The 144,179-nt window shown below is 48.1% G+C and overlaps 2 protein-coding genes across 9 annotated transcripts; one reads left to right on the forward strand and one right to left on the reverse strand.

Moving 5' to 3' along the window:
* Positions 1–29,532: 29,532 nt before the first annotated feature.
* On the reverse strand, positions 29,533–64,885 carry LOC119974549. Of its 6 annotated transcripts, none has more exons than XR_005462522.1 (8): positions 64,729–64,885; positions 63,614–63,949; positions 61,775–62,080; positions 55,502–55,533; positions 51,090–51,133; positions 45,240–45,269; positions 45,106–45,149; positions 29,533–30,175 (listed from the first exon to the last, which is right to left on the reverse strand). XR_005462522.1 is itself a non-coding variant. In XM_038813530.1 (8 exons), the coding sequence occupies exons 1-8, from the start codon at positions 64,775–64,777 to the stop codon at positions 30,172–30,174; spliced, it is 936 nt and encodes a 311-aa protein (XP_038669458.1). In that variant the 5' UTR covers positions 64,778–64,884; the 3' UTR covers positions 29,533–30,171. The 6 variants fall into 6 exon arrangements, 4 of the variants coding, with proteins under 4 accessions (XP_038669458.1, XP_038669457.1, XP_038669460.1 ...); XR_005462521.1 differs by having other exon boundaries at positions 51,090–51,136; XM_038813530.1 differs by having other exon boundaries at positions 55,502–55,624; positions 64,729–64,884.
* Positions 64,886–105,949, forward strand: LOC119974550. Of its 3 annotated transcripts, none has more exons than XM_038813534.1 (8): positions 64,896–65,015; positions 84,654–84,840; positions 90,909–91,262; positions 92,114–92,236; positions 101,677–101,720; positions 102,904–102,933; positions 103,024–103,067; positions 104,255–105,949. In XM_038813534.1, the coding sequence occupies exons 2-8, from the start codon at positions 84,702–84,704 to the stop codon at positions 104,256–104,258; spliced, it is 738 nt and encodes a 245-aa protein (XP_038669462.1). In that variant the 5' UTR covers positions 64,896–65,015; positions 84,654–84,701; the 3' UTR covers positions 104,259–105,949. The 3 variants fall into 3 exon arrangements, with proteins under 3 accessions (XP_038669464.1, XP_038669462.1, XP_038669463.1); XM_038813535.1 differs by lacking the exon at positions 64,896–65,015 and adding an exon at positions 67,852–67,870; XM_038813536.1 differs by lacking the exon at positions 90,909–91,262 and having other exon boundaries at positions 64,886–65,015.
* Positions 105,950–144,179: the final 38,230 nt, after the last annotated feature.

Raw genomic sequence — 144,179 nt, forward strand, 5'->3', positions numbered from 1 at the left:
ATTTTAAGTTCCAACCTTATGGCACATTGGACGGTATACCCTGGGGCTGTGCCACCAGACCAGAATTCTTCATTTTACCAGGCTGGGTGGCATTTTTCTGGCTCCACCACCTGCTGAATCCATTGATCCCCTACCTCCTGATCCTGTTGTTCAATGCTCTGACTGTCAGACACATTGTCCTGGCGAATCGAGCCCGCAGGGGGCTCCGAGCCCCCAGGCAGGAGGGCCAGCAAGAAGATGCAGAGATGGCCAACAGGCGGAAGTCCATCATTCTGTTGTTTGTTGTGTCGGGCAGTTTTATATTGCTGTGGATGACGAAGATCTCTACTTTCTTACTGATGAAGATTTCCAACAACCATTTTTACCCAAGTTATGACCATCCGGTAATGGTTGCTGATATATCCGGGTCTATTCTCTTCTACCTGAGCTCCTGTACAAACACAGCCATCTACGCACTGACCCAGAGTAAGGTCAGAGAAGATTTGAAGAAGGCGGTGAAATATCCTTTTACCCTCATCATTGAACTAGTATGTTGATTAAAATTTTAAAAACCTTGTTGAAAATACATGCCTGCAAGCGATAACTATCATTGTGACCTCTCCCAGTTTCCTGGACTTGAAGGAACTTTTACATGCTTTTGCCAATCAGCGAGTTAAGGCCTATGAATTTGTACTTGAGCGGCCAGCTGGTAATAAGCGTTCACCGGTCCTGGGACCTATTTTAACTGCATTGTGTGGTGATGTGCATCACTGTAAATACACAAGGGGTTAATGTAAATACATGTAGATTAGCTAGACACTAGAGGGAGCACCAGAGACATCACACACACACACTCAACCAATAGATCAGTTAGGTAGGACACGACCAATGGGCATTCACGATACACACAGAGGTGACACGACCACAGGAGGGCATTAAACCAACCCATATATAAAGGACACCACACACGTGATCTGCCTCTTTCCAGTGGCGACAGTCAGTGAGTAGAGACACAGGGTTGATTTGATATCACTCCCACCACGTGGATTGTAGCAGTCTGGTTAGTCAGTCTGAGTAGCTATAGTAGGATTAACAGTAGTGTCGAACACAAGTTATAGTAGTGTATATAGTTTAATACTCGTGTTGAAGTTATCACCACGTCTGATCCTTCCTTTGTCAAGTGCACCACAAGGAAGCTGCTTATGCTACACCTAGAGCATAACAAGACATGGTACCACAGGAGTGACTGTTTCAATCCATATAGTTACAACTCAGCAAGCAGTGACAACCAGCAACAGCAGCCAGGCAAGATATTTGGTATTCCGATTCCACAGTAGCTCAGGCACCAAGGGAATCTCAGTGAAAACTGGCGTTGGTTCAGGCAGAGATTCAAGATCTACCTGGTAGCGTCCGACCTAGATGGCGTGGCGGATGCAGAGAAAATAAAGCTGCTCCTCACCATTGCGGGTCCAGAAGCAGCTGAAATCTTCCAGACCTTCAAATACTCAAAGGGGCAAAACAAGAGCGATTTCCAGGCAGTCCTGAAAAAATTCCAAGAATTCTGCGAGGAGAATACAAAAAAAATGGTAAAAGAAGCAGCAAAACTCACCACGAGGTAGGCTGGCAGAAGAAATCTGCAGTTTAGAATTGCAGCCATCTTGGTAAAGGTGCTGCACAGGCGCATGGAGAAAAAGGCCCCCAGTAAAGGAACAGCGATCTGAGCATGCTCAGTCGCTTCCTACAACCTACGTCACACGCGTCATGACGTCAGAGACCCCAGACCACGCCCACTTATTCCAAAACTCAAAATAAAATTCTTAAAGCCGTAAAACAAGATTCATTCACCTGGAATGACAGCACAATGCCTGAAATTCAACCAGTAGCTGAATGTTACCTCCGCAGAACCCTGCAACAAGCAGTTAGCACCACCCAAAGAGATGATTCAGTCCTTGGATTCTATGACACTGACCTTTATTTCTTCTCTGGACATCGCAAGCCCAATGCCAGCTCCGACACAAACAGTGATGATATGGTCCGAGAAGACTATGGCTCAGATGAACCTTTCACCTTGGGAGGCTACCCCAGTACAAAATCCGAACCACAGCCAGACGTGTTGTACATTCAAGACTCCGATGATGAGTTCTTCGGATTTGAGGATCTTCAGCCCAGCATCTACGACATCCCGACTCGTGAGTGCAGGATTATGCTGCAGCCTGACACCAAGAGACAGACAGCGGTACAAGCCCACAGAGAGCGGCCTGCTGCCACACAGAGCGTGGTCCACGCACCGCTAAGGATTCCCGATGCTACAAAAGAAGACATGCAAGACTCCACACCACAGTCCTTGCCTGAACAAGAAGTGACTCCAATGTCACAAGCCTCCACAGCAAGCTTGTGGACAGACTCCACAATTGCAGAAACGCAAGACTCCAGAGTACAGTCTTTGCACGAACAGGAAGTGACTCCAGTGTCACAAGCCTCAACAGCAAGCTCGTTGACAGCCTCCACGATAGAAGCAATGCAAGACTCCAACGCGCAGTCCTTGCAGGCACAAGACCATGAGGGTCTAGCAACCTCCTCTGACCAACTAGCAGCAGACGATGCAAATCTGCCATGCTCAAGCCAACAGCAAGAAGACCATGATGGTCTATCATGCTCAAGTGCAGAACAACAGCAAGACAATGACGGTCCACCCACATTGTTTGCGCCACCAGATGAAGACTCTGACAATTTACCCAACCCAAGTGAACAGCAAGCAGCTACTGAGGCTCTACCCACGGTATGTGAGACGAGTGACGACAGCATCCCACTTCCCATGCCAGATATGCAAAGTGACAGACCTCAGCTTGTGTGTACAGAGGCACTCGACGATCACTATGACACCACTGGTGACTCCGGTGACACCACGATATTTCCAACCTCACTCGCTCGAGCTTCTCCACAAGCAAATGCATTCCTGAATGTTTTGACTCCAGACGGGGAGCATCGACAAACCAACACTGACTCAGGTGAAACAGACCAGATTCCAGATGGGAAGCACCAAACGCCAACGCTGAGTCAAGTAAGCAGGACTTGACTCCAGACAGAGAGCGCCGCAACCTCAGTGACGGCACGCTCAAGGTGACAGCAGATGCCACAACGCACACTGACACGAGTAACTGTGTGATGGACTCGTATTATCCACAGAGTGTGGTCCTTGAGTGCAGTGAACACAACATCATGACAACTGAATACCATTTCAAAGACAACGACACAACGCGTACCAATGACAAAGACTACACCAATGGAACTACGACTGGTACGACATGGTACAAATCTGCCCATGAGGGACACTGTTACTGCTCAGCTCATTACATACCATGGCTGGAAGATGCATCTTCCCAATTCACGTGTGCTGCACTACCAACAGGCAACCTGATTTTCAGGACAGATGCCATTCAACATCACTATCACAAGCATCGGAAGAAAAGACTCAAATCAGACAACAAAGTGATTTGACCACTTCTTGGTTCCTTATGCACAGGGACACTGATGGCGCTCACAAGCACATGCCACCGTCAAAATCACCAACTCACCAACCCAACAAGAATGACATTCAACCATGATAGTGGGTTTTGGACTCACAAATATGATTTGGACTTATTGTTTAATCACTGTTCTCATGACTTGTATATACCTTAACGTATCTACCTGTTTTGTGTACAATTTTCTTAGTGTACAGAAAATATGCAACATATAAAAAAGGGGGGATGTACATCACTGTAAATACATAAGGGGTTAATGTAAATACATGTAGACTAGCTAGACACTAGAGGGAGCACCAGAGACATCACACACACACACTCAACCAATAGATCAGTTAGATAGGACACAACCAATGGGCATTCACGATACACACAGAGGTGCACGACTACAGGAGGGCATTACACCAACCCATATATAAAGGACACCACACACATAATCTGCCTCTTTACCGTGGTGACAGTCAGTGAGTAGAGACACAGGGTTGATTTGATATCAATCCCACCACGTGGATTGTAGCAATCTGGTTAGTCAGTCTGAGTAGCTAGAGTAGGATTAACAGTAGTGGCGAACCCAAGTTATAGATATGTATTTAGTTCAATAAACGTGTTATCTCCACGTCTGATCCTTCCTTTGTCAAGTGAACCACAAGGAAGCCGCTTATGCTACACCTAGAGCATAACAAGACACATTGTTCATTTGTCTGGCCAATTCACGAATGCCTGTACTGTGCCGGTAATAGTGAAAATTCCCCTTCCCCTCTTGACAACATGCTTGTAAAGTGACCATCACCAAAACGTGTTCCTGTTAGGTAATTTGGGCATTTGAAATTCTCCCTTTGTGTACCCGAACAGCCGGACTGCGGCACCTGACTGTGGCGACTTGGGGCTTTTCACAGTAACTTCATTGTGGTGTTAATGTAAGCCTACTTGTGACAATAAAGATTATTGAAAAAAAATGTGTAACGGGCAGCAATCCCTGACCGCATTTCTCTTCACTGGCTGTCCCAGGTGTTTCCATCCACTTTGACCAGCTCTATCTGAATGTGAAACAAGTGGGGAGACTGCCTGTTGGGCACCTCGTCCTATTTTAAACCACAAACACAAAGGCACTCTGTGCAAATTCACTGCCTTTAGAATTCATTTCAATTTGCAATCCTGGTGTAAAACAGGCGTTTGGGGACCGGAAATTCGGGTGATGCACATCCCAATCGTGCGCCCCTTAACCGTCTCGTTTTACACCACAGCGGAAAGTTAAAATCAACTTTTTCGCTGAGCCAATGACACATTGAAAGCCATTCTGGACAAAATGCCTGTACATGTTTCAAAAAGAAATATTCAGAATAATGTCAACATTTGATAAAGCAGAACCAATTTCCATTTTGTGTGAGCACTATGTTTATTTTAATAAGAAGATGGAGGGAGAGATAGAGTGAGGTATTATTTCACCTTATTCCCTTCATAAATTTCAGAAGATTCCAAATACAGAGCCTTCAAAATATTTTCCTGGAATATTTACCAAATATACATCTGGCATTAAAAAATAAACACTTTGAAACAATTGTTATCTCCATATAGGTCTCTGATGTCTGTGACATTATCATAAATCTAAGAACTGCAAGGGTTAATGAGATGTCTAAATCAACCACTAGGGGAGCTAGAGGTACAACAATATAAGGCATGGATGCTAAACCTTGTGGGGAGAGAAGTTAAGGAGATACCTCGAGTACAGACTGAAGGAAAGATAGCGTGAGTGAGAGCAGATCATAGATAATGTAATAGTGTGGAGATGAGTAGTAGATGAATGTAGATTATATGTTAATTATCAACTGTGTATTAGAAGTGTCAAATCCAATTAAGTAGTGTTAATAAATGTATAGCTTTGCTCGATTTAAAAGCTATTTGTGGACTTTGTGAACACCACGCCAACCATCCTGAATTTAGCAACACAAAAAACACCACAATGTCTATTGGTTTATCTCCAGACTTTGCATTTTTCTAACATGCTGACTCTCTCCATCTTAATCTTACACTCTCCCCTCTCTTTGACTCTGCTCGCTCCATCTCTACCTCCTTCTCTCTCTCTCTCTCCCCTCATTCATACGTTCTCCGTGTCTAAATAAGTTGCCTGATTGGCAATGTACATGGCTGGGGTGTTGAAGATCTCGAACATGAGCTGGGTCATCTTCTCCCGGTTGGCTTAGGGGTTGAGAGGAGCCTCTGTGAGGAGAACGTGAGAAAAGGAAATAACTTGACAGTTTTGGAGTTAAAACCCGGAATTCTGTTCAATTTAAAAAGAGTAGAATCTGTGGAGACTGAATCAATTGAACATTCCAAAAGTGGCAGTGACCCTAGTGCTGTTCATCCCGGGAATTTAAATACATGGGACAAACAGGGGCAAAGTGAGTTCAGATAGAGGGCAACCAAAATCCACCTGAACCATGGGCTGGGCCTGAAGGTGTGCCTGATGTTCGCCCGAAGTAAAAACGGAGTTTTCATTAATATAATTTGAAATTAATTTATGACAGAGTTTTTACTGGTGTTGAAGCTTTTAATGCCCAGTGGGCACAAAGGGCCTAGTGTAAAACATCATCCCTGGACACATCATTTTGATTTCATTTATTACGTTTTCTTTGATGTGTTATTTTAGTTACAGTGGCTCCACCAGGGACTGTCGCCCCACTCGGATAATTTTGTTTAAGTCATCATTTGTTTTTATTTGTTCTTCTTCAAAGCAGCAACCAACTGGTGATGCAAATGAGACTGCCAAATTTACACTTGCATCCAGGGGTTCAAAGAACAATATAACGCCGGAACAGGCCCTTCGGCCCTCGAAGCCTGTATCGATCATACCACCACTCTTGGCCATATCCCTCTATACCAGGGTTAGGACATAGAACATAGAGAAATACAGCACAGAACAGGCCCTTCGGCCCACGATGTTGTGCCAAACTCTTGTCCTAGGTTAATCATAGATTATCATAGAATTTTGGACACAAAGGGCAATTTATCATGGCCAATCCACCCAATCTGCACATCTTTGGACTGTGGGAGGAAACCGGAGCACCTGGAGGAAACCCACGCACACACGGGGAGGATGTGCAGACTCCAAACAGACAGTGACCCAAGCCGGAATCGAACCTGGGACCCTGGAGCTGTGAAACAATTGTGTTATCCACAATGGTACAGTGCTGCCCTTAAGAACAAATTAATCTACACTCCATTATTCTACCACAATTCATGTACCTATCCAATAGCCGCTTGAAGGTGCCTAATGTTTCCAACTCAACTACTTCCACAGGCAGTGCATTCCATGCCCCCACTACCCTCTGGGTAAAGAACCTACCTCTGACATCCCCCCTATATCTTCCACCATTCACCTTAAATTTATGTCCCCTTGTAATGGTTTGTTCCACCCGGGGAAAAAGTCTCTGACTGTCTACTCTATCTATTCCCCTGATCATCTTATAAACTTCTATCAAGTCACTCCTCATCCTTCTCCGTTCTAATGAGAAAACGCCTAGCACCCTCAACCTTTCCTCGTATGACCTACTCTCCATTCCAGGCAACATCCTGGTAAATCTCCTTTGCACCTTTTCCAAAGATTCCACATCCTTCCTAAAATGAGGTGACTAGAACTGCACACTGTACTCCAAATGTGGCCTTACCAAGGTTTTGTACAGCTGCATCATCACCTCACGGCTCTTAAATTCAATTCCTCTGCAAATGAACGCTAGCACACCATAGGCCTTCTTCACAGCTCTATCCACTTGAGTGGCAACTTTCAAAGATCTATGAACATAGACCCCAACATCTCTCTGTTCCTCTACATTGCCAAGGACCCTACCGTTAACCCTGTATTCCGCATTCATATTTGTCCTTCCAAAATGGACAACCTCACACTTGTCAGGGTTAAACTCCATCTGCCACTTCTCAGCCCAGCTCTGCATTCTATCTATGTCTCTTTGCAGCCGACAACAGCCTTCCTCACTATCCACAACGCCACCAATCTTCGTATCATCTGCAAATTTACTGACCCACCTTTCAACTCCCTCATCTAAGTCATAAATGAAAATCACAAACAGCAGAGGACCCACAACTGATCCCTGCAGTACGCCACTGGTAACTGGGCTCCAGGCTGAATACCTGCTATCCACCACCACTTTCTGACTTCTATCGGTTAGCCAGTTCGTTATCCAACTGTAATGAACTCCAATTGGCTTTATTGGTTAGCCAATTGGAGTATGAGGTCCCTCAATGATAGCTCATTGAGGGGGCCCATATAAGCACCTATGTAGGCTTTGTGAGCCAGTCTTAAGTTGACTGGACTGCTAGCAGCACTGTTTGTAGCTGCTCCTGTAATATCGTTATTGCAAATAAGTGTTGGTGTGGTGACGGAACTCCTGCCTCCCGTGGATTACTACAGTGGCGACGAGGTAAACTAAGAATTCTGCGGAGACCAGCTGCCACACTGTAAGCCTTGCCATTTTAAAAATGCCGTTTTTTGGTAGGTTAGAGGCATTCGACCCGGCTATTGAGGAATGGTCCCAGTATGTGGACGGAATGCGTTACTTCTTCCGGGCAAAGGATATACTGATGGACAAAAGGAGACGGCTTATCCTGCTGTCGCTGTGCGGACCCTCAGCTTTCGTCATTATATGTAGTCTGACTTATCCCGATGCGCCGGACACAAAAACCTTCCAAGAAGTAATGGAATTGGTGAAAGAGCACTACGACCCAAAACCACCCCTCATTTTGTGTAGGTACAGATTCTACACAGCGAAGCGGGAAGACAGGGAGTCAGTCACGAATTTCTTGACCCGCCTGAGAAGGCTGGCGGAAAAAAGTGACTTCGGCCCGACGCTAAATGAAATGCTTCGGGACCGGTTAGTATGTGGTACAGTACAGAAACGCCTGTTGGTGGAAACGGAGCTAGACTGCAGGCAGGAGTTACAGCTCGCACTGTCCCTAGAAAAGGCAGAAAGTGGGGCACAGGAACTACAGGGCGCGCCAATGGAGGTAGATACCTGTGAGAGGGACTACCACAACGGGTCCTGCTACCAGATAGCCGCTCCCAGGAAAAGCCTGAGGAATAGAGGGAAAAAGGAAAACCCCAGAAATACCTCCCTGTAAGTCTTCTCGATAACCCCCTCTGGCTCCCGGATGATCTGAAGTTCATCCAGCTCCAGCTCCAGTTCCCTAACATGGTCTCTGAGGAGCTGGAGTTGGGTGCACTTCCCGCAGGTATAGTCAGCGGGGACACTGGTGGTATCCCTCACCACCCACATCCTACAGGAGGAGCATGCAACTGCCCTAGCCTCCATCCCCTCTTACTTTACAGAATATAGCTGCCCCTATGGACCAACTGGACCTTCGCCCTCTGACTCTGCTCCCAGTCAGCTGCACTCTGTAAACTCCTGGCTCCCTTCTCGCTCTTTGCGGAAATGAAATGAAAGGACCACCTTGCTCCCTCCTCACCTAGCTCCCTCAGTCACCAAGCTCTCACTATAGCACTCAAATGCACCAAGTTCAGCACTCCAGTGCAAATAAAGTCTGTACTGTAGCTGGATCCTTTTTATACTGTGAATCTAGCCTCTAAAACTTGCTTAATCCAATTAACTAATTAACAAGCTCTAGCTGCAAGTACCTACAAGTATAACCTTTGTTTAAAGCTGAGTGAAAATTCACATTCTTCTAAACCAAACAGCAACTTTTAAGTTAATTAACTAAATAAAAGAAAGACTAGACTTTAGATAAAAATGAACCCTTATACTCCCTCAGTCACCAAACTCTCACTATAGCACTCAAATGCACCAAGTTCAGCACTCTGTGCAAAACCAGGGTTCTTCAAACTTTTTTTCCGGGGACCCATGACCCACCATTTTCTCTTACCTTGTTTGCTGCTGACAAAAATGGAGGAAATGGTTTGGGGCCCCTTTGGCCCTCGTACATGCTCCTCCAATGGAACCTGTTGAATGAAGGTGAAGCCTTCTGGTGTCGAAAAGTATAGAGTCTCCATCTGTCCAAAGTTCTGCATTTTTTCCTGGAAAATATTATCAAATAACCCCCCCCCCCTCCGAACTTCCAATTTGAATACTGCTACCGATGTGTGTAAAATAGCTCTTCTACCCACTATGGCTGGTCCACATGCCATTGAAATCTATAATTCTTTCCAATATCTGGCGGATAAGATCAAACTAAGTTTGCAATAGTTGCAAAGTTTGATCATCATTGCAAAATTGAAACAAATGAAATGTTGGAGTGTTTTATTTTCAAAAAGAGAGTGCAAAATTGATTGCTTTGTTACTGATCTTAGACTGCCAGCTCAATCCTGTAACTGTTCAGTACTGAATGATTCCATGATGAGACCAAACATCTTCGGTATAATTTTGTTTTTTGTAAATGTTTTTTATTGGGTTTTTGAACAAAGTATATTTACCGTTATGTACACAGAATAAAACTTATATATAGAGAGAGAAAAGAAAACTGGTAGGACATTGTGCACTAGCTCAACAACAGCAATTTTACAGTTAGCAATATTATTTTTAACACATAAGGAGGCACTTGTTTGTGTGTGGGGTGGGGGGGGGGGGGAACTGGTGAGGTACATATACATTTGGGTGCCGGAGAAACAATTAGATTGGTTATGTCCTATACAGAGTTAGATTGGTTATGTCCTATATGTTACTTGCTTCTCCCAGATGGTTTTCGCTGCCTTTGTTGTCTCGTGTTCACCTCCCCTTCGGCCGTTCATCCTGTCTTACGCCCATATTTTCCTTGCTCTCTGTTCCTGTGTTTTGCCAAGTTTGTTATTGTTTTTCATTCTCTCCTTCCGGCTATCATTCCCTTGCTACCCGCCCCTCCTCTCTGGTTTCCCCTCTATTGTTCCCCATCTCATCCTTCTTCCCTCTTCCCCCCCTCCCCCCCTTCTCCTGTGGTTTGCATTTCTTTTCTCTTTGGTTTAGCTGTCCCCCCCCTCCCTCTCATGCCTTGGCTACTTTCCCCTGATTCTTGGCTACCTGGCTATTCTGCTTGTTCGTTGGCCACACACAGGTCCCGGAACAATTGGGTGAATGGCTCCCACATTCTGTGGAAACTGTCGTCTGACCTTCAGATGGCGAATTTGATTTTCTCCATTTGGACATGTGTCTGCAGATTGGACATGTGTCTGCAGTTCTGGGTGGTGCTGCTGACCGCCAACCGAACATAATTCTACGGCAGGCGATCAGGGAGGCAAAGGCAAGGGTGTCCACCCTTCTACCCAGGAATAGATTTGGCTTGGTCTGATACCCCGAAAACCACCACTTTTGGGCATGGCTCCACCCTCATCCCCACCACTTTGGACATGGCCTCAAAGAAGGCTGTCCAGTACACCGCAAGTCTGGGGCAAGACCAGAACATGTGGGCTTGGTTGACCGGGCCTCTTTGGCACCGTTCACATCTATCCTCCACCTCCAGGAAGAACCTACTCATTCGGGTTCTTGTTAAGTGGGCTTTATGTACCACTTTTCATTGCGTCAGGTTGAGCCTTGCGCATGTGGAGATGGAATTGACCCTATGCAGTACTTTTCTCCAGAGTCCCCACCCTATATCAATCCCTAGGTCCTCCTCCCATTTCTTTCTTGTTGCGTCCAGTACGGTGTTGGCTCTTTCTACCAGTCGCTCATGCATGTTGCTACAGCTCCCTTTATCTAGGATGCTTGTGCGTCCATTAACTCTTCCAGTAATGTCTGTTGTGGTGGCTGTGGGTATGTCTTTGTCTCCTTTCGCAGGAAGTTTTTGAGTTGCAGGTACCTTAGCTCATTCCCCCTGGCTAGCTGGAATTTCTCTGTCAGTTCGGCCAGTGTTGCGATCCTGCCATCGATATTTAGGGTCTTTGGTATAATTGATGAAAATCTCTGAGAACTATTGCTGAGACTAAAGGATCTCATGCTAGGAAATGCGATTGAAATATGTCATTTACATCAATTTTCGAAAAATCAGTGAAGTGTTGGCTAGTGTGGACTTGAGAGATGAACAGATACTTCAAACACTGATGAAGGTTCAACTCAATTTTATGAACTAACATCTAACTAACTAACACACGGTCCATAACCACTCCAATAAGTGGTTATGGACCCTGGGGCGATATGTCTTGGTCACCAGTGTCCTGGATGGGGCATCAGTGGTCATGGTCAACGCCTACGCTCCCAACTGGGATCACATGGCATTTATAAAGAAGACCATGGTCGAAATCCCCAACATAGATACCCACTGTCGAATCATGGGAGGTGGTGGGGGGGAGGACATTAACTGTGTAAGGACCCATGGACAGACAGATCAAACCCCAAATTGGGACAGAACTCAAATACAGCGAAAGAACCAAACATACTCAGGAGCAGATTGGGCAGTGGACACATGGAGGTTCACACACCAGGGGAGAAGGAGTTCTCCTTCTTCTCCTCGGTACGCAGGGTATACTTGCATATCAACTTCTTTGTAGTGGGGAAAGCAATTCTTCCAGGGATAGTAGGTACAGAATACTCCACGACTGTAATCACCAACCACGCTCCATAGTGCAAGGATGTGACGTTGGAGATGGGCCATGCCCAATGCACCCCATGCAGGTTTGACATGGCCGTTTTGGCATTTTGCGAGAAAATATCACAGGCCATGGCCATGATATGTATATAGTCAGGTTAGTGAAGAGTTAATAATTACATCTATATGTAAATCAAACACTAGAGGGCGTGACTACTCTGTATATAAGGCAGCCTCTCAGGGAATTCTGGGAGAAGCATGGTGAGAAGCACAAGGAGAAGCTGAGAGCAGACTGAATGTTAATTGGAGCTAGATAGCACGAGGTTAGATCATAGTGTAGTTAGTGATTAGATAGAATATTGAATATTGTAAGACCGATTCAATATCATCCATTATCATCTGTAGCTCAGTAGAGTGTGCAAAATTAATTTAATTAGTAGTGTAACAATAAATTAGTTTTGTTTCAATCTTTTGATTGGTATATTCTTTGTCAACACTACATTAGGTCATTCTGGAAGAAAAGACAAAGAATACAACATATTACCAATCATGGTAATGTAATATGGTACCAGAGTTACTACTGAAGCTATTTAGATAAATTAGCAAGAACCTAGCTATCAGAAAAAACTAGCACGCAACTTGAACTTCGAAGAACAGACTGCTTACAGACCTGTTACTGCGAGACATCGAAGAAGCCCGGACTCATGGAGAAAACTCACTCTCCACGACCACTCAGGAAACTGGTAAACTAGATATTAACTGGCGAGTGCTCAAACAACAGTTTCAGCTACATCTGTCTGCATCTGATTTAATAATGCAAGTAATGATCGGAAATTTGCATTATGTCTAACAATGGCTGGTCCACAAGACATAGAACTATATAACCCATTTTAATTTGCAACGGATGAAGATAAGACTAAATATGATAGGGTCACAGCAAAATTTGATCTGCTCTGCAACAGACAGATTAATGAAACATATGAGCGTTTTGTCTTTCAGAAAAGGATGCAAAATAATGGGGAGTCGACTGATTGGTTCATGACTGATCTAAAGTTCAAAGCTCAAACATGTAATTTCTCCATTCTAACTGATTCAATGGTCAGAGACCAAATTATATTTGGAATAATAGATGATAAGCTCAGGGAACATTTGCTGAGACAAAAAGATCATCAGCTTGCAAATGTTATCAAAATGTGTTGCATGCATGAATTGTCTAAAAGTCAATATATTGAGATTCTGCAAAAAAGGGTGCGAAAACGAGCCTCGAGGTAGAATGCATTGGAGATGTGACGCAGTTCAGAAAGAGACGTGTTTCGGATGGCAGCCATGTTGCGCACGCGCATTCCCGACCTATACATGGGCACTTGGAAAAAAGATGCGAGATGGAAGACCGATATGCGCATTGGTGAAGGCACTGTACGCGTGATGACAGGAACGACATGATGTGTGGACGCGGTGGACACGCCCACCCACACAAAAAATGTCCAGCACAAGGAAAAACTTGCTCACAATGTGGCAAACTCAACCACTTTGCTGTGCAATGCAGAACATCTCTTTAAGCGCTACAATTAAAATCTGTGAATTTAACTAAAGCGCATATGAATATAAGAAGTGCAGACACAACAAAAGAAGCTAATCTGAATGAAGAATTTTCCAGTGATCTTGATGCTTACTGCTTCTAAGATTCCTTCTTTGTAGGCATTATTGAAAAATATGATGATACCACAGATGTTTCATCTCCTCTTAATGTAGTTCATTCTATTAACACGGAATGTGAATGGACCACAATGGTTCTGAAATCATTTTTAAACTTGATACAGGAGCTTCTGCAAACTTGCTCAACAGGCATGACCTTTTGCAACTGAAGCAAACTTCTAAAATCAAGAAAACAGATTGTCAATTGAGTGATGATAATGGCAGTGCCATCACCTCATTGGGATTGTGCTATTTATTGGTTAGAAATCTCTAAGATTTGAGATTGTCGAATTGAACAGATCTTCTCTCTCTGAGGTGCGCAAGCCTAATTCAAAAAATTTATAGCGCAAGTTCACCTCTTCCACCTGTTCAGGGAGACATTCAAGAAATTCTTGATCGCTTTCCTCACGTCTTTGAAGGCATGGGTACTCTTCCCTATCAATATAAAATTCAATTGAAGCCAGGTGCCAAACCAGTGGTACACCCGCCGAGAAGAGTTCCTGTAATCTTCGTGAAAGATTAAAGCAAGAACTTGCTCGTATGCAAATTCTTGGCATAATATTCAAAGTAACAGCACCGACTGACTCGGTCAGTTCAATGGATGCCTCCAGAGGATTTTTGCAAATGCAGTTAGATGACACAAGCAAGAAGTTGTATACGTTCAACACACCGTTTGGTCGATACTGTTTCAATAGAATGCCGTTTGGTATTATTTCAGCATCAGAGATATTTCATCGAGTGATGGAACAAATGACTGAAGATATTGAAGGTGTACGAGTTTACGTTGATGATATAATTGTTTGGTCATCTACACGAGATGAGCACAATGCAAGGCTGTTGCAAGTCTTCCAACGAATACATAAATTTAGTTTAAAACTGAATAGGGCCAAATGTAAGTTTGGTATCTCAACTCTGAAGTTCCTTGGAGATCAAATTTAGGAACATGGTGTGCGACCTGACGATGACAAGATTGCTGCCATACAGGAAATGGCAGTCCCAGAGGACAAGAAAGTGGTGTTGAGATTCATAGGTGTTGTGAATTTTCTGGGGAAGTTCATTCCTTTTTTAAAAAATTTAGAATACCCAATTCATTTTTTCCAATTAAGGGGCAATTTAGCATGGCCAATCAACCTACCCTGCACATCTTTGCGGTGTGGTGGCGAAACCCACGCAAAAACGGGGAGAATGTGCAAACTCCACACAGACAGTGACCCAGAGCCGGGATCGAACCTGGGACCTCGGTGCCATGAGGGAGCAATGCTAAACACTGTACTAGCGTGCTGCCCAGGAGTTAATTCTCTAACCTGTCATCCAGAACTCCAGCTTTGCAACATCTCATCAAAAAGTCTACCACCTTTGCATGGATTGACACTCATCAAAAAGAATGGATCGATCTGAAGTCACAATTGACTACTGTACCTGTTCTTTCTTTCTTTGACCCCAACAGAAAAAACAAAAATCTCAATGGATGCAAGTCAAAGTGGAATTGGAGCAGTTCCTCAACAAAGAGATGACAGTTCTTTATGGTCATCAGTAGCTTATGCTTCAAGACCAATGACACCTACTGAACAAAGTTATGTCCAGATAGAAAAAGAATGTTTAGGCTTACTAACTGGAATTCTCAAGTTTCATGATTATGTATATGGCCTATCTACATTCACAGTTGTGACTGATCACAGACAACTTGTTCACATAATTCACAAGGATTTGAATGACATGACACCAAGCTTACAGCGTATCCTTATGAAGTTACGTAGATACGACTTTCGACTTGTGTATATACTCCAGGAAAGGAATTGATCATTGCTGATCCGTTATCACGTTCTGTTAACTCAGAAGAGAACCACATGAATTTATTCAGCACATAGAGGCCAAAGTGCAGCTTCAAGCTGAACCCTGACCTGCCTCAGACGATAAACTAATACTCATCCGTGATGAGACCAACAAAGATTCAATGTTACTTTATGTCATAGACCATTTAAACAATGGTTGGCCTGAAGGGCATTGTTTCAAATATAGAAACATGCAAGCTGAACTTACAGTTTTTGATGGATTGTTACTCCGACTCGATCGGATAGTGATTCCTATGTCACTTAGACCCATTAATCTAAGACAGATACATGAAGGTCATCTATGATTAGAAAAATGCAAAAGAGCGAGACAAGCAGTCTACTGGCCAGGCATCAACAGGGACATCGCAAATCTTATTCTCGAGTGTGAAACATGTCAAAAATACCAACCTGCGCATTGCAAAGAAAAACATATATCACATGCATTGGAGAAGACTCCATGGTCAAAAGTAGGAATTGACTTGTTTCATTTCAATGGTCATGATTACGTGTTAATCATAGACTACTATTCACATTATCCTGAAGTCATCAGGTTGTCAGACTTGACTGCTCGATCTGTTATAAAGCTACAAAAGAAATCTTTCCGAGACATGGTATCCCGAACACTGTCATGACTGATAATGCACCATGTTTTGATAGTTATGAATGGATGGAATTTGCAAAAGAATATAATTTTTCTCACATGACTTCAAGTCCTCACTATCCGCAATCGAATGGAAAAATTGAGAAAGGGGTTCACGTAATGAAGCAACTTCTACATAAATCCTTTGATTCTCATGCTGACGTGAACCTTGCTATACTTAAATACAGAGCAAATCCGCTTGCTACGGGTTTATCTCCAGCTCAATTGTTGATGAATAGAGAGTTAAGATCAACTTTTCCATCCATTAGACTACCTGATCCAGATCATCTGCCTGTAATCAAAAAGATGCAACGTCAACAAGACATACAATGACAATACTACAATCAACATGCAACTACACTGGAACCATTGAATCCAGGGAATTCATATTCCTGACGGAGGTTGGCCTGCTATTGCTAAAGTAATTCATCAAGCACCACCACGCTCCTATATCATTCAAACGAATGAACGTTCAATTGTTCGACGAAATCGACAAGCACATTTGAAAATCAAACCATCGAACCATCAAACCAATTTTTCCAGATCTTCAACTGCATGAAAGTCTTTCACAATACAATGACATCTTCCAAGGTCATTGAAGATTCACAGACGACATAAAAAACTTCTGACACTCCTCTTCGTAGTTCAAGAAGATCTTCCAGGATTAGAAGTTTTGTGAGGGCCACGAAGAATCCAGCACGAGTTTTAAGGATACAAAGAAATAACATTTATTTACAATAACATATATATATACAACAGCAGCAGCAACTTCCCTTGCTGCTCACTCCTCTCTCTCTTCTGGTTCCAAACTAGCCAGCTCTATTTATGCAGGGAGTCTGCTAATGATTTCTCCGCCCCCCTCATTGGGGAAGCTCATACTCCCACAGGATTGTGGGATTGTCATTAGTCCCCAGCCGGTGGTAAGTAGGCAGGTTATAACATCCCTCCTCTCCAAAGACCAATGAATCCACCAAAGACCCTGGCGAAGGAGGGCGTCGGATTCGTTTTGCCGCAGGCCGGACACCATTTGCACGAGGCGCTGGATCGGGCGGCGTGTAACGAGAGGGAGACCGGCGCTTCCGTGATGAACAGCGTAACGGTTGTACATCCATGGCCCGTGGGCCCGAGGATTCCCCCTCTGAGGCGTCCTGTGTCTCCATCTCAGAGTCGGAGTCCTCTGCCTCCGTCATCTCAGCGTCTCTATCTCCACGCGGTTCTGTCACGACCTGAGCAGGCTTTGAGTGAGGCACCAGAGGAAGATTTTGAGGAATACTTTCCATTGTCTCTGGTCTCTCTGGTTGTAGAAATGAACTCCGGGGGCGGGGAATCTTTGGCAGGGATAGTCTTCTGGACCGAACGTGGTCTACATGTTTGCGCTGGAGACGACCCTCGGCTTGCACCTGGTAAGAGATAGGGCCCGTTTGGCGAAAGATTTCACCAGGGACCCACTGAGCACCACCAGCAAAATTCCAAACGAAAACTGGGTCACCGGGCATAAACTGCTGAATCGGCCGATGCCGAGAAAAACCATGTTCCTGCTGTTCTTGCGCCAATGTCCGGGAAAACCATGCTAAGGTGGGTGCGAAGTCTCCGGCCCATTAGGAGTTCTGTGGGAGCTACCCCAGTCACCGCATGGGGGTGGTCCTATATGAAAACAAAAACCGAGCCAGTCTCGTATCCATCGACCCGGAAGACTGCTTCTTTAGGCCTCGTTTGAATGTCTGCACTGCGCGCTCCGCCAACCCATTTGAAGCCGGGTGGTAAGGGGCAGTGAGGATATGGCGTATGCCGTTCATCTTCATGAACCTCGCAAACTCCTCACTTGTGAACGGAGTGCCGTTGCCCATGACCAGCACCTCGGGGAGGCCATGCGTACTAAAAGACAAACTCATCTTCTCGATTGTCGCGCAGGACTTTGTGCCTACCATCTTATTCACCTCTAGCCATTTAGACTGGGCGTCAATTAATAGCAGGAACATGGATCCTTGAAAAGGGCCGGCGAAATCCGCATGCAAGCGCGCTCAAGGCCGCCCTGGCCATTGCCAGTGATGTAGGAGCGCGGCCGACGGAAGCTTCTGATGCTCCTGGCAAATGGTGCAGTTTTGGGCCACCTTCTCAATGTCGGTGTCGAGGCCTGACTACCAGACATAACTCTGGGCCAACATTTTAATTTTGGTTACACCTGGATGCCCATTGTGCAAGTCTCTCAGTATCAGCTCCTGTCCTTTTTCCGGGACAATCACACGAGTCCCGCACAAAAGGATGCCGTCTTCCACGCTGAATTCGGACAGCTTGGAGGAAAATGCCCGCAATTTGCCTGGGAGCTGTCTATGCTGCCCACCATACAGGGCTATGTGCCGAACCTTTGACAGGACTGGCTCCGTCTGGGTCCAATCGCGGATCTGTCCTGCCATGACAGGCAAGGTGTCCATAAAATTTAGGGTTGCAACCACCTCACCGATCCTGGGGGTCGACACGGGGCCAGTCAATAAAGCCAATCGCTCATCCTCTCTGAAAAGTCCCAGCAGAGGCTTATGATTAGTCATGATAGTGAAGTGGCGGCCATGCACGTACTGGTCGAAACGTTTCACCGCAAAGACCACTGCCAGGCCCTCCTTCTCGATCTGCGCGTACTTTTTTTCCGCTGCAGTCAATGTGCGGGAGGCTAAAGCTATCGGCCGATCGGCCCCGTTCTCCATCTTGTGGGACAGGACGGCCCCAATACCATACGGGGATGCATCACATGTAACGAGCAAAGGCTTTCCAAGATCATAGTGGGTTAGTAACCCAGACGACGACAATTTTTGTTTAACCCGCCGGAAAGTGGTTTCTTGCGGCTGACCCCAAATCTAGGTGTGATTCTTCTTTAGCAGAAGGTGCAATGGGGCCAGCGTAGTTGCCAGACTGGGGAGGAACTTTCCGTAATAGTTTACGAGGCCGAGAAACGAACGAAGATGTGAAGTGTCAGTCGGGGAGGGGGTCTGTCGAATTGCGCGTACCTTCTCTGTGACGGGGTGCAAACCTTCGCGGTCCACCCGATAACCCAGGTAGACTACTTCCTTCGCCTGAAAGACGCACTTTGTGCGACGTAAACGGACTCCTGCCTCCAAAAAGCGTCTAAGGACAGCCTCCAAATTTTCCAAATGTTCCTGCTCCGACGTCCCTGTGATCAAAACGTCATCTAAGTAGACAGCAGCACGCGGTACACCTCTCAAAATGCCCTCCATAACGCGTTGAAAAGTAGCGCAGGCAGAGGATACTCCAAAAGGCAAACGTGTATATTCATACAGGCCCCGGTGTGTATTAATCATTACATATGGAGCAGGGTCCAGCTCCAACTGTAGGTAGGCGACTCATATCTAATTTTGTGAACGAGAGTCCGCCTGCAAGCTTCACGTAGAGATCCTCTATGCGAGGCATTGGGTATTGGTCGAGTGAGGAAGCCGTATTCACTGTAAGTTTATAATCACCGCACAAGCGAACTGTGGCATCTGGCTTCATTACAGGTACAATTGGTGCTGCCCAGTTATGCGAAACAGACGGGCCTGGTAACACCCAAAGTCTCCAAACGAGTGAGCTCCCCTTCTACCTTCTCGAGCAAGGCGTAAGGCACCGGGCACGCCCGGAAATAGCGCGGTGTGGCTCCTGGTTCAACTTGGATACGGGGTACGGCCTCTTTTATTTTCCCCAACCCGGGCTGGAATACATCTGGGTATTGTCCTAGCACCTCAGTCAACCCTCCAGAAACTGTTTGGAGGATGTGCTGCCACTGCAGCCGCAAATGGCGCAACCAGTCCCGACCCAACAGGCTGGCCCCGTGGCTGCGCACCACGATAAGTGGGAAACGTCCCTCCTGCCGTCCATAAACAACAAGGGTCATCGTAGTTCCTGCAATGTCCAAAGGTTCCCCTGTGTAGGTGGCCAACCTGGCCTGTGTGTCAGTTAATGTAAGGGTCTGTATACCCTGCTTGATGCGGTCGAATGTCCTCTGGGCGATCACTTGAGACCGCTGCGCCAGTGTCCAACTCCATCTCAAGTGGGTGACCATTGACCCGTACTGTCACCTTGATGGGGGCCACAGGGGGAGCTGCCACACAATGCAGCTGCAGGCAGTCTTCCTCCTTCTCCACGTCCTCGGGAGCAGTCACCTCAGGTTCATCCAAATGAAAGGTACGGCCCCTGGGCTGGCCCCAGTTTCGGTCGGAATGATGGAGCCTCTGGCGCCCCCAGGACCGGCGTCTGCGACGGGGTCGGCGCGTACAAGTCTGATACGGACATGGCTCCTCATCCATTGGTTCTAGAGAAGGCTCCCTTCGGGGAGGAATGTCCGACGGCCACTGGCGTTGATTGGGACGTCGCCTGGGCCAAGATACCGCAGGGGTGCGCTTTCAGACGGAAAGGGTTGCGTCCCAAGGCATGCACCTCCATTCCCTGTAGCTCCTGCACTCCTCGTTCTGCGCTCTCTCGGGACAATACTATTTGAATGGCCTGTTGAAAAGTCAATGTTGGCTCGGCTAACAACTTTCTCTGGGTGGCCGCATTGTTAATACCGCAAACCAAACGGTCACGTAACATTTCTGACAAGGTCTCACCATAGTCACAGTACTCCGCAATCCTGCGTAGCCTGGATAGAAAGTCGGCAAGGGATTCTCCTGGGGCCCTCTCAGCGGTATTAAACCGGTAATATTGGACTATTGTGGATGGGGTTGGGTTAAAATGTTGCCCCACTAAGTTCACAAGTTCATCAAACGTTTTGGTGTCCTGGGTACGTAAGGCTCCTAATCACCCCAAACGTATGCGGGCCGCAGGCGGTGAGCAATATGACCACCTGGCGCTCGTTTTTGGTGATGTTCTTTGCCCAGAAATAGTAATGCATCCCATGTGCGTACTGGTTCCAGCTTTCCAGCGCAGCATCAAAAACATCCATACATCCATACAGAGGCATGGTGTAACAGAAAACAACTTCCAACCTGTATCCAACAAATTCCAGGGAGGTGGCTTCAGCAGCTTAGACAGCTATTCACTTTAACCCTCGTCGCCAGTTTTGTGAGGGCCATGAAGAATCCAGCACGAGTTTTAAAGATAACATTTATTTACAGTAACATATATATATATATATATACAACAGCAGCAGGAACTTCCCTTGCTGCTCACTCCTCTCTCTCTGCTGGTTCCAAACTGGCCAGCTCTATTTATGCAGGGAGTCTGCTAATGATTTCTCCGCTCTCCTCATTGGGAAAGCTCATACTCCCATAGGATTGTGGGATTGTCATTAGTCCCCAGCCAGTGGTAAGCAGGCAGGTTATAACAAGAAGGAAGCCAGACAGATTCAATTTGTGAATCATAACTGTTGGACTGTTTGATTATTAATTTTTTTCACTCATGTTAATTTCATGTTAATTAAATCAAACACTAGAGGGCGTTACCACTTCTCTGTATATAAGACAGCCTCTCAGGGAATTCTGGGAGAAGCATGGTGAGAAGCACAAGGAGAAGCTGAGAGCAGACTGAATGTTAATTAGAGACAGATAGCACGAGGTTAGATCATAGTGTAGTTAGTGATTAGATAGAATATTGAATACTGTAAGAGATTCAATATAATTTATCATCATCTCTAGCTCAGTAGAGTGGATGAACTTCATTTAATTAGTTGTGTAATAATACATTAGTTTTGTTGTGTAATAATATATTAGTTTTGTTTCAATCGATTACTGTTGCTGGAGAGGAAGGAGAACATCAGGCGGTAGTGTCCAGGTGGTCTACTAAGCTGTTTTTTACAACAAAACACCAACGTGATTGATTGGAACGACGACCGAAAGCTCTTTGTCGGTGGCCTCAGCTTTGAGATAGATGAGCATGCCCTGGAGGCGGTGTTCGCCAAGTACGGCGACGTTGTCGATGCTTGAGTGATTAAAGATAAGTGCACCATAACATCCTGTGGCTTTGTCATCTTCGAGAACACGTAGAACTCCAGCGACGCCATGAAGGCACTGAGCGAACAGTCCCTGGACGGCCAGCAGATCCGGGTGGACCACGGCGAGAAGTCAGGCGATGGCGGCTACGGAGGAGGCCGCAGGGGCGGCAGTGGCTACCACCGGGGCGGAGGAGGTGGCTATGGTGGCTACAGCAGCAGCTATGGCGGCTACAGTGGCGGCGGCTACGGGGGCGGCGGTGGCTACGGCAGATCCAAATACAAATTACGAATAGAAGGGAAGCAGCAACTCCCACGACGGCAGCTACGAACGATACAGCTCCAGATAGGGATAGTGGCTAGCCAGACATTTTCCAGGTCATCATGATCATTGGCCGCTTAACTGTTTCTGAAGGGACTTTATTGGCGGCGAACACCGTCTAATCTCTTGAATTCAACCTTGCTTATTTGGGACACTGCCTAACTTCTCCCCACCCACACACACCTACTCTAGAATGGCAGTAAAGGGGTTTTCAATCCAACTGGGGGCCATTTTCCAAACTTTAAATGCTATTGTTCAAAAGTCCCTTGCCAGTGAACCTTCCTTAATTCCGCCACAATAATTTAACTGTGTAGCGTTGTTTCAGTTAAGTAAAAAAAAATCACGATTTTCCTTTTATTATTTGGGTAAGTTGCACTTAGTATGTACTTGCAATTTTATCCTCTGGGTTTTTGTATGCTTTTTCCAGTATTGGGACGCGATGGTGTTGTGCCCATACATTCCTCGGTTTTTGCTGTGCTTCTCCAGGTGGCTGTGGTGGTTTTAAAATGGAGCATTCATGTTGCGCACAGACTCCATGCTGGAGTCTCCCTCCACAACGTGCTCCAGCACGCCCACCTGGATGGCTGGCCGCAGTAACCTTCTGGGCCACAAGGTGGGCGAGTTGCTTCCTGCATCAAGCCTTAACTTGGCGCCTATCTTCCACTAATTTTGGAAGTGGGATTTCCCCCCCCGCCTTATTCTCTCTCTTTGCCAGTTTTCTGATTTGGGGTGGGGCGGGGGTGTCTGTTTCAACTTTTCTTTTCCAAAGAATAACCTACCGATTGGAGAAACACGGCCAATTTCGAGTTTATCGTGTGTGAACAAATGTTTCTCAAACTTGTGTCTGCTGTTACTGAAAACGCCATACTTTAGCGATTGCAGGGCTTTAACAATCTGGGGGAAGGAGGAGGAGGAGGGCGGGGTGATTTGTGACACGATCAGAGGAGGGGGGTGGTTTGTGACACGGTTCATCGATTATAATTTTTACTTGCCTTGCATTTTGTGGGTCGTGTTGAAAAAGAAAATCAGACAAACTGCTTTCTGTGTAACCTTAAAAGACTGGTGCCAACCCAGCTGGGACGCCACTGTGCTCACGGTTCTTGGTTTGGTTTGGCCTCTGGTTCATACAGTAATGAAAATTAGCCTGCAGTGAAATATTCTAGACAATACAATATCCTTTCTTTAAACTAATATTGAGTTTTTTCAAATTGCATACTGCTGGGAAGTTGAAAGCTGTTTCTATTGAATTTTCATGAGTTAGCATGGACTGTTTTTGTACAAAACACTTGCCGCTTTGGAGACTGATGTCAAATGGAAAAATAAAGTGTTGAAATGGTTAAAAAAAAAAGTTTTGCTTCAATCTTTTGATCTTTGTCAACACTACATCGGGTCATTCTGGACGAAAAGACAAAGAATACAACATATTACCAATCGTGGTAATATAATAGGCCATAGACGGGAATATTACCAACAAGCAGCATGGAGACGTCTCACTCTCCACGTTCTGGAAGACGCTGAAGGCTATGATCAGGAGTGAAATTATCACCTAAAAAGCATGTAGAGACAAGCAGGAGAGGGCAGCTAGGCAATGAGTCAAATCCATACTGGGGGTGAACTGGCAATGCTCTTGAGGCCCCGACCTTGGAGCCTCTGGCAGAGAGGAAAAAGCTACAAATGAATGTTAACCTTCTCTTCACTATAAAGGCAGTAGACCAGCTCTGACTGACGATGAATCTCCGATGAACATGGCGACAAAGCCAGTCACCTGCTGGCTCACCAGCTGAGAAAGCAGGCAGCTACATGGGAAATAGCGCAGGTTAGGGACAACAACGACAGACTAGCAACCAAGCTGGAAAAGGTAAACAAAGCATTCAAGGCCTTCTACCAGGGACTGTACACCTTAGAGCCCCCCCCCGAAGGGGACTCGAGGATGAAGCAGTTCCTCGATGGACTGGACATACCAGTCGTAGGGGAGGCCGACGGGGGCTGGAAGCACCATCAGAACTGGATGAAGTCATGGAGAGCATTAGTTCCATGCAGGCAGGGAAGGCTCTGGGACCACATGGATTCCTGGCAGACGTCTATAAAAAATTTGCACCAGCACTGTGGGGGATGTTCGTAGTCTCGCTAGCAAGGGGCACACTGCCACCAACACAAGCCTCAATCTTGTTGATATCCAAGAACGACAAAGACCCGACTGAAAGTGGGTCCTACAAGCCCATTTCCTGGCTTGATATAGACGCAAAAATACTGGCCAAGACACTGACCAGATGACTGGAGAATTGCGTACCAGAGATGGTCACAGAGGTACAGACAGGCATCTCAAGCAACAGAAAAGGCCTTCGACAGCGTCGAATGGAAGTACCTCAGAGAGGTACTGGAGCGGTTTGGGCTGGGAGTAGGGCTCACCAGCTGGGTAAAACTCCTGTGCAGCTCTCTCACGGCGAGTGTGCAGACCAACACTACCAGGTCTAAATACTTCCAGCTGCACAGGGCACAAGGCATGGATACCCTTTGTCCCCACTCCAATTTGCCCTGATGATTGAGACACTGGCGATCGCCCACAGAACTGTGAAAGATTGCAAGAGAATCCAGAGAGAGGACAGAGAGAATAGAATCTCACTTTATGTGGATGACCTGCCCCTCTACATCTCGGATCCCCAAAGCAGCATGGAGGAGATCATTATGCCCCTGAAAGAGTTTGAAGCCTCCTCGGGCTACAAACTCCAACTGAGCAAAAGTGAAATCTTCCCAGTAAACTCGTAAGGGAGAGGGCAAAGTTGGAGGGAATGCCATTTAAACAAGCCCACAACAAATTCCACTACCTGGGAATCCAAATTGCCCAGGACTGGACACGGATTCACAAATGGAACCGGACAAGTCTGACGGAGGAAGTAAAGAAGGACCTGCAGAAGTGGGACACATTCCCACTCTCCCTGAAGGAAAGGGTGCAGATGATCAAGCTAAACGTACTGCCCAGCTTTCTCTTCCTGTTCAAACCCATACTAATCTACATCCCCGAGGCCTTTTTCAACATGATAGATAAAATGATCATGGTGTTTTTTGTGTGTGCATGGGGGTGGGGGGTGGGGGGGGGTGTGACACTCCAATCCCCACCAGCCAAGCACTCTACAAGCCCAGTGGTAATAGCCTCACTCCGGACATGGAACTAGCTAAGGCAGCACTCTGGCCTGACCAAAATGTCCACCATGGCCCCCATCTGCAACAATCACAGGATCACGCCAGCCACAGTGGACACCACCTTTAGAAGGTGCAGACAGGGTGGGGGGGCACTGACAAGTAGGGACATCCACACGGAAGACAAACTAGTGATGTTAAAGGAACTGCCTTGAGAGGTTATAACTGCCCAAAGGGAATGAATTATGACGCTTACAAATCAAAAATCTCCTCCTTAAGGAGATGACAACATACCCATGGATTCCAGGACACTCAATGGAGTGGGCAACGTAGGAAGGGGGAAACTGCAGGGACCTGTAGAGGAGTCTGCTGGAAGAAGCGCGTTCCTCGCTGGACAAGACATCAGGAAAATGGAAGGAAGAAGTAGGGATAAAAATAGGGTGGGGAAACCTGTGTGAAGTATTGAACAGGGAAAATTGCACCTCCACATGTTCACGGCTAAGCATAATTCAGCCGAAAGTGAACACACCTAACCAGAACCAGAACAAGCAGGACAAATGTGAACGGTGCCAGGGAGATCCGGCCAACCACACCCATATGTTCAGGCATGCCCCAGACTAGTCGGGTTCTGGATAGCCTTCTTTGAGGCAATGTGCAAAGCTGTGGGGATGAGGGTGGAGCCCAGCTCAAAAGGTGGCGTCTTCGGGGCATCACACCAGCCAGAACGTTTTTTGCGGAGCGGGGCTGATGCCCTTGCCTCCGCCTCCCTAATCACCTGCTGATGGATCCTGCAGCACCCAAAGCTGCAGACTGGCTGCCAGGCCTATCAGAATTTCTCCAACTGGAGAAAATCCAATTTGCCATCCGGGGGTCGGAAGAGGGCTTCCACAAGACGTGGAAGCCATTCACCAACTTGTTCCAGGACCGGTTTGTAGCCAATAGAGCGCTGGGGAGGGGAAGAGGAGTGGGGCACAGACGAGCCACAGATAGCAAAGGAAGGGGAAGTGGAGGTGAGGATGAGCATGAGGGGGGTGGAGGAGAGGGGGGTAAAATATTCACAAGAAGACCGTGAAACACAAGGGCCCAGCCGCAGGGGAACAGACCCAAGGGCCAAAGGAGGACCAGAGTGAACAGCAACAAGTGGAGAGGCACAAACTAGGGCCAACATCAGGCAGGGCAGCTGAGGCAGGCCAGCCAAATAAGGCCCACAACCACCAAAGGGAGACACAGCACGCAATTATAAATATGTACAGCGAGCCTCATCTGTTCGTACTTTGGTCGACTCTTTCATTTTCTCTCATGTATAAACTAGAACCGCACCCTGATTACCTTTGTAGAATACACCTAACGGATATGACACCGGTAACTCAACGTTCAAACTAAAAATATCTAAAATAAAAAAAGAAAGGTGGACCAAGTAGCAGTGAGCTTCTATTATTGGCCTTCCTACTCCTCTTAAACCTGACAGTGAGGGCTACAGAATGAAAAGGCAGACATACCAGACCAGAACAAAACGAGGTTGAGAAGAGAAAATAAGTGAAACTTTCCTTTCTATGAAAGGTGTGAATTTTAATTTTAATTCACACCCCTGGCTATCCAGCATCCCAGATTAGTTCCACGATTGAAACAAAGTTGACAAATGGATAGCGGAGCAGTTCAGAAAATGAAATTTGAACAGTGCACTGGGTTTGGAGGATAAACATTAATACAGGTGTGGCCTTGCCTTGATTAACAGCTAAGCAAATCTAGAATCCAACACTCAATATATATTTGATTTTTTTTTCCCTCACTCTCATGGAAGATATGTTGAAATCTGAATGCGTCTCTCTGACACGATTTTGTCTTCTGGCCCAGGAGGGAGGTTAGTTGCATGAACTGAACGGGTTGTGGCTTTTTCTCTCTCCGGTTAATGGTAAAGAGCGAGTTGAACCCAGCGATCTTTCATATACACATGCAAAGATCCCTGAAGGCAGAAGGACAGGTAGATAAGCTGGTTTGGAAGGCATGTGGCATACTTACCTTTATTAGCCGAGCATAGAAGTAAGAGAAGGGGGGTTATGATGGAGCTGTATAAAATGCTGGTTAGGTCACAGCTAGAGTACTGTCTGCAGTTCTGATTGCCACACTATAGGGAGGAGGTAATTACACTGGAGAGTGTGCAGAGGAGATTCACCAGGATGTTAGCTGGGCTGGAGTATGTCAGCAAGGAAGAGAGGCTGGTTAGGCTGGGGTTGTTCCCCTTAGAGCAGAGAATGATTATAGGGGGACCTGATCAAGCAAATCATGAGAGACATAGATAGGGTCAATAGGAAGAAACCTTTACCCTTAGTGGAGGGGTCAGTAACTGTAGTGATTTCTGTATATGCATGTACATAAGGGATTATGTGTAATCAGTAGAATTAGATGATCACTAGAGGGCAGCACTAACAGGCGTGTAAAAGCAAGCTCATTCTGTTTCCCACTCTCTTTTGGATGTATTGTGACTAGAGGATAGCAGTGTAGATTAGCTGAGAGTGTTAGTGGAGATAAACATAGGTCCTGTATTTAGATCTCGTTAACCTTATTGCTAGTATAAATATTAAAGTAAAGAACTCACGATATTATTGTTTTCGTTACTCAATAAATCTTTTGTTAGTACTGGACGACTTCGAGCCTTTCTCATTAAGATTCAGAAAACCTCATCAACAGCAGTATTGAGTGACATATATTACATTCAGTAGTATAATATAACATACTACCAGAAGTGTAATAAAACAATAAGCTTCTCACAAGCTTTGTTACGGACTTGGAGTCAAACATCTTGTTCAGTCATTCTTTCAACCTGCGTCCTTCAGATCCATAACTCATCATTGACTCCCCTGGATGAACCTGAGATGACGACAGTCATCCCAGTTAACATTCAATACCATTCTTCATCACATTGGGGGTCCAGAGGGAACATTAAAAAATTGTTTGTTCTTAGTGGAACTGCACAGTGCATGCCTGATCATAACCTCTTATTTTGTGCAGGCAGAAGGGACAAAAATAGCCTTGTATTTCTTCAGCATTTCTCCTGACCACCATACATACCAAAACTCATAACATCCTGTGAAATACTTGGAAACGCCTGGCCACTGTTGTGATGCAGGAAATTCAGCAGCCATTTGCAGACAGCAAGATCCCACAAACAGCAATGTGATCATTTTGATTTGATTTATTGTCACATGTATTAGTACAGTGAAAAGTATTGTTTCTTGCATGTTATACAGACAATGCATACCTTACGTAGGTAAGGAAGGAGAGATTGCAGAATGTATTGTCACAGTCATAGCTAGGGTGGAGAGCAAAGATCAACTTAATACGAGGTAGGTCCATTCAAAAGTCTGATGGCAGCAGGGAAGAAGCTGTTCTCGAGTCGGTTGGTACAGGACCTCAAAGTTTGGTATCTTTTTCCTGACAGAAGTTGGAAGAGAGTGTGTCCGGTGTGTGGCATCCTTAATTATGATGATTGCCTTTCTGAGGCAGCAGGAATTATAGACAGAGTCAATGGATGGGAGGCTGGTTTGTGTGATGCTTAGGGCCACATTCACAACCTTTTGTAGTTTCCTGCGGTCTTGGGCAGAGTAGAAACCATACTAAGCTGTGATGAATGCATTCTAATAGTGACAAGTTTCTGGGATAGCAACAGATATTGGGTCAGGACAGCAGGGGACCAATGGTGCTGCCTTCCTTTGAGACAGTGGCTCAGGATTATTCACAACTATCCACGCAGGATGGTGAGGCCAGTTGAAGATCTTACCTGAGATATGTCAACTTCAAACATGTTCATTGGGTTCAGCATCGGATTGTCTGCCTTCACTTTCTGACCTCAAGCCCTGCTGTGGGATTTGAACCAACAACCTTGTGCTTCCAAGGCAGACCTGCTCCCCACTGGATGACAGGAAACAGGCTCCCCCATGTTTCCAAGCAAATTATATATTACAGAATAAGTGCTGTTTTATACAGTTTACGTTGCAGCAATTTTAATGTAAATAGTCCTTTGCAAGTACAGAATTTGAAAATTAATGAAAAATACACATAATATCAAAGAATTTCCTCTTTCACACATCAGGACAGCTCACAAGAAATTATTGGTTCCAAAGGAGGAACAATATTGGAGGAGAGTGATGATTGGTTGGTACATGGACTCGGATTGGTGGACCTCGGCATAGCGAATGCAGCATGAACCAGTGAACTTACCAGCATTTCTTCCAAATTCAAACCGGGAATGTTGACTCTGATTGGTCAAGGCACTCTCCTGAGGAATGTACAAGGGAGTGGCTCTCCCGGAAATGTTTGTTTTCATAAAAAAAGGCGTAAAGTTATCCAGGTGCGGGGAATCACAAAAAGAAAACTGTTGCCTGTATCTCCCCATTTACTTTACAATGTTCAATATATTCACAGTGTCAGAGGTTGGCATCACTTTGAACACAACGTTAGCAATGATTGGCAGCCGAGTTGTGGTAAAACATCACAGACAGAAGAATTGTTCCCGGCTTTGGGTTGGAAGATGCCAGGCTTCTGGCACAGAGAAAGGTTGGGGGATTCCGACTCAATCCCATTGTTCAGCAAGTGTCAATCAGTCTGATGAGGTGTTATCTAGGAGAGAAATCATTGACTGGGTAAGATTGGGGGACATCGCAACAATAACTTGCATTTATATAGCATCTTGATAGTTGTCAAACAACCAAACGGCCCTTAACGAGAGAGATTATCTAAAAGAAATTTCACCCAGAAATACATTAGGAGACATTAGGGTCAGTGGACCAGGAACCTGGAAAAAGGACTTGATTTGAAGGAGTGTCTGAAAGGAGAGAGAGGGAGAGAATTCCAAATGTAGGGCCCCCCCTGAGTAGCTGAAGGCACGGTCGTCAATGGTGGAGCAATGGCCATTGAGGGGAAGTTCAAGAGGCCAGAATTGGAGGGGATTTGTTTAGGATTTGTTTATTGTCACATGTACCAAGGTACAGTGAAAAGTAGTTTTTCTGTGAGCAGCTCAAATAGTTGATTAAGTACATTAAAAATAAAATAAAAAGAAAATACATAATAGGGCAACACAAGCTATGTAAATACATAAACACCAGCATTGGGTGAAGCATAGAGGGGTGTAGTATTAATCAGATCAGTCCATAAGCGGGTCATTTAGGAGTCTGGTAACAGCGGGGGAGAAGCTGCTTTTGAGTCTGCTCATGCGTGTTCTCAGACTTTTGTATTGCCTGCCTGATAGAAGTTGGAAAAGTGAGTAAGCTGGGTGGGAGGTGTCTTTGATTATGCTGCCCGCTTTCCCCAGGCAGCGGGAGGTGTAGATGGAGTCAATGGATGGGAGGCAGGTTTGTGTGATGGACTGGGCGGTGTTCACGACTCCCTGAAGTTTCTTGCGGTCCTGGGCCGAGCAGTTGCCATACCAGGCTGTGATGCAGCCAGATAGGATGCTTTCTATGGTGCATCTGTAAAAGTTGCTCAGAGTTAATGTGGACATGACGAATTTCCTTAGTTTCCTGAAGTATAGGCACTGTTGTGCTTTCTTGGTGGTAGCGCCGACATGGGTGGACCAGGACAAGATTTTTGGTGATGTGCACCTCTAGGAATTTGAAGCTGTTAGCCAATTCCACCTTGGCCCTGTTGATGCTGACAGGGGTGTGTACAGCACTTTGCTTCCTGAAGTCAATGACCAGCTCTTCAGCTTTGCTGCCATTGAGGGACAGATTGGTGTTGCTGCACCACTCCACTAGGTTCTCTATCTCCCTCCTGTAGTCTGACTTGTCATTCTTCAAGAATCGATCCACTACGGTCATGTCATCAGCAAACTTGTAGATGGAGTTGGAACCAAATTTTGCCACACAGTTGTGTGTGTACAGGGAGTACAGTAGGGTGCTAAGTATGCAGCCTTGTGAGCCCCGGTATGGAGTACTACTGTGGAGGATGTGTTGTTGTTTATTCATACTAATTCTAGTCTGTGGGTCAGAAAGTGGAGGATCCAGTTACAGAGTGAGGAGCTAGGTCCGAGGTTTTGGAGCTTTGATATGAGCTTGGCTGGGATTATGGTGTTGAAGGCAGAGCTGTAGTCAATAAATAGGAGTCTGATGTAGGAGTCCTTGTTGTCAACATGCTCTAGGGATGAGTGTAGGGCCAGAGAGATGGAGTCTGATGTAGACTGGTTGCGACGGTATGCGAATTGCAGTGGATCAAGGCGTTCTGGGAGTATGGAGTTGATGCGCTTCATGACCAATCTCTCGAAGCACTTCATTACGACTTTTGCCAGGGTCACCGGACAGTAGTCATTGAGGCATGTTGCCTGGGTCTTCTTTGGCACCGGCCAATGCAGTGGACTTCAATTCGACTTGCAGTGTTCGCCATGAGCTGAGTGGTTGCACAAGCAGTGGAGGCCACGATGGTCCTCATGAAGGAGGCCATGGACAAAATGGAGAGGAGGCTGGAGGCCCAAGAGCTAGCAATGTGAGACCTCGAGAATGACACCACAGATTGGGTCGTCGCATTGCGGCACTCAAAACTGACATGACGAGGCTGCTCAGGACTCCCTCAGGCGGAGGGAAAAAGTAAACGATCAGGAAAACAGATCATGTCAACAAAAGTTGCGGATCGTGGGGCCGGAAGGGAGGATCTGCTCTGAGCATGTTGCAGCGATGCTCGTGAAGCTAGTTGGTGAGGTGGGCTTCGCTAAGCCGCCCTCCACCTGAGGTAGACCATGCCCACAGGCCGCTTTGGCAATGGCCCAAGGCTGGAGAACCACTTCGGGCAATGATTGTGAGACTCCACAAGTACCAGGATTATCAGCCGATTCTGAGGTGGGTGAAAAGCGCGGATGTGTGCAGGTGGGAAGGACAGCCCATCCGCTTGTACCAAGACATTCTTCCCAAACGCCAGGTAAATTCAATGGCGCCAAATCCAGGCTGGAGAAAAGCAAGGTGCGATTTGGCATACTCTAACCCACCAAGCTATAGGTCACCTATCAGGGCAAGGAATTGTGGTGATCCACTGTGTAACTGTGTGTGTGCCTGTATTAGGGGATGTACAGTAGTACCTGTACTACAGGTTCGCCGGTAGCCCCTGCCGGCTAGCTGCGCCCACAAGGAGCCGTATAAATATGCATGACTTCTCCTGATCAGCCATTCTACCAGCTGCAGTCGGAGGACAAACATCTAACTGTAATAAAGCCTCAATTGTACCAATTTGAGTCTTTAGTACGATTGATAGCGTATCAATTTATTACAGTTAGATTTTCTGCATCATGGACATCAGGATCAAGCCAGATCACTTGCAGCTGGATGCGCATTCGCCAAACGCCAGGAAGGACTTTAATCACTGGCTGGCTTGCTTTGAGGCCTATATCAACTCAGCGATCCCTGCGCCGACGGAAGCTCAGAAAATCCAGGTTCTCTACTCCAGATTGAGCTCCAGCGTGTTCCCGCCGATACAGGATGCACCAAGTTATGCGAACGCCATAGACCTCCTTAAAGAAAACTACGTCCAGAAGACGAACGCTCTATATGCAAGGCACGTGCTCGCCACTCGCGTACAACTACCTGGTGAGTCGATTGAAGACTTCTGGTGGGCCCTTATCCCTCTCGTACGGGACTGTGGCTGTCAGGCCGTCACGGCCACGGAACATTCCAATCTCCTCATGCGTGATGCATTTGTGACGGGATTGCGTCGGACCCCATCCGAGAACGACTGCTGGAACGACTGCTAGCGGAGACTAAAGCATTAGCGCTCTCCATGACGGTCGCTTCTCGTAATGTCCAGTCCTACTCTGCTCACTGCGCGGCCCACCCATTCTACCCCTCGTGGACCCCGCAATTGACCCCCCCCCGACTGGGGCCACTCCTGCTCAATATGCCTGCGCTACCCGCCACACCGCGCACTCTGGGGGTCCCCGCTGCTACTTCTGCAGCCAGAAGCACCCCGCCAGCGCTGCCCAGCCCGCACCACCACCTGCAAAACCTGCAGCAAGGGGGGCCACTTTGCGGCGGTGTGCCAGGCTCGCGCAGTTACCGCTATCGCGCCCAAATTCATCCCCTTCCCGCAGCCGATCACACAGTGTGCACCGCCATCTTCTGCTCCCGGGGCCACGTGCGACCAGTGGCCGCCGCCACCTTCTCCCCCCTGGTCCACATGCGGCCCGTGGGTGCCGCCATCTTGCCCCGCCCCCACAACGTGCGCACCATGGGCGCCGCCATCTTTCCCCGCACCGTAACGTGCACTCCATGGACATCGCCATCTTGCCCTGCCCCTACAACGTGCGCTGCATGGGCGCCGCCATATTCTCCCCCACAGGTCCTCCGGACGTCGCCATCGCCGCCATTTTGTCTCCCCCTCGGGACTGGAACGCGGGACCGGGTGGCTGTCGCTCCTCATCTGACTCCTCGGACGACCACCCGCTGCTTGCCTCCATGACGCTGGACCAGTCTCGTCCTCACAACCTGGCCACCACTTCAACGACGGTGCTAATCAATGGCCACGCAACCTCCTGCCTACTGGACTCCGGGAGCACTGACAGCTTCATCCACCTGGACACGGTAAGGCGCTGCAGCCTCGCGGTCCATCCCGCCAACCAACAGATCTCCCTGACCTCCGGATCCCACTCTGTCCCGATCCGAGGTTTCTGTGTGGTCAACCTCACCGTCCAAGGCGTTGAATTCAGCGGTTTCCACCTATACATTCTCCCCAATCTCTGTGCTACACTATTGCTGGGTCTGGATTTTCAATGTAACCTCCAGAGTCTCACCCTCAAATTCGGCGGACCCCTACCCCCACTCACCGTTTGCGGCCTCACGACCCTCAAGGTTGACCCTCCCTCCCTCTTTGCCAATCTGACTGTGGATTGCAAGCACGTCGCCACCAGGAGCAGACGGTACAGCACCCAGGACAAGGCCTTCATCAGGTCCAAGGTCCAGCGGCTGCTTCGGGAGGGTATTATCAAGGCCAGCAATAACCCCTGGAGAGCCCAAGTGGTAGTGGTTAAAACTGGGGAGAAACACAGTATGGTAGTGGACTACAGCCAGACCATCAAATCGGTACACGCAGCTCAACGCGTACCCCCTCCCTCGCATATCTGATATGGTCAATCAGATTGCACAGTACCAGGTCTTCTCAACGACTGACCTTAAATCCGCCTACCACCAACATCCCATCCGCAAGTCGGACCGTCCATACACTGCCTTCGAGGCGGACGGTCGCCTCTATCAATTCCTTAGGGTTCCCTTCGGCGTCACTAACGAGGTCTCGGTATTCCAAAGAGAAATGGACCGAATGGTTGACCGGTACGGACTGTGGGCCACGTTTCCCTACCTGGACAATGTCACCATCTGCGACCATGACCAGCAGGTCCACGACGCCAACCTTGCCAAATTTCTCCACACCGCATCTCTCCTCAACCTCACTTACAACAAGGAGAATTGCGTGTTCAGCACCAACCGCTTGGCCATCCTCGGCTACGTAGTCCAAAACGGACTCCTGGGGCCCGACCCCGAGCGCATGCGCCCCTCATGGAGCTCCCCCTTTCCCACTGCCCCAAGGCCCTCAAACGCTGCTTTGGGTTCTTCTCCTACTATGCTCAGTGGGTCCCACAATATGCGGACAAGGCCTGCCCACTGATACAGTCCACTTAATTTCCCCTCACGGCCGAGGCACAACATGCCTTCGCCCGTATTAGAGCAGACATAGCCAAGGCCGGGATGCATGTAGTAGATGAGACATTGCCTTTCTAAGTAGAGAGTGACGCTTCAGATGTCGCCCTTGCTGCCACTCTAAACCAGGCAGGCAGACCCGTGGCATTCTTTTCCCGCACCCTCCACGCCTCTGAAATTCGACATTCGTCTGTTGAAAAGGAGGCCCAGGCAATCGTTGAAGCTGTGCGGCACTGGAGGCATTACCTGGCCGGCAGGAGATTCACTCCCCTCACTGACCAATGGTCAGTAGCCTTCGTGTTCAACAACACGCAGCGGGGCAAGATCAAAAATGATAAGATCTTGAGGTGGAGAATCGAGCTCTCCACCTATAATTACGAGATCTTGTATCGCCCCGGCAAGCTCAACGAGCCCCCAGACACCCTCTCTCGAGGTACATGTGCCAGCGCACAAGTAGACCAGCTCCGTGCCCTGCACGACAGGCTTTGCCACCCGGGGGTCACTTGGTTGTATCACCTCGTCAAAGTCCGCAATCTGCCCTACTCCGTCGAGGAAGTACAGACAGTCACCAGAGACTGCCAGGTCTGTGCTGAGTGCAAGCCGCACTTCTACCGGCCAGACCGTGCGCGCCTGGTGAAAGCGTCCCGCCCCTTTGAATGCCACAGCGTGGATTTCAAAGGGCCCCTCCCCTCCACCGACCGCAACACATATACCCTTAGTGTGGTCGATGAATTCTCTAGGTTCCCATTCGCCATCCCATGCCCGGATATGACGTCTGCCACCGTCATCAGGGCTATCAACACAATCTTCGCTCTGTTCGGTTTCCCCGACTACATCCACAGTGACAGGGGATCCTCATTCATGAGTGATGAGCTGCGGCAGTTCCTGCTCAACAGGGGTATCGCCTCCAGCAGGTCGACAGGCTACAACCCCCGGGGAAACGGGCAGGTAGAGAGGGAGAACGGGACGGTTTGGAGGGCCGTCCAGCTGGCCCTACGGTCCAGAAACCTCCCAGCTGCTCGCTGGCAGCAGGTCCTCCCGGATGCATTGCGGTCCATCCGGTCGCTACTGTGCACTGCCACAAATAACATACCCCATGAACGTGTTTTTACCTTCCCTAGGAAGTCCACATCCAGGGTGTTGCTCCAGACTTGGCTCGCAGCTCCAGGACCGGTTCAACTGCGTAGGCATGCCTGACTCCACAAGGCGGACCCCTTGGTGGACAGGCTACGCCTGGTCCACGCCAACCCCCAGTATGCCTACGTGGAGTTCCCCGACGGCCGCCAGGATACAGTCTCACTCAGGGTCCTGGCTCCCTCGGGTGCCACTCCCACACACCTCCCCATTCACGCGCCACCCTCCCCCCCCCCCCCCCCCCCACCCGCCAGTGCTCCCAGCATTAGCCCCACCAGGTCCATCCCTTCCCCTGGCCACGCTAAAGGACGAGGAAGATTTCGGCACGCTCCCAGAGTCATCCACCTACTGGCCAGCACCAACACCGGCAGCACCGACATCGCGACGCCGACACCGCCAGTACCGACATCGCCACCACCGTTACGTCGCTCCCAGCGAACCGTCAGACCACCGGTCAGGCTTAATCTCTGACAGGCACCGGATTACAAGGTGGACACGTTTAATTTTTCCCTCCCCTCTGTAAATAATTCACAATTCTGTATATAGTTCCACGCCACCCCCGCTGGGTCATTTTTAGCAGGGGGTGAATGTGGTGATCCACTGTGTAACTGTGTGTGTGCCTGTATTAGGGGATGTACAGTAGTACCTGTACTACAGGTTCGCCGGTAGCCCCTGCCAGCTAGCTCCGCCACAAGGAGCCGTATAAATATGCATGACTTCTCCTGATCAGCCATTCTACCAGCAGCAGTCGGAGGACAAACATCTAATTGTAATAAAGCCTCAATTGTACCAATTCGAGTCTTTAGTACGATTGATAGCGCATCAGGAATACTACTTCAACATCAGGGAAAAGGTCAACAATTGCGTACCAAAAAACAAACTGCTAAAACAGTAGTAGAAGTAGAAAACAATGATCGTGATGTGGGCTTTAGGTACTCAAGAGGTACAGGGGCAACCACATGTGGAGGTGAGGGTGGGGAAGGGGAAGAGAAATAGATGGGATTAAACTGGTGAATTTGATCATGCAGGGGAGCTGCTACACTATCAAACAGACACGTGTATGGAGATACAGCAAAGGAGGTGGTCGTGATGCACCTCCTGGGAGGGAAGGAGGTGTTGGCAGGAGGGAGGTGAAAAACAGGTATACAGGGGAAACAAAGAGCAAGAGGGAAGATAATGGGGGGGGACAGAGGGGTGGGTGAAGAAGGAGGGTAGAGTGGCGGTTACAACAGGTCGCACATGGAGGCGGCAAAAAAGGGAAAGTAGACAGTGGCCATTTTGAACTGTCAGGGATTGAGGGCAGGCCTGGATGAACAATGCGAGGCCCACAGAGCGAGTATAGCCAGCCCAGCGAGTAATGTCACGCAGTCTGATAAGGTGTTATCTACGAGAGAAATCATTGACTGAGAATATATGAACTATTGGTCAATTCATTTAAGATGGGATTCCGAGGGCAGCACGGTGGCCTAGTGGTTAGCACAATCGCCTCACGGCGCTGAGGCCCCAGGTTCGATCCCGGCTCTGGGTCACTGTCCGTGTGGAGTTTGCACATTCTCCCCGTGTCTGCGTGGGTTTCGCCCCCACAACCCAAAAATGTGCAGAGTAGGTGGATTGGCCACGCTAAATTGCCCCTTAATAGAAAAAATAATTGGGTAATCTAAATTTATTTAAAAAAAAGAAGAAAAAAAAAGATGGGATTCTGTGGAGCTGGAATTAATCACGCACACGCCCAAGGTATTGTAATAGTGTCAGGAATGAAACAAGAAGTAAACGCTTTTATGGAGCGGGGGGGGGGGAAGAAAAATAATTCTCCTTCTTCACCCACATGCACAAGGTCTCCTCTCTATTCAAGGTCTATTCAATCTTAGGGAACATGCTCCTTCCAGGGGTAAAGGCGGAATACTCTGCGATCATAATCTCCATTATGTGGCAGTGCCGGCGTTCGTCTGGGGTGAGCACAGTAAGAAGTCTTACAACACCATGTCCAACAACTTGTTGGACTTCAACCTGGTGTTGCAAAACTTCTTGCTGTGATCATAATCTCCAACCATGCACCTCACTACATAGGAATGACATTGGAGAAGGGAAGGGTCCAATGACGCCTCCCCCACCCCCACTTTCAGGCTGTACACAGCCCTCCTTGCTGATAAGTAATTCTCTACAAAGAAATCCCAAGCCATCGACAGTTACATAACCTGCAATCAGAACAAGGAGGTCTCACCCTCTACGTTCTGGGAGGCAATAAGGAATAAGGAGGAAAGGATAATCAAGCAGTGACTGAACGACTCCATACTGCAGGTGGATTGGTGGTACTCCACGGTCCCAACTGGGGAGCTGCTGGCGGAGGGGGAAAAGCTGCAGATGGAACTGATCTGCTCTCCATGGGGAAAGCAGCCCACCAGCTCCACCAGTCATGAGGGGCCTTAAATGAACAAGGAGACAAGGCCAGCCAAATGCTGGTGCACCAACTAAGGAAGCTGCTGCCATGAAAGAAATAACGTGGAGATGCCGGTGTTGGACTAGGGTGAGCACAGTAAGAAGTCTTACAACACCAGGTTAAAGTTCAACAGGTTTGTTTCAATCACGAGCTTTCGGAGCACTGCTCCTTCCTCAGGTGAATCAGGTCACCTGAGGAAGGAGCTGCGCTCCGAAAACTCGTGTTTGAAACCAGCACCACTAGGGCTCGATGAGATCATGGAATGCATTCATTCCAAGCTGTCGGGGAAGATGCTGGGACCTGATGGGTTCCCAGTAAACTTTTACAAAGAATTTGCAGCTTCTACACTGGTGACGAGGATAAAGTGGAGCTGCCTTTGGCACCGCATACTGCATACTTGAACCACTTCGTCTGGGCCTCAGGAGGCCTCTTTTCAGCCGACCGAGGCGTCCCACATTGGAAGGTTGGATCCCTTCTATTTGAGTACTGATGACCAGACTCAGTGCATCAAATGAATGCAGTATTTCTCCAGGATAAATGCAATCGTCGGGGATGAAAGCAAACCGTGGTATGACTGACGGCCGTTGGTTGACCAACCTTTGTTCTCATCAAGTGTCTAACCCACCCGGACATTTGGTATCCCTAATCCTTCGCCATGCTGGTAGTCCTGGTTGGGGAACACTTTAACCTGAAACGCCTGATTATCATCTGCAGGTTCTGCTTTCAACCGGCCATCCAGGCTCAAGGCGAGTCCAACAGCAATTTTTTGGCAAGATCACGGAAACTGACCGAAACCGGTGAGTTTGGGCCCACCTTGAATGAATTCCTGCAGGACTGGTTCATTTGCAGCATCTGCGATGCAGCCACACAGTGTAAACCTTTTGACTGAAACATACCTGACTTTACAGCAGACAATCAAAATTGCTGATTCCCGCAAGAGCGCTGAGCTAGGGGTACAAGAACTCCAGGGAATGGCGGTCCTGAATCTAGAGCTCCCAAATGAGAGCTGATCAATTTTTGCCAGACCCGAAGAACGGGACCCACGGCTGTTGGGAGCATGCTGCAGGGATTATGTTTGAAACCACAAGAGCGCCTGAGGGCCACTGGACAGCTCTCCCTAACAGAGAAATCAGGATGGAAACGAAAGGCAGCAGGTCAGATGCAGGGGCCTAGGCTGCCACCCATCTCGGTGCAACCCCCACACCTTGTGACCGAGCATACTATGTGGACGATGAGGATGACTCCCATTAGCAGCTGCATTGCGTAACTGCAAGCGAGTTGCTCTAATCCAGGTGACACTGTTTGTGAATGAATACTCCATCAACATGGAGCTCAATACTGGAGCGGCGGGCTTGGTCGTTAGTTGCCGCACATTTGACCAAATCAGGTCCAGCCTCCAGACACTGGCCTCTGCAATACCGACACCTGGCTGGCCACATACACGGGTTACTCCTTGGCAATTGTGGCCACCTCTTTGATCCCAGTGACATATGGACAACAATCGACATGTCTGCCTTGGGTGGTGTCCATGGTGGGGGAACCACTTTTTTTAGGCCGTGACTGGCTGCAATACCTAAACCTAGACTGGCAAACGCAAAGTGATTCTGGAAAAATTCTCTTGAGGTTTTGGAGGAAGGTCGGAGAACAATCAAGGGAGCTATAGCCTGGATCAGCATGGACCCACTGGCGCAACCCTGCTATTTCAGAGCTTGTCTGGGCCATACGCCAAATGTTGATTCCAAATTAAAGCAGTTGGGCATTATCTGTCCTGTCCAGTTCGGCAACTGGGCCACCCCGGTAGTGACTCAGTGGAAACCTGATGATTCCGTGCACCTTTATGACGACTACAAGATGACGGTGTGCGTGCCTCCTGTTTAGACCATTCCCACTTCCCCGAATTGTGGAATTCTATGCCAAGCTCAGCAGGGGCAGGATTTTCACAAAGCTCGACATGAGCATGTGTATCTGCAGCTGGTCCTGGATCCCGCTTCCAGGCATCTCATCACCGTTAAAACTCCCCCCCCCCCCGCTGGGGGTTTTATGAATACACTCAGCTGCCGCTTGGAATTTCTTCAGCATGGGCGAATTTAGAACGAGTGATGGAGAACATCTTACGGGGATTGCCCAAAGTGGCTGTCAACCTCGGCGATGTTCTCATTACCTGTTTGTCAGACCGGGAACATTTGAGGAACTTGGCCAAAGCACTCCAGGGCGTTAAGAATGCCAGCGTCCATCTCCGTCAAAGAATGTGCATGACCAACGCCCCGAGGTCACGTACTCGAGTTCTAGGGCAGACTGGCATGCTTACACGCTGTGGAAGACAAGGTCCGGGCGATCAGCCAGGCCCCCTGTCCCAGGGCGACAGACGGAGTTGCGTTCTTTCCTGGGTTTGGTGAACTATTGTAGGTTCATCCCAAACTTTGCGACACTACTCAATCCTCCCCACTGGTTGTTGAAGAGGCACCCTTGGGATGGGCCCCACCACAGCAACAGGCATTCCCTCCGTGAAACGACAATTGCCCTCCTCCAAGCTGCTCATGCATTTTGACTCCACCAAGTCGCTCCTCTTGACTTGCGACGCATCTCCTTATGGGGTGGGGGCCATCCTTGCTCACCACATGGACGACAGCTTGGAACGGCCGATATCATTTGCATCCAGGATGGTCGTCAGCATGGAGCGCAACTATGCACAAATTGAATAAGAGTCGCTAGCTGTCGTTTTTGGTTTGAAACATTTTCACCAATATGTCTATGGGCACGCATTTACTATTTACACTGACCATAAGCCGTTGTTGGATCTCTTTAAAGACGACTCCTCCCATCGCATCGGCTAGGATCCAGCATTGGGCCCTGCTGCTGACAGTGTACCAATATGTTTTGGAACAGCAACCGGGGACAAAGGTTCCCCATGCTGATTCATTGAGCTGCCTCCGCCTCTCGAGCAGACCGCCGACGTTGGCCGAGGAAGTTGTCCATTTTGTGGACTCCCTATCAGTCCCAGCGGCCCGCATACAGGGTTGGACTAAAACAGACCTGCAGTTGTACCAGGTCCACCGCATCATCCTGCATGGGGTCCAACATTGGCTTTGCCTGAGGATCTCAAGCTTTACACCTCAAAGATCCCAGAGCTTAGTGTTGAGGATGGTATCTTCCTGTGGGGTACTCAGGTGGTCGTCCCAGAGCATGGGTGTGCCCCCCCCCCCCCCACTTCTGTACGACCTCCAAAATAGGCACCCACGGGTATCAAAGATGAAGATGCTGGCCTGTAGCTATATCTGTGTTGGTCTGGGATCCATGGACATGGTGAAGCCGGCTCAGTATTGCAGATTAGGAAAACCAGATGGTTCCACGAGCGGTGCCGCTGCACCTGTGGGGATGGGCCGGGGCAACTGTGATCTCGTCTCCACATTGATATTGCCGGTCCTTTTCAGGGGGCAATGTTCCTCATCATTGTTGACGCCTCGAAGCCCACTCAAAGGTGAGACAATCACCACAAGGGAAACACTGGAACGGTTGCGGCACACGTTCAGCACCCAAGGTATTTCAGAAGTATTGGTCTCCGACAATGGGGCAACGTTTACCAGTGCAAAGTTTGGGGCTTTCATGGAAGCCAATGGCATTTGTCACGTGCGGACCACCCCGTATTACCCGGCCTCCAATGGGTTGACTGAACGGGCGATCCAGACCTTCAAAAGCAGCATGAAGAAACTGACCGCCAGGTCTTGGGAAAGGTTGGCGCAGTTCTTGTTCTCATTCTGGACCACGCCACATGCTACCACAGGGGTCACTCATGGGCCAGTGCCTCCCAACGCATTTAGGACCGGTCAGCCCATACATCGGGGAGAAGTCCATGTGGTCCAGACTGGTCCGAATCGGACAGATGCAGGTGCACACCACCACGCAGCTTCACACCATGTGGATCCTGGGTATAATATTGCACCAGAGGCGGCCAGTCTCTTATTCTGTGAGGGCACAAAACAGGGTCAAATCGCTACAGCATACAGGAGCTGCCGGAGCATATCCCCGATGACCCGGTCCCGCTTCGCCCACAGCCACCATTGCTCCGTCAGCTATCAATGGCCCGGAGAACGGAATGCCTGATACTGGCATTTCAGATTCAATTCTGATTCCGATTCTGCCACAGATGTCCAGCAACAAGATGCCAACGCACCACCGCCCGCACCCACTCTGGCCACGCCAGTCCAGCCCGGAACCTCCGTGCAGAAACGCCAGTCACCGGTGCGATACACACCCACGGCCCTGCTCAGTGGATGCGTCAACACCGCCCGCAAGCTAAACAGACCAAGGGATCCTCACTACAGCCAATGGACATGGACGTTCCTCCAGACTTAGTGTGCACTATCCAGTTCCACATGACCACCTCGGAATACGAACTTCCCCACTAAACAGGGCAGGGCTTTCCCCTTAACAAGGGAGCCTCTCAGCATAAAAATCTCGACCTGGGCGCAGGTCGAGGAGGGAGACCCTTCAGGGACTGGATACATGTAGCTGTATGATAAATAAACCTGTATTAGTTCGTATCCAACTGCCGTTCCTGTGTGGTTACTGTGTTGGATTCTTCAGGGAGGATTGTGGGGGCTGGAGGAGGTTACAAAGTTTTTAGGGTTGTAGGAGATGGAGGAGGTTACCGAGTAGGAAGGGTTATAGGGGCTGGAGGAGGTTACAGAGATAAGGAGGGTTGTGGGGACTGGAGGTGGTTATAGAGGTAGGAAGGATTCTAGGGCTGGAGTAGTTTACAGTGCTAACGACAGAGGTATCGGAGCTGGAGGAGCTTATTGAGCTGTGGACTTGGCCAGAACCTCAGAACCTGAAGGCAAGAGAGCTAACCACTGAGCCACGACTGACATAGAGGCTGAATGAGGAACATTAACCCTCTTTGAAACTCTGAATTAGCGACACATGCTGAATTACAACATCATTTGTGTTGTCCCGCGTGAGTGCAGAATTTGAATGCGTGGAGAGAGTATCAATGGAGAATGAAAATACAGTATGAAAGAGTTTAGACAGAGTTACTCAGTGAGGGAAGAGGTGAATAAGGAGGGAAACTTGTGGTTAATAAATGAATCTTACAGGGAGGGTTCGGCATGGAAGCGTATGGAGGCGGCTTCATGCAAGGACACCAGTTAGGGGGCACTGGTAACTGCGCCTCTGCCGTTCCCACTGGCACGGTACTCCACCAGCCCCGTGATGGTGGAAGCCCTGAGAGTCTGGGGGCCATGGAGGAGACATGTGGGAGCATCGGTCTGATCCCCAATCTGGAATAATCACCGGTTTGCCCCAGGACGTATGGATAGGGGGTTCCGGATATGATGGCAGAGAGCGGGGATTGAGAGGATGGGGGGTATGTTTATAGACGGGAGCTTTCCAAGTATGAGGGTGCTGGAGGAGAAGTTTGGGTTGGTGAGGGGTACCAAATTTAGCTTTCTGCAGGTGCGGGATGCCGTACGTAAACAGGTGTCAAGCGTCCCGCTTCAACCGCCAATGGGGATTCAGGACAGGGTAGTTTCCAGAGGGTGGGTAGGAGAAGAGAGCATCTTGGATATTTACAAGGAATTTATGGGGTCAGAGGAGACACAGACCTCAAGTGGGAAGAGGAGTTGGGAGGTGAGATAGAGGATGGTCCGCAACATGTGCCAGGCTCAGCCTGATACAATTTAAGGTAGTTCATCGGGCTCACATGACAGTGGCCGGATTAGCAGATTCTTTGGGGTGGAAGGCAGGTGTGCAAAGTGTGCGGGAGGACCAGCGAACCATGTCCACATGTTTTGGGCATGTCCGAAGCTTAGGGGATTTTGGCAGGGGGGTTTGCAGATGTCATGTCCACGATGTTAAAAACAAGGGTGGCACCGAGTCCGGAGGTGGCGGTTTTCGGAGTGTCGGAAGACCCGGGAATCCAGGAGGAGAAAGAGGCAGACGTTGCTTCCCTGGTAGCCCAGAGACGGATACTATTAAGCTTGGAGGGACTTAAAGCCCCCGAAGTAGGAGACTTGGCTATCTGACATGGCTAGCTTTCTCTGTTTGGAGAAAATCAAGTTTGCCTGGAGAGGGTCACTGTTAGGGTTCGCCCAGAGGTGGCAACCTTTTGTCGACTTCTTTGTGGAAAATTAATCGTCAGTAGAAGGGGGGAGGTTAGTTTAGCTTAGAGTAGGGGTTTAATAAAGGTGGGACCTGTAAGTGAGGGAGACGGATTTTGCATGACGTTTATAGTTTCACATACATTGGTATTATTGTTGTTATAATACCAAAAAATACCTCAGTAAAATGTTTATTTAAAAAAAAATGAATCTTGCCTGTGAAGCTGGCTGTATAAGGACTGTTCTTTCAAATTCAGGCTCTTTAGGATAGAAGACAAAACAATATCAGAGGCTTAAAACGGTGATTAAATTGCGTAAAATAAGTTTGTGTTTCTCGGTGGAATACTCACCATATAAGTCGAGTCTGTCATTGGGGAATCCTGCAACACAATGTCAGCATGGTTAGAGGAAAGGCCAGAGAGTTCTTCTGAGAACCATGTAAAGAGTGAGAGGCAAAGCAGGCGGAAACATTCATCAACTGTGATAACAATGCACATATCTGAGGTCTCTACTCATAATCGACAGTTTTACATTAATATCCAAATATACCGAGCTTAGGGATGCTGTCAGTATTTTGCATTTAGGGTTGGTTGGCACCGCTTGCTGTAATAGAGATTTCGCAAAGGTGGTTCTGGTAACGCTTCCCGAGTGGGAGAGTGTCGTTGACTGAAGTGTTAAGGTGGACTGGTCTGTGAGATTTAAACATCAAAACATCTGGTGGCTGTGGTGCGGAAGAGACATTCTGGAATGCTCCTTCATAACAAAGATCTGGAAAGCGACGCAGTAGTTTTTTGTGTTTGTTGCCAAGGTTCATCCCGAGCAGCTCCGTGATGCAGGACTCTGTGCTCTGCAGGCTGTTCCCATGGACACACACCCAGACAAACACCAAGTGCTGTTCGAGCATCATCAACTCGCTGAAAGTCGATCTTTGATCTGTCAGAAAACTGTTGGTCATCCATGTGTTGTTACTCGTGTCTTAATAAAGCTCGTAGTCTCAAATGTGGAGAAGATGCTTTATTGTGAGTTCGTTCTCTCTTCAGAGCTGTTTCCTAAGGTTACCTTCAGTGCTCCTAGCTGGTGTGGGTGTATGTGTCCTGCCCCAAGTTCTGCCCTCTGTGAAGTGTGTCCTCACTTCCTGTCCCCGTCTATTTATATGGCTCTCCCGTGCCCCCTCTAGTGTTTGCTCAGTTGTATTGCATCTAGTTAACTTGTGATCACCACATCCCCCTTTTTCTCTTTACATATTTTCTGTACATCGTTAAAGAAAATTGTACATCCTGTCCCGGTGTATTTATAGCTCTCCCGCTGGTGTTTGCTCAGTTGTTTTGTATCTAGTCAATCTACGATCACCACATACCCCTTTTTCTCTTTACATATTTGCTGTACATCGTTAAAGAAAATTATAGAAAACAGTTACTTATGATATGCGTATCTATACAGGTGATGGTGCTATTGCATACTGTACAAAGCCAATGTAGTTATATGTCCAATCTCAATAAAACATTTATGAGTCCAAACTTGATGAATTTGTTCAGAGCTTTTTTTTTTCTTTTTGTTGTTGATGACGTGGTGATATTGATATTGCAAGTCCGCTGTGAATGTAGTTGGTGTTCCTTGTTCTTTTAAGTACCCAATGCATCATCCCGAGGTGTTTGCATGGTCACCTCACTGATATTGACTGGCATGGACTTCTTTCTGTGCTTGTGGTGTTGATTTATTGTCTCATCCGCCTTGGATGCTGGTGTGCTTGCTCGTTCTGGAGCAGACGTGAGTTTGTGCGATTCGTTGTCATCCCATGACATGTTTGTAGTCTTGTCATCGTTTTTCAGTGTGCTGTGGCATTGTCCTTCATGTGCCGAGTAGTACCATTGTGCACAAGTCGTTGTTTCATTGCTGTTGTTTCTGTCGTTCCTGTTTTTGTTGTTTTCGTTGCCGTACTTGTTGCTGTTTTTGTCGTTTCTGTCTTTGGTGTTGGCACTGTCGTTGTTCCTGACTTTGTTGTTTTCGTTGCCGTTCGTGTTGCTGTTTTTGTCGTTTCTGTCTTTGGTGTTGTCGCTATCTTTGTTCCTGACTTTGTTGTTTTCGTTGCCGTTCTTGTTGTTTCTGTCTCTGTCGTTGTCGCTATCTTTGTGCCTGACTTTGTTGTTTGTCTTGTCGCGCTTCATGTTGCTTTTGTTCTTTCTGTTGTCGTTCTCGTTTCTGCTGTGCTTCTTGCTATTGTTGTTGGTCTTGTCGCGCTTCATGTTGCTTTTGTTCTTGCTGTTGTTTGTCCCGTTTCTGCTGTGCTTCTTTTGACTTTTGTTTTTCTTGTTATACTCTATTCGTGTCCCGAGTGGATAATTTGAGTCATTGAGCATTTCGTCTCGAGAGTGGTGCGAATGATCTGATGTTGCATCGGTGCAGGTGACCTCAATCATTTGTGGAGAATTGGATTCCTCAGCTTTGCTTTCTTGGTGCTCCTCTTCCGGAGTCAAATTCTTCTCGATTTCATTTGACGCGGTGTCTCTGGATTCTTGGCGCTCCTCTTCTGGAGTCAAAACCTCCATGATTACAATTGACGTGATGTCTGTGGACTTCTGGCGCTCCTCTTCTGGAGCCCAAATCTGCATGAGTTCAGTTGACGTGGTGTCTCCGGACTCTTGGTGCTCCGCTTCTGGAGTTGAAATCTTCATGATTTCCGTTGATGTTGTCTCACTGGACTCCAGGTGCTCCTCTTCTGGAGTCAAAATCTGCATGGTTTCTTTTGGCTTGGTCTCTCTGGACTCCAGGTGCTCCTCTTCTGGAGTCAAAATCTGCATGGTTTCTTTTGGCTTGGTCTCTCTGGACTCCAGGTGCTCCTCTTCTGGAGTCAAAATCTGCATGTTTTCTTTCGGCATCGTCTCTCTGGACTGTTGGGTGGCCCGACTCTGTGCTTCTGTACAGACAAGCTGAGAACTGTCAGTCTCGCTGTGATCCTGTACGTCGAGTGCGATCACCTTGTTACTGTTTTCGCTCTGTGCTTCGGTACAGACAAGCTGAGAACTGTCAGTCTCACTGTGATCCTGTACGTCGAGTGTGATCACCTTGTCACTGTCTTCGCATGCAGTGGGTAGAGGTGCATTGTCTTCTTCTTGTTCATGTGAGCTTGTTAGACTTTCATAGTCTGCTTGTGGTTGCTCAGATACGGCAGGTTGACCTTCATGGTCTTGTGCATGCATGGTGTCAGTGGTTAGATGTACGTTGTCTTCTTCTTGTTCCTGTGAGCTTGGGAGACTTTCATAGTCTGCTTGCGGTTGCTCAGATACAGCGGGTTTACCTGCATGGTCTTGTTCATGCATGGTGTTCGCTAGGGAGTGTTTGCTTGCATCCCTTTTGGAGTCTTTCATTACTCGCACTGTGGAGCCTGTCATCGCTCGCTCTGTGGAGTCTTCCTGTGCTCTCTGTGTGGCGTCGTCTTCGTCTAGGGTATTGCTGTCATCCAATGTATCGACGAGCTGCCATGGCATCATGGTGTTGGATTCATCTACCATGAGTAGAGTCGTGTTGAGCTTTGCAACGGTGTCGCTGATGCTGTGATCAGCATGTCCAAAAAACTCCTCCATGTCTGAGTAGTATTCTTTGATACCCATTTCATCTTCGTTGGCTTCTTCTACCACGAGTTGATTCGTGTTGAACTTTGCGATCGTGTCGCTGATGCTGTGATAAGCATATCCGACTGACTCAGCTGTGTCTGAGTAGTATTCTTCGAAAACCAAATCATCCTGGTTGGATTCTTCTACCACGAGTTGATTCGTGTTGAACTTTGCGACCGTGTCGCTGATGCTGTGATAAGCATATCCGACTGTCTCAGCCATGTCTGAGAGGTAATCTTCGAAAAACAAATCATCTTTTGTTGTTTCGGAATTCTTTTTGTTCTCTTCACTTTGGGTGGTGCAGACTGCTTTTTTCAGGGTGTTGTGCAAGTTGTTTTTAACTGTTGGTTTAAGTTCAGGCGTTTTTCTGTGTTCTGAGGCAAGAAAATTTGTGTTTACCACTTTAAGTGTCTTATTTTCAATTTTCGGGCATTTCCCTTTTAAGTGGGCGTGGTCGGGATGCTCAGACGTCATGACGTCACGCGTAGGAATGAATTGCGCATGCGCAAATCGGCTTTCCTTCCCTGTGCGGTTCTGTGTCCATTGCGCATGCGCGGCTTGCACATGCGCATGATGATCCGCGACCAAGACTTTTTTTGACTGCGCATGCGCGGCTTGCGCATGCGCATCACGATCGGCACCGCCATCTTTTTTAAACTGCGCATGCGCGGCTTCCGGTTCCGGCGCATGCGCAGACGCCATTTGTAGTTCTTTGCTTACCGGAGACTGCAAAATGTGGTCCAACGCCATTTTTTGGCGTTTTTCGCAGATTTCAGGGATTTTTTTTTTCCACCAGGACTGGTTCTTCAAAATTCGTAAGTAATCTTCTCTTCCTGATTTGGACAGGGTTTCAGCGTTTTGGCTTTGTGAGAAATTCTTGTTATTTTTTTTTTTATCTGTACTTTTCATTCGCGATTTCTTGTTCTTTTCGTGATTTTTTAAGTTTTGCATCACTCAGTCTCTGTGCAGTTTGGACTCTGAGCATGCCTTGCTGTTCAAATTTCTCACAGTACTCTTCAAATTTGTTTAGTAACGTTTGTAAGCTGTTTCTGTCTTCATCTTTTGAGTATTTAAATCCATTATACACTTTCCTATTTACAGGCCCTGCGGTGAGAATTGCTATTTTAATGTTGTCGGAGGCTTCTTGTACCTCATTAGCTACGAGATTAAAATCAAACATTTGTTTAAACCTTTTCCAGACATTTCTTACATTGCCAGTCAGGTCTAGCTGATCTGGGTATCCAAGCCACAGCCTCGAATTAACGATGTCTTCCCAAGTCAAATGTCCAGTAGGAGATTTCCATGCCATTTTGAGCTTTCTGTGTCTGCCACTGAGTTGTCCTGTAGTAAGTGTCTGAAGCCACTCCTGGGTACCATATGTTGTTACTCGTGTCTTAATAAAGCTCGTAGTCTCAAATGTGGAGAAGATGCTTTATTGTGAGTTTGTTCTCTCTTCAGAGCTGTTTCCTAAGGTTACCTTCAGTGCTCCTAGCTGGTGTGGGTGTATGTGTCCTGCCCCAAGTTCTGCCCTCTGTGAAGTGTGTCCTCACTTCCTGTCCCCGTCTATTTATATGGCTCTCCCGTGCCCCCTCTAGTGTTTGCTCAGTTGTATTGCATCTAGTTAACTTGTGATCACCACAATCCAGTGCAAAGCATTGTCCATGAATGTGTTTTGCAGACTGGGACATTCCGAATCCCAAGACTACGTGCTGAGGGACTACGTACTAAACCTTGGGCCATCCACGACAGAAGCACAATGGGGGAAAGTTGCTGTCCAAGACCTTTCAGACATAGTGAACCGAGGGACTGGAAACTACATAAAAGCCCTTGTGCTATATGTCTCTCATGAAGTTCATATTGTTGGTCATGGTAGCACAGTGGTTAGCACTGTTGCCTCACAGCACCAGTGTCCCAAGCTCAATTCCCTGCTTGGGTCACTGTAAGGAGTCTGCACATTCTCCACGTGTCTGCGTGGGTTTCCTCCCGGTGCTCTGGTTTCCTCCAACAAGTCCCAAAAGACATGCTATTAGGCAATTTGGAAATTCTGAATTCTCCGTCTGTGTACCCAAACTGGCATCGGAATGTGGTGACTGGGGACATTTTACTGTAACTTTGTTGCAGTATTAATGTAAGCGTACTTTTGACAATAAAGGTTAGTATTATTATATTGTAAATATAAGATGTAATTGTGAGATGCCACATACAGTTGTGAAAATAAATCTACATCACACTTAATGCTAAATTTGAAATGAAGACACCATACTGTAGTGAAAATAAATAATCTACATCGCACTTAATGCTAAATTTGAAATGTTTTGTTAAGCATCTTGACAAATTTTATAAATAAAGTACAGTTTGGGGAAAATATATGACTCATCCTCTCTACCCAACTCTGAGTGTTGGATCGGGGGCACATCTGAGCCAATTGGGATTCCCAGTCTACATTGTCTGCTTTTACTGGGGAACAATCTCAGATCCTGAATGATCAGCTTCATGTCCCTGCTGCTGGTTACCTGGTCAGCAGATACACCGTGCTTATCAAGCATTAGTTAGCCCTTCCGCAATAAAGTTTATACGAGTTGAGTTTACCTGGTTAGAATGCCCGCCAGGCAGAGGAACATTGACATAGGTCCCTGCTGAAAACAACAAATACCAGTTAACACAAGAAACATTGACACTGATAAAACAATTTAGCACTCACTGGGTTCTGCACACGGACAACTTACTAACTGAACGCCAGTTATTATTTACCATCTTGCAATATGAAAATACCCATTGACCATCTTCCTCTTTGCAAAAATACTGGCTCAGCCCCAGCTGGAGTATTGGTCCCTGTTCTGGGCATCACACATTAGGAAGGTTTTAGAACGACTGCAGAGAAAGATTCACAAGAATGATTCCAGGGATGAGGAACATCAGTGACATAGATAGATTGGTGAAACTGGATGCGAAGGTTGGGCCTGTACTCATGGGAGTTTAGAAGAATGAGAGGCGACATTATTGAGACATACAAGATTCTCGGGGAGCTTGACACAATAGATGCTGAGAAGATGTTTCCACAGGTCTGAGAATTTAGGATCAGAAGGCACAATCTCAGAGTAAGGGGTTTCTCGGTGGAGAAACCTATGTAAGACAGAGCTGAGGAGGAATTTCTTCACTCAGAGGACGGTGAATCTGTGGGATTCTTTACCGCAGAGAGTTGTGGAGGTTGGGTCGTTAAGTGTTTTCTGAGAGTGTGGGAGGGCAGGTTCAATCAAAGATTTATTACGAGTATTGGGGCATTATCAGAAGATGAAATATTTGAGGATAATGGGATCAGATCTGGGGGCTGAGAATAATGCAGTTACTGCTGCAAGGAGCCAGCACAGACATGAATGGGCTGTATGGTTTAAGCACAACATGAGGTTATTCTGTGATTCTGAATTGGGACTTGCTTCAGAACCACTTGCATACATATACACACACACACAAACACACACTCGCACATGCACTCAAACTCTCACACACACACACACACACGCCAGGAATCACTGACACACACAGAATCACACACACACAGATACTCACACAAACTCTCACATGCACACACACACGTACAGACACAACACTCACACGGACACCCACCCACCGATACACACATGCACAAATTCATACAATGCACACACTCTTGCACACATACCACACCCACTGATACTCATACAGATTCTCACATGCATCACACATGTACAGGCACACACAACGAAACACGCTCACACAGGCACCCACCTACAGATACACAAATGCACCCATATGCATTCACACAAAAATTCATACAATGCACACACTCTCGCACTCACATTCACACTCACTACACCCACACACACACTCAAACACACATACACACAATGAGAAGAGAAAATCTGAGATTTCTCGGTATGAGTGATTTCTAATGGAAATTCTAATAAAGCACAGGAAACCTCAGTGAAGGTCAGAATGTCAGGAGGTATTTGACAATCTGAAAACTGTTAACCACTGCACCAGTTTTGGCGACATTGAATTATGCCAAGCAATTGAAGGTGGCCATTGATGTGAATGGAATGGATGTTGGTGCTGTACTGTTACATGTAGGTGATAAAAGGGTAGAATGAACTGTTGGGTTTTTTTTGCAGAAAACTAAATATTCACCAAAAGAAATAGTTGACCATTGAGGAGGAGACATTGAGTTTGGTATTGTCCTCGTAATGTTCTGACATTTATATTGCTAACGATTCACCAGAGACAATTGTATATACAGACTATAATCTATTCAAGGTTCTGGAGAAGTTAAAAGATTGAAATGCAAGACTGTTTAGATGGAGTTTATTGCTATAAACATTTAACTTACAAATTATACATGTATCAGTAAGAGAAAACATGATTGCAGATGATTTATCGTAATTTTGAAATGTAAGAAGGATGGGACATTCAGAGCTGGAAGAGAAAGACTGAAATGGACTAATGCTTATATTGCATGTATAAATATAATAAGATGCGTATTAGTGGCATTTAGTGATGAGTAATGTTTAAAGTTAAACGGGTTTGGAAAATGAAGACACCTTTACATATTGCCGGTTCGTTTTCTAAAAGGGGGAGTTATATAAAGCCTGGCTAAAGGTATACATATATCTGTTGCTGTAATATATTTTTTAAAATCCTTGTTTAACCTAAAGGTCTGTCTGCAAAAGGTTTAGTTAAGATGTCATAAGTGAGATCGTCATTCATTCCAATCAGGTTTTTGTTTACAAAGAGAGGCTTAATGGAATTTTGTTATGTTTGTTGGAGATTTCCTGAAGAATAGATAATTTGAGACATTGCGTTTAGATTTAGGTAAGCAGGTCAGGGAATCTGAGTGGGTCAAAGATGATGCAAATAGTGGAAGGAGCCAGGTCGGTAGCAAGCAATTTAGCATTTTGTTTGCTAGTCATTTTAAGCTGAGCAGCAGCTTTTGACACAGACAGGAGGATCTGCAGGCTGTTTCCTGAAAGGATTTCTCTCTCTCGCTTCAAGTAGACTACTTTACAATAAATCTCTATACAAGTGTACTGCAAGTAACCCTGTCTTTGCTAACTTTATTTGTACGTGGCTTTTGACCTATGATGCTCTTTGCTTAATTGGAGATAGAAACGGTACAAGTTAGTCGTAAAAAGGGTTTCCTTTTATTTTAAGAACTGTTCAACTGTTAACTGAAAAGCTATTTTCTGTAATGTTAATGTGTTTAATCCTGCTTAAAGAATGAAGTTTATTTTCATATAACATATCCCTATTTGTCAGTTGGATCACTCCTGGAGAGAAGTATCCTTTCCTCACAGATTTACAAATTATAAACAAAGCTTTTAGAGTTCTTGTCTGGTATCCTAACAAATGTTATGGTCTGGTCTGTGGTCTTAATATATGCACACAATGCCAGCATGCACACACGGTCAAATAAACACTCACACATGCTCACAAACTCACAATCTCATATATACAAACACACGCCCACTCACAATCTCAAACAGACATACATACAGACACAACATATATTAAAGTGGGAAACAAATCTCCCCTGTCCAGTTCAATTTAAGCATTTATTTTTCTGCTAACTTGCTTCTATTGGACAATTAATTGATTCCTTTACAATGAAATAATGGACACACGTAAGGGCACCAAACAGTTACTTTCCCACCTATTAGACACCACGATCAATATCTATTCCTGAACAAGTTAATGGAACTGGTTATTGGACCTGCAGTTTAACAGACCATGCCTGTCACACACACGGCTCCCATTCCCATGTCAACCCTATGTGTTCCTCTTCTGTATTATTTGCCAAAGTTCTCAACAGAACTGATGCTCATTCCTTTGCATTATCGCTAGGTTATGGACTGATCCTTTGTGTGCACCATTTACAAGATGCACTGCAGGAAATCAACAAGCACGGTGGGGCAGCACGGTAGCATGGTGGTTAGCATAAATGCTTCACAGCTCCAGGGTCCCAGGTTCGATTCCCGGCTGGGTCACTGTCTGTGCGGAGTCTGCACGTCCTCCCCGTGTGTGCGTGGGTTTCCTCCGGGTGCTCCGGTTTCCTCCCACAGTCCAAAGATGTGCGGGTTAGGTGGATTGGCCATGCTAAATTGCCCGTAGTGTCCTAAAAAAAAGTAAGGTTAAGGAGGGGGGTTATTGGGTTACGGGTATAGGGTGGATACGTGGGTTTGAGTAGGGTGATCATGGCTCGGCACAACATCGAGGGCTGAAGGGCCTGTTCTGTGCTGTACTGTTCTATGATCTATGTTCTATGTAAGCCTCCTTCAACAGCACATTCCAAATCTGTGACCATGACCATCTGGAAGGACAAGAGCAGCAGATTCCTGGGAACACCATGACCTGGAGGTCCCCCTCCAAGTCACTCACACTCCTGACTTGGAAATATATTGGCAGTTCTGGTAGGGTCACTGGCACGTTATCCTGGAGCTGTTCAAGAAGGCAGCTCCCCACAACTTTCTCTTTTTTTTTTAATTTAGAGTACCCAATTCATTTTTTCCAATTAATGGGCAATTTAGCATGGCCAATCCGCCTACCCTGCACATTTTTGGGCTGTGGGGCGAAATCCACGCAAACACGGGGAGAATGTGCAAACTCCACAGGAACAGTGACCCAGAGCCAGGATTGAACCTGGGACCTCGGCACCGTGAGACTGCAGTGCTAACCACTGAGCCGCCATGCTGCCCTCCCACAACTTTCTCAAGGGACAATTAGGGAAGGACAATAAATGCTGGCCAAGCCAGCGATCCCTCCATCCCACGAGTGATCTGCTTGTGCAGTTTATGCAGTAGCCTCTAATAGTATCTGTTTAGACAGAAACCAAATGGAGGCAGGTGCACAGGATAAGGGCACCTGCCGGACACACAGACCTCCCTCTGTCTGTCTCTCTCTCGATCTCTCTTTGTCTTGACCTCTGGGTTTCATATATCACCAGGATGTTCATTGGACAATCCGAATCTTACCAGGCTGCCCTTGCAGAATGGGTGTGCGCCTTCTGTAAATGAGAATCACTGTGGTTATTAAGCTCACAACCCCAATAATGGCCAGGATGACACACACAATGATTGGGTAGTGGGAAGAAGATTCTGAAAGAAAAAGGTGAAGGATTATTGTCATCAAATGATCAATACCATGATGGTCTGAATCATTCCTGCATGATACACTTGTGCCATATTCTGTAGTCTGGCCGGTATGAGTGAAGTACTACAGAATATCTAGTTCTTGACTATTTAAAATAATTTATTGTAAAACAAATGCGTGGTAAAGATAACTGAATATAAATATATAACAAACTACTAACACAAACACAATCCAAGAGTTATTGCAAATATATCTATCCACCAACATTTTTTTATAAATGTTTTTTTTATTGGGTTTTTGAACAAGGTATAATTACCGTTATGTACACAAGATAAGAAACATATATATATATATAATATATATATATATACACAGATATAGAAGAGAAGGGCACACCCCAACATACCAAAGAGAAGAAAATAGTACATAGTAAAAAAAAAATACAATAAAAATATGAAATAGAATAACTGGTAGGGTATTGTGCACCAGCTCGACAGCGGCAGCTCTGTACACCTGGCAAAATTATTTACAACACATAAGTAGGCGACTGTCTGCGGGGGGTTGTGGGGGGGGGGGATTGGGGAGGCAAATATACATTTGGGTGCCGGGGAGATAATTACAGTGTGCGATACTTGGCTGTGTTTCGTGTTGTTGTCGCCTGCTTCTCCCGAACGGATCTCGCTGCCGTCTCGTGCTCGCCTCCGCTTCTGCTCTCCTCCCGTCCTCTGTCTTTATTTTCCTCATCCCCCGCTCCTGGAGATGTCATGCACGTTTTGATATCCCGTGCCTTCCTTCCAGCTCCCATTTCCCTGCCCCCCCCCCCCCCCCCCCTCGCTGGTTCTCCTCTCTTCTTCCACCCCCCCCAGTGGTTCACCTTTCTTTCCTCAGGTTTAGCTGTTCCCCCCCACCCCCCCCCCCCCCCCTCCTCCCGGTCTATCTCTCCTTTTCATGCCTTGGCTACTTTCCCCTGAATCTTGACTACTTTCCTATGATTTTTGGCTCCCTGGCTATTCTTCCTCTTGCTCGTTGGCCACAAACAGGTCCCGGAACAGTCACGTCAATGGCTCCCACGTTCTGTGGAAGCCGTCGTCTGACCCTCAGATGGCGAATTTGATTTTCTCCGTTTGGAGAGATTCCGAGAGGTCTGACAGCCAGTCTGCAGCTCTGGGTGGTGCTGCTGACTGCCAGCCAAACAGGATTCTACGGCGGGCGATCAGGGAGGCAAAGGCAAGGGCGTCCGCCCTCCTCCCCAGGAATAGATCTGGCTGGTCTGAAACCCCGAAGTCCGCCACTTTCGGGCATGGCTCCACCCTCACTCCCACCACTTTGGACATTGCCTCAAAGAAGGCTGTCCAGTACTCCACAAGTCTGGGGCAAGGCCAGAACATGTGGGCGTGGTTGGCCGGGCATACTTGGCGCCGTTCACATCTATCCTCCACCTCCGGGAAGAACCTACTCATACGGGTTCTTGTTAAGTGGGCTCTATGTACCACTTTTAGCTGCGTCAGGCTGAGCCTTGCGCACGTGGTGGTGGAGTTGTCTATCCACCAACATGACTTACTCCCAACTCCCTGAGGCACAGAGTCACCTGGTAGGTTTACCGAGGGGCAGCACGGTAGCATGGTGGTTATCATAAATGCTTCACAGCTCCAGGGTCCCAGGTTCGATTCCCGGCTGGGTCAGTGTCTGTGCGGAGTCTGCACGTCCTCCCCGTGTGTGCGTGGGTTTCCTCCGGGTGCTCCGGTTTCCTCCCACAGTCCAAAGATGTGCGGGTTAGGTGGATTGGCCATGCTAAATTGCCCGTAGTGTCCTAAAAACTAAGGTTAAGGGGGGGGGGGGGGGTTGTTGGGTTACGGGTATAGGGTGGATACGTGGGTTTGAGTAGGGTGATCATTGCTCGGCACAACATCGAGGGCCGAAGGGCCTGTTCTGTGCTGTACTGTTCTATGTTCTATGTTTACACCTGCCACCTGATGGTCGGAGGTCATGTACATTTTATATACAAGATTGTTTATGCATATCATCACATTAACCTCAGCGGACAATAAGCATGTGATCTAATTACCAGCATGACAATTGCTGTGCAAGGCTTCACTCACACCCCGGTTGTGTGCTGGAGAGCCCCAATATTCTGGCTGGTTGTCTGATTAGTTTTGCGGTTCTTTTGTAGCCTCCTGATGCAGTTAGGTAACGATTTTGTGAGAAAGACCCTCCCCATCACATCCTCCCTCTGCACTCAGATTCTCAGTCCCTCCACATACTGCCCTCTAGGAGGCTGCAGTGGGGAAGGGAAAATCATTGCACCTTCCAGAATGTTCTTTTGCAAAGCTGGTCCAGAAAGAGATGCCATGTATTTTATGTTTTGGTCGAAGTTCATCCCAAGCAGTGCCACAACGCGGGACTCTCTGCTCTAATGGGCTGTTCCCACGGATGCACACCGAAACGAGTATCAACCTAGCGAGAGGATTGGTCGCCATAAAATTTGCTGCCGACCCAGTGCAAAGGGTTTTCCTCTACCAAGTGTTGCTGACTGGCTTGCACGAGGTCCAGGAGTAGATGTTGAAGTGCAGGAGCACAATGGGGGGACGGGGACGGTCTTAGTCTCAGGCCCTCACACTTATGATGATGTAAGGATTTCAGATAGATTGTATTATATGTATTTGCTGCCGAAAATGTTAAAAGCCTTGGTTAGTGCTGCTTGTAACAATAATCCTTGTTCAAAAGGCAAGTATGTTTTGGTAACAAGGGGTGAAACTAGGTCATTGTGAAATGCTTGCGCTAATGCCCTTTTGTTTGAATTAAGGGAGGGTTCCCTGTGGAGTTAATTAGATTTCAACTTGGTAAGACGATGTCATTACTGGATGGAGCTAAGGTAGCAGGCGTTTTGCCGAAAAGCAGTTAAGTTTCAAATGGAGCTGAGCAAAAGTCAACCATTTTGCTCTCACTGCAGCTCAGTTCAAGATATGGCTGTAGACAGATTATGAATTTCTTTCCAAGCAGTTCGTCTGATTAGGAGGTGTGCTGAAAAAAGCTGAGGCAGCCTCTGAAGATATGCAGCCGGTGTTTCTGCATGGTTCTGACAGGATTCTCGTCTTTTCACTAAAGCAGTGTCAAAAGATATTTCTTTCTCAAAGTACAGTATCCAGATATCGTTTTAAAGCAGGGATTCCTGATTGCTAACAAAATTCAACAGTGGATTGAGAGCTGAGATGGTTCTTTTTGTTGTTTCCATGGAAATAAAGATGGCATTTAAGGTTTACTAGATTAATTTGTGTTATTTAAGCGGTAAGCTACTCTTGCATGATGAAAAAGATATTTTAATACTGTGTTAGTAATAAAGTTTATTTTGATCTATCATATCCCTGTTTTTCATGAAATCACTCCTGGAGCGTGGTAACCTTTCCTCGCGGTCTTAAAATATTAAAATTAAATATTGGGGTTTCTGTCAAGTATCCTGATCACTGTTGGGGTCTGGTCTGGGATCATAATACACTGAATAGTACACAGAGGGTCTGAAAACTGGGTGAAGCCACTCATGCTAATTCCATTAATTGTTTTATGGGGAAGGGCGAATCTGAAATTCACCCGAGAACTGGTTTATTCTGATGAGCGTAAAGTAAAGTCACAGACTCTCCTAGTTCCTCCCAGACACTCTGGGCGAACTGGTTAAAACACTCTTGCAATGATTCCCCAGTCCTTCCCCAGTTGCTTAATGACCAATTTAGAAGATGCATTTCATTGCAATACAAAGTCAATATTTACACCTTACAGATTATGCACCACTGTTTGACATGAAATGTAAATTTGAATTCTGTAAGAAGAAAGGTCATGGCACATGTCATAGAGGTAATTAGAAACTGTTGCATGTTGTGTATTGGAACAGTTGCGCATTGCACATTTACAAATTTTATCAATCAACTGTATTCTGGGGAGAAGGAAACTAGTTAGATAATGGGTAAAATCCCAGCCCGATCCGGAGATGGTGGGGAGCGGGGGGTGGGAAAGAACATAAGGACTAGGAGCAAGAGTAGGCCATCTGGCCCCTCGAGCCTGCACCGCCATTCAATGAGATCATGGCTGATCTTTTGCGGACTCAGCTCCACTTTCCGGCTCGAACACCATAACCCTTAATCCCTTTATTCTTCAAAAAACTATCTATCTTTACCTTAAAAACATTTAATGAAGGAGCCTCAACTGCTTCACCAGGCAAGCAATTCCATAGATTCACAACCCTTTGGGTGAAGAAGTTCCTCCTAAACTCAGTCCTAAATGTACTTCCCTTTACTTTGAGGCTATGTCCCCTCGTTCTGCTTTCATCCGCCAGTGGATACAACCTGCTCGCATCTATCCTATCTATTCCCTTCATAATTTTATATTTTTGTATAAGATCCCCCCCTACCCCCCCCCCCAACCTCCCCCCACCCCTCCCCCCAACCTCCCCCCCACCCCCCCCCCCCCACCCCCCACCCCACCACACCCTTCTAAATTCCAATGAGTACAGTCCCAGTCTACTCAACCTCTCCTCGTAATCCAACCCCTTCAGCTCTGGGATTAACCTAGTGAATCTCCTCTGCACATCCTCCAGCACCAGTACGTCCTTTCTCAGGTAAGGGGACCAAAACTGAACACAATACTCCAGGTGTGGCCTCACTAACGCCTTATACAATTGCAGCATAACCTTCCTAGTCTTAAACTCCATCCCTCTAGCAATGAAGGACAAAACTCCATTTGCCTTCTTAATCATCTGTTGCACCTGTAAACCAACGTTTTGCGACTCATGCACGAGCACACCCAGGTCTCTCTGCACAGCAGCATGTTTTAATATTTTATCATTTAAATAATAATCCCTTTTGCTGTTATTCCTACCAAAATGGATAATCTCACATTTGTCAACATTGTATTCCATCTACGAGACCCTAGCCTATTCACTTAACTTATCCAAATCCCTCTGCAGACTTCCAGTATCCTCTGCACTTTTAGCTTCACCACTCATCTTAGTGTCGTCTGCAAACCTGGACACATTGCCCTTGGTCCCCAACTCCAAATCATCTATGTCAATTGTGAACAATTGTGGCCAACACTGATCCCTGAGGGACACCACTAGCTATTGATTGCCAACCACAGAAACACCCATTAATCCCCATTCTTTGCTTTCTATTAATTAACCAATCCTCTATCCATGCTATTACTTTACCCTTAATGCCATGCATCTTTATCTTCTGCAGCAACCTTTTGTGTGGCACCTTGTCAAAAGCTTTCTGGAAATCCAGATATACCACATCCATTGGCTCCCCGTTATCTACCGCACTGGTAATCTCCTCAAACAATTCCATTAAATTAGTTCGGCATGACCTGCCCTTTATGAACCCATGCTGCATCTGCTAAATGGGACAATTTCCAACCAGATGCCTCGCTATTTCTTCCTTGATGATAGATTCCAGCATCTTCCAGCATCTTCCCTACTACTGAAGTTAAGCTAACTGGCCTATAATTACCCGCTTTCTGCCTACCTCCTTTTTTAAACAGTGGTGTCACGTTTGCTAATTTCCAATCCACAGGGATTTTGGTAAATTATCACTAGTGCATTTACAATTTCCCTAGCCATCTCTTTCAGCACTCTGGGATGCAGTCCATCAGAGCCAGTAGACTTGTCTACCAAAAGTTGAGACCTCTTCTATAATGGGTGGAAATTCTGCTACTTTTTGCCATTCACCAACCAATCCAATATCAGTCATGGAGCCACTGATGACACAGAAGCTATTTGACCCATTTATTGCATGCTGGAGTGAAGCATTTGAGTGAGGGCTCATCACCTTTTCCAAATTTCTAGTGATTAAACTATTGACGTTCACTTAAAAGTGGAAAATATCCAGGGCTCAGGGGCTGGGAGGGGGGCGTGTGGTGGGTGGGGGGCTGGCGTTAAAACATTGGGTGCTCGGATGGGTGGGTTGGATCAGACGAATCTCCTGATTCTTTCACAGATATAGCGATTTGATGGACAATCAATACTTGGAGAAAAGATTTAGATGAACATCGGGGACATTGAAAAGACCTCGACACGCCTCTATACAGCACTTGCCAAAAGGCACTGTCATTCCATCTTTTGCCGCAAAAGACATCCAGCCCACAACGGAAATGAAGAGGCAGCAACTCACCCGCTATTGCCACCCTGCAGCTATCAGAGGCTGTCATCCCATTCTTCAATCTCCCAGTCAGTGTGTACTCTCCAATATCCTCCTCCTGAAAGCAGCTGACGTTCAAATTCCCCGCGGCCAAAGAGTGTCGACCATCTCGCATGATCGGTACGCCATTGTGCTTCCACTGAAATTCAACTCCTTTCACCGTTCCACGGGCCATGCGAGGGTCCCACACGATGCTGCTGGAATCGAGCAGCCCTGATACGTCCAGGCTGAAGCTGAGGCTTCCTCCAGGGGGAAGTGGGGTTGATGGAGTCACAATCGCTGCATTGGCAGAACAAAAACAGAATGGACAGGGCAACATTAATACACAGAGCCTGTGGCACAACTGGTGATGACGCTGGACTGAGTAATCCAGAGGCTCAGTGTATTGCCCGGGGAGGGGGGGGGGGGGGGGGGGGTCAGCAGATCAAATGGAAGGTAGCAGGGATTATATTCAAATAATTCTGGGACAAAAATTAGTCATTAACTGGTAAAGCTAGTTCAGTAATGATCAATTTTATAAACACCTATCTGGTTCTCCATAGCAAGAGGATTTGAGTATAGGAATAGGGATGTTTTACTGCAATTGTGTAGATAAAGGTAAGGTAAAGTAGCCATAGTCCCAGATGACCATGGGCTGTTTTCTCCTTTAACACAAAGAGCTGACTGGTGGTGACTTTTTATAAAGTAAATCTTGAGTACCCATTTCATTTTTTTCCAATTCAGGGGCAATTTAGTGTGGTCGATCCACCTATCCTGCAAACACGGGGAGAATGTGCACACAGACAGTGACCCAGAGTCGGGATTGAACCTGGGACCTCGGCGCCGTGAGGCAGCAATGCTAACCACTGCGCCACCGTGCTGCACTAACTGGTGGTGACTTAACCTGAGGATCAGCACACCACAGATGAAATGAATGAAAATTGCTTATTGTCACGAGTAGGCTTCAATGAAGTTACTGTGAAAAGCCCCTAGTCGCCACATTCCGGCGCCTGTCCGGGGAGGCTGTTACGGGAATTGAACCGTGCTGCTGGCCTGCTTGGTCTGCTTTCAAAGCCAGCGATTTAGCCCTGTGCTAAACAGCCCCTGGAGGCAAGGTGGAGAAGGTGGGCCTTCATAGTGCATTGGTGTAGCCACAACTGGAGTTTTCTGTACAGTTTTGGTGTCCTTGGCTGAGATAGCATGTTCTTGCTATTGAAGAGGTGCAGCAATGGCAGGACTGTAATATGAGGAGAGATTAAGTGGGTTAGGATTAAATTCATATGAGTTGTGAAGAGTGAGTGGGATCTAATAGAAACTTATCAAATTCTAACAAGGTTAGACAGGGTAGGTTCAGAAAGAATGTTCACGATATGAGGAAGTTCAGAACTAGGGGTCATAGTTTGAGGGTAAGGGATAAACCATTTAGGACTGAGGTGAAGAGAAATTTCTTCATACAAGAGAGGCAAATCTGTGGAATGTACTGCCACAAAAAGTAATTCAGGACCAAACATTGTGTAATTTCAAGCACCAAAGGGATCAAGGGATATGGGGGAAGGCAGGATCAGGATATTGAATTTGCTAATCAGCCATGATCATAATGAGCAGAAAAGCAGGCTTGAAGGGCCGAATGGCCTCCTCCTGTTTCTATTTTCTATGTAATGTCCCTTCAGGGCAGGAATCTGCCATCCTGACCTGGTCTGGCCTACATGTGACTCCTAACCCACTCAGCAACGTACACTGAATCTTAACTACTGGCTGTGAAACCCAATCCCCTTAAGTTACTTGGTCTTTTGAGCCAAATAGTAAAACAGATTGTTTTATTCAGCAACTCACCTCGAAAAACAACCAGTTTGATTCTTGTAATGTGCGAGGTACCTGCACGCTCATGGACCATGCAGGTGTAGACTCCGCCGTCCTTCAGTGTTGGCGTGAACGACAGAGAGAAATCTCTTGCTCCGAAGCAGTCGGCTTTGGCGAAAGCAATGTGGGGGCGTGTGCTTGAGGTGCACCAGGAGTTGGAGTTGGTAACCATACTTATATCCTTGGTGCGTCTGGAAACATCCGCCCACTGCCAACTCGCCATCATGGGGTCCTCAAAGCGGTTAACACAAGGAAGCAACACGGGGGCAGAATCGGTGGAAATTACATCAAATTCCTCCTGAGCGGAATCTGCACACAAGAACGAAGAAGGTGAGACAGGGTTTAAAGGCACTTTAAAGAATTTCTCCTCCACAACTGTGCAATGTGAACAGAAGTCTTGCACAATGTTGTGAAAGATTGATCTTCCCACTGCGCAACCCTGAAAATGGAAGTTGAAGCTGCAACTGAGAGCAACAGTGTACCACATCAAGTGGTCTTTCTGCAGTCCAGAGACCCTCAATGAGCTGAGAGGCTCACCAATAGCTGAGAGGCTATTGCCAACAGCCAATGGTGTTTGCTCACGGCTCTGTTATTGTTTGTAATTTGATTTGTCTCCCTTGTTTGTAATGGTGTCAAGTTTGTAACTTCATTGTACTGTTGCCTGTTTCTTGTTTTATATATTTGTTTTGTACCTTGCGTTGTCTTTTTATACAAAAGAACTGTTGTTCAACTAAAATATACACAATGACAAATGAAACACCACACATTCGAACTTATTGAATAAAATAACCTGCAGTCTTTAATATGAGCTTTACTGTGAGTTAGCCAGCAAAACAAAAGCAGTTTGTGTTAAGGTCCACCAATATCTCCTGTCAACTCTAGTGCACCATTCGAATTAAGAAAATGCTGCACCGATAGTTGTGCTGACTGTTAATTGATGGATGGATTGCTGCAGATAAAGGCGGACTGAGAGATAGAGAGGCGGGCGGACGGAGAGACACACAGAGAGACAGAGGCAGAGTGACAGAGAGAGACACAGATGAAGGAAATATCAGGACGTTGACCAGATGGTCAGCTGATAATCGTACCTGGAGAAATAGTTAGCAAGATGAGGAAAACCCAGAAAGAAGAAGCCATTTCCTCACTGTCCTCGACAAGATGCAATGGCTCCAGCTGTTAGGTGCTTATTACACAAGGGACCAATCCTCCGTTTGTGTTGTGCAAGTGCGCTGGAATCGAATTGTGATCTAATATCCGCTCTTCTCCGCAGTGACAGCGAGAAGACTGTCACTTTGCTGAAACTCTGCCGGGTATTGAACTGAACTCCAAACTCCTGGGAGTGAGACATCCCGGCTGGAATCTCGCAGGAAATGCCGTGAGTTTAAAGTTGTGCTTTGATATTCTCCAAGAATGATTCTAGTCTCTTTCCCTGAATGGGTGTCCGCCTGGTAACTCCAACAATCCCTGCCCATGTCTAAATTAAAGTCCAACAGGTTTGTTTCAAACACTAGCTTTCGGAGCACTGCTCCTTCCTTCACCTGAGGAAGGAGCTGCTCTCCCAAAGCTAGTGATTTGAAACAAACCTGTTGGACTTTAACCTGGTGTTGTCAGACTTCTTACTGTGCTCACCCCAGTCCAACGCCGGCATCTCCACATCATTTTTAGGTTATCATTGTCTGTAAAGATAAATGTTATCAACTCCAATGATGCCTCCATGGCCATCTGACTTTTACTGGCCAGTGTGAAATGTGTTTTAATTCTATTCCTGGCACGTGGCCAGCATTGTTGCCGATCCCTAATCACCCTCGAACTGAGTGACTTGCGCAGCCATTTCAGAGGGGCGTTTCAGCTGGGGATGGGCACTTGGAGAACCAGGTGGGTTAATTTTTATGACAGTTGATGATGGTTGCATAGTCCCCATTAGCCTTCGCATTTGATACGTTTTAAAAACAAAATTCAAATTTCACCCTATCTCCTCGTGGGATTCAAACTTAGGTCCCCTTGGGCCATGGCACGGTGAAAACGTTGGGTGCTGGGGTGGGTGGTTTGGGTCAGCTGGTTCTTTCAAAGATTTAGCACACATACGATGAGCTGAATGGCCTCCATCTAGTGTGTGTTGATGTGGTTCCTAATACCGTGTGGAAGCAGCATCACCACCTAAGTCATGGGCATAAGTTTGCCAGGATAGCAGAGGGGATCTCAAGAGTTTGAGTGCGAGGGGCACTCGGGCAGTCAAGGTGGGTTGTGTACCGACACCGTCCCCTTCAGCAGAATATTTGTGGCAATGGGCACTTTGTATTGTTGATGACTGATATTGCCTGATCTGGGCTCTTTTTTGGGGCAAGCCTTGGGCGAGTCGAAAGTGGCCGAGAACACGTATGTGGGAATGTTATTTTGGCTGATAGAGTGTAATGCAGGATATGGAATTGATCGATCAGTACACACTCAACTTTCCATCCTTATGAAATCAAAGTGATCTCCGGTCGCGGGTATTGTACCCCTGGGGTTGAGTGCCTGACGTGGGACCTTACATGGTAAATATTGCTCTCTATCAAAGGGGATGTGGTCGCAGTGTGTTGGTTATTACCAGTGGTCTAATAACTCAGAGACCCAGGGAATGGTCATGGCTTCGAATCTCACCATGCCAGGTGGTGAGATTTGAATTCAGTAGAAAATCTCGGGCAGTGGCCATTACTAATGGTCATCAAACCCATCTGGTTCATGAGTGTCCTTCAGGGAAGGGAGTTTGCCACCCGGCCTGTGACTCCAGATCAATGACAATCTGGTTGACTCTTCAATGCCCCTCTGAAATGACCAAGCAATGGTGGAGGGAAATTAGGTAAACGCTGGTCGAGCCAGTAACATCCACATCTTCTGCACTGTATGTTCTATGAGGGAATGAAAACATGTTGAGACGCCTCAAAGAGGAATGCAGTAAATGAAGAAAAGTTGAATTTTATTGCACTTTCTGTGCATCTTCAGTTCAAAATGTTTTTGTCCTTCAGCCCATATTCCCGACATGGAGTGTACATTGTAAATCTTAATGTGCAGAGACACCAAAGAGTAAAACTTACTGTATGGAAAGAAGTTGGGTTTTGTTGCACTTTCTGTAATTTTCAAGTCGGAATGTTTTATGATGAATAAAATATATTTTGGGGGGGGGGGCGGAATGGGAAGACAAATCAACATTGTCCATTTTATATCATTATCCATTTTATATCACCAATTACCTCCATTCCTGTTCAATTTGATATTAATCAAATGTCCAGATTTGTTGATCATAGCAAGTCACAATTCTGCTTCTAATGTGATGAATGTAGGAAGTTCAGATGTATTGCATTATATGTTTTTGTCGCAGTAATGGTTAAAAGCCTGGGATAGTGACTGTTGCAGCAGTGTTGTTAAAAATCCTGGTTTGCAAGGTAGCCAGGCTTTGTGGCTACAAGAAGTGCAATTAAAGCATCATAAAAGTTTGGGTTAATGGATATTTGCTGTCAGTGTGGAGTCTGCACATTCTCCCCATGTTTGTGTGGGCTTCCTCCGGCAGGTGCTCCGGTTTTCTCCCTTGGTCCAAGGATGTGCAGGTTGAGTGGATTGGCCATGATAAATTGCCCTTAGTGTCCAAAAACATTAGGTGGGGTTACGGGGATCAGGTGGAGGTGTTAAGTAGTGTGCTCTTTCCAAGGGCTGGTGCAGACTCAATGGGCCGAATGGCCTCCTTCTGCACTGTAAATTCTCTGATTAGGAGAGTTCCCTGGGGAGTTGATAATTAGAGACATTGTGTTAAGCTTAATGAGATGAGGCAGTTCATGGGAGGAGCCAAGGGCTGAAGCAGTCAGATATTGAGGTTTTAGCTTAGTTTTAGATTGGATTGTGAACAGAAGACAAGCAGCAGCTCTCAATACAGTCCGGTTAAAGATCTGTCTTTAGACAGACTAGCGGCTCCTTGCCAAACGGTTCAGTTAAAGGTTTGACTGGGGACAGACCAGAAGCAGCGGATCTCAACACAGTGAGTTAAAGATTTGCCTGTGAACAGGACAGGAGCAGTGACTCAGATTGGCAGTTTAAACAAGCAAGAATTTGCAAGCTGGGACCTGAAGGATACTGCTGTCTCAAAGTGGCTGATCCAAGATATCTCTTCATAGCAAGTATTCCCCAGGCTGATAACTGCATTTAAAAGTGGATTGTGACCTAAGATGGGTGTTGTTTGAGTGGAAATAAAGATAGCAGGTAAGGGTTATTTTGTCATTGTATTAATAAGCATTGTTTAGCTGGTATTTGAAAGTGAATTGTATTTCTACGGTGAAAGTTATTAATATTGTGTTAGCAATAAAGTTTGTTTCAATATACCATATCACTACTTATGTGCAAAGTTATTCCTGGAGCAATGTGTCCTTTCCTCACTGTCTTACATAATGGAAGTAAAATATTGGGATTTCTGTCCTGTATCCCAGCAACCGTTGGTGTCTGGTCCGGCCTGAGATCATCATGCTGCCTTGCATTACAGCCAAGAGATGGTTGTGTTGTCACAGGGTGCCAATTGTGTGCCATTTCTCTGTTCCTCTTCTAAACAGATCAACATCTAAGTTACAATCATTCATTTTGATTAGAAGAATGAGGGGGAGGCAATGTAAAATAAACGGTACAATTCAAAACGTTGGGGGTTTGGAGCAGAGGTGTCTATGTGCCTACGTGCAGCAACATAGGCTGACAAAGCATTAACATAATGTACAGCAGCTTGAGTTTTATAGTAGGGGCACAGAGTAGAAAAACTAGGAGTTTTGTTACAGCTGCACAGAATACTGGGGCAGAATATTGGGGCAGCACGGTAGCATGGTGGTTAGCATAAATGCTTCACAGCTCCAGGGTCCCAGGTTCGGTTCCTGGCTGGGTCACTGTCTGTGCGGAGTCTGCACGTCCTCCCCGTGTGTGCGTGGGTTTCCTCCGGGTGCTCCGGTTTCCTCCCACAGTCCAAAGATGTGTGGGTTAGGTGGATTGGCCATGCTAAATTGCCCGTAGTGTCCTAAAATAAAAGTAAGGTTAAGGGGGGGGAGGTTGTTGGGTTACGGGTATAGGGTGGATACGTGGGTTTGAGTAAGGTGATCATTGCTCGGCACAACATCGAGGGCCGAAGGGCCTGTTCTGTGCTGTACTGTTCTATGTTCTATGTAATACTGTTTCAGCACAAAATCGAGCATTGTGAGTCCACTTCTGGATACCACACTTTAGGGAGGATGATAAGGCATCTGAGAGGGTACAGATAAGATTGACAAGATCAAAGGACAAGGAACTTCAGCAATGAGGATAGGTCAGAGGAACTGTTCTCCTCGAAGAGAAGGTGAAGAGGAGAGTCAATCGAGGTGTTCAAAACTGAGAGGGGTCTGGGACACAGTCGATTGGGAGAATCCGCTGCCACAAACAGTGGGGTTGAGAACCAGCGCGACACAGATTTAAAGTGATTACCCAAGGAAGCTTCAATGACATGGGGAGGGGGGGAAACGATCCACACAGTGAGTGGCTGGGATCTGGAAGGCATTGCCTAAGTGCGGAGGTTGGGGAGGCAGATTTGTCGAGGCTTTTCAAAGGGAATTAGATCATTAACTGAGGAGGAAAGATTTGCAGTCCACCAAGAAAAAACAAATATTGTGAGCAGCACTAGCTGAGTTGCTCTTGCGGAGAGTTGACGCAAGTGCGATAGGCTGAATGGCCTCCTTCTGTGCTGTGATCAATCCTGTGATTTGATGGTCAATCGACACTTGGAGAAAACATTCAGATGAACATTGGGTACACTTTGAAAGACCTCGACGCATCTCTACACAGCTCTTGCCAAAATCCACTGACATTCAATCCATTGCCGCAAAAGACATCCAGCCCATGATGGAAATGAACAGGTAGCAACTCGCCCGCTATTGCCACCCTGCAGCTATCAGAGGCTGTCATCCCATTCTTCAATCTCCCAGTCAGTGTGTACTCTCCAATATCCTCCTCCTGAAAGCAGCTGATGTTCAAATTCCCCGCGGCCAAAGAGTGTCGACCATCTCGCATGATCGGTACGCCATTGTGCTTCCACTGAAATTCAACTCCTTTCACCGTTCCACGGGCCATGCGAGGGTCCCACACGATGCTGCTGGAATCGAGCAGCTCTGATATGTCCAGGCTGAAGCTGCGGCTTCCTCCAGGGGGAAGTGGGGGGTTGCTGGAGTCACAACCACTACAAAGGGAGGAGGACAGAAACAGAACGGACAGGCAAGGTTAATACACAGAGTCTGTGGCATAACTGGTGATGACACTGGACTCAGTAAACCAGAGTCTCAGTGTATTGCCCGGGGAGGGAGGGAAGCGGGGGGAGCAGCCGATCAAATGGAAGGTAGCGGGGATTAAATTCAAATAATTCTAGGACAAAATTAGTAATGAGCTGGTAAAGCTAATTAAGTATTGATCAATCTTTCTAAAAAAACCTATCTGGTTCATCATAGCAGGAGGATTTGAGTACAGGAATAGGGATGTTTTACTGCAATTGTATAGATAAGGTAAAATTGCCATAGTCCCAGATGACCATGGGCTGTTTTCTCCTTTGAGGGAAAGAACTGATTGGTGGCGGTTTAACCTGAGGATCACCACACCTCAGACGAAGGGCAAGGTTGAGAAGGTGGGCCTTCATGGGGCACTGGTATCGCGACACCTGGAGTATTGTGTGCAGTTCTGGTGTCCTTATCTGGGGAAAGATCCAGGGTAGATTCAGAAAGAATGTTCCCGGTGGTGAGGAAGTTCAGAACTATTTTGAGGGTAAGGGGTAAACCTTTTAGGACTGAGGTGAGGAGAACTTTCTTCACCCAGAGAGTGGTGAATCTGTGGAATTCACTACCACAGAAAGTAGTTGAGACCAAAATATTGTGTAATTTCAGGAAGGAATTAGATGTAGCTCTTGGGGATAAAGGGATCAAGGGACATGGGGATGGGTGCGGGATTAGGATATTGAATTTGTTAATCAGCCATGATCATAATGAGCGGACAAGCAGGCTCGAAGGGCTGAATGGCCTCCTCTTGCTTCTATTTTCTATGTAATGTCCCTTCAGGGAAGGAAATCTGCAGTCCTTACCCGGTCTGGCCTATATGTGACTCTTAACCCACTCAGCAACAGAGAATCTTGACTGCCCGGCTCTGAAACTCAAACCCCTTAAATTGCTGGGTCTTTTGAGCCAAATAGAAAATCAGGTTGTTTTATATGGCAACTCAGCTCAAAAAACAATCAGTTTTATTCTTGTAATGCACGGTTCCCTGCACGCTCAACGACCATGTAGCTGTAGACTCCACCATCCTTCAGTGTTGGTGTGAACGAAAGAGAGAAATCTCTTGCTCCGAAGCAGTTGGCTTTGGCGAAGGCAATGTGGTGGCGTCTGCTGGAAGTGCACCAGGAGTTGGAGTCAGTAACCATGCTTATCATGTGCTTAGTGTGTCTCGAATCATCCGTCCACTGCCAATACGCCATCATGGGGTCCTCAAAGTGGTTGACACAAGGAAGCAACACGGGGGCAGAATCGGTGGAAATGACATCAAATTAAGAAGGTGAGCTAGGGTTTAATGGCACACCGAATCTCTCCTCCACAACTGTGCAATGTGAACAGACTTCTTGCACAATGTTGTGAAAGATTCCTCTTCCCACTGCGCCAACCCTGAAAATGGAAGTTGAAGCTACAACTGAGAGCAAATGCACGTGCACATCAAGTGGTCTTTCCACGGCCCAGAGATCCTCAATGAGCTGAGAGGCTAAAAGCAAATTACTGCAGATGGTGGAACCTGAAACCAAAGAGAAAATGCTGATTTTTCGAGTCCAGATGACCATTTGTCAAAGCTCCCAGCTTTGACACAGGGCCATCTGGACTCCAACCATGAGCTCTTTTCTCTCCCTACAGATGCTGCCAGACCTGCTGAGAATTTCCAGCATTTTCTCTTTGAGAGCTGAGAGGCTCATCGGCTCGTGCCAACAGCCAATGGTGTTTGCTCACGGCTCTGTTATTGTTTGTAATTTGGTTTGTTTTGTTTTGTTTTGTACCTTGCGTTGTCTTTTTCTGTACAAAGGAACTGTTGTTCAACTAAAATATACCCAATGACCAATGAAATACCATATATTCAAACTTGTTGAATAAAATAACGTGCAGTCTTTAATATGAGCTTTATTGTGAGTTAGCCAGCAAAACAAAAGCAGTTTGTGTCAAGTTCCTGAATATATTATATATATATACAAGAATATCTCCTGTCAACTCTATCCACCATTCAAATAAAGAAAATGCTGCATTGATAATTGTGCTGACTCTTAATTAATGGATGGATAGCTAGATAGAGATAAAGGCGGACAGAGAGATAGACAGGCAGACAGAGAGAGAGAGACAGAGAGACAGACAGACAGAGAGACATAGATAAAGGAAATATCAGGACGTTGATGAGATGGTCAGCTGATAGTCGTACCTGGAGAAATAGTTTGCAAGATGAGTAAAACCCAGAAGCCATTTCCCTCAGTGTCCTCGACAAGATCCAATGTTTCCAGCTGTCGGCTGCTTATGGCACAAGGGACCAATCTTTCGTTTGTGTTGTGCAAATGCGCTGGAGTCGAATTGTGATCTAATCCACTTCAGCCTGAATGAGTGTATTTTGGAATGTGGTTCAAAGTGGGAATTTAATTCCGGCTGGCGGGGTCGAGGGGGGCGGAGGTGCGTTTACTGCAAGGTGTGCGACTTAGAACGGAGTGCTAGGAATTGGCTAATGAAGGGAGTTGGGGAAGGAAGGGGAAGGAATGCTATTCTGCTTTTTGCTTTCTAACTTTTTCAGTCTTCAGGAATTGGTCTTATTCTGGTACAGGAGAAGCAGCCCATCATTTGGTGAGTAGGTGGTAAGTGAATAAATTTTATTCTATTCCTAAGGTTTAAAATAGTCCAGCATCTGATGGTAAGGTGAATGAACATATATTTTGCTTTTGCTTTTTCTATATTTGAATAAAATAGTCAAATAGTGAATTGGAATACATTAAGGATGGCAGGAAAGGTGTTGTGTTGCAGCTTCAGTATGTTGGTACCAGTTTGATCCAGGGCAAACATATATGCAGTGAGGGTTTGATGTTCCAGCAGCTTCAGCTCAGAGTTTACTTCTTTGAGGAAGTAACATGTGCTGTGGGTAAAGGGGAACTGGTGGATGTACTGTACTTAGGTTTCCGGAAGGAATTTGATAAAGTGCCACATCAAAGGTCATTGCGGAAAATTAAAGCTCACGTTATGGGGTTCATGTTATGGGGGTAACAGATTGGCCTGGACAGAAGATTAACTAGCAATCAGGAAGCAAAGTGTAGGCATAAATGGGTCTTTTTCTGGGTTGGTGGGAATGTGACCAGTGATGTGGCATGGAGATAAGTGCTGGGACCTCAACTGTTTGCAATTTAGATAATGACTTGGATATAGGGATTGAACTGATGGTTACCAAATTTTCTGACCACAGGTAGGAAAGTAAGTTGTAAAGAGGACATAAAGTATCTGCAAAAGGATATAGGTAGGTTAAATGAATGGGAAAAGAACTCAAAAATTGAGTAAAATGTGGGGAAATGTGAAATTGTCTATTTTGGCAGGAAGAATTTTTAAAAAGCATTTTTTTCTAAATGGTGAGAGATTGCAGAGATCTGAGATGCATAATTATCTGGGTGGATTAATGCATGAATTACAAAAGGCTAGAATACAGAAACAACAAGGAATTGGGAACGCTGATGGAATGTTAGCATTTATTGCAATATGAATTGATTAATAAGTAGCAAGGTTATGTTTCAGTTGTACAAGGCATTGGTGGGACTACATCTGGAGTATTGTGAACAGTATTGTCATCCTTATTTGAGGATAAATGTAAATACATTAGAAGCAGTTTAGTTTACTAGAATAATACCAGGAATGGGTGAGTTTGTCTAATGAGGAAAAGTTGGAGAGGTTCGGGTTGTATCCATAAGAGTTTAAAAGAGTAAGAGGCGACTTGATCAAAACATTTCTGAGGGGCATTGACGGGTTGAATGTGGAGCGGATCTTTCATCTTGTGGGAGGATCCAGAACTAGGGGTCATTGTTTAAAAATAAGGGGTCACTCATTTGAGATGGGGATAAGGAGATTTTTCTTTCTCGCAGTGGATCATTAGTTTTTGAAATTCCCTTCCTGAAAAGCAGTGTAAGCAGAATCTTTGAATATTTTTAAGGCAGATGGATAGATTCTTGGTAAACAAGAGGGTGAAGGGGTATCAGGGGGTTGGGGGAGGGATAGGCAGGATGTGGATTTGAGGTTACTATCAGATCAGCCATGATCTTATTAAATGGTGGAGCAGGCCTGATGGGCAGAATGGCCTACTTTTGCACCTTGTAGGTATGTTTGCAAGTTACCTTTTTACAATGAAAATAATTTTAGTGCCAAAGAGCTCCTGCAGAGGCCCTGCTGATAGAATAAAGGCAAGTCAGTGACATGGTGATGTACCATCAATTGGACGCGAAACACGATGAAGATCCAAACTGTGGCTTTGATCAGCTAGTTGTTAGTTCGGTGGTCGACTACAGAGAAAGGCCGACCGCCGGGAAACCTGGGTACTTATAACCCGCCTCGGAGGCGGGGTCTACTTGCCTCTCGACCAATTGGTGAGCAGTCACATGACTAGTCCCAGCCAATCAGACGAGAGGCACATGACCAGCCAGAGCCAAAGGGAAACCAATGCTCTGCACCAATGGCAGTGCTCCCACTCATATCACCACACATGGTTTCACCTTCTTGTGCATCTTGAGAGAGATAAGATAGTTTTTGTCAAGGTTCATCCCCGAGCTGTTCTGTGATCCCAGGACTCTGTGCTCTGTTGGCTGTTCCCAGGGCCGAACACTGAGACAAACATCAGTTGCTGCTGGAGGAGTCAACTCGGTGAACGACACTCTTTGGTCTGTCCAAAACCTGTTAGTCTGTCCCTGACCCAGTGTTGCAGACTGACACATTCCAAAGCACAGGGCCAAGTACTGAGGGAAGCACTAAAGCTTGGGGCAGCTGCCGCAGAGGCAAAATGGAGGAAGGTCACACTCTTAAGAGTGCTCCCGCCAAAGCTGACTGATTGCATGCAAACTGTGTAAAGCCCCTCAGGCTGCAACCAGGAAATGTTTGACATGAAATGAAAATGTAGATGGTAAACGGAACATACAGTGCCAAATGATTGAGACCCCGAGCATACTGTATCGGATTAAACTGATCAGTGCTGCACTTTATGCCATGTCAAATTTGAACTGTTATGCAATTTATCTTTGCAAATTTTTTGAAGTACATTTTCAGAGAGGAAACACTTAAGGAATGGTGAAACTGGGAGTCAGGATGGCACTTCTGCAATTGATGTGATGCAATGACCCCTTCACCCACCCCCACACACTGATCCACAAATGTGGGCCCATGACAAATCAATAAACATTCTTTTTTTTAAAAATAAATTTAGAGGACCCAATTATTTATTTTTCTCCAATTAAGGGCCAATTCACCTAACCTGCACATCTTTGGGTTGTGAGGGTGAAACCCACGCAGATAATGAACTATAAACATGTCGGGTGTCACATGTCACATACCGTAAAGTTAGGTTTAGAAAAGGAAAATCGTTGTCAGCACAGCTGGGAGAGAAGCATGGAAATGGGGAAGCTGTGGTCAACACAGTCAAAAATGGAACCTTCTTCACTATTGCCAATCCCCATCTGCATAAAGCTGCTTCAGATCAAAGGTCTGTCACGCACTTTAACCAGTTCATCGTTCAGAAGTAGCATCTCCTCCCAGGGTTCATCATCCCCAAAGTGAAAGGATGACATTGAACGTAAATGTACTCCATGTGCAGAATCTTTAATGCGGAGTGGCCAGGTGGTAATGTTGGTAGGCTAATAATTTCAAGACTGTGCCTTTCCCAACCCCCAAACAGTGGCACAGTGGTATTGTCACTGGACGAGTTAGCCAGAGACCCAGGTAATGCTCTGGAGATCTGGGTTCAAATCCCACCTTGGCAGATGGTGAAATTTCAATTCAACAAACATCTGGAATTAAAAGCCGAAAGATGACCATGAAACCATGGCTGATGGTCTTAAAAAACATCTGATTCACTTGTGTCCTTTAGGGAAATAATTCTGCCATCCTTTGCTGACCTGGCGTACATGTGACTCCAGACCCACAGTAGTGTGGATGACTGTTAAATGCCCTCTGAAATGGCTTGGCCAGCCACTCGGTTTAAGGAAAATTAGGGATGGTCAGTAAATGCTAGTCCAGCCAGCAATGCTCACATCCCATGAGTGAATTTTTTAAAGAATCTTCTGATTGACTTGTGATTCTTTTGGGAGGGAAATCTGCTGCCTTTACATGCGAGTCAAGGCCCACACAACAATGAGGCTGATCCTTCCTAACTGCCACACCCCACTGAACTGGGGCCACACTTTCGGAAGTATGTGATAGAAAGGGTGCAGAGGAGATTCACCATGATGCTGCCTGGGCTGGAGGGTTTCAGCTATGAAGATAGGCTGGGTTTGTTTTCCTTAGAGCAGAGGGAGGCACGGTGGCAGTGGTTAGCACTGCTGCCTCACAGCAGCAGGGACCCAGGTTCAATTCCGGCCTTGATGACTGTCTGAGTGGGTTTTCTCCGGGTGCTCTGGTTTCCTCCCACAGTCCAAAGATGTGCAGTTTAGGTGAATTTGCCATGCTCACGTGGGGTTACAGGGCAAGGCACTACCGTGCTAAATGGGATAGACTTTGAACATGTCTAGCAACTCAAGACTGGGCATCCATGAGGGCCATCAGCAGAATTGTATTCAATCACAATCTGCAATTTCAAGGCCCGACATATTCCCCACTCCACCATTATGACCAAGCCAAGGGATCAACCCTGGTTCAGTGAAGGGTACAGGAGAGCATGCCAGGAACAACACCAGGCATACCGAAAAAATAAGGTGTCCACCTGGTGAAGCTACAACACAGGACTACTTGTGACCAAACCGCATAAGCAGCAAGTAATAGACGGAGCTAAGCGATTCCACAACAAACACATCAGATCTAAGCTCTGTAGTCCTGCCACATCCAGCCATGAATGGCGCTGGACAATTAAACTCACTGGAGGAGGAGGCTCCACAAATATCCCCATCCTCAATGTTGGAAGAGTCCAGCACATATGTGCAAAAGACAAGGCTGAGGGATTCGCAACAATCTTCAGCCAGAAGTGCCGAGTGGATGATCCATCTCGGTCTCCTCCGGAGGTCCCCAGCATCACAGATGTCAGTCTTCAGCCAATACAATTCATTCCATGTGATATCAAGAAATGGCTAAAGGCAATGGACACTGCAAAGGCTATGGGCCCTGACAATATCCCAGCAATATTACTGAAGACTTGTGCTCCAGAACTTGCCACACCCCTAGCCAAGCTGTCCCAGTATAGCTACAAACTGACATCTACCCGGCAATGTGAAAAGTTGCCCACGTGTGTCCTGTGCACAGGAAACAGGACAAATCCAACCTAGTCAATTACCACCCGATCAGCACAGTGGGTGTACCTATACCTCAAGGACTGCAACGGTTCAAGAAGGCAACTCACCATCACTTTCTGAAGGGCAACTAGGGAAGGGCAATAAATGATGGTCCAACCAGCAATGCCCACATGAATTTTTAAAAAAGGATGGCGGAGTGGGCCTAGGTACGGTGCTCTTTCAGAATGGCCTCCTTCTGCACTGTAGGGATTCTATGATTCTCAGGCTGGGCGATGGCCTTATGAGGGCCGAGGTGCACAGAATTAAGAGGGCCAAAGATATGGTAGATAACAAGAATCTTTTCCACTTAGTAGGGAGGTTGTTAACCAGTGGGAATAGATTAAGGCAAGGAGCAGGAGGTTTAGAAGGGGTTTGAGGAAAATCTTTTTCAATCAGAGGATGGGGGGATGTGGAAAGCGCTGCCTGAAAAGGTGGTAGAGATAGGAACCCTCACGATATTTAAGCAGCATTTAAATGAGTACTTGAAATACCGTAGCATACAAGGCAATAGACAAAGTGCTGGAGAAAAGGGTTAGAAGAGATAGGTGCTTGATAGCCGGTGCAGACATGATGGGCTGTAGGGCCTTTTTCCGTGCTGTAAAACCCTACCACCAGGCCGAGCCAATTATGCGGATGTACAACACCATTGCAGGAGAAAGCAGCCGGCCTGGACTAGCAGGACGGCGTGGTTCAAGGTGGCAGCTGGCCACCTCTGAGAATAAATTGGCAAAGGGCATGCGATCTATGACTTGTGCCGGAGCTGGGGGGGGGGGCTGCACAATGCGGCCAAGGCAACTTGTAAACTGCTATCAACACTGCGCCTTCCCTTGCGGCCTCGAAAATGCAATGAGGAGAACCGGGCGGCCCGTCTTGCACTCAGAATGTGTTCCATTGACCCTCGCGTCCAAACGTGAAATGGCATCTCTTAGCTTCAGGTAACAACCACCAGAATTTCCGAGAGACATTGTAAGTGATCTGAATCAGACACAAAAAACACCTCCCATGGGCAATTAGGCATGGGCAATGACCTAGCCCAGCGATGCCGACATCCCCAAAATACGGGGTAGGATTTTCCGGTGCCCGGGCCGTGTCTTTCTCGGTGGCTCCCCGTTCGCTGGCGGTGGGAATCTCTTTTCTGCTGCTTGTCAATGGGATTTCCCATTGGAGCTACTCCACACCACCGGGAAACCCATGTTACAGAGAACAGAGACTCCCAGTGGCTGGAGAATTCTGGCCAAGATTTTTTTAAACCCTCAAGTAAATAAATTAAGTCACCATCGTCCCCGATGAACATAGGCTGCTTTCCCCTTTGACAAGGCGAGCTGACTGGTGGTGATTTAACCCGAGGATCACCACACCACAGGCGAGGGGCAAGGTTGAGAAGGCAGAGTCTCCGTGAATAACCTAAGTCGGTGCAGGAATTGAACCCGTGCTACTGGTCTTGCTCTGCATCATGATCCAGCCAATTGAGCTAAACCCTCAAGTACTGTGGAAAGGAGACTGATCGCTATTGTGTTTTACGCAATGCCTATTTTAGTTATGTCCATCCTTCCCATTTAATGTTTTATTTTACTTATATGCATTTTAAACAGCAACTAAACAGCGAATTTACACTGATGTCACTTGGCAGGATTCTCCATTCCTGAGACTAAGTATTGATGCCGGGACAGGATTCGTCGACTTGCACAACAACAAAACTGGCAACCCAACTGGACCGATTCAGCAACTGATAAGGGGCTAGAACCGACACCATGTGGAACACAATCGATTTCAATGAGAAATGGCATGGGATTCATGATTGACACTCTGGAGGCTGTCAAGCTTCAGCCACATATACACATTTCACTCCCCACACACACCATCCCAGCCAACAAGATGGCACTGGTTGTGCTAGAGTGCACACATCCTGCTGATGGGTCGGCTGGGGCCAGTGGGCACCTTGGGGGCTGGCCTAGGGTGGGGACCCATATGGCCTGTGGCCCTAAGTTCACAGTGGGCTGTTAGCAGTGTGTGCAGCTGCATGGCTGCCTTGACGGCCGTGGCAATGTTTTTCCGTGACCATCCATTCTGACCCCACAACTCATCTCCTGACCACCCCTCGCTTCTTACACCAGCCCTGGCAGAAGCCCCCCGCCAGCAGCACGACTGCCAGCAAACTATGGTGATGTTGGACACTTTCCGTATCCTCCCCTCTCTCCCTCAGCGGCTACGGCACGCACTTCTCCATTTTTAAAAGCACAAGTGAACCTCACTGTTGGGGATTTGCCACGGTGGACGGGAGAATCACGGATGCCCTAGAGAATATCGGGTCAGACCCGCTAATGATATGCCAATGATGTTTCCTGTGCACATGGTGTGGAACGCACTGACGCCACTGTTGAGGGACTGTAGAATTGCGATTTAGCCTGATACCGGCGCCCGCCACGATTTTGGCGTCAAAACCAATTCTCCGCCCAATTGCGTTTCCCGATTCTGGTGGCAGCCAATGGAGAATCCCACCCAATATATTTCTGTTTCTGCAATAACTTGACATTTTTTTTAACTCAGTACGATGCAGCGTCAGTTCCTACTAAGTTGTGTCAGTCAGAATGGGGAAGGTTCAGTTCATTGAACGTCATCTTTGAGGAGGAAGATTCGTGGATTCAGTTCCACACTTCTCCATCCCAGACAGTGAGGTAGTATGAGTAAGGCGATGGCAGCGGAACCACAAGTGGCTAATTTCCAGCAAAACAAGGGCAAACCACTTCCAATCTCCAAACCCTTAGTCAAAGGGCACCACTGCCGAAGGGGCATGTGGTATGTTTGTTCCCGTCTATTTATTGAAGCTGCTGATTTTTGTGTTCTGTCATTGACTGCCCGCTCTACTTCCTGTCCGGAAAGGCTGGATTACATTTTCCTTGCTTTAACGTTAATGATTTTAACATTGCACCAGACAAGAAATTTCATCCCACTCAAGAAGGATTTTGATCAATTAAGACTGTGTCACGATGAGTTTGCAACAGGGTCCAGTCATCATTTCCATCCTGGTCTGTATCTTTTCTCGAGGGTTTGAATAATATCAAAGGAATGCGATTTCCCCACAGCAATCCCCCCCCCCCCCCCCCCCCCCCCCCGCCCCACACAGACACACACACCCTCCAAAAAAATATTCTTCACTCATAACAAAAGCAGAAAATGCTGGACAATCTCAGCAGGTTTAACAGTGTCTGTGGAGCAGGGACGGAGCTAACATTTCAAGTCTGAATCACTCTTTTGTTAAAGCCATGATGTGAACACCTGAAGAAGGAGCCGTGCTCCGAAAGCTCGTGTTTGAAACAAACCTGTTGGACTTTAACCTGGTGTTGTAAGACTTCTTACTGTTTTGTTAAAGCAACTTTGTCAACCCGAGGTTTGACAAAGAGTCTTCCAGACCTGAAACATTAGCTCCGTTTTCTCTCTCCACAGACGCTGTCAGGCCTGTGGAAATTGTTCAGCATTTTCTGTTTTTGCTTTGGATTCCAGCGTCCGCAGGAATTTGCTTTGATCTTTATTTTGCTTTAATCATACAACCTATGATGGTACATTATGTAACAGTACACTTCGTTAGGTAAAAGGCAAGGCAGGTTAGTTTCCTTCATGGCAGTTTCTGGCATTTTGAATGCTTTCACCACATTTACAGTTTATATTTGCAACATTCATGGCATGTCAAATATTCAGCCCCAGGGATTTCACCCAGTTTCCTGGCCCCTCGGGCACTATGGTGGGAGGGCCCTTAGACAGCGACCTGCCCCCATTGTGCCTCTGCGGCGGCTGCCCCAAGCTTCAGTGCATCTCTTGGCGTGTAACCCTAAACCCTGGAATGTTACAGTCTGCAACACTCAGTCAGGGACAACTCTTTATGCAGGAAGATCAACAAGTTTCAGGAAGACCAAAGAGAGTCTTTCACCGGGACCAGATGTTCACAGACTCGCTAGTAAGGCACACTCTGCCACCAACACCAGCACAAGAGTCCATCTCGCTGATGGCCAAGAAAGACCCGACTGAATGCGGGTCCAACAGACCCATCTCGCTGCTCAACGTAGGTGCAAAAATACAGGCCACGATCCTGGCTAGGCGACTGGAGAACTGCGTACCAGAGCTGGTCCCAGAGGACTAGAAGGGCTTTGACAAGGGTAGGTAGTTAGCATCGAACATGAGGCATCTACTGAACATGATAATGATCTCACCCGGGGAGAGACTACCAGACGTGATCATCTCCCTGGACGCAGAAAAGGCCTTCAACAGGGTTGAGTAGAAGTACCTCATTGAGGTACTGGAGTGGTTCGGGCTTGGAACAGGTTCACTGCCTGGGTGAAACTTCTGTCCAGCGCTCCCATGGCAAGCATGTGGACCAACACAACCAGCTCCATATGCTTCCTGCTGCACAGAGGCAAAAGGCGGAGATGCCCGCTGTTCTGCTGCTGTTTGCTCTGGCAATCGAGCTACTGCGATCGCCCTCACAGCGTCGAAAAGTTGGAGAGGTATCCAGAGGGGAGACAAAGGGCATAGAGTCGCATTCTATGCTGGATGATCTGCTCCTCTACATTTTGGAGCCCCAAGCCAGCATGGAAGGAATCAGAAGTGTGTATGCCTTCACGGGCTGGAAATCCAACCTGGGCAAGAGTGTAATTTTCCCAGTGAACCCACAGAGGGGGAGGGGGCAGAGTTGGAGGGACTGCTGTTCAAATAAACCCAAAACAAATTCCGCTACCTGGGGATCTAACTTGCCCACAACTGGATACGGATCCACAAATGGAATCTGAAGAGTCTGGTGGAGGAAATAAAAAAGGACCTGCAGAGGTGGGACACACTGTCACTCTTGCTGGCAGCAAGAGTGCAGGTGACTAAGATGAACGTACTGCCCAAGTTCTTCTTCCTGTTCAAATCCCTACTGATCTGCATCCGCAAGGCCTTCTTCAACACGGTAGACAAACTGATCATAGTGTTTGTGTGGTGGCGGGGGTGGGGAGGAAGAAACCAAGGGTCTCAAAAAGGGTCCCATATAGAACAAGACGCATGGGAGGCCTGGCCCTCTCAAACTTGCAGTTCTACTACTGGGCAGCCACAACAGAGAGAGTGAGGATATGGGCAAAGGAGCCAGGAGGTGAGTGGGTGAAGATCAAGGAGGGTTCCTGCATGAAGACGTCCCTCAAAGCCCTTACAATGACAGCATGCCCACCAACCAAACACTCAAAAAGTCCAGTAATGATAGCTACACTCTGGACATGGTACCAATTGAGGCAACACCTCCGCGTCACCAAAGTGTCCACCGTACTTCCCATTTGTAACAACCACAGGCCAGCAACAATGGGGGGCCTCACGGTAGCATGGTGGTTAGCATCAATGCTTCACAGCTCCAGGGTCCCAGGTTCGATTCCCGGCTGGGTCACTGTCTGTGTGGAGTCTGCACGTCCTCCCCGTGTGTGCGTGGGTTTCCTCCGGGTGCTCCGGTTTCCTCCCACAGTCCAAAGATGTGTGGGTTAGGTGGATTGGCCATGCTAAATTGCCCGTAGTGTAAGGTTAATGGGGGGATTGTTGGGTTACGGGTACGTGGGTTTAAGTAGGGTGATCATTGCTCGGCACAACATCGAGGGCCAAAGGGCCTGTTCTGTGCTGTACTGTTCTATCTATCACCTTTTCAAGATGGAGACAAGATGAGGGGACATTGACAGTTAATGATGATAATCATCTTTATTTGTGTCTCAAGTAGGCTTACATTTACACTGCAATGAAGTTACTGTGAAAAGCCCCTAGTCGCCTCACTCCACCGGCTGTTCGGGTACACAGAGGGGGAATTAAAAATGTCCCATTCACCTACCAGCGGGTCTTTCGGGACATGTGGGAGGAAACCGGAGTACCCGAAGAAACCCACACACACACGGAGAGAACGTGCAGACTCCGCACAGACAGTGACCCAAGACGGAAATCGAACTGGGATCTGTGGTGCTGTGAAAAAACAGTGCTAACCACTGTGCTGCCCATCAGAATGGTACCATGCCATTTTGTGCCCAACACAGGATTCTCTGCCACATTAGGAACTCCCTACTGGCAGCATGTGGCAGAGAATTCGCCCCATGATACTGGAATTTCAGATATATTGTAATACAGTAATTGGTACAGTAAGGGTTAAAAGCCTGGGTGAGTGTGTGCATGACTGCTGCAGCCATGTTGCAAAATAATTCTGATTCAAAAGGCAAATATGTTTTGGGAGCCAGAGGTGCAATTAGGGCATCATAAAAAGCTTGGGTTAATGCAGTTTTGTTTGGATTAAGGGGGGGTCCCTGTAGAATTAATTATATTTCAGCTTGGTAAAATGATGTAATTACAGAGTGGAGCTAAGGTATCAGGAATCTTTCAGGAAAGCAGAGTTTCATTTTGAGAGATAGATGGAGCTGTGAGCAGAAGTCAAGCATTTTGCTCTCACTGCAGTTACGTTAAAGATATGTCTGTAGACAGGATAGCAGTTTCTTTCCTAGAAGTTCAGGTTTGTCTGATTAGAAGGTGGGCTGAAACAAGTTGAGAAGCATCTTCTAGAAAACACGGCGAGAGTTTCTGCATAGTTCTTACAGGAGTCAGGTCTTTTCATTAAAGCATTGTCAAAAAATCTCTTTTCACAATGAATATCTCTGTAAAGCAGGTACTCCTGATTGCTAATGGGATATAACAGGGGATTCAAAGCTGAAATTTTGTTTTAATTGAGTGTGAATAAAGATAGCAGTTAAGGGTTACTCTACCACTGCATTGATTAGCATTATTTAAGAAGTAATGGAGGTTACTTTTCTTCTGCAATGTTAAAGATTTTAATTCTATGTTAGGAATAAAGTTTGTTTCAATAAACCATGGGCTGCATTCTCTGCAGTCAGAATTCTCAGTTACGCCTGCAGCGCACCCATGCCTGGGGATTTCCTGACAGCATGGGGCTGTCCACAATGGGAAACCCCATTGGCCGGCTGACAGGACAGAGAATCCCACTCCAGCGGGGCCACGCTGCACCAGCGTAATGGAGAATCCCACCCCATATCCCTAGTTCTTTGTGCAAGCGTTCCTGGAATGAGAATTCTTTCCTCAAAGTCTTACAAAATTAAAATGAAAGATTGAGGTTTCTGCCCAGTATCCTAGCCACTGTTTGGGTCTGGTCCGGGATCATATCAATATCATGCTAGCTGCCTGAGCCTGAGGTAAAATAAGGATGGAATCTCATGGGTGATCAAATACTGAAAATAGATTTCTACACTTTTTGGGGATAATGGTTTCACTCTTAGGGTTTAGACTGCCAGGCACTTTTCTTCAAAGTTCCTCAGCAATCAAGGGGAATTCTCATCATATACCAAACAGGAGCAGGAGGACACTATTTTGTCCCTCGAGCCTGCTCCGCCATTTGCTAAGATTGTCAAACTGGCACCGTGATGTGGAATGGATAATGTCAGACTTTAGAGTTATTGAAATTAATTCTTTCCCCAGAATTTAACAACGATTCCCATTGCCTGAAGAACCTGTGGAAATGACAGGATGTCCCCGTGGACTGGGTCACAGGAAGCCACAGAACCATTACAGCACAAGAGGGAGCCATTTGGCCCATCGCACCTACGACGGTCCACCATGTCGAATATCCTCTCCTGCTTGATTTTGAGCAGCGTTGTTGCTGTGGGTAAGTTTTGGAGATGTGATTCTGCTTCACTGATGTAAACGGTTTCCAGATTATCTCGACGTTCATTGTTGGAGCACACACCCACACACAGCAGAGTCCAGTTTATGTTGTGATTTTTTTTTTGTGCAAAAACACATTAAACTATTTCTCCAAAGTCAAAGTTCTCCCTTGTTTCCTCACCGGGACAGATAAGCAAGACGGAACAACAATTTACACTGCACTGGAAGAGAGTGCTGATTGATTTGGCAAGTGGACACATGACAGTGCCTTGTCCAATGAGAGGTGGCCGGCCTGCTTTTAACTGAAGCAAAAGCTTGGCTATTAACAGTTCTCTGCTGCACCAACCATGACAACGCCTCCACCAATCAGAGTCAATTTTGTGAAGGCGACGGCACCTCAGACTGTCCCCCCTTCACCAGTCCATAACATATAGGCAACTGCTCCCTCACCTATGAATTCTCTTTGCCTCACCACAAATGCTGTTCATGATCAACATCTGTGATGAATGTAGGAATTTCAGATATATTCTATTGTATATATTTGGTGCAGTAAGGGTTCAAAGCCTCGGTTAGCGTGTGTATGCCTTCTGCAGATGTGCTTGTAAAAGTCTGCTTAAAGGTTGGGAGCCAGGGTGCAATTAAGCCTGCGTATAAACTTGGGCTAATGCAGTTTTGTTTGGATTTGGGGGGGCTCCCTGTGGAGTTAATTAGACTTCAGCTTGGCACGGTTATGAGGTAACTGAGTGGAGCTACATTATCAGGCATGTTGCAAAAAAGCAGGTGTGTAAAGTTTGAAATGGAGTTATGAGCAGGAGTCAGGCATTTTCCTCTCACTGCTCCTCTCACTGCAGTTCAGTTAAAGATATGCCTGTAGACAGGTCAGCAGTTTATTTCCCAGTGGTTCAGGCTTGTCTGATTAGAAGGGGAGCTGAAACAAGTTGAGAAGCCTACAGCTTGAGAAGAATACAGCCAGAATATCTGCATGGTTCTGACCAGATTCAGGTCTTTTCTTTAAAGCTGTACCAAACATAGAAATATAGAAAGTAGAAGCAGGAGGAGTCTATTCGTCCCTTCGAGCCTGCTCCACCATTCATTATGATCATCAAGTTCAGTACCCTAATCCTGCCTTTCCCTCCCCCCCATATCCTGTGACCCCTTTAGCCCCAAGAGATATAGCTATTTTCTTCTTGAAATTACACAACGTTTTGGCCTCCACTACTTTCTGTGGTAGCGAATTCCATAGAGTCACTACTCTACGGAAGCTAAAGAAATTCGGCATATGCATCGACTCAAGGGCAGCATGGTACCATAGTGGTTAGCACAGATGCTTCACCGCTCCAAGCTCCCAGGTTCGATTTCAGCCTGGTCAACCTTACTGCACTCTCTCCATAGCAAGAACATCCTTCCTCAGATAAGGACACCAAAACTGCACACAATACTCCAGGTGTGGCCTCGCTAATGCTCAATACAATTGTAGTAAAACATTTCTATTCCAATACTCAAATCCTCTCTCTATGAAGGCCAACATACCGTTTAGAGGAGGTGTGCGCGGGAGGATTTTTGCATAGAAGGTAGTGGGTGCCTGGAACCTGCTGCCGGAGGAGGTGGTGGAAGCAGGTTAGGTAATGACGTTTAAGGGGGGTCTTGACTAATACATGAATAGGATGGGAATAGAGGGAGACGGACCCTGGAAGTGTGGAAGGTTTTAGGTTCAATGGGCAGCATGATCGGTGCAGGCTTGGAGGGCCGAAGGGCCTGTTCCTGTGATGTACTTTCCTTTGTTCTTCATTCATTGATGTTAGGTTCACTGGTCTATAGTTCCCTGTTTTCTCCATACCTCCCTTTTTGAATAACAGGGTTACATTCACTCCCCTCCAATCTCTAGGAACCATTCCAGAGACCAAAGAATTTTGGAAAATGAGTATTAATGGACTTACTATTTCTAGGGCCACTTCCTGAAGCACTCTGGGATGCAGATTGTCAGACTCTGGAATTTTTCCACCTTTAATCATGTTAATGTACCAAAAACCATTTCATTTCTGACACTAATTTCCTTCAGCCCCTCACTAAAACTTGTGTTTCGCAGAACTTCTGGTACAGTCAAGCCTTCCTTTGTGAAGACAGAAGCAAAGTACAAATTTAGTTCCTCAGCCATTTCTTTCTTTCCTGTTGTGAATTTCCCTATTTCTGACTGTCAGGGCCCTAAATTCATTTCTATCAATCTTTTTCTCTTTACATACCTATAGAAACTTATACAGTCAGTTTTTCTGCTCCCTGCTAGTTTACTTTAAAATTGTACTTTCCCGACTGTTTACTGTTTTAAAGGTGCCATGTGGTGTATTTTTTGTGGGCAGTTTTGCCGGGGTGGTGGGGGGGGCATTTATGCTCAGAAAGAGACGGGGGTTAACACTTTCCTGTGTACACAGCTGGAACTGTATTGTACCTGGAGCAGCCTTGCGGTGCTGTTTGATGTTTACATCTTTTTTGATCTTCCTATCTTAGTGGGACTGCTCCAGTGGGTTGGAGTGTGGGATGGTGTGCTGGGGAGTGGGGGGATGAGGTCAGGGAAACAATGGGAGTGGGACAAGTGGGCGCCATAGCAATGAGTCACCAGGCTAGCAGATTGGCTAGTCAAGGGAGTCAGGTGGTGGGGGAAGAATACAGCCAATGGATGGCAGGGGTGAGGTTACCGGGGGGATGTTGCTAGGGGGTGGAGGAGGGGGGGGGGTGCTATTCTGCTGACGTCGGGGGGATCTGAAGTAGGTAATGGGAAGGAGATTGAGGGTGGAGGTGGTCAGGAGGCGAGCCAAGAAAGGCGTGGCGCACGGGCCGGGGGCGGGCCCGAGAAAGGTTATGGCTGACCGGCGTGGGGGGAGGGTGGGTTGTGCCCCCCAACCAGGCTGATCACCTGGAATGTCAGGGGACTAAATGGGACAGTTAAAAGGGCACGTGTGTTCGCGCATTTGCGGGCTCTGAAAGCGGACGTAACTATATCGCAGGAGACACATCTGAAAGTGTCTGACCAGACTAGGCTAAGGAAGGGCTGGATCAGCCAGGTCTTCCACTCAGACTTGGATTCTAAGTCCAGGGGGGTAGCAATTATGATCAATAAGTGGGTTCAGTTTGAGGTGGAAGGCGTAGTTGCAGATAACGAGGGCAGATTCCTTATGGTAAGGGGCAAACTGGAGGGGAGAAGAGTGGTGCTGGTGAACATATATGCTCAGAACTGGGGCGACGTGGACTTTATCAAAAGAGTGCTGGGGAAGATCCCGGACCTGGACTCACGTAGGTTGATAATGGGGGGGGGTACTTTAATACGGTCCTTGACCCGGGGCTGGACCGGTCGTGTCCCAGAACGGGTAGACTCCCAACAATGGCAAGGGAGCTGAAAGGGTTCATGGAACAAATGGGGGCAGTGGACCCATGGAGAGCCAGACAGCCGACGGGAAGGGGTTACTCGTTTTACTCACATGTTCATAAAGTATATTCTAGGATTGATTTTTTTATCTTGAGCAGGGAGTGTGTAGGGGAGGTAAAGAATATGGAATATTCGGCAATCACTATCTCGGACCATGCTCCGCACTGGGTGGACCTGCAGGTCAGGGGGGTGAATTACCAATGCCCGCAATGGAGGGTAGACGTAGGATTGTTGTCAGAGGAGGGGACATGTGAGAGACTTCGGAAGTGTATGCAAAACTACTTGCAGGTGAACGATACGGGGGGAGGTTTCAGCAGCGACCCTGTGGGAGGCGTTGAAGACAGTAATGAGGGGGGAGCTGATCTCAATTCGGGCTCACAGGGTCAGGGCGAACAGAGCAGAAATGGACAGATTGGTTAGGGAAATTTATCGGATAGACGAGGAGCATGCGGAGTCCCCGGGGGAGGACCTACTCAGGGAGAGACGGAGATTACAGGCGGAACTGTGGGTGCTATCCACGAGTAGGGCCGTGGAGTAACTTAGGAAGGCGAGGGGAGTGGTGTATGAGCATGGGGAGAAGGCCAGCAGATTGCTAGCGCAGCAACTCAGCAAGAGGGAGGCGGCCAGGGAAATAAGTAGAGTGTTGATGGGGAGGGGAGCAGAGTGGAGGACCCGGCAGGACTGAATAAGGTATTCCGGGACTTCTATAGTAAGCTGTATACTTCAGAACCTCCGCAAGAGCCGGAGAAGATGAAACGGTTCCTGGACGGGCTAACATTCCCAAAAGTAGGCAGGGGACTAGTGGACGGGCTGGGGGCCCCGATTAGAGCGGAGGAGGTATTGGGGGGCTTAAAGGCCATGCAGTCGGGGAAAGCCCCGGGGCCGGATGGATACCCAGTAGAGTTTTACAAGAAGTTCTCGGAGATAGTGGGACCGGTCTTGACTAGGGTTTTTAATGAGGCAAGGGACAGAGGGTCCCTGCCACCGATGATGTCACAAGCCACCATCTCTCTGATATTGAAGCGGGACAAGGACCCGGAATCCTGCGGGTCATGCAGGCCAATCTCCCTGATCAATGTGGATGCCAAGCTCCTGGCAAAGGTCCTGGCGATTAGAATTGAGGACTGCGTACCGGAGGTGATTGGGGACGATCAGACAGGGTTTGTGAAAGGCAAGCAGCTGACAGCTAACTTGAGAAGATTGCTTAATGTGATCATGATGCCCCCGAAAGGCAAGGAGGTGGAGGTGATGGTGGCAATGGACGCTGAGAAGGCCTCTGACTGGGTGGAGTGGGGCTATTTGTGGGAGGTGCTTGGACGGTTTGGGTTTGGGGAGGGACTGGTGAATTGGGTCAGACTATTGTACCAGGCCCCAAAAGCTAGTGTTAGGACGAATAGGGTAATGTCAGACTACATCGCGGGACCAGACAGGGATGCCCACTCTCCCCATTGCTGTTCGCGCTGGCCATAGAGCCGTTGGCGATTACATTGAGAGCTGCAAAGGGGTGGAAGGGAATGACCAGGGTGGGGGTGAAACATAGGGTCTCTCTCTATGCGGACGACCTGCTCCTGTACGTGTCGGACCCACTGGCCAGGATGGAAAATACACTGGAAACATTGAGGAAGTTCTGCCGGTTTTCAGGGTACAAATTAAATATGGCCAAGAGTGAGATGTTTGTGGTTCAGGCAAGGGGCCAGGAGAATAGACTGAAGGAGCTGCCATTTAGGCTGGTTGAGGAAAGTTTCCGGTACTTGGGGATACAGGTGGCACGAGACGGGGGCAGGTTGCACAAGTTAAATCTGATCAGAATAGTGGAACAAATGAAGAGGGAGTTTCGGAGATGGGATGCACTCCCGCTGTCACTGGCGGGGAGGGTGCAGACTGTAAAGATGACAATCCTCCCTAGATTCCTGTTCATCTTCCAGTGCCTCCCGATCTTTATCCCACAGTCCTTCTTCAAAAGGACTGGCAAAATCATCATGAGCTTTGTCTGGGCGGGAAAATCCCCGCAGGCGAAGAAGGCAATGCTTGAAAGAAGCCGCAGCGAGGGAGGGCTGGCATTGCCGAGTCTGATCAACTACTACTAGGCGGCTAACATAGCAATGATAAGGAAGTGGGTGGTGGGTACGGGCTCTATCTGGGAGCAGGTGGAGGCGGCTTCGTGCAGGGGCACCAGTTTGGCAGCCCTGTCACTGCTCCCCTACCGCTGTCGCCGGCCAGGTACTCCACCAGCCCGGTAGTGGGGGCGGCCCTGCGGATATGGGGCCAGTGGAGGAGACATGTAGGGCCGGTGGGTGCTGTCTGGGCTCCAACATGTGATAACCATCGATTTGCCCCCGGGAACATAGATGGAGGGTTTCGAACATGGCGGCGGGCGGGGATGAGGAGGGTGGGCAATATCTTCCTGGAGGGGAGTTTTGAGAGTTTGAGGGGCTTGGAGGAGAAATTTGGGCTGGTAGGGGGTAATGACTTTAGATACTTACAGATGCGGGACTTTGTTCGCAGACAGGTCCCATCCTTCCCACGCCTCCTGCCAATAGGGATCCAAGACGGAATAGACTCTAGAGAAGAGGATAGCATCTTGGACCTATGTTCAGACTGCACAGTTTCTATTTTGCAGAATGGGTTCACAAGGTTGCATCGATTCTCAGTTACAGGTGGCGTTAATCACGAGTTGGGCAAATGCCCAGAGGTGAATCTTGAGGGTCCCCATCCGGTGACTCTAAATTGCTCCGACCCATCCTACGCACGAGCGACACTCGTCCAGTGGCGCTGGACGGACACGTTCGGGAAGCGGAAAGAACTCCTTCTCCTGCAAGTCTTGAATGGGAGTATTACAAAGTCCCCAGGCCACGCTGACTTGGAGCTATCCGCGGAGAGCTGTGTGAAGCACGGGGACTGCTCGCTTACTGTGACATCTATGAGGGAGGCTCCTGGGATCTACCATTGCATTGTGTGGACCACGAAGTGGATCTCTGAACAAAAGATACGCCTGGTGCATAAAGGTTAGATCTTTAGCATGCTGTCTCCGATAGATTTCGTAGACGAGGAGAACCTCGTAAATCCGAGGAACTCTCAAGTGTCCTGGTCTTTCAGCTGTAGCTGAGGTGGCACGGTGACACAGTGGGTTAGCACTGCTGCCTCACAGCGCCAAGGACCCAGGTTCAATTCCGACCTTGCATGACAGTCTGTGTAGAGTTAGCATGCCCCCCCCCCCCCCCCTCACCTCTCTGCGTGGTTTTCCTCCGAGTGCTCCAGTTTCCTCCCACAGTCCAAAGATCTGCAGGTTAGGTGGCTTGACCATGCTAAATTGCCACGTGGTGTCCAAAGGTTGGTTAGAGTTGCAGGGTTGACTGGAGTGGGCCTAGGTAGGGTGCTCTTTCGGAGGGAGGGTCGGTGCAGACCTGATTGGCCGAATGATCTCCTTCTGCACTGTCGGGATTCTATGATTCTATGGGGTGCCAGACAGTTCAAGGGTCCACCCAGACCTGTAAATGTCCCAACAAATAAAATAAACTGCATTTACATCGCGCCTTTAATACCATCTGAGTTGCAAAGCAATTTAGAGCGTAGAAAGGATGCGACAGGGAGGGCCTTTCTCACAAAAACATTACCTAACTGCCCAGGAGGCGACAAAAGAACAACAAAACTAATCAGACAGCCACCCAGAATGTCGAGTCTCTCTAGCACACAACCACGGAGTGTGAGTGAAGCCTTGCACGGCTATTGTCATGCGGGGAATTAGATCTCCTATTCATTGTCCACTGAGGTTAAGATTTAATAAGTGTATCGTACAGCAAATGATTCAGACTGCCATTGTGATGATCATATGATGACAATAATCCTTTTCTTTCAGAATCTTCTTTCCACCTCCCAATCATTGTGGGTGTCACCCTGGCCATTATCGGGGTCATGTGTTTAATCACCACAGTGATTCTCATTTACAGAAGGTGCACGGTTATTCGGCAAGGACAACCTGGTAAGATTTTGATTGCCCTGTGAACATCCTGGTGATGTATGAAAACCAAAGAGAGATAGAGAGAGGACTGTGTGTCATGCAGGTGCCCCTATCCTGTGTACCTGCCTCCATTTGATTTCTGTCTCATCAGATTCTATCGAAGGCAAATGGATAAACTGCCCAGGCAGATCACTCACGGGATGTGTGTATTGCTGGCTAGGTCAGCATTTATTGCCCATCCCTGATTACCCTGTGAGAAGATGGTGCAGCACTGATTTCATGAACTGCTGCAGTCCCTAGGGTGTAGGTACACCCACAGTACTGTTAAGGAGGGAGTTTCAGGATTTTGACCCAGTGAAGGAACTGTTGATATTTTTCCAAATCAGGATGGTGAGTTTCTTGGATGGGAACCTTTAGGTGGCGGTGTTTCCAGCACACTGGAACATGCTGTTGAGGGAGGATTGGTGAGTTCCTGCAGTGAATCTTGTAGATGATACACACAATGGGTCACACAAACACACCTTGTCTGAGAAGTACAGCAAAGGAAGTAGCATCAGTTTTCCTGAGAACTTTGCCAAATAAGAAGTGCTGAATTTTGGAGTTTCAGATTTATTGTATTATGTATTTGGGTTCAGTAAGAGTTAAAAGCCTGAGTTAGTATGTGACTGCTATAGTAAAGTTTTTTTAAATGTTCTGGTTGAAAAGGCAGACATTTTGGCTACAAGGAATAATTAAAGCATCTTAAACATTTGGGCTAATAGAATTTTGTTCATATGAAGAAGATTCCCTGGGCATTAAATAATTAGAGACGGTGGCGGAATTCTCCGTCGATTTGACAATTCCCGATTTCTTCGACAGCAGCGCCACGCATTCTGGAACGCATGTACAGTAAACACCATTTCCATATCATTCGTGAGCCCGATCTGGAATTCTGTAGGACCTCCGCGATTCTCCATCTCCAATGGGCTGAGTTCCCCATGGTGCGGTTCACTTGTGCTTTTAAAAATTGTGAAACCGATGTTGTGTCTGATCAGGGAGAGAGAGGGGGTAGGACATGGAGAGGCGCGACTGCGGGCTGGACATTGGCCGTGCTGCCTGGGGTCGGGGGGGCCCTGTTAGGGCCGGTGGAGAGGGGGGTGGTAACGGGGTAACGGGTTGTGTGGCCAGGGCAACCCCCCACAGGACTGGAGCAGTGTCCAAGCATGGGCCGCCATTCCCACGGCCTGCAAGGCAGCCATATTACAGTGCACCCCACTGACCACCCACCCTGGCCCCTGGTTCTGCAAAGTGACACCGGCGTATGGGTGCCTCCACCAACCCACCCCAACTCCCACCGGTACACTCAGTACATTGCAGCCCACCCTCCGCCACATCCCCCACCACCTAACCAGCCGCCACCTACCGGCGGGGCATCACACGGCCCACTCGAGCGCAATGCCCACAGTAGCCCATATGAGGGTGCCGGACCGGCGCTGTGGAATGTACTGCTGGCAAGGGCAGCACCTGCTGATGGGACTCCTGGCTGACGGATTCCAGGTCCAGAGGCCACCATGGTGCCGGATGGGGGGCATGTGGGGGAAGAGCCTGCAGTGCCAACCAGAGCCATCATATAGTCCAGTGGACCTGGTTGGGTACAGGGGTGTACATGCGAACATGTCAGGCTTTCACCCCTGCTGTCAATGGATATTGGAATTCAACCAGCACTGGTGGCCTTCCTGCTGGTCGCTGCAGCCCTGCGGATGCCCTGTGGCTGAACCAGCTGGAGCTGCTCGAGGAGGGGGAAGCTGCAGCACAGAGTGGGCCCCAGAGGAACAAGAGGCAGCCACCAGAATGGAGAGCAGGCCGCCCAATAGGCCGAGGAAGAGTAGGTGCAAAGGAAGTGACGCATGTGGCCTCGTGTGTACTGGTGGCTCCTGTCATTCGAGGACCTGCCGGACCGGGCATGCCGTCAAAGACTTCAGCTGAGCAGGGAGACAGTGCAGCATATTGGGGCAGAATGGCAGCACAGTCATTAGCACATTTGCTTCATCACAGCTCCAGGGTCCCAGGTTCGATTCCCGGCTTGGGTCACTGTCTGTGTGGAGTCTACACATTCTCCCCATGTCTGCATGGGTTTCCTCTGGATGAACATAAGAACATAAACCCCCCCCACCCCCCCCGGCATCTTTCTAAATTCCAATGAGTATAGTCCCAGTCTACTCACCTCTCCTCGTAATCCAACTCCTTCAGATCTGGGATTAACCTAGTGAATCTCCCCTGCACTCCCTCCAGCGCCAGTACAGTAAGGAGACCAAAACTGAACACAATACTCCAGGTGCGGCCTCACTAACACGTTATACAATTGCAGCATAACCTCCCTAGTCTTAAACTCCATCCCTCTAGCAATGAAGGACAAAACTCCATTTGCCTTCTTAATCACCTGTTGCACCTGTAAACCAACTTTTTGTGACTCATGCACTAGCACACCCAGGTCTGTGCACAGCAACATGTTTTAATATTTTATCATTTTGAATAATAATCCCTTATGCTGTTATTCCTATCAAAATGGATAACCTCACATTTGTCAACATTATATTCCATCTGCCAGACCCGAGCCCATTTACTTAACCTATCCAAATCCCTCTGCAGACTTCCGGTGTCCTATGCACTTTTTGCTTTACCACTCATCTTAGTGTCGTCTGCAAACTTGGACACATTGCACTTGGTCCCCAACTCCAAATCATCTATGTAAATAGTGAACAATTGTGGGCCCAACACTGATCCCTGAGGGACACCACTAGCTACTGATTGCCAACCAGAGAAACACCCATTAATCCCCACTCTTTGCTTTCTATTAATTAACCAATCCTCTATCCATGCTTCTATTTTACCCTAATGCCATGCTTCTTTATCTTATGCAGCAACCTTTTGTGTGGCACCTTGTCAAAACCTTTCTGGAAATCCAGATATACCACATCAATTGACACCCCGTTATCTACCGCACTGGTGATGTCCTAAAAAAATTGCACTAAATTAGTTAAGGCACGACCTGCCCTTTATGAACCCATGCTGCGTCTGCCCAATGGGACAATTTCCTTCCAGATGCCTTGCTATTTTGTCCTTCATGATAGATTCCAGCATCTTCCCTACTACCGAAGTTAAGCTAACTGGCCTATAATTACCCGCTTTCTGCCTACCTCCTTTTTTAAACAGTGGTGTCACGTTTGCTAATTTCCAATCCGCCAGGACCACCCCAGAGTCTAGTGAATTTTGGTAAATCATTATTAGTGCATCTGCAATTTCCCTAGCCATCTCTTTTAGCACTCTGGGATGCATTCCATCAGGGTCAGGAGACTTGTCTATCTTTAGCCCCATTAGCTTGCCCATCACTACCTCCTTAGTGATGACAATCCTCTCAAGGTCCTCACCTGTCATCGCCTTATTTCTATCAGTCGCTGGCATGTTATTTGTGTCTTCCACTGTGAAGACCGACCCAAGAAACCTGTTCAGTTCCTCAGCCATTTCCTCATCTCCCATTATTAAAATTCCCTTCTCATCCTCTGAAGGACCAATATTTACCTTAGCCACTCTTTTGTGTTTTATATATTTGTAGAAACTTTTACTGTCCCCATTGTCCTGCAAATATTTCCTCTTCTGATAATGATCCAATTCTCTTTACAAATCCGCGATTGAGCCTGCCTCCCCCATACTTTCAGACCGTGCATTCGGGATCCTAACCACACGTTGCCATGTTTACATTACAATTGTTTTTATTGCAAATCACTTAAATCAGTCTCCTCTGGTCCCCGATCCCATCACCAATGGGAACTGTTCCTCCCAGTCCCTCTATCCAAACCCCTTCATGATTTTGAACACCTCAAACAAATTTTCTCTCCACCTTATGTGATCTTAAGACATAGGAATAGAAGTAGGCCACTCGGCCCATCGAGTCTGCTCCGCCATTCAATAACATCATGACTGATCTGACATAATCCTCAACTCCACTTTTCCCCTTTATTCCAATAACTCTTGATTCCCTTATTGAATAAAAATCTCTCTGCATGAACCTCTGGTGGCGGCTATGAAGGAGTAAGTCGCAAATTTGGTGGCTCTCGCTCGGGTCAGACTTTTAGACCTTTTCCCCCCGACTTTTTCAAACTTTTGAGCGCTGCAGTGAAAAACAATAGCATTCTAGATCTGAAAAAAACAATAGCACTCTAGATCTGAATCCATACAGAGTTGTATGGACTGAAGGAGCAGAAGGGAGCGAAAACAGGCAAAGAAAGGGCTGAACAAAGGTGGTGTGGAAGCTCAAATGGGAGGAAAGATGGCCGACGAATGGACCATGGAACGGACGGTCCAGACAGCACTGGATAACATGCTGAAGGTCATGAAAGAGAGCTTCGCAGCACTGAAGCGGGATAATTTGGAACCGCTCCAGAAAGCGGTGGAGTGACTGGACCAGAGGCTGGACGCTCAGGATAAGAAGGTCCAGGCACTGGAGAAGACAGTGGAAGAGCAGGCGGATTACCAAACGGTAGCGGACGTGGAAATTAGAAAGTTGAAGGAGCAACAATCAAGGCGAAGGACAGTCTGGAGGACCTGGAAAACAGGTCTCACCGACAGAATCTGAGAATCATTGGGCTCCTGGAGGGGGCCGAGGGAGTGGATGCTACGGCATATGTGGCAGACATGCTGCAGAAGCTGGTGGGGGATGATTTCTTCCCGCGTCCGTTGGAGCTAGACAGGGCACACCGAGTGCAGGCGAGGCAGCTGCGAGGGAGGAGGGGGGACGGGTAGGTTTGTGGACAAAGAGCAGGTTCTACAGTGGGCCAAGAACACGAAGAGCTGCTCATGGAACACCAGTGTTCTGCGCATTTACCAGGATCTGAGCCAGGAGGTGGCCAGAAGGAGGGCAGCATACAGACAAATTAAAGAGATCCTGTTTAAAAAGAAGGTCAAGTTTGGCTACTTTTCCCGGCGCGGCTTTGGGTCACATACCGGGAACAGCAACATTAGTTTGATGACCCGGAGGAAGCGATGGACTTTGCTAAGGGACATGGACTGGTGCCGAACTGAAGACCCATGGACTCAAGTTAGAGAGTATTCAGGGATGTTTGCATTTGTCCGCAGATTGCCCTTCGTGTTAGCGATGTCGTTCGGCATGTTTTTTTACTTAAAATTGGGGGTCTTCTTGTGTTTGTGTTTGCCTGTTTGAAAAGTTAAAGCCAAAGTTATAGTTAAAGTTTAAGTTACTGGGTGCTATGGGGCTGTTCGGGTTCTTTTTGCCAGGATGATCTGCTGATGAGGGAGGGAACTGAATCAGGTAACAGGGAAGAGGTCGGGGGTGGGAGCTGCCAAGAGGCAGACCAGGGTAGGTGCGGCACATGGGCAGAAGGGGGATGGCTGATCGGTGTGGCGGGGGGGGGGGGGGGGGGGGGGGGGGGTTTCCCCTCCAACCAGGCTGATCACCTGGAATGTTAGAGGTTTAAACGGGCCGGTCAAGAGGGCCCATGTTCGCACACTTACGGGCTCTGAAGGCGGATGTAATGTTGCTGCAGGAGACACATTTGAAAGTGGCGGACCAGATTAGATTACGGAAGGGCTGGGTTAGCCAGGTCTTCCATTCGGGGTTTATCGCTAAGACCAGACTGGTCGCGATCATGATTAACAAACGGGTTAAATTTGAGGCGGACAGCACAGTTGCGGATGGGGGTGGTAGATTTCTTATGGTCCGGGGCAAGCTTGAGGGGGTGAAGGTGGTCCAAGTGAATGTTTACGCTCCAAACTGGGGTGATGTAGATTTCATCAAAAGGCTGTTGGGGAAAATCCCCGACTTGGATTCGTACAAGTTAATTATGGGTGGGGTCTTTAATACAGTCCTTGATCGAACTGGACCGGTCGTGCTCCAGAACGGGCAGGGTCCCGACAATGGCAAGGGAACTGAGAGGGTTCATGAAACAAATGAGGGGGGGGTGGACCCCTGGAGAATCAGCCGGCCGATGGGGAAGGAGTTCTCGTTCTATTCACATGTTCACAAGGTTTATTCTCGTATTGGCTTCTGAAGGGACATTTTGGAGGGTGTGAGGGATACAGAATACTCGGCGATCACTATTTCGGACCATGCTCCACATGCAGGTTTGCAAAGAAAGTTACCAGAACCCACAATGGAGGTGAGAGGTGGGATTGTTGGCAGATGAGAGGGTGTGTGAGAGAGTGGGGAAATGCATGCAGGACTACCTACAGGTCAACGATACAGGGGAAGTGTCAGCAGCGGTGCTCTGGGAGGCGCTGAAGGCGGTGGTGAGAGGGGACCTGATCCCAATCCGAGCCCATAGGGACAGAACGGATAGGGCAGAGATGGACAGACTGGTGCAGGAGATGACACGGATGGATAGGGAATATGTGGACTCCCCGAGGGCAGAGCTACTTAGGGAACGACGGAGACTACAGGTGGAGCTGGGGGCGCTATCCACTGGGAAGGCCGTAGAGCAGCTCAGAAAGGCCAGGGGCGCGGTGTATGAGTATGGGGAGAAAGCCAGCAGAATGCTTGCACAGCAACTTAGGAAGAGGGAGGCGGCCAGGAAATAGGGACGGTAGTGGATGGGGCAGGGAACCGGGTGGGAGACCCGGCAGGACTGAACAGGGTATTCAGGGACTTTTACAGCAAGCTGTATACTTCGGAACCCCCCATGGGGCCGAAGGGGATCAGACGCTTCTTAGATGGGCTGACCTTCCTAAAGGTGGGCAGGGGGATGGTAGAGGGGCTGGGGGCCCCTATTAGAGTTGAAGGCCATGCAGTCGGGTAAAGCCCCGGGGCCGGACGGGTATCCAGTGGAGTTCTACAAAACGTTCTGGGGGATAGTGGGGCCGGTGCCGGTTAGGGTGTTTAACGAGGCGAGGGACAATGGGGTGCTACCCCCGATGATGTCGCAAGCCACCATCTTGCTGTTATTAAAACGGGATAAATATCTGGAAGCTTGTGGGTCCTATAGGCCAATCTCCCTGATTAATGTGGACGCTAAACTGCTGGCCAAGATCCTGGCATCCAGAATCGAAGACTGGGTACCGGACGTGATTGTGGAGGACCAAAAGGGGTTTTTAAAGGGCAGGCAGCTGGTAGCCAACCTAAGAAGGCTACTTAATGTGATTATGATGCCCCCGGAGGTCAGAGAGGTGGAGGTAGTGGTGGCAATGGATGCTGAAAAGGCTATTGACCAGGTGGAGTGGGACTATTTATGGGAGGTGCTGGGACGGTTTGGGTTTGGAGAGGGCTTTGTGGACTGGGTTAAACTGCTATATCAGGCCCCGGAGGCTAGTGTAAGGACGAACAGGATAACACCTGAGAATTTTAGAATATACCGCGGGACAAGACAGGAATGCCCCCTCTCTCCACTGCTGTTTGTGTTGGCCATAGAACAGCTGGCAATTGCTCTGAGAGGGGCAAGGGGATGGAAGAGAATGGTCAGGGGGGGGGGGGGGGGGATAGAACACACGGTCTTGCTCTACACGGGTGACCTGCTTTTGTACGTGTCGGATCCAGCGGCAGGGAGGGACGGGATTATGGTAATCCGAGGGGAATTTGGCCGGTTTTCGGGCCACATGTTGAACATGGCAAAAAGCGAGATGTTTGTGGTGCAGGCGAGGGGTCAGGAGAATAGGCTGAGGGAGCTACCGTTTAGGCTGGTTGGGGGATGTTTTAGGTATTTAGGGATGCAAGTGGCGCATGACTGGGGCAAGATGCATAAGTTGAACCTGTCTAGGCAGGTGGAGCAAATGAGGAGCGAGTTTCGGAGGTGGGATGCACTCCCGCTGTCACTAGCGGGGAGAGTACAGACGGTGAAGATATCGATCCTCCCGAGATTCCTGTTTATTTTTCAGTGTCTCCCTATTTTCATTCCGCGGTCCTTTAAAAGAATCAATAAAACCATCCTGGGATTTGTTTGGGCGGGGAAGTCCCCGCGGGTAAAGAGGGGGATACTGGAACGGAACCGTAGCGAGGGGGGACTGGCGCTGCCGAACCTCAGCAACTACTACTGGGCGGCTAACATAGCCATGATAAGGAAACGGATGGTGGATACGGGGTCGGTTTGGGAGTGGGTAGAGGCTGCTTCATGCAGGGGCACCAGCTTGGCAGCCCTGGTCACGGTTCCTCTGCTGCTCCCGCCGACCATGTACTCCACCAGCCCTATATTGGTGGCGGCTTTGCAGATTTGGAGCCAATGGAGGAAGCATGCGGGGGAAGTGGGAGCATCGGTCTGGTCCCTAATATGTGACAACCATCGATTTGTCCCAGGGAAGATGGACGGCGGGTTTCGAGTGTGGCGGAGGGCGGGGGCGAGAAGGAGGGGTGACTTGTTCCTGGAAGGGAGCTTCGCGAACATGAGGGCGCTAGAGGAGAAGTTCAGGCTGGCGAGGGGGAATGACTTTCGGTACTTGCAAGTGCGGGATTTTGTACGTAGACAGGTGCCATCCTATCCACGCCTTCCACCAAGGGGGACCCAGGACAGGGTAGTTTCCAGGGGTGAGGTAGGAGAGGGGAGAGTCTCAGATATTTATAAGGAGCTTATGGGAGCGGAGGACACAGGGACCGAGGAACTGAAACTCAAGTGGGAGGAGGAGCTTGGTGGGGAGTTGGAGGGAGGCGTATGGGCAGACGCTCTGAGGAGGGTAAATGCAACTGCAACATGTGCCAGGCTCGGCCTGATTCAGTTCAAGGTAGTTCACCGGGCCCACATGACGGTGGCCCGGATGAGCAAATTTGTTGGGCTGTAGGACAAGTGTGCTATATGTGGGGGAGGACCAGCGAACCATATCCACATGTTCTGGGCGTGTCCAAAACAGGGGATACTGGCAGGGATTTGCAGACGTCATATCCCGGGTACTGAAAATAAGGGTGGCGATGAGTCCAGAGGTGGTGATTTTTGTGGAGTTGGAGGACCCGGGAGTCCAGGAGGGGATAGAGGCCGACATTGTGGCCCTTGCTTCCTGATAACCCAGCGATGAATACTGTTGGCCTGGAGGGACTCAAAGCCCCCAAAGATCGAAGTATGGCTGTTGGACATAGGACATAGGAAATAGTGTAGAGTAGGGGGGAAGAATAGGTAGGTCTACTTGCGAGAGAGGAACTGTTATTTGCACTATGTTTTTTGTAATTGGTATTTGCACACTAATGTATATTGTTATTGTTTACAATGCCAAAAAATACCTCAATAAAATTGTCTTTAAAAAAATATCTCTGCATCAGTTCTAAAGTCTTCCTGATACGTGGTGCCCAGAACAGGGACCCAATACTCCAAGTGGGGCTGAACCAGTGCTTTTAAAGAGGAAGATGGTCATTGGGCATTCTCATATTGCAAGATGGTAAATAATAACTGGCAGTTCAGTTAGTAAGTTGTCCGTGTGAAGTACCCAACATGTGCTGAATAGTTTTATCAGTGTCAATGTTTGTTGTGTTAACTGGTATTTGTTGTTTTCGGCAGGGACCTATGTCAATGTTCCTCTGCCCGGCGGGCATTCTAACCAGGTAAACTCAACTCGTATAAACTTTATTGCGGAGAGGCAGACTAGGGGGGTGGCGGGGAGGTTTGGGAGGAGGGAGTGGGGGGCTACCTCAGAGCCATTAACTAATGCTTGATAAACATGGTGTATCTGCTGACCAAGTAACCAGGGACATGAGCTGATCATTCAGGATCTGTGATTGTGCCCCAGTGAAAGCAGACAAAGTAGACTGGGAACCCCAATTGGCTCAGATGTGGCCCCGGTCCAACACTCAGGGTTGGGTAGAGAGGATTAGTCATATATTTTCCCCAAAATGTACTTTATTTATAAAATTTGTCAAGGTGCTTGACATAACATTTCAAATTTAGGAAAGTGTGCTGTAAATTATTTATTTTCAATGTGGTCCTTTGAGGTATCTCACTTACAATGACACTTATATTTACAATATGAACTTCATGAGAGACATACAGCACGAGAGCTTTTACGTGGTCCTTCGGTTCACTATGTCTGAAAGGTCTTGGACAGCGACTTTCCCCCGTTGTGCCTCTGCGGTGGATGGCCCAAAGTTTAGTACGTAGTCCCTCCGCACGTAGTCCTGGGATTCGGAATGTCCAGGGACAATGTTCAGGGACAATGCTTTGCACTGGAAGACCAACAGGTTTCGGACAGATCAAAGAGCATCTTACAGCGAGTTGATAATGCTCGAACAGAAGTTGGTGTTTGTCTGGGTGTGCGTCCTGCATCACGGAGCTGCTCGGGATGCAGCTGACAAAAAAAAACATAAAGACTACTGTGCCTCTTTCCAGGCCTTCTTTATGAAGGAGCATTCCAGAATGAGGTGGGCCACAGTGCCTTCAACACCACATTCGCCAGATGTTTTGATGTTTAAATATCACAGACTAGTCCACCTCAACACTTCAGTCAACGACACTCTCCCACTCGAGAAGCGTTACCAGAACCACCTTTTCAAAATCCCTATTACAGCAAGTGGTGCCAACCAACCCTAAATGCAAAATACTGACAGCATCCCTAAGCTCGGTATAATCTGGATATTAATGTAAAACTGTCGATTATGAATAGAGACCTCAGATATGTACATTGTTATCACAGTTGATGAATGTTTCCGCCTGCTTTGCCTCTCACTCTTTACATGGTTCTCAGAAGAACTCTCTGGCCTTTCCTCTAACCATGCTGACATTGTGTTGCAGGATTCCCCAATAACAGACTCGACTTACATGGTGAGTATTCCACCGAGAAACACAAACCTATTTTACGCAATTTAATCACCGTTTTAAGCCTCGCATATTGTGTTGTCTTCTATCCTAAAGAGCCTGAATTTGAACGACCAGTCCTTATACAGCCAGCTTCACAGGTAAGATTCCTTTATTAACCACAAGTTTCCCTCCTCATTCACCTCTCCCTCACTGACTAACTGTCTAAACTCTTTCACACTGTATTTTCATTCTCCATCGATACTCTCGCCATCCATTCACATTCTGCACTCGCGCAGGACAAAGCAAATGATGTTGTAATTCAGCATGTGTCGCTAATTCAGAGTTTCAAAGAGGGTTAATGTTCCTCTTTCAGCCTCTATGTCAGTCGTGGCTCAGTGATTAGCTCTCTTGCCTTCAGGTTCTGAGGATCTGGCCAAGTCCACAGCTCAATAAGCTCCACCAGTTCCTATAACTCTCTCGCTAGCCCTGTAAACTATTCCAGCCCTAGAATCCTCCCTACCTCTGTAACCTCCTCCATCCTCTCCAACCCTCCCAACTCTGTAACCTATTTCAGCCACTACAACCCTCCCTTATCTCTGTAATCTCTTACAGCCTCTCCAACCCTAACTACCAATGTAACCTCCTCGAGCCCCTACAATGCTCACTATCACTGTAACTTCCTCCAGTTCTTGCAACTCTCCCTATCTCTGTAACCACCTCCAGCCCCTACAACACTCCATAACTGCAACCTCCTTCACCCCTATAAACCACCATATAGTGACCTCCTCCAGCCCCTTTAACAATCTCTAACTCTGTAACTATCTCCAACTTCTACAACCCTCCCTATCTCTGTAATCTCCTCTGGCCCCTACAACCCTCCGAAATCTCTGTCCTCTTCCAAATCCAGTCCCTAGTGTATTCCCCAATTCCCATCACTCCGCCATTGGCGGACATGCCCTCAAGCTGCCTGGAGGGGAGAGGGGGGAGGGGGAAAGGCGCTGGAATTTCCTCCCTAAACCACTCTCTTTCTCTCTCTCTCCACTTCTCTGACTCTTTGTCTATCTCTCCCTCTCCCCCTCTCTCTCCCCCTCTCTCTCTCCCAACCATCTCACTCGCGCGCTCTCTCTCTCCACCTTTCAGACACTCCTTCAAATCAAGACCTTTCACCAGGTTCCTGGTCCACTGACCCTAATGTCTCCTAATGTGTTTCTGGGTGAAGTTTCTTTTAGATAATCTCTCTCGTTAAGGGCCATTCGTTTGTTTGACAATTATAAAGGTGCTCAATAAATGCAAGTTATTGTTGCGATGTCCCCCAATCTTACCCAGTCAATGATTTATCTCCTAGATAACACCTCATCAGACTGATTGACATCACTTGCTGAACAGTGGGATTGAGTCGAAATCCCCCAACCTTTCTCTGTGTCAGAAGCCTGGCATCTTCCAACCCAAAGCCGGGAACAATTCTGCCTGTGTGATGTTTACTACAACCAGGCTGACAATCATTGCTAACATTGTGTTCAAAGTGATGCAAACCTCTGACACTGTGAATATATTAAACATTGTGAAGCAAATGGGAGAGATACAGATAGCAGTTTCCTTTTCTTTTTGTGTTTCCAGCACCCGGTGAACTTTGCACTTCTTTTTACGAACATAAACATTTCCGGGAAAGCGACTCCCTGGTACATTCCTCAGGAGAGTGCCTTGTCCAATCAGAGTCAACATGCCCGATTTGAATTTGGAAGAAATGCTGGGCAGTTAATTGGGCCATGCTGCATTCTACATGGCGACAGCTCCACTAATCCCACTTATCAACCAATCGTCACTCTCTTATGCGGTACAAATTGATGTTCCCCCATAGCAGCCGGTAATTTCTTGTGAACTATGCTGATGAGTGCAAGATTACATTTTTGTAAAATATATTTTATTACAAACGTGTATCAAAAAGGTTACAGCACATATACATCCTTCCCAAAGCCAACTATAATGCTTGAACAATGTTTTGCCCTTTTTCTCCACCCCACCCACCCGGGATGAACAACTCCTTAAACACGGTCACAAACATCCCCCACCTTGTCTCAAACCCCTCTGCTGAGCCCCTTCGCTCAGACTTTCACTTTTCCAGCCGCAGGAAGCCGTACAGATCACCGCTATCCCTGGTGGCAGTGCCAACCGCCACTCCAGTAAGATTCATCGCCGTGCAATCAGAAAGGCGAAAGCCAAGACTCAAAATATCCCCATCAAAGGGTAAGGGTCCACTTCCTCCCCCACTATCCTTGCTGGGACAGTGAACACTCCCAGCCAAAATCTCTCCAAATTTTCGCAACCCCAGCAACTTTTCGCAACCCCAATACATGTGCGCGTGATTCGCTGGCTCCTGCCCACACCTCTCACACTCATCTGCCACCCCCTGGAAGAACCCACTCATTCCTACCCGAGTCATCTGTATCCTGTGTACAAATGTAAACTGTATCAGGCTCATCCTTGCGCATCAGGAGGTCCCATTTACCCTGCACAGTGCCTCACTCCATGCTCCCCAATTGATCCCTCCTTCCCATTCTTCCTTAATCTTCACCACCCGCTCGCCTATCTGCTCTCCCAGCCACCTGTATATATCTCCAATTCTGGTGGAACTCATCCTTAATAAAAGCCATCAACTGCTCCATCTGGGGCTTTCCGACTTGCACCAGCCCTTTCCCTTCCACCATTCTTCCACTGGCTGCTGCTGCGTTTCGACCAACTCCTTGGCCAGGTCTCTTACCGTCTTCTGCCAGGTTTGGTAACCAGCAGACATACCATGCCTGGGGGAAACCACTCCTCCGACCTTCAACTCCACCTTTTTCTTGAAATTACACTCAATATCAGGTAAAAAGAACTCTTTCCTGTTCCTTGAAGCAGGTGTTGTTCTGTGTGCGACCACTCACACTATGGCCACCACTGGAAGTCGCAAGATGAAATGTTTTGAAGTCATGTCTATTTTTCATTAATATTCAAATTCTGTACTTGCAAAGGACTATTTACATTAAAAATGCTGCAACTTAAACTGTGGAAATATATAATTAAGAAGCATTCTGTAATATATCATTTGCTTGGAAACATGAAGGGGGAGCCTGTTTCCTGTGGTCCAGTGGGGAGCAGGTCTGCCTTGGAAGCACAAGGTTGTTGGTTCAAATCCCACAGCAGGGCTTGAGGTCAGAAAGTGAAGGCAGACAATCCGATGCTGAACCCAATGAACATGTTTGAAGTTGACATATCTCAGGTGAGGTCTTCAACTGGCCTCACCATCCTGCGTGGATAGCTGTGAATAATCCTGAGCCACTGTCTCAAAGGAAGGCAGCACCATTCATCCCCTGATGTCCTGACCCAAGAAACTGATTACTATTATCACATTTCATGGAATTTCATAGAATCCCGACAGTGCAGAACGGGGCCATTCGGCCCACTTAGTCTGCACCGAACGTTGAAAAGAACACTCTACCTCAGCCCACGCCCCCACCCTATCCCCATAACCCCACTTAATCATTTGGGCACCAACGGGCGATTTAGCATGGCCAATCCACCTGACCCGCACATCGTTGTACTATGGGAGGAAGCCGGAGCACCGGACGAAACCCACGCAGACTTGGGGAGAACATGCAAACTCCACACAGTCATCCAAGATTAGAATTCAACCCGGGTCCCAGGTGCTGTGAGGCAGAAGTGCTAACCACTGTGCCACCATGCCACCCTTTGCTGTTTGTGGGATCTTGCTGCCGGTAAATGGCTGGCGGATTTCTGCATCACAATAGCGGCCAGGCGTTTCCAAGTATTTCACAGGGTGTTATACGTTTCGGTATGTGTGGTCTTCAGGAGAAATGCTGAAAGAAATACAAGGCTACTTTTGTCCCTTGTGTCTGCACAAAAGGAGAGGTTATGATCAGGGATGCACTGTGCATTCCACTAAGAACAAACAATTTATCTTTGTTCCCTCTGGACCCCCAATGTGATGAAGAATGGTATTGAATGTTAACTGGGATGACTGTCGTCATCTCGGGTTCATCCAGGAGAGTCAATGATGAGTTATGGATCTGAAGGAGGCAGGCTGAAAGAATGACTGAACGGGACGTTCGACTCCAACAAAGCTTGTGAGAATATAGCGTTAATGCTGCTCCCCAGCTGTATCTTTATATTCTTCGTGTTGCACCACAGGATAAGATGGCAGAGGGTAAGGGGGCTGCTTTGCAAGCCCAGTGGTCAACAGAGCAGTTGAGCAAAACCTCAGGATTGTCGGGATGACTGAAGGCATTGAAGGTGCAGAGGCCGCGGTGTACGTGGCAAAGATGCTGGAGAAATTGATGGGGGAGTGGGCCTTTCCCCCTGGAAGTGGACCGAGCGCACAGGGCGCTGAGGAGGAGGTCGCAGATGGACGAGCTGCCGAAGGCGATGGTGGTACGGTTGCACTGCTTTCTGAATAAGGAGAAGGTCCTTCAATGGGAGAGACAGACCAGGAAATGTATCTGGGAAGGGAACGAGCTGCGGGTGTACCAGGACCTGGGAGCTGAACTGGTCAAGAGGAGGGCCGGGTTTAACCGGATTAAGGCTGCCCTCTTTAAAAAGGGGGTGAAGTTTGGAATATTACACCCAGCCTGCCTTTCCAGAAGCGAGAGTACTACTTCGGCATGCTAGAGGAGGCGATAGAGTTTGTGAGGGACAATGGACTGGGAGGAGTGTGAAGACATTGAACTTTGGAGGAGTCTCTGTGTTCTTTAAAGTTTTTGATGGTGGGTTGTTTGGAAAGGAGGTTTTTCATCGGGGAACAACGCTGGTGAGTGTGCCTTTTGTTACTCTTTAGGGATGTTTGATGGGGGGGGGAGAACTGAGGGAGGTTGGAGGTCTTGGGCGGGGGCCACCATGCTAGCTGGGCAGGCTAGTTAATAGGAGCGAAGTGGGGGGTTTGCCAGGAGGCAGGCGTGGGGGTGTGGAATGGGGCTGGTTCTTTGTTTGAGGGGAGGGGGAGGGTTGCTGATAAAGGTATAGTTAGTGTAGCGCAGTTGGAAAGGGATCGATGATGGTGGACATCTTCATAGAATTTACGGTGCAGAAGGAGGCCATTTGGCCCATCGAGTCTGCACTAGCTCTTGGAAAGAGCACCCTACCCAAGCCCATACCTCCATCCTATCCCCATTACCCAGTAACCCCACCTAACACTAAGGGCAATTTGGACCCTAAGGGCAATTTATCATGGCCAATCCACCTAACCTTCACATCTTTGGACTGTGGGAGGAAACCGGAGCACCCGGAGGAAACCCACGCACACACGGGGAGAATGTGCAGACTCCGCACAGACAGTGACCCAAGCCGGGATTTGAACCTGGGACCCTGGAGCTGTGAAGCATTTGTGCTATCCACAATGCTACCGTGCTGCCCTGAGGGTGGGTCACGTGATGCGTGCTGCGAGCTGGCGCTGAGGACCCGGGTTCGAATTCTGGGCCTGGGTCACTGTCGGTGTGGAGTTTGCACATTCTCCCCGTGTCTGCATGGGTTTCACCCCCACAACCCAAAGATGTGCAGATTAGGTGAATTGGCCACACTAAATTGCCCCTTAATTGGAAAAAAAATAATTGCATACTCTAAATTTAAAAAATAAAGGAAAAAAAAGAGATATGGCTGATTGGCAGGGGGAGTGGGCGGGGAGCCCCCCCCCCCCCCCCCACCCTGCCCCCACCCCGGCTCACTCCCCCCGAACCAGGCTGGTCACGTGGGATGTGAGGGGGTTGAATGTGTCGGATAAACGGTCAGATATGTTCAAGCACCTGAGTGTCAGACGGCTTACACGGCCTTTTTGCAGGAGACACTGCTAAAGATAGGAAACCAGAAGAGGTTGAGAAAGTGTTCCATTCGGGGCTGTGATATGATGACGAGGGTGGTGATGGTGTTGTTTAATAAGCGGGTAGCGTTCAAGTTGGCAGTATTGTGGCCGATCCAGCGTGGAGGTGGGTGAGATATGCGATGGTTAGTGGAAAGCTGGATGGGTTGCCGGTAGTTCTGGTAAACATCTATGCCCCGAATTGGGATGATGTAGATTTTATGAGGCCGGTGTAAGGGAACATTCCTGAATTGGACGCGCATTGGTTGATTGGGGGGGGGGGGATTTTAATACGGTTATAGAACCGTATAGAGTGGTCCAAGTTTTTAAAAAATTTTAGAGTACCCAATTCATTTATTCCAATCAAGGGGCAATTTAGCGTGGCCAATCCATCTACCCTGCACATTTTTGAGTTGTGGGGGATAAACCCTTGTAAACACAGGTAAATGTGCAAACTCCGCACAGACAGTGACCCAGAGCCGGGATCGAACCTGGGACCTCAGCGCCGTGAGACCGAAGTGCTAACCGACTGCGCCACCGTGCTGCCCACCGTCGAGTCCCAAGTTGTCGTGGGTGGCAGAAGTGGCGAAGGAGCTGAGGGGGTACATTCAGCACATGGGGGGATGGACTTGTGGAGGTTTGGGAGGCCGAGGGCGAAGGGGTTTTCATACTTCTCCCAATGCACTGGGTGTACTCCCGGATTGAGTTTTTTGTGGGGTGGGGGGACAGCGCCTGCAGTGGAGGCTGGATGTGGGTTTATTGACGAATTAAGGGGTGTGCGAGTAGGGGAGGGCTACGTGGAGCTAAACGTTACAGGGGAGATCATGGCCGCCATGTTGTGGGAGGCGCTCAAGGTGCTGGTTGGGGGAAGTTAATTTCAATTCGGGGGCAGCACGGTGGCGCAGTGGGTTAGCACTACCGCTTCACGACGCCAAGGTCCCAGGTTCGATCCCAGCTCTGGGTTACTGTTTGTGTGTAGTTTGCACATTCTCCCCTTGTTTGTGTGGGTTCCTCCCTCACAATCCAAAGATGTGCAAGGTAGGTGAATTGACCACACCAAATTGTCCTTTAATTGGAAAAAATTAACTGGGTACTCTAAAAAAAAATTTAAATTAAATTCGGGCGCACAGGGAGAAAGCAGAGCAGGCGGAGATGGCAAGGCTGGTGGACGGGATTTTGAGGGTGGACAGGAGATATCCGGAGGCGCCAGAGGCAGAGCTGTTAAAGGAAAGGCAGAGACTCCAGATGGAGTTTGAGCTAGTGTCCACGGGGAAGGCAATGGGGCAGTTACGGAGTGCCAGAGGGGCAGTACATGAGAATGGGGAGAAGGCGAGCAGGATGTTGGCCCATCAGTTGAGGAAGCAAGAGAGGGTGAGGGGGATTGGCGGAGTGAGGGATGATAAGGGTAAGGTGGTGTTGGACCCAGAGGGGGTGAATAGTGTGTTTGAGGCGTCTGAGCCCCCGGCTGGGGAGGAGGGGCTGCGGCAGTTTATGGACGAGCTGGAGTTTCCCACAGTAGAGGAAGGGTTGGTTCAGGGACTGAGAGGCCCCAATCGGGTTGAGGGAGGTGATGGGCAGTATGGAGGTGATGCGGACAGGAAAGGGAAGGCCCTGGGGCCAGTTGGGTTTCTGGTGGAGTTTTATAAAAAGTTTGTGGTGGACCTGGGGTCACTGCTGGTGAGGGTGTATAATGAAGCAAGGGAGGGTGGGAAATCCCCGTACATTGTCGCAGGCTTCCATCTCCCTGATACAATATGAACCTGGCTCAGCTGGTGGAGCAGATGACAGTTGGTTGCAAGAGGTGGATGTTGTTGTTGGCAGGGTGGCTGCAGGCAGAAGAAATGATGGTACTGCCAAGGTTTCTGTTGTGTTCCAGAACCTTCCAATCTTTGTCCCCAAGTCGTTTTTTAAGAAGGTCAATGCGCTGACCTCTGGATTTGTGTTGGCAGGGAGTGGGGGGGGGGGGGGGGGGGGGGGGGGGGCTGGCACTGCCTAACATGATGAATTACTACAGGGTGGCGAATATTGCTTTGGTTAGGAAATGGGTCGAGGGTGAGGGGTCGGATGGAGGCGGCATCATGCAGGGGAACATGCTTGAGAGGCTTTGTTCTCGGTGCCTCTGCTGTTCTCGCTGACCTGGTACTCTGTGTGCCCAATGATGGTGTCGGCCCTAGGGTATGGGGGCAGTGGAGGCAGCATCTGGGGCCTTGGTGTGGACACAGATCTGCGACAATCATAGAGTTGGCGAGGGGAAGGGGGGTTGGATGCGAGGTTTCTGGGGTGGCAGCAGGCAGGGACTGAGTGATTTGGCGATCCGTTAGAGGGGACAAATTTGCGAAGTTGCAGGACCTGGAGGAAGAGTATGGGTTGCCCAGGAGGAGTGGATTTAGGTACCTGCAGGTCCGAGACTGTGTAGAGAGAGAGGTGCCGTCCTTTCCTGGGCTGCTGGCCCTGGGGTTGCAGGACAAGGTGCTGTGGAGGGACGAGATAGGGAAGGGGAATGTGTCTGATGTCTGTCAGGAGTTGATGGAGTGGGAGGCAGCCCTGGTGAGGGATATTAAGTGTAATTGGGAAGAGGAGCTGGGAGGGGAGGTGGGAGCCGAGGTGTGAGCTGAAGCCTTGCGGAGGGTGAATGCATCCTCGTTGTGTGCAAGGTTAAGCCTCATCCAATTCAAGGTGGCACATAGGACTCACATGACGGTAGCGCAGATGAGTAGGTTCTTTGAGCGGGTGGAGGATAGGTGTGGGCGCTGCACGGGGAAGCCCGAGAATCACGTCCACATGTTCCCGGGGTGTCCAATGTTGAAGGGGTTCTGGCATGACATGATGTCCAAGGTGCTGGGTATGGAGGTAGTCCCAAGTCCAGAGGTGGGGGTATTGAAAGGCCTGGGAGTCCAGGGGGGGCGAGAGAAGCCGATGTCTTGGCCTATGCCTCCCTGATAGCCCGGAGACGGATTTTGCTCGGGTGGAGGGACTTGTATCCGCCGATAGTGGGGTGTGGGTGAGTGACCGAGCAGAATCCCTGAGGCTGGCGAAGGTTCAGTTCCACTTGAGGGGCTCGGTGGATGGGTTCACTCGGAGGTGGAAACCGATTATTGATTTCTTTAAGGAGGTTTGAGGGGTCAGAAGGGGGGGTTAAAATGGGGAAGGCGGGATGTGAGAAGGGAGTGGTATTAGGGGAGCAGGGAGTGGGTCTTGGTTGTTTATAATGTTGTTTGGTTGTTCTTCTGCTTTTGTTTGTACATATGAAAATGTCTTGAATAAAATGTTTCAGAACACAGCATTTTCACAAGACCATTGAAGTTTCAGTTACTGCCCATAGGTGGCACAGCTGCGCAAACTGGGAGAGGGAACGCTCTGGGATATTCCGCCCTCTGCTGGCTGGGAGTGGCACTGCGAGCAGAATAATTCACACTGAACAGAGAATATTGTTTTCCAGATTCATATTTAATCAGTTCTTAAAGTTGGCAAACTCTATTCATCAGAGGAATTCGGTACCAGCACGGTTTTAACGCACAGCACTCTGGATTGAGGGTACTGAATATTGTGGGTTCAAGTTGCAAACCAGGGGCTAGTTTCTCCAGCTGTCGCCGGCGACATCGCGTTCAGCAAACTGCCGAAGAATCCAAGTTTCTGGCCAAATCGGGGATGGCACCACTTTCGCGATGCTCCGCCCCCTCGCGTGCCGTATGGACGCATCCACCAATGCTCCCTCCCCGACCTGCCGAGTTCCCGACGGCGTCGGTCGCGTGTGGCGTCATCCGTTGGGAACTCAACATATGAGCTGCAGACACAGACCAGCACCGCCACAGTCGGGGGGAGAGCCGATCCGCGGGCAGGGGGGATATTATTGGGCACTGGGAGCACTGTGGGGGCAGGTGATCCGGGGCGCACGAGCTGGCTGAAGGGGGGATCTATTTTGCGGGCCAGGTCCGCGTGCTGCATCCGCCATGTTGCACGGCGCAGCGGCCTATGCATATGGGCAGCAACGGACCAGGCAATTCTCCAGGCCGCATCAGCAGCCAGAGCCGGGTGCTCTCCGTTGCTGGCATGCTAGTGCCCAGCCATACGGAGTTTTTCTAGCGTAAATCGCCACCGTTCCCATGCCGGCATGCGAACAGAGCTGCAAATTAGCACACTAAAGTTTATGACATTGCCGCATAATCCCGGCAATTTCTAACAGTTGCAACATGAGGGAGTGCTGCACTGTCAGAGGGTCAGTACTGAGGGAGTGCTGCACTGTCAGAGGGTCAGTACTGAGGGAGTGCTGCACTGTCAGGGGGTCAGTACTGAGGGAGTGCTGCACTGTCAGAGGGTCAGTACTGAGGGAACACCGCACTGTCAGAGGGTCAGTACTGAGGGAGTGCTGCACTGTCAGAGGGTCAGTACTGAGGGAGCGCTGCACTGTCAGAGGGTCAGTACTGAGGGAGTGCTGCACTGTCAGAGGGTCCGTACTGAAGGAACGCTACCCTGCCTGAGGGTCAGTACTGAGGGAGTGCTGCGCTGTCAGAGGGTCAGTACTGAGGGAGTGCTGCACTGTCAAAGGGTCCGTACTGAGGGAGTGCTGCACTGTCAGAGGGTCAGTACTGAGGGAGCGCTGCACTGTCAGAGGGTCAGTACTGAGGGAGTGCTGCACTTTCAGAGGGTCCGTACTGAAGGAACGCTACCCTGCCTGAGGGTCAGTACTGAGGGAGTGCTGCACTGTCAGAGGGTCAGTACTGAGGGAGTGCTGCACTGTCAAAGGGTCCGTACTGAGGGAGTGCTGCATTGTCAGAGGGATTGAAATGTGAAAATGTCCATTTTGACAGGTAAAATATAAAGTTTATTATCTAAATGGTGAGGGGTGCAAAGGGATCTGTGTGTCCTAATGCATGGGTCACAAAAGACTAGTATACAACTCGAAAAGCTGATGGAATGTTCTCATTTTTTGTGAGGTGAATTGATTACAAAGTAGGGAGGGTATTCCTCAGTCACACATGGCATTGGTAAGACCACATCCGGATGATTGTGTACAGTATTGGTCTCCTTATTTAAGGAAAGATGTAAATGCATTTGGAGCAGTTCAGAGAAGGTTTACCAGAATAATACCAGAATATTTTTAAGACAGAGCTGGATAGATTCTTGATTAACAAGGGGGTGAAAGGTTTTCGGGAGTGAGGCAGGAATATGGGGCTGAAGTTGCAATCAGATCAGCCTTGATCATATTGAATGGGGGAGCCGGCTCGAGGGGCCGAGTGGCCTATTGCTGTCCATCTCTCATGCTGCCTTGGCCACAATTTTGGAGGCGATCGCCCTGAATTTCCTGTGATGGTCTCTGTTATGTTTATCAAGATGCCTTGAGTACCTAGTGTTGAACAAAGAACATCGAGCTAAGTAAATGAACAAAGCTGATTTATTTACACAACTTAAATATGATTCAAACAAGTTCCAAGGTAAAAGTTATTAAATTAAACTATACAATCTCTAACTACAGATCTCTCAACTACGCAACTAATCTCTCTCATGCCTAAACACCTTCTCCCAGAATCCCAGGAGTGACATGATATTTATATGACTGCTCCTTATCTCCGTCTGGTGGTGACAAGAATTAAGACCAAATTGTTAACCCTTTGTCTTCTTTACAATATACATAGAACATAAAACAGTGCAGCACAGTACAGGCTCTTCAGCCCATGATGTTGTGCCGACCATTTATCCTAATCTCAGATCAACCTAACCTACACCCCTTCAATTTACTGCTGTCCATGTGCCTGTCTAAGAGTCGCTTAAATGTCCCTAATGACTCTGACTCCACCACCTCTGCTGGCAGTGCATTCCACGCATCCACCACTCTCTGTGTAAAGAACCTAACTCTGACATCTCCCCTATGCCTTCCTCCAATCACCTTAAAATTATGCCCCCTCATGATAACCATTTCCGCCCTGTAGTAGCCCTATGAACTCTCCTTTGCCTTATCTGCCAAAGCAATCCCTGGTCAAGCAATCCACATACTGAATGAGAAATTCCTCCTGAATACACTCAACATATTTCTCTCCATCCAAGCCCCTAATGCTATAGCTGTCCCAGTTAATGTTGGGAAAGTTAAAGTCCCCAACTATTACCACCCTTATTTGCTTGCAGCTATCTGTAATCTCCTCCCATATTTGCTCCTCAATTCCCTGCTGACTATTTGGGGGCCTGTAGTACAATCCTATCAGTGATCTCTCCCTTCTTATTTTTCAGTTCTTCAGTTCTACCCATAGAGATTCAGTGGGCGAACACTTGGATATATCCCCTCTCTCAGTACTGCCGTAATATTTTCCCTAGTCAAAAAAGCAACTCCCCCTGCTCTTATACCTCCTGTTCTATCTTTCCTCTAGCATCTGTACCCTGGAACTTTGAGCTGCAGTCCTGCCCCCCCCCCCCCTCTCCCCTTAGCCATGTTTCAGTAATAGCGATAATATCTCAGTCCTATGTATCCATCCATGCCCTGAGTTCATCTGCCTTTCCCATCAGGCCTCCTGCATTGAAATAAATGCAGTTTAATTTAGACTTCCCTTGCTCTCTGCCATCCATGCTTTCTCACATCATCCGTCTGGTCATGTTTTTCACACTCTCTCTGGGTTCTATTTCTCTTAGCCTTACTGGGCCCATTCACTGAGTTCTCCACTGTCTCTGTACTCTATACTGTGGCACTAGTTTTGAATTTGGTTTCTCTGTCTTTCACTTTTCTCCTTACTACCTTTTCTTTCTGTCCCCACTTTAATTCCCTCAGACTTCCTGCATTGGTTCCCATCCCCCTGCCACATTAGTTTAAACCCTCCCCAACAGTATTACCAAACACTCCCTCGTGGACATCGGTTCCACTCCTGTCCAGGTACAGACCGTCCAGTTTGTGCTGGTCCCACCTCCCCCAGAACCAGTTCCAATGTCCAAAAATCTGAATCCCTCCTTCTCGCACCATCTCTCAAACCACGTATTCATCTTATCTATCCTGACAGTCCTACTCTGGCTAGCATGTGACACTGGTAGCAATCCTGAGATTACTACCTTTGAGATTCTACTTTTTAGTTTAACTCCTAACTCCCAAAGTTCAGCTTGTTGAACCTCATCACGTTTTTCACCTATATTGTTGGTGCCTATATGCACCACAACGGCTGGCTGTTCACACCCCCCCCCCCCCCCCAGAATGTCCTGCAGCCGCTCCGAGACATCCTTGACTCTTGCACCAGGGAGGCAACATACCTTCCTGTAGTCTCATTTGCATCCGCCAAAATGCCTGTCTATTCAGTTCACGATCACTATAGCTCTACCACTCTGTTTCCTCCCCTCCTGTGCAGCAGAGCCAGTCACAGTGCCATGAACCTGGATGCTGCCACCTTCCCTGGATGGCAGGGTAGCACAGTGGTTAGCACAGTTACTTCACAGCTCCAGGGTCCCAGGTTCAATACCCTGTTTGGGTCATTGTCTGTGTGGGGTCTGCACATTCTCTTTGTTTCTGCGTGGATTTCCTCCGGGTGGCCCGGTTTCCTCCCACAGTCCAATGATGTGCAGGTTAGGTGAATTGGCCATGATAAATTGCCCTTAGTGTCCAAAAAAAGTTAGGTGGGGTTACTGGGTTACAGGGATAGGGTGGAGGTGTGGGCTTGGGTAGGGTGCGCTTTCCAAGGAACGGTGCAGCCTCGATGGGCCAAATGGCCTACTTCTGCACTGTAAATTCTATGATTCTATGTTCCGATGATTCCCCTGGTGAGCCATCTCCCCAACAGTATCCAAAACGGTACACCTGGCTTGGAGGTAGATGACCGCAGGGGATCCCTGCACTGCCTTCCATAAGACCAGAAGGAGAAGAATTAGGCCACTCGGCCCATCGAGTCTGCTCTGCCATTCAATCATGGCTGATATTTTCTCATCACCATTTTCCTTCCTTCTCCCATAACCCCTGATTTGCTTATTAATCAAGAACCTATCTATCTCTGTCTTAAAGACACTCAGTGATTTGGCCTCCACAACCTTCTGCGGCAAAGAATTCCACAGATTCACCACCTTCTGGCTGAAGAAATCCCTCCTCTTTCTTGTTTTAAAGGATCATCCCTTTAGTCTGAAATTGTGCCCTCTGGTTCTAGTTTTTCTGACAAGTGGAAACATCCTCTCACTGTCTCTATCCAGGCTCGCAATATCCTGTAAGTTTCAATAAGATCCCCCCTCATCCTTCTGAACTCCAACGAGTACAGACCCAGAGTCCTCAACCGTTCCTCATACGACAAGCTCTTCATTCCTTCCTACTCTTCCTCTGTCTGGTGGCCACCCATTTCCTATCTTCCTCAGTAATTTTTAACTGTGGTGTGACCAACTCACTGAACGTGCTATCCACTACTCCCTCAGCATCGTGGATGCTCTAAAGTGAATCCATCCACAGCTTCTTGATGGATTTACAACGAACAAAGAACAAAGAAAAGTACAGCACAGGAACAGGCCCTTCGGCCCTCCAAGCCCACGCCGATCATGCTGCCCATCTCAACTAAAATCTTCTACACTTCAGGGGTCTGTATTTCTCTATTCTCATCCTATTCATGGATTTGTCAAGATGCCCCTTAAATCTCACTATCGTCCCTGCTTCCACCACCTCCTCTGGCAGCGAGTTCCAGGCACCCACTACCCTCTGTATAAAAAACTTGCCTTGTACATCTCCTCTAATCTCGAGGGCATTTCCTCCGGTGGTTGTTTGTTTTAGGGTGAGGGTGTAGGGGGTGGTATTGTGGGTTTAATGGATGATTTACCGGTTAAAAGGGCCGAAGCTGAAGTTTCTCGAGGACAGTCACCTTTTGTGCAGCTGGTCAGCACATCGCCAGCACCAGAAGACCGAAAGTCTTTCTTGACTTCCCAAGCCACCATGGGTTGACACTGTGAATAGCAGAAATGAGCATCCAGTCAATGAGGTGCCGCCTGTCAGTGGCACAGTCCTGCCTCATGGTTCAGCATCAGGCACCATGAATAAGTCTCAATCCTACCTGGACAACCACATACACCTGCTGACAAGCAGTCCTTGCAGTAACGGTTCAGACCACCAAGTGGCGGCATTGTGTCATTTCAAGATATCAGGCGACAGTGACATGTAAATGTGAAATGAAATTAAATGAAAATCGCTTATTGTCGCAAGTAGGCTTCAATGAAGTTACTGTGAAAAGCCCCTAGTCACCACATTCCAGCACCTGTTCGGGGAGGCGGTACAGGAATTGAACTGTGCTGCTGGCCTGCCTTAGTCTGTTTTAAAAGCCAGCGATTTAGCCCAGTGTGCTATGACACACTGTGGAGTATGGAGAGAGCTTTATTCTGTGTATAACCCCGTGCTGTACCTTCCTGGGAGCGCTTGATGGGGACAGTGTAGAGGGAGTTTTACTCTGTATCTAACCCCGTGCTGTAACTATCCAGGGAGTGCGTGATGGGGACAGCGTAAAGGGAGTTTTACTCTGTATCTAATTCCAAGCTGTAACTTTCCCAGGAGTGTTTGTCATTGACAATGCAGAGAGAGACCTGGAATGACTCATTTTGCCAATAATGATGTGGATTTTCTCATTTAGATGTTGACTCAGCCTGTCCAGGGATTTATGTTCCCTCTCAGGAAGACATTGATGGAAAGGGAATATAATGTAATCAGGGATTGCCTGATTTATATTACAAGTGAAGGAGCCTTGGATGACAAGAGAAGTGGAGCTTCTAGTCAAGAGGAAGAAGGAAGCTTACGTAAGGTTGAGGAAGTAAGGATCTGGTATCTCTAGAGGGTTACAAGGTAGCCAGGCAGGAACTCAAAAATGGACTGAGGAGAACTAGAGGGGGGCATGAAAAAGCCCCGGGGGGAAGGATTAGGGAAAACCCCAAGGCGTTCAACACTTATGTGAGAAATAAGAGGATGAGTGAGAGTAGGGCCGATCAGGGATAGTGGAGGGAACTTGTGCCTAGAGTCTGAGGAAGTAGGGGAGGCCCTAAATGAATATTTTGCTTCAGTTTTCACTAGAGAGGGGGACCTTGTTGCCCATGAGAACAGTATGAACCAGGTTAATAGACTCAAACAGGTTGATATTAAGAAGGAGGATGTGCTGGAAATTTTGAAAAGCATCAGGATAGATAGGTTCCCTGGGCCTGACGGGAAATACCAAGGTTACTACGGGAAGCGAGGGAGGAGATTGCTGCGCCGTTGGCGATGATCTTTGCGTCCTCACTCTCCACTGGAGTAGTAGAGGGTGATTGGAGGGAGGCGAATGTTGTTCCCCTGTTCAAGAAAGGAAATATGGAAGTCCCTGGGAATTACAGACCCATCAGTCTTGTGTCTGTGGTGAGCAAAATATTGGAAAGGATTCTGAGCGTTAGGATTTATGATTATTTAGAAAAACATAGTTTGATTAAAGATAGTCAGCATGGCTTTGTGAGAGACAGGACATGTCTCACAAGCCTCAATGAATTATTTGACGATGTAACAAGACACATTGATGAAGGCCGGGCAGTGGATGTGGTGTGTATGGATTTCAGAAAGGAATTTGATAAGGTTCCCCACGGTAGGCTCATTCAGAAAATTAGGAGGCATTTGATATATGGAAATTTGGCTGCAGAATTGGCTGGCCGAAAGAAGACAGTGAGTGGTAGTGGATGGAAAGTATTCTGCCTGGAGGTCGGTGACCTGTGGTGTCCACAAGGATCTGTTTTGGGACCTCTGCTCTTTGTGGTTTTTATAAATGACTTGGATGAGGAAGTGGAAGGGTAGGTTAATAAGCTTGCCGATGACACGAGGTTTGGGGAGTTGCAGATAATGTTGAGGGTTGTTGCAGGTTACAACAGGATATTGACAGGATGCAGAGCTGGGCTGAGAAGTGGCAAATGGAGTTCAACCTTGATAAATGTTAAGTGATTCATTTTGGAATTTGAATGCTGAATACAGGGTTAAAGGCAGGATTCTTGGAAGTGTGGAAGAACAGAGGGATCTTGGGGTCCACGTACATAGATCCCTCAAAGTTGCCATCCAGGTTGATAGGGTTGTTAAGAAGGCATGTGGTGTGTTGGCTTTCATTTACAGTGGGATTGAGTTTAAGAGCCCTGAGGTTTTGCTGCAGCTTTATAAAACCCTAGTTAGACCACACTTGGAATGTTGTGTACAGTTCTGGTCGCCTCACTATCGGAAGAATGTGGATGCTTTGGAGAGGGTACAGAGGAGATTTACCAGGATGCTGCCTGGACTGAAGGGAATGTCTTATGAAGAAAGGTTGAGGGAGTTTTGGCTTTTCTCACGAGAGCGAAAAAGACAGAGAGGTGATTTGATAGAGGTGTACAAGATGATGAGAGGCATGGATAGAATGGATAGCCAGAGACTTTTCCCCAGGGCGGAAATGGCTGTCAGGAGGGGACATCATTTTAAGGTAGTTGGAAGAAGGTATTGGGGAGATGTCAAAGGTAGGTTCTTTACACAGAGAGTGGTGGGTGTGTGGAATGCACTGCCAGCAGAGGTGGTGGAGTCAGTCATTAGGGACATTTAAACAACTCTTAGACAAGCACATGGACAGCAGCAAATTGAAGGGGTGTCGGTTAGGTTGATTTTAGATTAGGATAAATGGTCAGCATAACATTGTGGGCTGTAGGGTCTGTACTGTGCTGTACTGTTCTATGTTCTATGTTATAAAAGCCACAGCCGATGTAAATATCAAAAGACCACCGATATATGTATAATATGTCTATTATTTTTCAATTCTGTTGTTTGCAATGAATGTTCACAATTGGCAATTGCCTTTGTCTTGTACAATTTAAAACGCCTTCATAAAACATTCATAAAAAAGAAGTATTGTCCTTCTAACAGTGCAACATTCCCTCACATCTAACTCTCTTACAGTGCAACACTCCCTCAGTACTGAACCTCTGACAGTGCAGCACTCCCTCAGCACTGACCCTCTGACAGTGCAGCACTCCCTCAGCACTGACCCTCTGACAGTGCAGCACTCCCACAGCACTGACCCTCTGACAGTGCAGCACTCCCTCAGTACTGACCCACTGACAGTGCAGCACGCCTTCAGTACTGCCACTCTGACAGTGCAGCACTCCCTCAATACTGATCCGATGTCAGTGCTGCATTCCCTCAGTACTGACCCTCTGACAGTGCAGCATTCCCTTAGTACTGACCCACAGACAGTGCAGCACTCCCTCAGCACTGACCCTCTAACAGTGCAGCACTCCCTCAGCACTGACCCTCTAACAGTGCAGCACTCCCTCAGCACTGACCCTCTGACAGTGCAGCACTCCCACAGCACTGACCCTCTGACAGTGCAGCACTCCCTCAGTACTGACCCACTGACAGTGCAGCACGCCTTCAGTACTGCCACTCTGACAGTGCAGCACTCCCTCAATACTGATCCGATGTCAGTGCTGCATTCCCTCAGTACTGACCCTCTGACAGTGCAGCATTCCCTTAGTACTGACCCACAGACAGTGCAGCACTCCCTCAGCACTGACCCTCTAACAGTGCAGCACTCCCTCAGCACTGACCCTCTAACAGTGCAGCACTCCCTCAGGACTGATCCTCTGACAGTGCAGCACTCCCTCAGTACTGACCCTCTGCCAATGCAGCGCTCCTTCAGTACTGAGCATCCAACAGCGCAGTACTCCCTCAGTACTGACTCTCTGCCAATGCAGCACTGTCTCTGTCCTGACCCTCTGAAAATGCAGCATTCCCTCACATCTAACTCTCTTACAGTGCAGCTCTCCCTCAGTACTGAACCTCTGACAGTGCAGCACTCCCTCAGTACTGAACCTCTGACAGTGCAGCCCTCCCTCAGTACTGACCCTCTGACAGTGCAGCACTCCCTCAGTACAGACCCTCTGACAGTGCAGTACTCCCTCAGTACTGAGCCTCTGACAGTGCAGCACTCCCTCAGCACTGACCCTCTGACACTGCAGCACTCCCTCAGTACTGACACTCTGACAGTGCAACACTCCCTCAGTACTGAACCTCTGACAATGCAGCACTCCCTCAGCACTCCCTCAGCACTGACCCTCTGACAGTGCAGCGCTCCCTCAGTACTGATCCTATGTCAGTGCTGCATTCCCTCAGTTCTGACCCTCTGACAGTGCAGCACTCCCTCAGTACTGACCCTCTGACAGTGCAGCATTCCCTCAGTACTGACCCTCTGGCAGTGCAGCATTACCTTAGTACTGACCCTCTGACAGTGCAGCACTCCTTCAGTACTGAACCTCTGACCGTGCAGCCGTCCCTCAGTACTGACCCTCTGCCAATGCAGCACTGCCTCTGTCCTGACCCTCTGACAATGCAGAATGTCGAATATGCAGAAAAAAGCTGCTGGGAAAAAGGGGGTGAGCTGGGTGGGGCTGCACCCTGCACAGTAGAGAATTTGACTGAGGTGATGGCAAGTGAGTTTGCGAGGCAGTTCACCAAGCACGTAGAAGCGTAAGGAGATGATGAAAGAGCTGGTGGAGGAGACGATGGCCCCGGTGAAACGGCTGCGGTGTTAAAGACAAGGCCGAGGTGCGGGAGCAAGGAAAAAAGTTGAAGGGATGGAGAGGAAGCTCTGTCACAACATAGTGACCAGTTCACCTCGATGGATGGGGAGCTGCGGAGGGTGGTACAGGCCAACAAAGAACTTAGAGCCAAGGTAGAGAAACTGGAAAATAGGCCGAGGTGGCAGAATTTAAGAATTGTGGGCTTGCCTGACGGGGTGGAGGGCCTGATGCCGATTGAGTATTGCGCAAAGATATTGGTGGAGTTGTTGGAGGAGAGAGAAGAACCCTCATGGTATGAACTGGACAGGACTCATCGGTCGTCAGACACAAACCAAAGGCAAACGAGCCGCCAAGGGCAGTCATAATTTGTTTCCACAAATTCCACGTCAAAGAGAAGGTCCTGAGTTGATTGAAGCAAAGGCCTGACGTGAAGTGGGAAGAAACTGGTATTTGTAAATACCAGGACTTAACGGTGGAACTGGCGAGAAGGCGGGTGGTCTTCGGTCAGGTGAAGGCGGCACTCTTCAGCAATGGTGTGAGGTTCGGCGTGGGCTACCCGGGATGTTGAGGGTGACCTATAACTCAAGGGACTTTTACTTTGAGATGTTGGAGACAGCAAAGGCATTCGTGAAGGCTGAAGGGTTGGGGTTAAAATCATAGATCATAGAATTTACAGTGCAGAAGGAGGCCATTTGGCCCATCGAGTCTGCACCGGCTCTTGGAAAGAGCACCCTACCCAAGTTCAACACCTCCACCCTATCCCCATAACCCAGTAACCCCACCCAACACTAAGGGCAATTTTGGACACTAAGGGCAATTTATCATGGCCAATCCACCTAACCTGCACATCTTTGGACTGTGGGAGGAAACCGCAGCACACACGGGGAGGATGTGCAGACTCCGCACAGACAGTGACCCAAGCCGGAATCGAACCTGGTACCCTGGAGCTGTGAAGCCATTGTGCTATCCACAATGCTACCGTGCTGACCATGAGAGATGGGACTGAGGTTTGGTTCTGACTGAGGGAAGAGGGGTACGAAATGCTGCGTGCAGCCTCATTTCTTGCTTCTTGTTTCAGGTTGTTTATTTGTTTTGTTTTGTGGGGGGGGAACAGTTGGGGGTTTTTTTTTTGGGTTGTTTGATGGGGAAGGGAAGTGTGCCTTCTGCTGTGCGTTACAACGGGTAGGAGAATATTGAGCTTTGGGGTTATGGTGCTTTTTGGGTGTGCAGCTTCTAGTACTGGTTTTGTTTGTTTGTCTTTGTTTTCAAGGACTGGATCATGGGGGAGGGGATGAGGAAGAGGGGAGGCCAGGGCAGGGTGGGGAGATGGTATCAATATTGGGAGGGGTGTTTTCAAGAAGAAGTGAATGCGGGGACTCTAGGAGTGGGGGGAGGGGTTTGCCAGCAACAAAGGGACAGTGTGGGTCAGGTCCAGTAGCCAAGACAGGAGGGGCGGAGGGGGAGATGGTGAGAGACCCGCAGTCAGAATAGTAATGTCGAACGTGAGGGGGTTAGGGGGACCGGTGACGAGGCCGAGGGTCTTTAGACATTATAAAAACCTAAAGGCTGATGTGGCAATGCTGCAGGAGACCCATCTGAGGGTGAAGTGCCAGGTGAGGCTTGGAAACGGTTGGGTGAGTCAGGTTTTCCATTCGGGGTTTGATAGCAGGGCTCGGGGAATAGCAGTACTTGTGGGCAAGAGGGTGAGGTTTCAGATGGAGAAGGTGGTGGCTGATCAGCGGGGTAGGTACGTGATTGTGATGGCGGCATTAGAACGACAGTTGGTGGCGCTGGCGAGCGACTACGGCCCAAACTGAGATGATGCAGGTTTGCGAAGTGGGTGCTGGGTGCCATCTGGATTTGGATACCTGCGAGTTAATAGTAGGGGGGATTGAAATGATGCAAGAGCCAAAAGTGGATAGGTCTTAGCCGCGCTCATTGCAGCAGTCGGGGGCGGGGGGTGGGTGAAGGCACTGGCTGGGCTCATGAGAGAGATGGGAGGAGTGGACCCCTGGAGATTCCTACACCCAAGGGAGCAGGAGTATTCCATTTTCTCCCCGGTACACAAAATGTTCTCAAGAATAGCCTTTTTTATAGGGTGGAAGGCATTATTGGCCGGGGTCAAAGGTTTGGGTTATTCAGCAATATTGATTTCAGACCATGCGCCACATTGGGTGGATGTGGTTCTGGAGAAGGGATGGCCCAGAGGCTGGGGTGGAGAATGGATGTAGGGTTGTTAGAGGATCGGAGTTTTTGCGCTAAGTTTGGGAAAGTGATCAAGAAATATGTGGGGTTTAATTGCACGGGGGAAGTTCGCAGTCAGTAGTTTGGGAGGCCCTGAAGGCAGTAGTGAGAGAGGAGGTGATTTCGTTCAAGGCTAAGGTGGACAAGCGGGTGAGAGAGGAGCACCAAAATTTGATCGAGGAGATGCAGGAGGTGGAGGGGAGGTATGCGGGGGACCCGGGTCCAGCCCTTTTGGCCAAGAGCTTTAGGCAAGGTTCGCCCAGTTGTCCACAGAGAAAACAGTGCGCCAGTTGAGACGGGTGACGATCACTTCCGGCTTGGGTCACTGTCTGTGCGGAGTCTGGACGTTCTCCCCGTGTGTGCGTGGGTTTCCTCCGGGTGCTCCGGTTTCCTCCCACAGTCCAAAGATGTGCAGGTTAGGTGGATTGGCCATGATAAATTGCCCTTAGTGTTGGGTGGGGTTACTGGGTTATGGGGATAGGGTGGAGGTGTTAACCTTGGGTAGGGTGCTCTTTCCAGGAGCCGGTGCAGACTCGATGGGCCGAATGGCCTCCTTCTGCACTGTAAATTCTATGTAATCTATGTAATCTATATGTTGGCCAGACATCTCCGGAGGGAGGCGGCGGCAAGGTAAATAGTTCAGGTACGGGCCAAGATGGGGAAGCTAGTGGTGGCCCCAGAGCAGATCAATGAAGTTTCTGAGGAATTCTATAAGATGTTGTACAGATCGGAGCCACCGGGAGAGGAACGAGAGATGACGGAGTTCCTGGGCGGGTTGGAGTATCCGAGGCTGGGGGAACAGGATTGGGCAGGTTTGGAGGGACCGGTGGGGGAGGGGAGCAGGAGGTGAAGGAGGCAATTGGGAGGATGCAGTCATGAAGGCAGTGGGACCGGATAGATTCCCAGTGGAATATCACAAGAAGTTTAAGGACACTATGGTGCGGCTGATGGTGGGAATGTTTGAGGATGCGGTAGGTAGGGGTGTCTTGCCACAGACATTGGGGCAGGCTTTGATTTCCCTGCTGTTAAAGAAGGATAATGGTGGAGTGTGAGTCGTACTGGCCCATATCTCTATTGAATGCAGATGCCAAGATGTTGGAAAGGTGCTGGCAGCAAGGCTGGAGGGGTGTCTCCTGAAGGTGATAGGACAGGATCAGACAGGGTTTGTGAAGGGAAGGCAGCTGTTTTTGACTGTGAGAAGGTTGTTAAATGTGATCACGTCACAGACGGAGGGAAAGGAGACGAGGTGGTGGTGGCACTGGACCCTGAGAAGGTGTTTGATTGGGTAGAGTGGGGTTATTTGATGGCGGTCTCAGAAAGATTTGGGATTGGGGCGAAGTTCACGGCATGGGTACAGCTGCTGTATAACAAGCCAATGGTGGATGTTCGCACTAATATGGATTCAGGGTACTTTGCACTGCAACGGGGTACTATGTTCCCCCTGTTGTTAGCATTGGCTATAAAGCCATTGGCCATCGCACGAAGGAGCTCGGGATTGTGGAAGGGGAGAGTGAGAGGCGGATGGACCTTAGGGTATCCTTATATGCTGATGATCTGTTACTATACATCTCACAGCTGAGCACATAGGTGGGGAGTATAGTGGGGCTGCTCCAAAGATTTGGGTCGTTCTCGGGTGTAAATTGAACCTAGGTAAGAACGAGTATTTCATGGTGTCCACCCGGGAATAGGGGCCGGGGTAGTTGCCATTTCGTATGGTGGCAACCCACTTTAGGTCCTTGGGAGTGCAGCTGGTATGGGAATGGGGTAGGCTCTGAAGGTATAATTTTACTAGTTTGGTGGGAAGGTGAAAAACGATTTCGCAAGGTGGGCTACCTCCTACTGTCGTTAGCGGGCCGGGTGCAGGCAGTTAAAATTAATCTATTCCCGCAATTTCTGTTCCTATATCAGTGCCTGCCAATCAAAATCTTTCTTCAAGGAGGTGGACAAATTGGACATCTCGTTTATTTGGGCGGTGGAGTGGGGGGGGGGGGGGGGGGGGGGGGGGGGACTGGCCAGGGTTAGGAGGATGATCTTGCAGAGAGGGCGTCAGGTGGGGGGCTCGGCCTCCAAAACATTTTGTGCTCTTACTGGGTGGCAAATACGGAGAAGGTGCGGGGCTGAATTAAGATGGTGTTGGGGGGGGGGGGGGGGCGAAGGGTTAAGATGGAGGCAGGCTCGTAAAGGGTGTCGGGCTTGAGGGCTCTGGCAACAGCGCCGCTCCCATGGCGCCGGGCAAGCATTCAGTACGTCCGTGTGGTGGTGGTGGCCAATTTGAAGGTCTGGAGGCAGTTTAAATGGCACTTTATGATGGGGGCCGGGTATGGGGGGATGCTGATTAGGGGAAACCATGAATTCAAAACGGGGAGGATGGATGCGAGGTTTGGGAGAAGGGACAAGAGGAGGATTAAGGAAATGTAAGATCTGTTTCTTGGGGTACGCTTTGCGAGCTTGGAGGAGTTGGGAGAGACGTACGGGTTGGCGCAAGTGGAAGGGTTTAGGTACCTGCAAGTTCGAGAGTTTGCATGGAAGGTTTTCCAGATTTTCCCGATAGCGCAGGTCTCCTTGCTGTTGGAGGTGGTACTGTCGGCTGGGGAGTTGGAGAAAGGGGTGGTATTAGCGATTTATGGAATGATTCTGGTGAAGGATAGGATGTCCATGGAGGGGGTTTCGGTGAAATGGGATGAAGAGCACAGTGAACCATGGGTGGACCACAGAAGAGGGTCTGTGGTGTGAGAGGCTGCGAAGGGTAAATGCCTCAACCTCGTGCGCGAGATTGGGGCTGATACAATTGAAGGTCGTGTATAGGGCGCAGCTCACAGAATCAAGGATGAGCCGGCTGTTTGAGGATATAGAGGGTGTCTGTGAGCGATGTGGGAGGGGCCCTGCGAACCATGTTCACATGTTTTGGTCCTGCCCAAAACTGAAAAGGTATTGGCGGGAGGTATTCAGCACAATCTCGAAGGTTTTGCATATGGATGTGGAGCCCAGTCCCCTAGACGCCGTTTTCAGGGTGACGGACAGTCCCGAGTTGCAGATGGGTGCGGAGCAGACATTTTAGCCTTTGCATCACGAATCTCTCGTAGGCGGATCATGTTGGGCTGGAGGTCAGTTTCTCCACCCTGTGCCTCGGCGTGGCGGGGGGACCTGATGGCGATTTTGACGCTGGAGAAGGTTAAGTTTGAGTTGAAATGAAAATGAAATGAAAATCGCTTATTGTCACAAGTCGGCTTCAAATGAATTTACTGTGAAAAGCTCCTAGTGGCTACTTTCCTGCGCCTGTTTGGGAATGAAGTAAGGCGGGGTGAAGGAGGAGTCCTTGGGGTTTGTTTATCATGCACCTTCGGGAGTTGGTTGACGTTGAATGCTAAGTGGGGGGTGGGGGTGGGGGGGGGGGCGCTTGTTTGTTCTTTATTTTTGATTTACGAGTCAATGTTTTAGATTTTACATTGTTTGGGTTTTTTGTTGTTGTTTTCCTTTTTTTTTAGGAAAGAGAATATAATAATAATGTTTATTAATAATAATCTTTATTGTCACAAGTAGGCTTACATTAACACAGCAATAAGTTTACTGTGAGAATCCCCTCATCGCCACACTCGGGTACACAGAGGGAGAATTCAGAATGTCCAATTCACCAAAACTGCACATCTTTGGACTGTGGGAGGAAACTGGAGCACCCAGAGGAAACTCACGGAGAGGACATGCAGCCTCCGCACAGACAGTGACCCAAGCTGGGAATTGGACGTGGGACCCTGGCGCTGTGAAGTGACTGTGCTAACCACTGTGCTACCATGCTGCCCTTGATGAAAATATTTTAAAAAAGATTTGCACTTAAGGTGCACGTGGGGTCCACTCAATGGTAGTATGTAACTGTAGTGCTGAGGTTTGGAGAATTGGGTATTTTTCCTGACTGCCAGTTTAAATAAGGAATGAGTGTCCCAGTGTTGGGAATGCAGATGAGTTTGCTGAGCAGCTGAGGATGTGGAGTGATTGGATCTTATGGAATGGGTTACATTCCAGACGACGCTGTGTTTCAGACGACACTGCCCCCCCCCTGTTGAAGGTGCGGCTTCTAGTTTCAGCGAGGGAATGTGAACCCTCTGACCCATGGCTCTGAGTGCACTCACCACAACAACCCCCAGCCCAAACAATGTACCACCCCCAAACACCCTGCACCTTGCATGGTAAATGAGTGGTGTGTGAGAGTGTGTGTATATGTGTATGTGAGTCTTTGGCTGTGTATACGTGAGTGCCTGTGCATGTGTATGTTTGCACCTGAGTATGAGAGAGGGAGAGGGTGTGTGTATGTCTGAATGTGAGTGTCTATGTGTGTGCACAGGTGAATGTCTGTGAATATGTATGTGTGTGTCTGACTGTGAGAGAGGGACAGCCTGTGTGTGTGTGCCTGTTTGTGTCTGAGTGTGTGTGTGGGAGAAAGATAGTGTGTGCTTGTGTGTTTCAGAGTGTGTGATTGTGTGTTTCAGAGTGTGTGAGAGGGAATCGGTGTCTTTAGTATCTAAGTGCGTGTGTGTAGGTGTGTGTGTGCGTCTGTCTCAGTGAACATGTGAGAGTGTATGTTGGTGTGTATCTAAGTGCGTGGCTGTGTATCTGAGAGTGTGTCTGTGCGCATCTGAGTATATGTCTGTGTGTATCTGAGTTCATATCTGTGTGTATCTGAGAGTATGTCTGTGTGTATCTGAGTTCATATCTGTGTGTATCTGAGAGTATGTCTGTGTGTATCTGAGTTCATATCTGTGTGTATCTGAGAGTATGTCTGTGTGTATCTGAGTGTGTGTCTATGTGTATTTGAGTGCGTCTGTGTGCATCTGAGTGTGTGTCTGAGTTCATGTTGGTATGTGTCTGTGCATATCTGAGAGTGTCTGTGTGTACCTTAATGTGTGTCTGTGTGCATCTGAGTGTATGTCCTCTCTGCATCTGAGTGTGTGTATCTGAGTGTGGGTCTAAGTGCGTCTGAGTTCATGTTGGTGTGTATCTAAGTGTGTGTCTGTGCGTATCTGAGAATGTGCCTGTGTGTATATGAATGTGTGTCTGTGTGTATCTGAATGTGTGTCAGTGTGTACCTAAGCGTGTCCGTGTGAATCTGAGTGTATCTGACTGTATGTTGATGTGTATCTGAAAGTGCGTATCTGCGTATGGGTCTGTGTGTACATGAACGTGTGTCTGGATGTATTTGAGTGTGTGTCTGGGTGTATCTGAGTGTGTGTCTGGGTGTATCGGAGTGTGTGTTGGTATGTATCTGAGTGTGTTGGTGTGTATCTGAGGGTGCTTCTCGGTGTGTATGAGAGTGTCTCTGTGTGTATCTCAGTGTGTGTATCTGAAAATGTTTTTGTGCATCTGAGTGCGCATCTGGGTGTGTCTCGGAATGTGTGTATCCGAGAGTATGTATCTGAGTGTGTGGCTGTGTGTATCTGAGCATGTGAATGTTTGTGAGAGTGTGTTTGCAGGAGAGAAACAGAGAGTAGGTGTGCCTGTATGAGAGACACTGTGTGTTGGAGATAGTTCCTGAGTGGGTGCAACACACCCTCAGTACTGACCCACTGACCGTGCAGGATTGTTTCAGTGCTGACTCTCTCAATGTGCAGCACTCCCTCAGTACTGACCCTCCGACAGTACAGTGCTCCATCAGTACTGACCCTCTGACAGTGCAGCGCTCCCTCAGTACTGACCCTCTGACAGTGCAGCGCTCCCTCGGTACTGACCCTCTGACAGTGCAGCGCTCCCTCAGTACTGACCCTCTGACAGTGCAGCACTCCCTCAGTACTGACTCTCTGACAGTGCAGCACTCCCTCAGTACTGACCCTCTGACAGTGCAGCACTCCCTCAGTTCTGACCCTCTGACAGTGCAGCACTGCCTCAGTACTGACCCTCTGACAGTGCAGCACTCCCTCAGTATTGACCCTCTGACAGTGCAGCACTCCCTCAGTACTGACCCTTTGACAAAGCAGCACTCCCTCAGTACTGACCCTCTGACAGTGCAGCACTGCCTCAGTACTGACCCTCTGACAGTGCAGCACTCCCTCAGTACTGACCCTTTGACAGTGCAGCGCTCCCTCAGTACTGACCCTCTGACAGTGCAGCACTCCCTCAGTGCTGACCCTCTGACAGTGCAGCACTCCCTCAGTACTGACCCTCTGACAGTGCAGCGCTCCCTCAGTACTGACCCTTTGACAGTGCAGTGCTCCCTCAGTACTGACCCTCTGACAGTGCAGCACTCCCTCAGTACTGACCCTCTGACAGTGCAGCACTCCCTCAGTATTGACCCTCTGACAGTGCAGCACTCCCTCAGTATTGACCCTCTGACAGTGCAGCACTCCCTCAGTACTGACCCTTTGACAGTGCAGTGCTCCCTCAGTACTGACCCTCTGACAGTGCAGTGCTCCCTCAGTACTGACCCTCTGACAGTGCAGCCCTCCCTCAGTACTGACCTTCTGACAGTGCAGCACTCCCTCAGTACTGACCCTCTGACAGTGCAGCCCTCCCTCAGTACTGACCCTCTGACAGTGCAGCACTCCCTCAGTACTGACCCTTTGACAGTGCAGTGCTCCCTCAGTACTGACCCTCTGACAGTGCAGCACTCCCTCAGTACTGACCCTCTGACAGTGCAGCATTCCCTCAGTACTGACCCTCTGACAGTGCAGCACTCCCTCAGTACTGACCCTCTGACAGTGCAGCACTCCCTCAGTACTGACCCTTTGACAGTACAGCACTCCCTCAGTACTGACCCTTTGACAGTACAGCACTCCTTCAATCCCGACACTGAGAGAATCAGCATCGATTACGGGGCTAGGTTGGGACTCAAACCCGTGACATTTCGACTCAGAGCTGCCAGGTTAAGAGAGGGATTAACCCAATGTGCCACGGTGTCTGAAAGCATTGACTACATCCAGGTGCAGGGGAGCACCCGTCCCGAAGTGAGTTAAGATTGAGCCCTGCACTGGTCAGTGCGCCTCGGAAAATCCCTTCGCTTGGTTGAACAGTGCTGGCCGCCATTCCCTCAGCCTCCCCAGGAGCTGACTCATGCCCCATCCCCGCTGCACTGTGGCAATGGAGAATGAAAGTTTCCGGCAAGCGCGCGACGGTCACCACCGCTCGATGGCTCATCAAAATCCGCACTAAAGTGAGTCACACTTTCAGAACTGCAGCAACAATGCTGAAGGAGTCACATGAGCCAGACCGGATACAGTTGCCAAAGGGAGCTCTGACTAATGTGCCATGAAACGATGAGATAGAATTTGTGTTAGTCTCAGAAACCTGAGATCAGCCCTTGGGTGAAGAAGTATTGTGTTCCTCATTTACAGAATGTGGCTTTCGCTGGTGACCCAGCACCACCCCCACCCCTAACAAAGCAAGGGCTGACAACCCACAGTTAAAGGGATTCTCCTATCTTTTTGACCAGTTGTCCCACAATACTGTTCTTTGTCTGGCCCTTTATTTCCTGGGACCACCCTTGCGTGAGACTCAACCTGGGAGTGCCCAGGATGGCAGCGATTCGAACGTGATAGTGAGGGGTTCAGCCAGCTGGGTGAGGATAACATTGGGGCTCAACAAGATCATTCTAATGTGGGTTAACCCCTCCCTTCTCCTCATCCCCTCTCATGTTGAAAGCCCCCTCCTCATCCCCTCTCATATTGAAAGGTATCACGCGTCCGGCTCCTCCTCCCTCCATCCATACCCCATCCCAGACCCCCATTTTAAATGACCATTTGTTTCCCAAAAAAACATTTATTTTAATTCATTCATGGAGAATCTGGACATCTCTGGCTGGACCAGCATTTATTTGGCCATCCCTAATTGACCTTGAACTGAGGGACTTGCTAGGCTATGTCAGACAGTTAAGAGTCAGCCCCATCGCTGTGGTCCGGAGTTGCACACAGACCAGGTCAGGACGGCAGATTTCATAGAATCATAGAATTTAAAGTGCAGAAGAAGGCCATTCAGCCCATCGGGTTTGCACCGGCCCTTGGAAAGAGCACACTAAGCCCTTTCCCTAAAGGACATTAGTGAATCAGGTGAGTTTTTAATGCCAATCAACAAGGGTTTTGTGGTCAGCATTAGACAAGTTTCACCATCTGCTGTGGTGGGATTCGAACCGTGGTGACTGCATCTCTGGATTTCTTGTCCAGTGCCAACACCACTGTAACATGGCCTGCACTAAAATGCATAACATGTATCAAAGTACACCATGAGACATTTCCACTCAGAAATTATAGAAAGCACAGTGAAATTGAATTTGTCTCCAGACAGTACGTTCCAGTTCTAAGTGCTCCAATAGAATTGTAATTTTTTTTGATATCTGCAATATTATGTTCCTGCCAGGAATGGTGTCGGAGGTCAAAACAGCTCAAAACAAATATTATAGAAAATGCAATAAAATTCATCTTCCTTCAGCATGTTCCTCTCTGGGGTGCCCCAAAACAATTTCAATCTTTTTGATATGAACGATGTACATTCCATGTTAGGCATACAGCCCTGGTTTTGGGGGGGGGGGGGGGGGGGGGAGCGGGGGTGCGATTTAGCTCAGTTCCTTGGAGAGCTGGTTCCTGATGCACAGCGATGCCAACAGGATGAGTTCAATTCCCATATCGGCTGAGGTGATTCATGAAGGACTCGGCTTCTCATCTTTTCCCCTCATCTGAGGTGTGGTGGTCCTCATATTAAATCGCCACCAGTCAGCCTCCCCCTCAAAGGGGAAAGCAGCCTATGGTCATCTGGGACTATGCGACTTTGCAGCCCAAGGGGATTTAGATTACACAGCGTCCAGACCCTTGGTGCCTTGTGGCTGTGAGTACTTAGACAGCAACCTTTGCTACCTGCCTCATAGTTCCTGCAAATTTTCCCCCTTCCGGTATTTATCCAATTGCCCCTTTTCAAAATTCTTATTGAATCTGTTTCCACGGCCCTTTCAGGCCACACCTTCCAGATCACAACTTGCTGTGTGAAAAAAAGCTCCTCGTTTCCCCAATCTGGTTCTTTTCCTGATGTCATGTGAGAGTACCTTTAAGAAATGGGTGTTTATAAATGGGTGTATATATAAATACCTGTAGTGAGAGTACCTTTAAGAAATGTATTACTACAGTGATGTCAGAGAGGGGGTAGAGATGGGCTGTCTGTCAGCTTTTTACTTTTGTTTTAGGCTGTTTGCTGCAGGGTGTGTTTCAGTTTCGTTTTCAGAGCTGGAGAGCTGCAGTCACAGCCAGCAGGTGTATTAGATCTCTCTCTGTAACCTAAAGACTGTAAATCGATCCTGGTGATTCAAAACTAATAACTGCTCTCAGTCGTGACTTTAACCTAATGTGCTTCTGTTAAAAGGTGTTTCTTTTGTTTTCTGGATGTTGTTTGGGAAGTTATTAAGGATTACTTAGTGTTGTATTCTTTGGGGGTTGTATTTGAATTGATGGTTGCTAAGATGGTCACTGTATGTTTTTAAAAGGTTAACTTGAGTTCATAGAATAAACATTGGGTGCAATTCTCCGCAAATGCGGAGAGTCGTGAAGGCTGCCGTGAAACTGGCCGTGTTTCATGGCAGCCTCCGCGCCCCCTCCTGGGACCCGATTCTCCTCCCTGGTCGGGGCTAGCAGCGGGGCCCCGTGAACCATGGCATCGCAGGCTTAGCGACCGTCGCTAAGCCCGCGCGCCAAGGGTCACGGCAGCTGACGCGCACGATGACGTCAGCCGCGCATGCGTGGATTGGACGGCTCCAACCCGCGCATGCGCGGATGACGTCATCACGCATATGCGTCAAACCCTTGCATGCGCGGGCCATCATGCCCCTCAGCCGCCCCACGGACTGATCCAGCGGGGCGGCGGAGGAACAAAGAGTGTGCGGGTTTCGGACCCGCTGCCCGTGATCGGTGGCCACCGATCGCGGGCCCATGCCACCCTTGGCGCGGCCGTGCCAATCGGTGCCATGGTTGTCGGGAACGGAACTTTGCGGCCGTTTTCACGAACGGTGAGAGCAGGTGTGTTTGCGTTCGTGAAAACGGCTGTAAAGGCCTGGGAACTCGGCCCATTGGCCTGGGGAGAATCGCTGTTCGCCGTAAAAAAACGGCGAGCAGCGATTCGTGTCGTGGGGCGGCCGTGGGGGGGGGAGAATAGCGGGAGGTCGGGAAAAATGTCGGGAAGGCCCTCCCGCTATTCTCCGACCCGTCGTGGGGGGCGGAGAATCGCGCCCATTGTTTTGCTTTAAAGAATACTTTTCATTTTCTGCTGTACCACAACTGTAGAGTGGGCCGTGTGCTCCCCATACCACAATCTATTAAAAGTTGTGGTCAGGTGAACTCCATGATATACTTTGGGGTTCTCTAAACCCTGGTCCATAACACTGATTCTCTTCAATCTGTCTCCCTCAGTTTATCCAGCCTCCTGTCAACTGGAAATACTTTCTCTTCATTTACTCTATCCAAATCCCCCTTCTCATAACTTTGAAAATCTTCGATTAAATCTCCGTCGTAATCTTCTCTGCTCCGAGGAGAACAATCCCAGCTTCTCCCAATCCCTCTCAATATTGACTGAGGGCTTTCACCAGTAGCGGTTCAGTGGGACCAGCTCTCTCCTTCAAGTCCTGAGGGTTGTGGATTCAGGTCCCACCACAAAGAACAAAATCCGGGCCTACACTCCCCAGTGGCCGTGTTGAAGGGAGGAGTGCTGCAGTGTCAGCAGTGCTGTCCCACAGGCATGCCCTCAAGCCGAGGCACTGTCTGCTCTCTCAGGTGAGCATAAGATATCCCTCAGACACAATATGGAGATGACCGGGGTGGGTGCGGGGTGGGGGGTGGAGTTGTGTCAATATCCATCCCTTGGTCAACATCTTCAATCGACCAACAATGGTGTTTATGGGATCTTTCTATGCACAAACTGATCACAAAATGACGGCACGGTGGAGCAGCAGTCATCACTGCTGCCTCACAGCACCAGGGACCCGGGTTCAATTCCGATCTCGGGTGACTGTGTGGAGTTTGCATGTTCTCCTCATGTCCGTGTGGGTTTCCTCTGGGTGCTCTGGTTTCCTCCCGCAGTCCAAAGATGTGTAGGTTAGGTGGATTGGCCATGATAAATCACCCCTTAGTGTTCAGGGATGTGCAAGATAGGTGGGGTTATGGGGTTATGGGGTTAGGGTGGGGTGGATGGCGGGGGTGGGGAGTGGACCTGAGTATAGTGCTCTTTCGTAGGGCTGGTGCACATATGATGGGCCAAGTGGCGTCATTCTGCATTGTCGTGAGTCTATGAATTTGCAACAGTGACTCTGCCAGAATTACATTAGCCGTGAAGCACATTGGGTTGCCCTGACTTGCTTCAGTTATCTAAATCTATTTCATATTCACTGTGCGCTTTTTAATTTCCCAAATCAGTAAAACTGACAAATGATTGAGTGGCGGTGCAGAGTTGTGATAGCGTTAACAATTACGTCACTACATTTGCTAATTATGAAGCATAAAAAGTATGAGACACGAGTTGAAATCGTACTGAGGCAGTCGTTGAGATTTAATTTCAATGAATCGATATATATGGAATTAAAAAGCCCCTGTCAGTAATGGTAATGGTAAAACTACCGGACTGTGGTTAGAAATCCCATCCGGTTCACTAATGTCCCTTTAGGGAAGTAAATCTGCCTGTCTAGCCTACAGGTGACCCGCACAGCAATGTGGTTGAGTCTCAACTGCCCCTCTGAAATGGCCAAGCACGGCAATTCTGAAAATTGAGCTGGAGCCCTGTCCTTAGTGGCCATATTTGGGGTGTCGGACTCGCTGGAGCTGCAGACAGGCATGGGGTGCCGGTGTGCTGGCCTTCGGCTTACTGATTACCCAGAGGCAAGTGCTGCCTGGGTGGAGGTCAGCTTCTCCACCCACTTCCTCAGTGTGACTGGGAGATCTGGTGGAGTTCCTATACCTCAAGAAAGTTAAGTACACCACGAGGGGAACAATTGAGGGTTTTACCAGAGATGGCAGCCATTTGTTGTGCATTTGAAAGAGCCGGTCACTATTAGTTGCTAAGGGAGAGGAGGGGGGAGGAGTTAGGTATTTGGACGGGGTTAGGTTAGGCCTTGGGGGGGGTTGAATGGGTGTCAGGGGTGTTTTACTCTGTTTTGTTGTTTTGCAATATATAAAATGGAAAAATTTCCGAGCAAGTTATATAGGAGGGTGCAATAAATTTGTGACAAGCAGATCATGTGACTGAAACAGTTAAGTAAAAGATTCATGCTATCACAGTGATATCTGAGTGAGAAGACTCTCGGTCTATTTCTCACGGCGCCTGCATTCTTGCATTCATCACAAAAACCCAGCATCTTCAATGAGATTTCTGTTTTTGTTCGTCAAGTTATATGGCAAACAATATAAAGCCATTGTCAGAAAACGGAAGTAATTTAAAGTAATCTATATTTGTATTTCTGGGAATCACAAAATGAGTGTAACATTAATTAAGTTTAATTTTGCGTTTCTGAAAAGAGAGAATTAAAACTCAAGTTAGCTTCATGTTGGACAATGGTGCCTGCATGTTGGTGGGTTTTGGCCCTTTAAAACGTTTCCTGTCTTGTGATTAAAGGGTTCATGACATGAAAGCAAACAGAGTTTGAAGAAAGGCTAAGTTGTTGCTTAGCAACCGGGGCCACCCTAGGTGAGAAAGAGCTTTTGAGTTTAGTTTTAAGCTCAACTCAGAAGGAACTGTACAGGAAAAAGGAACTGAATGGTGCTGATTCCCGCAAATAACAAAAAGAAGTTGAGAAACCAGGCAGAGGGCAGAAAGAGAATGTCTCAAGAAGACAGTTAAGTTAAAGGAACAAAGAACAAGAACTTGAACAAGGTCCCCTTGCAGAGAAAATTCTCCGATTTAAGAGACGGCTGCAAGAACCAGATTTAAAGTGGGAAGTCAGCTATCTGAGATAAATCAAAAGTTTGGTGACACCTTAATACAGCCTGTGAAGCAGTAGTGTCCTGTTGGTATGACTGGGCTGAGTGCCTGAGAGATTGTGTGGAAGCTTGAACATGCAGGGCAATCCAGGGCAGAGGAATTTCTGAAAGAAGAGTTGGAAATCCTGGATGGTGATTCTTAGTGACAGCATCCGAGAGAAAGTACTGCTTGGGAGAAAATTCTCCGGCATGTTTTTTTCAAGAGTGGAGTTCGTAAACACTTGTGTGGGAGCCAGAGTTCCAGTGAAACCTGTTGCCTCACAGTGTGAAAAGCACCTTGTGTAGAAATCCACAGATGGTGTACTGGGTGGAGTCGGACACATGGCTTCAGAGTGGGATGTGTCTGACGACATTCTGCCTGTCGGTTTAGATAGACTGTGTACTTACTGAGGACATTATAGTCTAAGATATATTTTACCATTGTGTTATCTTTACAAATCTGTGTAAATCTGAGAAAATATACACTGGGATTGTTGAAAATGGACTGAAAGATCCTGAAAGCAACTGAAGCAATCTGAAGTGCAGAGAGTAGAACGTTTTCATAGATTAAAGTCAAGCATTCAGAAGGTTAACCGAATGACTCATCAGTAAAGGTCAATTTATAGTCGTATGAAAGGCCTTAGTCACAGCGATTAATACAATAAATATGATCTTACCAGATTGCACTGGGAGGACTGTAGACACAAGGACTCTCTTCCTCGCTCCCTCCCCTTGGGGAGCTTGACTTCATATTGCTTTCCTGTGTTATTTTTAGTACAGCTACTGAAGGGAAGGCTTTGCATTTCTACCGCACCTTTCCACAAACTCAAGAGAGGCTGTAGAAATTCACAGACAACAAAATAAGTTTTCAGAAGTGTAGCTGCTGTTGTAATGTCGGTATCACAACAGCTGAGTTTCAAACAACAAGCTCGCACAGACAGCAAGGTCGCAGGGCCGGGTCTCCTAGGCTTGGGGCTATTGAGGCCCCTAAGTGGCCAATTTATGGCATTTTGATTGACTCAAAGGACCCAGCCGCAATTTTGCTTAATGCAGCGAGAGTTCCACGCCAAGCGGGTAACGTGGCAGGATGAAGTCAGAAAGGAGCTTGTTACCCCGACCCCGTGCGCGTCCGGCGTGCACATTTGGGGATGCCCCCTCTCAAAGATTGCACTTCCCCTTTTAGGTCACTGCCTGGTCTCCTTAATCCATCCTCCCCAACATCCCTCAACAGGGCCCACCAGCATAACCTGGTAAAATCAATCCCCCCATCACCCCAGTGAAACCGCCCCTGAACCATGCAAACCATTCCAGTGGCAATCTGCATTGCAACTGTTTGTAGACCCAGCCATGGCCACTCTTCCCAAGTGGCATGGTTGCGACTACATATGTGTGGGCTTCAGATTGGCTGGTACCACACTAAGGCAGGACATTCTGTCTTGAAGGGGCAGAAACTCAACATCCAGCCTTCCTCCAATAGTGCAGCACACCCTCAGTACTCACCATCAGTGCCAGCACGGTGGCGCAGTGGGTTAGCCCTGTTGCCTCACAGCGCCAAGGTCCCAGGTTTGATTATGGCTCTGGATCACTGTCCATGTGGAGTTTGCACATTCTCCACGTGTTTGCGTGGGTTTCGCCCCCACAACACAAAGATGTGCAGGCTAGGTGGATTGGCCATGCTAAATTGCACCTTATTGGAAAAAATGAATTGGGTACTCTAAATTTATTAAAAACAAAGTACTCACCATCGGATAGTGCAGCACTCCCTCAGTACTGACACACCGACAGTGCAGCACTGCCTCAGTACTTACCATCTGACAGCGCAGCACTCTCTCCGTGCTGACCCTCTGAAAGTGCAGAAGCCCTTCAGTCCTCATTCTTTGATGGTGCAGCACTCTCTCAGTCCTGATCATATGGCAGTGCAGCACTGCCTCAGCACTGACCCTATGACAGTTAGGCACTCCATCAGTACTGAGCCTCTGATAGTGGTTAACATGGCAAGATGAAGTCAGAAAGGAGCTTGTTACCCCGACCCCGTGCGCGTCCACCGACAGTGCAGCATTCTCTCCGCGCTGAGCTTCTGACAGTGCAGAGCTCTCTCAGTACTGACCCTCTGACAGTGCAGAACTCCCTCAGCACTGATCCTATGACAGTTAGGCGCACCATCAGTACTGAGCCTCTGATAATGCAGCACTCCCTCAATACTAACCCTCTGATAGTGCAGCACTCCCTTACTAACCCTCTGTCAATGCAGCATTTCCTCATTACTGACCATCTGATGGTGCAGCACTCCCTCAATGCCAACCCTCTGATAGTGCAACCCTCTGTCAGTGCAGCACTCACTCAGTACTGACCCTCTGACACTGCAGCATTCCCTCAGTACTGACCCATGACAGTGCAGTACTCCCTCAGTACTGAGCCATTGACAGTGCAGCATTCTCTTCGTACTGCCCCTCCGACAGTGCAGCTCTGGAGTCTACAACCCCTAAATCCATGGTCCTGAGGGTAATCTCTCATTCAGATCACATATTCGTGCCACATAAGTACCATGCAATGACCAGCTTCATCAAGGGCAGATCTAACCATTAGCCCTTGACATTCAATAACATTACCATCACTGAATCCCCCACTGTCAACATTCTGGGAGTGACCATTGACCAGAAACTGAACTGGACTAGCCATAGTAATACTGTGGCTACCAATGCTGATATTACAATGCCTAGACCAGACACCAACAGTGGCTAAGATACTGGACAGAAACCTCAATATTTTATTTAACTTGTAAGACTGTGAGGAAAAGTACTTTGCTCCAGGAGTGATTCCATGCACAAATAGGGATATGATATTTTAAGACAAACTTTATTACTAACACCGGATTAAAATAACTTTAACACCGAGGACCCGAGTTCAAACCCAGCCCTGGGTCACTGTCACTGTGTGGTTTGCACCTTTTCCCCATGTCTGCATGGGCCTCACCCCCACATCCCAAAGATGTGCAGGGTAGGTGGATAGGCCACACTAAATTGCCCCTTAATTGGAATTTATTTTTAATTTAAAAAATGAAATATCTTTAACAGCATAATGAAAAATAGCTTAAAATTATCCATTAAACAATGTTTAATAATAACATGAAACACTAACTCCAAACTGCTATCTCTTCTCCAATCAAACAGGATAGTTTTAAATACAATTAGCAGATTCAGGAAAATGTGCTGTAAGCAGAGGTCTTGGATAAACCACTTTGAGATGAAGAGATCCTTCATGAACCAGCTGCAGATTCTTGCCTGCCTCAACTTACTGTTTAAACTGCCAAGCTTGTCCACCATCTACAAGGCACAAGTCAGGAGTGTAATGGATTATTCTCCACTTGCCTGGATGAATGCAGCTCCAACGACACTCAAGATGCTCAACGCCAATCAGGACAAAGCAGCCCTGCTTGATTGGCACCACTTCCACAACAGTCACCCCCTTCACCACAGATGAACAGTGGCAGCCGTGCATACCATCTGCAAGATGCACTTCAGGATTCGCCAAGCATCCTGAGGCAACACCTTCCAAACCCATGGCCATTACCATCGAGAAGGACAAGAGCAGCAGATACCTGGAAACACCACAACCTGAAAAAATCCCCTCCAAGCCAATCACCTTCCTTACTTGGAAATATATCGGCTGTTCCTTCACTGTCGCTGGGTCAAAATCCTGGATCCCCCGAACTGCACTGTGGGTGTACCTACACCAAATGGACTGCAACAGTTCAAGAAGACAGCTCACCACCACCTTCTCAAGGATAATTAAGGATGGGCAACATAGCCAGCGATACCCACATCGCATGAATGAATTAAGAAATATGGAAATTCAGAATGACACGGTGGCACAGTGGTTAGCATTGCTGCCTGTGGCGCTGAGGATCCAGGTTCAATCCCGGCCCTGGATCACTGTCTGTGTGGAGTTTGCACATTCTTCCCACCTCTGCGTGGGATGCACCCCCACAACTCAAAGATGTGCAGGATAGGTGAATTGGCCATGATAAATTGCCCCTTAATTGGAAAAAAATAATTGGTTACTCTAAATTTAAAAAAATAAAGCAATTCAGGAGAAACATGGATTGACCCTGATATTTGATTCAGCACCATCCCACGTCAATTCTTTGGAAGAGCTCTGAGTGGGTTAAGAAACATTTTGAGAGAGTGTGCCTGAGGTGCTTTATGCATGGGAACTGAATCAGTAGCCGCCCATGTTTATTGAAAAGGGAAGCCCCATGTGTTTATAAAATCACATTTGATTATTTTGCAATATGGAGTAGATTACAACTTTGTAGTAATATAATCAGAGCCTAGTTTTAAAGCCGATTAAATTGGATATCCTAAATTAAAGAATTGGGCACTTTAAATTCAAACCACGGCCGGCTCCAGCAAGAAGCCTGCAGAATATCCGACTTGAATCCGAATATCTAAATATGCAGAACTCAGACAGGCAGCTGGGGCATGTCTGGAGCAGCCCCTGATAACCCATCAAGTAATTATCGCTCCTACTTGAGATGCATTGGCCTATTGTCCACAGTTCCTGACAACCCATCAAGCAATTATCGCTCCTCCCAGGGCGGGCTCAGGTGCCCTGTCACCAGGTCATCAACCAGACCATTGGGCACTGAGACCCTGCCTCCTGAGACTCCATTGGCCAAAGGCCAAGAGCAGATGGACAGGGAGGTGGGTGGTGACAAGGGGTTAAAAATAGGCATTGTGGGTGACTTCCGACCATGGAGGACTGGGTCGCACATTTGATAGCTCCCTCCTGAAATGGACTTTTGGACCCTTTCTCCCGACTTTTCTCGGACTTTAGGAGATAGATCGGTGTAGTGGATGATATTAAGAAGGATTCCCCCTCCAATGTATGGCTAATTAGACTAGATTGGCGGTGTGAAAAGACTCAGCCCTGATAGAGTGAAGCAGTCGGAGCTGGTAGCGCGGCGTAGCATGGTGGAGGGTCAGGACCAGAGAGCAGCAGCTCAGTGGTCTAAGGAGCAGAAGATGAAGTTCTTCAAGAACTGTTTTGCTGAGCTGAAAAAGGAAACACTGGACCCGATCAAGGTTGCGATCGACCAAGTGGTTTTGAATCAGGTGGCCCAAGGGAAAGTGATACAAGAAACTGAGCTGAAGTTGTCCAGCCAGGAGGACTATCTAACCGTGCTGGAGCATATGGTGGAGGTGTTGGATGAGCGCCACAAGAGAATGCAGGAGAAGTTGGAGGACCTGAAGAACAGGTCCAGAGGCAGAACTTAAGGATCATTGGCCTCCCTGAAGGAATTGAGGGGTCGAATGTGGGAGCATATGATGTGAGCATGCTGGAGACGCTGATGGGGCCCGGGGCATTTTCTTGGCCCCTGGAAGTGGACGGAGCGCATTGAGACCTCGCAAGGAAGCCTAAGGCGAATGATCCGCCGAGGGCCATGGTGGTGCATTTCCACCGTTTATCGGACAAAGAACTTGTCTTGCCGTGGGCCAAGAAGACGCGGAGCAGCAGATGGGAGAACAGCGAGGTGCGCATCAACCAACGGTAATTAACAAGAACTGTGGTTTTAATCAGCTAGAATGTGCCCACCAGTAGCTCCTCCCACACTGAGAGGCTGTCCCGGATCGATGGGTTATATACCTTCTCAGAGGGGCAGAGCTACAGGCGGAGCCAACAACAATATCAAGACAAGAACAGTAACAGTGAGTAAATAAAATAATATATACAACAGCCATACGTGGCTCACCACAACAATCGCCTTCCATCTCAACACAGCTCCGGAAAAGGCATTACAGTAAAGAATTAGTCCCTACCCCAGTCCACACAGTCGTAAAGAAAATTTTCAGGGAAGTGACCGACAACTCCAATCCCCCTCGTCGTAACATAGTCACGACAAGGGGAGTCTGGCGGGGGGTTCACAGGGAGATGTTTATTCAGCTTTACAGCGGCACATACATCGAGCCCGGTTACACTTTACTGTGTCCTTATTCCTTTCTCTTCGGCTGCTACAGAGGCAGAGCTGTTATACAAATGCTGGTTAATTCCCGATCCAATCAGGACAAGGGAACAATCATACCCAGCTGGATTAATCTCATGAATGTAGCATGTGGGATTTTACAGTGGGACAGTCACGGTAAGGGTGGCAGAGGACTTGTGGGATTTGAGGATCCCGGGATCGAAGCCCTCACGGATTTTCGGTCCTTCGCCTTCTCCAATTCCTTAGAGATATCAAAATGGATGGTGGTGTCGGTCCCGCAGCTTCTGCCCTTACGTTGCTGGTGGCAGCCTAGGCAGGCAGACACCCGAGAAGGCTGCAAGACAACGCAGGTTGGAGGCGGCAAGGGACCGCCACACATCCTGAAGACCCGGCTGCCCATCAAGCTGAGGAGGAACCCAGAGGGGCAGGCCAGCAACAGCTCCAGGTGCACAGGAATTTTTGCTTTTTCACCGAGATGACGGACAGCATGTGCCACAGGAGACTCCATCTCAGAAAATAGACAATGCGGCACCTGCATCATGTCCTCGCGGACCTGGTACCCTGTGGAGGAGGATGACACCCGCTCCCAGTGACTGTGAAGGTCATCGCAGCCCTGAACATTTATGCAATTGGCCCATTCTAGGGGCCTCACGGTAGCATGGTGGTTAGCATCAATGCTTCACAGCTCCAGGGTCCCAGGTTCGATTCCCGGCTGGGTCACTGTCGGTGTGGAGTCTGCACGTCCTCCCCGTGTGTGCGTGGGTTTCCTCCGGGTGCTCCGGTTTCCTCCCACAGTCCAAAGATGTGCGGGTTAGGTGGATTG

Source organism: Scyliorhinus canicula, chromosome 12 (assembly GCF_902713615.1).
Source record: "Scyliorhinus canicula chromosome 12, sScyCan1.1, whole genome shotgun sequence".
In the NCBI taxonomy this organism is placed as follows: domain Eukaryota; kingdom Metazoa; phylum Chordata; class Chondrichthyes; order Carcharhiniformes; family Scyliorhinidae; genus Scyliorhinus; species Scyliorhinus canicula.

Bases quoted from the DNA above. Each gene is read 5' to 3' on its own strand.
- LOC119974550 (XM_038813534.1), top strand. From the start codon at position 84,702: ATGTCCCCGTGGACTGGGTCACAGGAAGCCACAGAACCATTACAGCAC. The intron at 91,263-92,113 runs GTTAGATCTTTA...CTTTTCTTTCAG, and splicing joins GATACGCCTGGTGCATAAAG to AATCTTCTTTCCACCTCCCA. The intron at 101,721-102,903 runs GTAAACTCAACT...ATTGTGTTGCAG, and splicing joins CCGGCGGGCATTCTAACCAG to GATTCCCCAATAACAGACTC.
- LOC119974549 (XM_038813529.1), bottom strand. From the start codon at position 64,777: ATGGCTTCTTCTTTCTGGGTTTTCCTCATCTTGCTAACTATTTCTCCA. The intron at 63,950-64,728 runs GTACGATTATCA...TCTTGTGTGCAG, and splicing joins CTTGCTAACTATTTCTCCAG to ATTCCGCTCAGGAGGAATTT. The intron at 55,625-61,774 runs GTGAGTTGCTGC...TTTTTCTTTCAG, and splicing joins CTGCAGGGTGGCAATAGCGG to AATCTTCTTCCCACTACCCA.